The 144,179-nt window shown below is 40.3% G+C and overlaps 1 long non-coding RNA gene across 1 annotated transcript; it reads right to left on the bottom strand.

Moving 5' to 3' along the window:
• Nucleotides 1–41,871: 41,871 nt before the first annotated feature.
• LOC127487145 (uncharacterized) lies at nucleotides 41,872–74,718 on the bottom strand. Its single transcript, XR_007913680.2, has 3 exons — nucleotides 74,652–74,718; nucleotides 44,347–44,417; nucleotides 41,872–44,033 (listed from the first exon to the last, which is right to left on the bottom strand). It is a non-coding gene; the product is annotated as an uncharacterized lncRNA (long non-coding RNA).
• Between the last annotated feature and the right edge of the window lie 69,461 nt (nucleotides 74,719–144,179).

Raw genomic sequence — 144,179 nt, forward strand, 5'->3', positions numbered from 1 at the left:
GAAGCCAGAGTGCTATTTAGGACATCTGCCATTCTATGAGTCTGCTGTGTATCCTGATTCCCATGTGGGATCATTCTCTCTTTGCTAATTCTATCAGTTAGTATTAGCAGACACTAGTCTTGTTTATGTGATCCCTTTGACACTTAATCCCATCAGAATAATCAATTGTGAACTGAAATTGATCACTTTGGCTAGTGAGATGCCATTGGTACATGCCACCTTGATGGGATTGTATTGGAATCCTCTGGCACATTTCTAACTCTATCATTTGTGGCAAGTCGATTGAGCATGTCCCAAATTGTACATCTCTTCTTTCTCTTATTCCCACTCTTATATTTAACAGGGATCACTTTTCAGTTAAATTTAAACACCTATGAATAAGTGTGTGTTGGCCCGCACCATGGCTCACAATGCTAATCCTCCACCTGTGGTGCCAGCACCCTGGGTTCTAGTCCCGGTCGAGGCACCAGATTCTGTCCTGGTTGCTCCTCTTCCAGTCCAGCTCTCTGCTGTGGCCCGGAAGTGCAGTGGAGGATGGCCCATGTCCTTGGGCCCTGCACCCACATGGGAGACCAGGAGGAGGCACCTGGCTCCTGGCTTCAGATCACTGCAGTGCACTTACCGCAATGTGCCGGCTGTAGCAGCCACTTAGGGGGTGAACCAATGGAAAAAGGAAGACCTTTCTCTCTGTCTCTCTCTCTCTCTCGCTGTCTAACTCTGCCTGTCAAAAAAATAAAATAAAAAGAATAATTGTGTGTTAATTAAAGAGTTCAACCAATAGTATTAAGTAGAAGAAAAAATACTAAAAGGGATAAAGTATTAAGTTGTTCATCGACAGTCAGGACAAGGGCTGATCAAGTCACTGTTTCTCATAGTGTTCATTTCACTTCAACAGGTTTCCTTTTTGGTGATCAGTTAGTTGTCACCAATCAGGGAGAACATATGATATTTGTCCCTTTGGGACTGGCTTAATTCACTCAGCATGATGTTTTCCAGATTCCTGCAGTTTGCTGCAAAAGACCGGTTTCATTGTTTTTTTTACTGCTGTATAGTATTCTATAGAGTACATGTCCCATAATTTCTTTATCCAGTCTACTGTTGATGGGCATTTGGGTTGGTTCCAGGTCTTAGCTATTGTGAATTGAGCTGCAATAAACATTAATGTGCAGACCGCTTTTTTGTTTGCCAATTAAATTTCCTTTGGGTAAATTCCAAGGAGTGGGATGGCTGTGTTGTATGGTAGGGTTATATTCAGGTTTCTCAGGAATCTCCAAACTGACGTCCATAGTGGCTTTACTGTTTTTATAAAAAAAAACTTTCAAGCAGATATAAAGTGGTTGTTTTGATTTGCATTTCCTTGGTGATTCTTGACATTGATAAAATTCTTGTATGTCTTTTGGCCATTAAGAATGTCTTCTTTGAAAAAAACATCTGTTCAAGGCATTTGCCTATCTCATTTAGGTAACTGGAGTTTGCTATTGAGTTAGGAGAGTTCTTGCATGTTTGGGTCTTGATGAGACACATAGTTTGAAGTGATTTTCTGCCTTTGCACTGGCTGCCACTCCATTTTGCTGACCATTTCTTCCATGGTGCAGAAACTTTATTTTGTCAGAATCTCACTGCATGTTTTTCACTGTTGCTCTCAGTTTGAGTCAAATCCAACAAAATTATTACAAAGGCTCATGTCTAGATTCTTTTGCCCTAAGTTTTCTCCTAGATGTATAGTTTCAAGGTTACCGTATGATCCCTCTGAAATGTACCCCAAGGGGATGAAATCACTCTCCTAAAGAAATACATTCTCTCCTGTGTTCATTATGGAGTTATTCATAACAGATAAGACATGTAATGTCGCTCCCCCTCTTCATGGAGGAGCGACACTAAACCCTGCCTAGGCTTCCTATCCGAGTCACGGCACCATTATGTCGCTCCCCCTCTTCGTGGAGGAACGACACAGGACCCTGCGCTGTTCTTTTGTCTGCTCGGCCCTTCCCGGGTTTGCTGCTGGTTCTTCCCGGGTTGGCTACCGACCCTTCCACCTCCGTGGAAGGGCGGTTCCCCCTGCCACCTTCCCCACTTCCGCGGGGGAGCAGCACACCGCCGGCCGGCTCTCTCGGGGGCTGCACAGGTGTTCCTTCAGATAGATGTTCCCCTTAGATGTTCCTGGTGCATGTTGTCTCTCTCCTCCTTTATAGTCCTCTTCCACCAATCCCAACTCTGCTACCCACACGCCGAGTACGCTGCTCTCCTCCAATCAGGAGCAGGTCCTGCTGTTTATTGGTTGAACTGGAGGCAGCTGTGTAGAAGCTGTTTCCTCCTCTCCCAGCGCCATATTGTGGGAGAGCAGATGCATAGAATAAGTCTTAATTCCAGTAACTTAGTCTAGTCCGAGTTGCTCCCAGTTGCTCCCCACAATGTAAGCTCCCTAAATGTCCATCAATTCATGAATAGATAAAGAATATGCAGGAAATACATGGAGCCATATAAGAGTGCCAGTCCAAGTTCTGGTTATGCTGCTTCTAACCCAAATTCCTGCTAATGTGCCTTAAAAAATAGCAGATCATAGCTCAATACTTGGGCTTCTTCCCGTTGTGTGGGAGACTGGTATGGAATTTCTAGCTACTGGCTTCAGCCTGGTCCAACCCAAGTTTTTGTGACCCTAGCCCAACCTGTGTTGGGAACAAATGGATGGAAGATACTTTTGTGTGTATCTTTCTGTCTATCTCCATATCTCCATCTCTCTCTCTCTCTCTCTCTGCCTGTCACTCTGCCTTTCAGATAAATAAATTCCTCATCCCAGTTAGAATGGCTATCATCCAAAAATCAAAAGACAACAAATGCTGGGAGGATATAGAGAAAAAGTTACCTTAATACACTGTTGGTGGGAATGTAAACTAGTACAAACATTATGGAAGACAGTATGGAGATTTCCCACAAATCTGAAAATTAATCTAACTTATAACCCAGCCATCCAACTCCTGGGAATTTACCCAAAGGAAACAAAATTAGATGAAAGAGATACCTGCACCTCTTTATTACTGATATTATTTATATCATAAATAAATGAGTGGGAATCATTTTGTAGGTTACAGACAGATTTGTGGCATACATTGGTGATGATTGTATTAGGCAAACACATATTCACACAGCAGTTCAACAAAGGAAAAATTGCATCCAGTTGATGGAATCAGTATTAGAGAACGCTTTAGTAGGAGTTGATGATTTGTTATTTGCACAAATTTTCAGAAACAGCAACTTACAGCAAGATTTATTCTGAATATTCTTTTTAGAAAATTGGTATATCTAAAAATTTCAGCAATTTTTCCTAAAAATAATAACTAGAATATTTCTGCCTCTTTGTTGTCCATATTTTGCCTCAGTATATAAGTATTTTGTAAAGGTTGATGTTATTTCAAGATGCTAGTATCCTGAAGCACATTCTGACAAACGTGTATGATTCCTGAATTATAAAAGATACTTAAATAAGACATACCAAATGAAAAAGAAACTTACGTAATCTGAGAATTTCAAATAAATGGAATAAGGTAAAAAATAAAGAAGTCATGTATTGTGTAATATAATTATGCGTTCTTTGTGTCAGAGAGGGAGACATATACACAAGTGTGTGTATTATATATTTTGGAAAAGTTCAAAGAAAAATGTCCATCAACATATTGTTGGCAGAAACGTGAAATGTTACAGCCTCTGGAAAACCAATATGTAAGTTTCTTTAGAAACTGAACATTCACTATCCTACCAGCGACCATACTCCTGAACACTTGTCCCTGAGAAAACAAGTTTGTGTTCATACAAAAACACACACATAAGCACCTACACTGTAAACAATCCATAAGTCCTTCAGTAGGAGAATGGTTAACTGAATGATGTGCATCACACTATGAATGCTACTGAGTTCTAAAAAGAAATGAATGGATCATGGTAGGGTTATATTCAGGTTTCTGAGGAATCTTCAGACTGACCTCCATAGTGGCTTAACCAGTTTGCATCCCCACCAACAGTGGGTTAGTGTCCCGTTTACCCCACATCCTCTCCAGCATCTGTTGTTGGTAGATTTCTGAATGTGAGCCATTCTAACCGGGGTGAGGTGAAACCTCATTGTGGTTTTGATTTGCATTTCCCTGATTGCTAGTGACCTTGAACATTTATTCATGTGTCTGTTGGCCATTTGAATTTCCTCTTTTGAAAAATGTCTATTGAGGTCCTTGGCCCATCTCTTAAGTGGGTTGTTTGTTTTGATGTTGTGCAGTTTCTTGATTTCTTTGTAGATTCTGGTTATCAACCCTTTATCTGTTGCGTAGTTTGCAAATATTTATTCCCATTCTGTCGGCTGCCTATAAAGCAGTCAAAAACAATGAAATCCGGTCATTTGCAACAAGATGGAGGAATCTGGAAAACACTATGCTGAGTGAATTAAGCCAGTCCCAAAGGGACAAATATCATATGTTCTCCCTGATCGGTGACAAATAACTGAGCACCAAAGGGGAAACCTATTGAAGTGAAATGGACACTATGAGAAACAGTGACTTGATCAGCCCTTGTCCTGACTGTTGATGTACAATGTAATACTTTATCCATTTTAGTATTTTTTTTTGTTTTGTTCTAGTACTATTGGTTGAACTCTGTGATTAACACACAATTATTCTCAGGTGTTTAAATTTTAACTGAAAAGTGATCCCTGTTAAATATAACAGTGGGAATAAGAGAGGGAGGAGACATACAATTTGGGACGTGCTCAATCAGACTTGCCCCAAATGGTGGAGTTAGAAACATGCCAGGGGATTCCAATTCAATCCCATCAAGGTGGCATGTACCAATGCCATCTCACTAGTCCTAGTGACCAATTTCAGTTCACAATTGATCACACTGATAGGTCTAAGAGTCAAAGGGATCACACAAACAAGACTAGTGTCTGCTAATACTAACTGATAGAATCAAAAAGGGAGAGAACAATCCAACGTGGGAAGTGGGATACACAGCAGACTGATAGAATGGCAGATGTCCTAAATAGCACTCTGGCTTCAGAATCAGCCCTTAAGGCATTCGGAACTGGCTGTGGAGCCCATGAGAGTATTTTAGGCATGGAAAGCCAAGACACTCTGGGAAAAAAAAAAAGAAGACCTACATGAAAGATCTCTGCAAGAGAGATCCCAGTGGAAAGAACGGGGCCATCAAAGAAGTAGGTACTTTTCTCTGAAGGGAGGAGGGAACTTCCACTTTGACTATGACCCTGTCAGAATTAGATCGAAGTTAGCGAACTCAAAAGGCTTCCATAGCCTTGGAAACTCATGACTGGAGCCTAGGGAGATTACTGATGCCATAAACAAGAGTGTCAAATTGTTAAGTCAACAACAGGAGTCACTGTGTACTTACTTCTCATGTGGGATCTGTCCTTAATATGTTGTCCAATGTGAAGTAATGCTATAACTAGTACTGAAACAGTATTTTACACTTTATGTTCTGTGTGGGTGAAAACTGATGAAATCTTTACTTAATATATACTAAATTGATCTTCTGTATATAAAGAGAATTAAAAATGAATCTTGATGTGAATGGAATGGGAGAGGGAGTGGGAGATGGGAGGGGTGCGAGTGGGAGGGAAAGTATGGGGGGAAGCCATTGTAATCCATAAGCTGTACTTTGTAAATTTATATTTACTAAATAAAAAAAAAAGGAATGGATCACTGTAACAACCTGGGCATGTCTGTAGAAGACCATATCCAGTGAAAAGCCAGTTCCAATGTTTACATGCTGTGTGGTTCAACCGAGGGAATGAGCAGGGGGAAGGTAATGGGTCTGAGTACAAAACAGCAACAAAAGTGATTTTGTGGTGGGGGAAATGCTTTGCATTTTGGCTGTCAATGTCAATGCCCATTTTAGGATATTGTACTGTGATACTGGAAGAAGTTATCATAGGAAGCAATTCATAGGAAGCAACTGCGCACAAAATCTTTCTGCATTTCTTAAAATTGCACATAAATTAACAATTATCTGAAAAACATAGATGTGATTAAAATAAAGATCAACCAACAGGAAGAATGGCATGATTCTCAATTGACATTTATAGAAAAATAATTTTGAGAGAGCAACGAGGAAAAGAGGAACGATATAGAACAAGAATGAAGAGGCAGAGGATACTCAACTGCATTTTACAATATCAGCTGCTGTTTGGTTAAGACGTAAATCGGGATGCCAGCATCCCGTGTCAAAGCGTTGCGACAAGTTCCAGCTGCACTCCCAGTTCTAGTTTGCAGCTGAAGAGAATCCTAGGAGACAGCAGCAATAGTTCAAGTAGCTGAGTTTGTGCTGCTCACGTGGGAGGCCTGATTGAATGCTCAGCTCCGGACTTCTGTCCGGCCAGCTACGTGTATTGCAAGGATTTGGAGAGGGGACCAGTGGATGGGAGGATGGGAGGATGGGAGGATGGGAGGACGGGAGATTCTCCCTCTCTCTCTTTGCTTTTCAAATAAGACTAAATTAATTAATTAATGTAACCTTTTAAAAAAATGGTCAATTAATGTTACAATGCACAAATCAAACTCCAGGACCAAGTAGCATCTGCGGATTCATTTCACCTTGACATCAAACCATCAAAAGTAAACAGACAACCTGGGGCAGAGGCAGGGTGGAGAAGCTGCCGCCTGGAACGCCAGCATCCTGCATCCCAGAATCCGTCCGAGTCACAGCGGCTCTGCTTCCAGTGCAATTTCCTGACAGCGCTCCAGGAAGGGCAGCAAACGAGGGCCCGAGTGCTTGGACCCCTGGCCCCACGTGGGGGGCAGGATGGAGTTTCTAGCTCCTGGCCCAGCCCTTGCTGTTAAGGCTACTTGGGGAGCGAACCAGGGGATGAAAGATCTCTTTCCCTCTGTCATGGTCTACCCCTATTTCCGTAGCACTCTGCCTTTCAAATAAATGAAGAACGCCTTTAAAATTGATGATTTATTAGGAATAATGTGAAAAACAGCATAATCTCTTATTTTAAACTTCATTCCGCAAGCTATTTAAATATGAAGCATAGAGAAAAGAAAAGTAATTTAAAATCTTCAGGGAAACAGGAAATTGTCGTAAGGTATAAAGAAAAAAATCTTGAGAAAGTTATTTTACTTATGCAGTATCATATAATGACTGACAAATTTCTTACCTTACAGCTTTGTGTAAAGACCATGCTCTAGCACTTGAAGAAGAGAGAAAATAATTGCATTTTATAAAGCTAAATATCCAAGTAGAAAGCTAGAAACTTCATGTTATCTCTGAATAACAGAGAAACATTAAGGGAGCTGTAATGAAACAATAGGCCTGCATGTTACAGGTTAATGAATTGCCAGTCCAGATAGTTCAATCAAAGTAGGCCAATACTGATGTGTCTTTAGAAAGACAGATAGGATATTGCATGTGCCATTCATTGTAATGAATTGTCAGTACGAAAAAAATATCCAGTATGTGGATAATCATTTATGAGCAGTGGAGGAAGAAAGTAAATTATAAGAAGGTGTATTTCAATCCAGCTAAGAAAGGAGCAGGACATTTTTGAGTGCACATAAAAAAGGTGTTTTTTTTAATAATCAGTCATTTTCAAGAAATTAACTGTTTTCCCAGATGACTCATATACTGAATCTGAATACACGAACAGAGTTTGATAACCTCATTATAAATTGACAAAAACCAATCAAATTAAAAAGATTCTTCAGTTCATTAATTTTTTAAAAAGAGCAGGGCAGAGAGGACTTCAGACATGGACAGAATGGCAGCTGAATCTGAAGCACCCAGGACCAGAATGAGGACCTGCAGGGCTACAGATGGGCATCTCTGCAGCCGATGGCCCAAGCACAGAACATCACAAAGACGCGATATGTGCTAGGACTAAACAATGGAGAAAAATAAAAAACTGTGTACAAAGGTTTTACATATTTAATTAACACTGAGACCAGTCTTCAAGGTACACATTAAATAATTGCACCCGTCTTCAAAAGAGAAAGCAGAGACTTAGAAAGATACTGTAGGCCGGCACCGCGGCTCACTAGGCTAATCCTCCGCCTAGTGGCGCCGGCACCCCAGGTTCTAGTCCTGGTCAGGACGCCGGATTCTGTCCCAGTTGCCCCTCTTCCAGGCCAGCTTTCTGCTATGGCCCGGGAGTACAGTGGAGGATGGTCCAAGTGCTTGGGCCCTGCACCTGCATGGGAGACCAGGAGAAGCACCTGGCTCCTGCCATCGGATCAGCGCGGTGCTCCAGCCGCAACGCGCTGGCCGCGGCAGCCATTGGAGGGTGAACCAATGGCAAAGGAACACCTTTCTCTCTGTCTCTCTCTCTCAGTGTCCACTCTGCCTGTCAAAAAAAAAGAAAAAAAAAAAAGAAAGATACTGTAGTTTTCCAAAGTCAACACAGTTTGTGTCACCACTGAATAGGAGTGTACCTCCTGCACCTAAGTGACTTCAAGTTATATTCTCTCTTCTTTTTCCTTTCTCTTCCTGTCTCTTTCCTTACATGACTATAAGGCTCATTATACACTGAAAAGATATGTAAGAAAATGTGTTAGATCAGGCAATACCTGGATCTCCAAATAAGTCAGTGTCCTAGGTGACATCAGTAGATCAAATGAAATGCAACATAGCAAATAAAAATGTGATAAAAATTTAATGATTTTCCTTAATTGGAGGTCAGGGTAAAATTAAAGAAGAGATTACTTTTCATTTTCATTGCAAATATTTCTTCCCACCTCTTCTAATTACTCTACATAGAAAGTACAAATTCAACCTTATTCCAACAGCAGTTCTTTTCACTATAGGACAATGAGGAGAGCTAGGCCTTGCGGAAAGAAAGAGACACAAGTCAACAACTTGTACTGACAGAAAAGAAGTGACTAGAGAATGAATCTATTAGAAAAATTAATTTAATCTAGTAGATTCAAACAAGCAGTAGATTCCAGTCCCCTTAGATCCTTATCATTACTTCTTCTGAACTCCAAAACAGAGTTGACAGTCCTTAACTTACAGCCCCAAACAACTCCAAACCTATATCTCCCTCTCAGGAGAGCTTCCGGAAGCCTTGACTATGCATCCCTGCCCTGCAGACGGTCACATGGGCATCTGTCTCTATGATATGTTAAGTGAATTAACATATTAAAATATGTTAATTGTGGCATCCCAGTCATTTTACAGAATTAGGTATCACGTAGCAGACAGTGTTCTGGGTACTGTATACACAAAGATAAATAAAATAGACAAAATCTCTGCCCTTAGGAAGCTTACATCTCATTGGAGGTGACAGAAAATAATCCAAGGAAATATCAACTAAATATGGAAGTGAGGCTGAGGGTCAGTGAAATGAAACATTGATTAATCAGGGAAGGACATTGATAAACCGATCTTTGAATAAAGATCTTCCAAAGGGAAGAACCGAGCCCTGTGGATACCCAATGGAAAAGCTTTCTAGGCAGAAACAACAGAAAATCTCCACTGAAATGTTGTCGGCTATATTCTAACAGGAGCAAGGGAGAAAATGTGCTTTGACAGGATGATTGAAGAAGGGGGAAGCCAAGATCAGTTCAGAGAGAGAACAGGCTACGCCCCTGGCCCTCATGCAGAAGCTGACGTTACTCTAGACGGCTTAAGAAATCAGCAGATTGTTCTGAGCGAGGAGCGACATGGTCCAGCGTCAGTGTTAAAGGACTATCCGGATTCCTCTCCAGACATCACCTGCTTCCAGGGCGAGGCTGGAAGCAGACTGAGAATCCTTCATGCTTCTCACCAGAGATGATTGTGACAGCACTGGATGCTCTGCGAAAGGGCACCTACCGAATCCACCTTCCTTTGGAGATAAAAGACGTCCTGGGAAAACTAGGGGCCAGAGGCACGCATTCAACAAGGCAATTCAGTCACCAAGCGACACAGGCACATTCCCTATCAGAATGCTTCAGAGTCCCGGCTTCTCCGCTTCCGGTCGAGATTCCTGGTAACGCATTCCGGGAGGAAGCAATCACTGGCCAAGCACTTGGGTCCCTAGAGATGGACACAGGTGGGGCTCTGGGTTCTCAGATTCACCCTGATCAATCCTGCCTGCACAGGTGTTTAGGGAGCAAATCAGAGAATGGAGGAACTCTCCCTCTCCTCCTCTCACCTCCCCTCTCCTCTCCTCTCCTCTTTTCCTTCTCTCTCTCTCTCTCTCTCTCTCCTCTCTCTTCTCTCCTCTCTCCTCTCTCTCTGCCTTTATAATAAAGTAATTTTTTGAAAAAAATAAGGAGCCAGTTTTTGCATCAAGTTTTGTTTTGTAATTGGAATCCTGGACTTCACCCCTCATTTTATTGTACATTCAGATGTAGACCTTCTCCTGTTCTGAATGTCTCTGAATTTGTCATAATTTGGTGTCACTCAAGTGTCAGTTACTTCATGCTCATTTTTGAACATTGAGAAAATGTGTGAATTAAGGGAAAAAGGCAACCTACATATAAAAATCAGTAGACACACATGGGCAGGCGTGCATGCACAAATGCACATACATGCATATCAACTGTGTTACAATTTGCTTAGGGAAGTTGGTGGGGAGGCAGCATTGTGGTGTAGCCGGTAAAGCCGTCAACAGTGATGCCAGCATCCCATGTGGGCACCAGTGCATGGCTGGCCTGCTCTACTTCCAGTCCAGCTCCCTGCTAATGGCCTGGGATAAACAATGGATGACGGCCCAAATACTTGGGCCCCTGCCACCTATGTGGGAGACCCAGATGAAGCTCCTGGATCCTGGCTTCGGTCTGGCCCAGCTCTGATTATTGTATTTCTCCAACTCTCTCTTTAGCTCTTTCAAAATAAATAAATCTTTTTTAAAAAAATCAAAAGAAAGTCATAGAGTTAAAAAGTTTCTTTGTGATCTCAACTGTCATTTGGAGATCACACAGCAAAGAGAAGAAATCAGGTAAATGAAGCGGAAGATGAAATTGATCAAGTTAGTCTTAACAGTAACCAAATTATCCACCTTCACAGTGAAAAATGAGTAAGAAAAACCACAAGAGTATGCAGACTCATTTTTTTCGATATGCAGATCAACAGCTAACATCCATTAGTGTGATTTGCCCTCCACTCCCTTCACTGCACTCCAATGAGAACACCTTCTTTGGACATGGGAACCACCTGTCACATACAGATGCCTCTGGTTTATCTTCCTGTGTCTGGAAAGTATTCAATGACTTGTTACTATGGAAACAAGATATAAAGCAAATAAAACAACCAGCAAGGCTATTATAACATTCAGTTTTCACAAAGTATCTAGGATTGATAGTTTCTTTTTAGTTTTTTTTTTCTGTTTTCTCATAGCATTCTTAAAGTGTTTTTAGAATTCTTCCAAGAATGTAGCCAAAATATGAAGTTAAAATGTTAGATGAAAAAAATCTATTTCTTCCTTTCCCAAGGCAGGGGAAAAAAACCATCCATTAACCTGCGATGAATAAAAGTCCTATTGTTGCAGTGTGCTTTGTATAGGCAATGGCAGGGTGCTCCACTGACTTAGCTAAGAGAGAACTGTAACCAAGAAACCTGTCATAAAGTAACACAGCACATGAGAGAGATCAATGTCGGAGTGTTCATTAAACTAAGACAAGAGTATTGATCGACAGGAGGGGAGAAGAGTCGCAGGAGACTTTTCAGTGGTGTGGAGGCAGGAGGCAGAAACAGAGATGAGTGAACTTAACTGTTTTTATTCTATTTCCTTTATCCGAGGTAGAATGTGCAGCATAACTAGGGCAAGACATAAAAGAAATGGAGTACCAGAAAGACGGTGGACTCGAGTAGCGGGAAGTAGAGGACAATGCACAGATACCCACTGAGCGCTCACGCAGCTGATGAAGCTGTGTCCTTATGGTACGGATCCAAGATGTGAGCACACATCTACCACTGTTTTAGATTCTATTTGGCCAGCTTAAATCTTTACGTAATATTCTTACTCAAGAGCCATGATATTGAGAAGCTAGCTCAACACTGTTCATGAATCTCAGAGACTGGGACAAGTTTACTAACAATAATTATGCTTACTCTTAAGACAAACTGGATCAATTTCATCTTCTGCTTCATTTACCTAATTTCTTCACTTTGCCATGTGAACCTCCAAATTATAGTTGGGATCACAACTATGACTTTCTTTTGATTTTTTTTAAAGTTTTATTTGCCTATTTTGAAAGTCAGAGTTATAGAGAAAGATGGAAAAACAGAGATACAGATGTCTTCTATCTGCTGGTTCACTCCCCCAGCTGGCTGCAATAGTCAGAGCTGGGTCAGACCAAAGCCAGGAGCCAGGAACCTCATATGGATCTCCTACATGGGTGGCAGAGGCCCAAGTTGTTGGGTCAACTTCCGCTGCTTTTCCCAGGCCATTAACGGGGAGCTAGACTGGAAGTAGAGCAGGCTGGACCTACATTATATACAGATAATTTGTACTGATCAAATCAAGATGATTTAATAATGTCCCTTCTTTTGACATTAATAATGATTAGAATCTCATATCCTTTTCTGTTTGCTCATAAAACATACAGGCGGTATCCATGAGCTATAGTTATGCTGGGTTGCACAGGGAATTTATTCCTTCTGTCTAATTCTGATTTGATACCCATTATGCAACCTGCCTTCTATCCCTCCTCCCCATCTCTCCCAGCCTCTAGTCATTACTATTCTACATTCAGATTGAGTTTTTTCACTTCCCCATATGGGGAACAACATTCAGTACTGGTCTTTCTTGTTTGTTTGACTTATTGCCCTTAACACGATATCCTCTGGTCCATCCATTTTACTGCAAGTGACAGGATTACATTCTTCTTTATAACTGAGTAATATTCCATCGCTTACGTACACCACCATTTTTCCATTCATCTGTTGTTGGACACTTTGGTTGAGTTCATTCTTGACTACTGTGAATAGTGCACAACAAATATAGTGGCATAGTCATCACTTTAATACAATGATTTCATAACTTTTGGATATATTTCCAGTAGTGGGATTGCTGGATCATATGGCAGTTCTATTTCTAGTTATTTTTAAGGAATCTTCATGCTGTCTCACTTAGTGGATGAAAATATTTATATTATCATCAACTGTGATAATTGCATTGTTAAGATGAAATTAGGGGGCCAACACTATGGCGTAGCAGGTAAGGTCGCCGCCTGCAGTACTGGCATCCCATGTGGGCACCAGTTTGAGACCTAACTGCTCCACTTCTGATCCAGCTCTCTGCTACAGCCTGTGAAAGCAGTGGAAAATGGCCCAAGTTCTTGGGCCTCTGCCCCAACGTGGGAGACCTGGAGGAAGCTCCTGGCTCCTGGCTTCAGATCAGTAGAGCTCTGGTCATTGTGGCCAGTGAGGAGTGAACCAGTGGATGGAAGACCTCTCTCTCTCTCTCTTTCTGTCTCTACTTCTCTCTGTGTAACTCTGACTTTCAAATAAATTCAAGACATGCAAGCAAATATAGGCCAACCTACATGGAACGTGTATGTTTCAGGAAAAAATCATTAAAGTAGCCATACCAATAAATATGTAATTAAAAAAACACTCAAGTAAAATAAAAGCACAATCCCATTACATTCCATGACAGGATAATGTCATCTATTGTGATTTTTTTTCCCTGATGATGTGGCCCTTGAGTTAATACTTGACAGGTCTGTACATGAGGGGATCCAGCTAGGGGAGGATAAGAGGAAGGGAATGCCATAGTGGACTTAGGGAACAGCTCGTGCATGAGCCTGCATGGTGAAGGCACAGATGTGTTAACTACTGAACAAAGAACTGCATGGCTGAGGGCCGCACAGCAGGACTGGGCTGAAATCTCATAACTTTGAAGTTCACACAAGGGACAAGTTTTTATTTTTTTTACCAAAATAAACTTATCTTTTAATTCCATTCCCATGAACTTTGAGTCTCCTAGTGTGTGTGTATATATATTGCATATTATATATATATATGTATATATATATATGGTGCCTTTGGAAAAGAAAAATTGGTTTATGATAAGCATGACATACAGGAAGAAAGAAAGAAGAGACCAGAAAGGTTAGCCAAGATTATGATTAAAATTAATCATAATGACAACGCAGTTTATTGCATGTTTTTGAGCCTGGAAGAAACAGCATAAGTTTTGTTAATAAATCACCACATGGATTGAATTTCAGAATGTGAAAATGAGAAGCAGTAAGCATTGTTAGGAAGAAAATACGAAAGTTCAGGTGAAAGTTAGCGAGAGCATAAAATAGGCTCAGATGACAAAAACACGGATCATCTAAAAGTAGGATATTAAATGCAGGACCTGGAGCAGAGGTCATGGGTCTGGGCTCAAAGACAGCAGGATTCCCGCCAAGAGAGTCAGAAACAAAGTGTGTGTGTGTCACAGTGCAACACAGACAACAGGAGGAAACCAGTCCCCAGACATAGAAATTGAATTCCTGTGAAGATTTAGAAGGTTGTCAGAGTGTGTAGTCCATTAGAATATCACTTAAATAAATATTGTTGCTTTATACTCTGAAGCCTCCCCTCTGTCAGGCTAGATGGGGATTATCTAAAAAGATGTCATGAGAATCAAGTAATGGCATGAAAAGCAAAGGAAAAATACAAAATGAAAAGGTATATGGCGTGGCTGGCATCACTGTGCAGAATGTTAAGTCACCACGTGGGATGCCTGCACCCCAGACCAGAGTGCCACTTCCAATCTTACTCCTCTTCCACTCCAGTTCCCCAAAAATGCACCTGAGAAGGAGTGTATGACAGTTCAAGTCCCTGAGTTTTTGCCACCCATGTGGGAGACCCAGATGAATTCTAGACACCTGGTTTCATCTGGCCCAGCCCTGGCTTTTTGTGGTCATTTGGGGCATGAACTACAGGATAGAAAATCTCTTTCTCTGACACTCTGACTTTTAGATAAATAAATCTTTCATATTAAAAAAAGAAAAGTGGGGCCAGCATTGTGGCGTAGCTAGTAAAGCCGCCGCCTGCAGTGCCAGCATCCCATATGGGCACCAGTTCAAGTCCCAGCTATTCCACTTCCAATATGGCTCTCTGCTATGGCCTGTGAAAGTGGTGGAAGGTGGCTCAAGTCCTTGGGCCCCTGCACCCTTGTGGGAAACCTCGAGGAAGCTCCTGGCTCCTGGCTTTGGATTGGCACAGCTCTGGCTGTTGCTGCCACTTGGGGAGTGAACCAGAGGATGGAAAATCTCTCTCTCTCTCTCTCTCTCTCTCTCTCTCTCTGCTTCTGCCTCTATGCGTTTCAAACAAATAAATAAATAAATCTTTGGGAAAAAAAAAAAGCACATGAGATATAGCAATTATTCCCAAATCTCAGTCACACATTCACATCTCCCGTAACTGTGGCATAGCAGTTTGTTATGTTTGACATAATTGTAGATGACCCATTTGTTTTGTAGTCTATTCATTTCCTAACTGTACATCTCAAACCTCCAACATGATGTCCTCTGTATTTATCTTATGAAGCTAACTTTGCTTCCTATTTCACTGAGAAAAATGAAGAATAGAGACTATGCATGTATCTAGAAATATTGTTAACTGTTTAAAGCAGTTTTCTCCTGATCCCACATGTCTTGATAACCACTCCTCCGTTTTTCTGCTCTTCTTTAATGAGCTGTGTTTACTGGCTGTCACCAGTTCCACTCCTCTGGCATGAATCCACTTGAGTCAACCTTTCTTCCCCACCATGCCTCCAAAATTAGCATGGTCATAGACATCAACAGACAACTCTGCATTTCTGAATCCAAAATCTATTCTCTGTTTTCACCTACTTGTCGGTCAGCAACTTCTTATATAATCAGTCACTTCCTGTTCCCCAGAACACCGTCTTATGCTGGCTCCCGGGAAGTGCTCTCTTCAATGTCCCTCAGCGTCACTGCTTTCAGTTTCTCAGGCTCTGGGCTCCACCCTCTTCATCAGCCTGCTCTCCTTCTGTTTAAGTACCCAGACCTTAAGATTTGCTCCTATTTCTCTTACTGAGTTGGTGAAATGACCCAATATCTTGCTTTAAAGATCATCTATATATTGATGATTCCCAAATCTGTATCCCCAATCTGGATCTCTCCTTAATTACAGATTGGAATACACAACAGTATATGCATAATTTTTCTTCTGTGATAATGTGCATTACAAGCCCAACATATGTACAACTGGAGCCCCGTTTTCCCCTATCAACAGAGTGCTTTATGTGTCAGATAGTATCATCGTCACTCTTCTGGGTGCTTAGGGAAAAAACCTTGGAAATATTCTCTCTTCCACACCAAAAATAAGCCTAACAGCACATCCACTGGGCTCTGGATATTAGACATACACAGAATCTGAACATTTTTGGCACGTTTACTGTTAGCACCTTGGTTAGTGCTTCCATCATCTTTGGCTACAAACCATGAGTTTGTGATGCTGTGTTTCTATTTGCATTACTCTCAAGGTACTTTTGGTTCTGCTTTTATTTCTCAGGCCCACTGCTTGCTCAGTATTGTGTAAATGAATTTTTTCATGATTGTGTGTTTTCTGCCTGTTCTTAATTTATAGTTTATGCCCTTGTCATCAGAAAATACATTGATTTCATTTCAGTCATATTCTGATAACATTTATTGTGTTGTGTAACATACGATCTTTCCTAGAAAGTTTTCTGTGTGTGTTTGGTAAGAATATGTATTCTGCTGTCATGGACGGAATGTTATATATATATATATATATATATATATATGAAGTATATATATAAAGTATAAATATAAAAGTATATATAAATATATAAGTTTTACATAGGGGATTTTATATATATATATATATATATCACACATACACACATATATATCTATATACACACCCGTGCTCTCTTTTGATTATCATTTTTGTAGGATGTCTTTGTACAACCCTTCAATTTCAACCCATGCTCTTAAAGCTAAAGTGGATCTCTGATAGGGAGTATGTAACTGGATCTTTTATTTTCACTCATTCAGCTTTTAAAGCAATCCTGACAAAAAAAAAAAAGAACAAAACTAGAATAATCACATCTGATTTTGCTATTTATGGCCCTGTTGAGGGACAGTGTTTCCTTCTTCTTGCTATTTGTTGAGTAATTTACTTAGTAAAGGGCTAAGCTTATGATTATTAAGTAAAGTGAAAATATGTCATTGCAAAAATCAAAAGAAAGAATAAGAAAGGAAGGAGGAGGGAGAGTAGGAGTGTGGGTAAAGGGAGAGGTTAGGGTAGGAAGTATCACTGCGCCCCTAAATCTATATATATGAAATACATGAAAGCTATTCATCTTGTGTAAATAAAAAATTTAAAAAGTCAAATATATTACAACAACTGTAGTAATCAAAATGGCATGGCACTGACACAAAAACATACATACAGAACAATCAACAAAATATATATCCATAAACAGCCAAAAATTTAGAACCAAGCACACAGTAGAAATGGAAAATTCAGTAAATCATACTGAGAAAATGAGATATCCACCTGCAGAAAAAAAGATCACCTACAAAAATCAACAGAAAAATATGTTGAAAATTAAATATGAAAATACAAACTGTGAAACTAGTGAAGTAAAACATAAGGAATTTTTTTATTGGCATTAGGATGGAAATTATTTTTTGGATGTGGCCCCATAAGCAAAAACTATCAAAGCACAAAAAAATCAAGAGTGAAAACACGATGTGGGGAACTTGGAAAACCTTTTCCTACTATGTATCTGATGTAGAGTTAATATGTAAGATATGTAAGAAACACCAGCAACTCAGTAGCAAGACAACAAATTAATTCAATCAATCAATGGATAACTGACTTGAATAGACAATTCTCAAAAGAATACACATATATGGGCAACAAGTATGTGAAAATATAGAACTATATTTTAATATCACTAATCATCAGGGAAAGGCAACTCAAAATCAAAATATCACACACCTTTTGAAGATCCATTTCAGGTGTGTGTGTGTGTGTGTGTGTGTGTGTTATTCAGCCTTTACATGGAAAGAAATCCTGACATGGATGAATTTGGAGGATAGAATGCTAACTGAAATAAGCCAGGCATGAAAAGATAGCACTGATAGGTGGAATCTACAAAGATAAACCTTTGGAAACAAAGTAGAATGGAGGTCACAATGGGGGTCACAAAGGTTGAGGGTAGAAAAATGGGGAACTCTTTGTTAATCGGTGCAAAATTCCAGTTATGTGAATTGGATACTGAGCAATCTATTGTATATCATGATAACTGCTGTGATTTGAATGTGTCATTTTCTACAAAACTCTTTTGTTTGAATGAAGAGCGACAGAGACAGAGAGCTTCTATCCACTGGTTCACTCTGCAAACGCCCACAATACCTGGAGTTGGTACTAGGAAAAGCCAGAAGCCTAGAACCCAATATGGGTCTTCTTCATGGGTGGCAGGGACCCTAGTACTAGAGCCATCACTGAGTAAATACTAAGGTGTGCATTAGCGGACTCTGCACCAGAAGTGGAGCAGAGGATTCAAATCCCGGCCCTCCGAAATGGGAGGTGGGTATCCCAAAAGGCAGCTTAACTCTTGTGCCATGATGCGCACCTCTGTTTCTACAAAATAAGTGTGTTGAAACCTAAAGTGGTGGTATTAGGCAGCAGGGTCTGTGGGCCCCCTCATGAATGATTAAACGTTGTTTCCAAAGAGCTGGGCAGAGCAGTCTGGGATTCTTGCTGTTCCTCCTCCGCAATGTGAGGCGGCCTCGGTGAGCCACGACCTTGGAAGAAGAGCAGCTGTCTTATCAGACGCTCAGATGCTGTCGCCTCAGCCACAGACTTCCGGCACCCAGACCCCTGAGAGATGGAGGTCTGCTCACAAGTTCCCCAGCTGTGCCGTTTTGTTACAGCAGCAGGCACGCGTTAGGACACTGATGCAGTTAAGAACCCCCGTATCGTGTATGTGAAAACTGTGAAGAGAAGCCTTAGTTGTCACGTTTCATAAGAAAAGAAAAGAAGTAATTATATGTGGTGACTGATGTACTTTTTTAGTTTTTGTAGCTTAATTTTTAGTTAGTTTTAACAGATTCAGTGTGACCGTTATAGATATAATTCTAAGAACCTAATGATATTCCCTCCGTCCCTTCCTCCTCCCTTCCCCCCCCCCAACCCTCTCCTTCTGTTCTTAGTGTTTTAGTTCTAGAGATAACATATTTTAGAATTATATTACAGTTAAAAGGCTTAATAATACCAAATGTGAACTTTAACAGTAAAAAGCAAAAAGACCCTGGTTTAATGAGAATATAGACAATGGCTATAAACAATAATTGAATGGAACAATGACCAATTCACCCTTGTACAGTAAATTTTAAAGTTATCACAGATCAATAAACCTATAGTAGTATAACATTCTTAACCACTGGTTTGACAAAGGTATAAAACAGACTTTGCAGAATTATATTGCAGCAAGACTGAAACACAGACATTTCCTTCTTTTTTGCTTGTTTTTTAAATGTTGAATCCCCCATATAAAGGAAAATACGCAGTATTTGTCTTCCTGGGTCTGGTTTATTTCACTCAATATGATGTATTACAGTTTCCTCCATTTTGTGACAAATGGTAGAATTTCTTTCTTTTTTTAGAGCTGAGTAATATCCCATTTTGTACATATACCACATCTTTATCCATTCATCTGACAATGGGCCCTGGGCTAGTCCCAATTTTTGGCTATTGTGAGCAGAACTGCTATAAACCGCTGTGGTGGTGTAGGTATGTAACTGATACATTCTGTTCTAGTATTTTGGTTGTATAGCCAGTAGTGGGATTCCTGAAACATAAGGCAAGTCTATTTCTATTTTTTAAGAAATCTCCATGGTGTTTTCCACAGTGGCTGAGTAAGTGCTCCCCATTCTCCACATTCTTGCTAGCAATGCTACTCTCTTTTTGATTTTAACCATCCTGACAGGAGTGAGGTGACATCTCATCACGGTTTTCATTTGCATTTCCCTGACATCTAGAAATACTGAGTATTGCATCCAATATCTCAAGGAAAGTCAATGACTAAGTCAGAATAATAAGCAATGGTTTCCATATGCATACATACTCTTTGAAATCCATAAATTCCACTTCATAGGATACACACACATATGTTGTAGGCATTATATTTTTCTAAAGAATAATATAAAAATGATTTAGATATTATTACCTCTATAGTGATTCACAAACAGCTAGAATCTGGTAGCTAGGCCAGGAGAAGAACACAGTTTTATGCCAAATTAGAATCATTTACAAGGATGGATTCACATATAGCATATGGCCCAACTCATTGATTTTGCTTACGACTATTACATATCCAAGTGTTCGATGCTAAAATGTCTTCGAGTTTTCATTTCTACATGCTAACTTCCTCCAGTTAATATTAGTAGTTCTAGAATGCATTTAGAGTATGTGTTGTATTTCACAGAACTTTGTGACCAATTATGTGATGGCCAGTTATGATATTTCCAGTCTTATTTATTATGAAGTTGTACAGCATATCTTCCTTGAGGAAAAAAGTAAAATAGCTATCAAAGAGCTGTGGCATATCTTAAGTAGAATTACTAACCTGATATGACTAACTTTTCATCCTTGAGTGTTAAAACCATCATCAGTCATTTCTTTTGCATGTAGACTAAGATACCATTACCGTATATCGCCTAAATGAAGGCTGAGGAGCAGCATGGCACCATGTAAATACGCTCTTTTTATGGATCATTGTCATTAGAATGTATCCCCAGGAGGGATGCCTGGTGTCTGGTCTTTACATTAATTTATTCAACTATTTCACAGGCTTTCCAATACCCTAGAGATAAAAACCGCTCTTGTGTTTATGCGTTTATTGCTCCGAGTTTTATAAAGTGCATCTTTGCAGTCTTGACGTTAGTCCCTTCACAGGTTCTTGCTGCACCTTTTGTGTACAGCGAATATAAATGCTTCAGTCGCAGTCTCAGCACTTAGGTAAACATTGCCAATGCGGAATAGGCTCGGGAAACCTAATCAGCTGCTGCTTGTCTGACTTCCTTCCCTGCAGAGTGTGAAAAATGGGCTCCCTGGTACATGTGGGTCATGAAAGTAATTTCCTCTCATTTCCTGGAATGTTCAAATTATTTTCTATCCATCCTGTCCTCTCCAGCGTCAGATGTAAGGGAATACAACCATCGCTGTCCTCTCTCATTATTCTGACTGACTCATACACTCTACTTTCTATAGGAATTACAATTCACCAGGTCAGTAACTATGTTGCCTTTTGACTTTTATATCCCCCTTTTGATCCATTTCTTAACATTTTCCCTTTTTTATTAAAGTTAACAAAAGAAGATCTATAAAATCTACAACAAATAAGTTATAAAGAGGCAGGTTACAGTACTCATTGGACTAGGCTTATTCTAACCCAGCATATCAACTGAATGCTAAGAACGTTCAATTGTCTGTCACAGAACAGAGTTAACATCTGATTCACTCACCTTGTAAAGAAACGTGGAAGCCCCATTAGTGTATATGTACACGTATATGTCCATATCTATGCCCATATATATTTCTGTGTGTGGCACATAATCAATAGACTGACAACTGTAAATATTTTAAGGATTTTTTTTAGTTTTTTTTTTTTTTTTTTATTTGACAGGTAGAGTTATAGACAGTGCGAGAGAGAGACAGAGAGAAAGGTCTTCCTTTCCGTTGGTTCACCCCGCAAATGGCCACTATGGCTGGCGCGCCGCGCTGATCCGAAGCCAGGAGCCAGGTACTTCTCCTGGTCTCCCATGGGGTGCAGGGCCCAAGCACTTGGGCCATCCTCCACTGCCTTCCCAGGCCACAGCAGAGAGCTGGACTGGAAGAGAAGCAACCGGGACTAGAACTGGCGCCCTTATGGGATGCCAGCTCTGCAGGCAGAGGATTAACCAAGTGAGCCATGGCGCTGGCCCTTATTTTAAGGATTTTAAACATTGATTATTTAACTAAGATTTGTTAGTGCCAGCTGATGAGTTAAGGTATCTTATTTACATTTGAGCCTGAATTCTTACAAGAGTTTGGCAATCTGTGTAGTAGACTAGAAATAATCTAGTTTTCAATTCTTTCTCATTCTCCTTCAATAAAGTTAGCAGAGAACAGTGGTTTTTTGACTTATCACTTGTTGGATTCTCTAGTTATTGGAGGATTAAGCTTGTGATTATATTGTAAATTGAAAGTATGTCATTTTAAAAAATAAAAAAATAAGGCCAGCGCCGCGGCTCCCTAGGCTAATCCTCCACCTTGCGGCGCCGGCACACTGGGTTCTAGTCCCAGTCAGGGCGCCAGATTCTGTCCCGGTTGCCCCTCTTCCAGGCCAGCTCTCTGCTGTGACCAGGGAGTGCAGTGGAGGATGGCCCAAGTGCTTGGGCCCTGTACCCCATGGGAGACCAGGAGAAGCACCTGGCTCCTGGCATTGGATCAGCGCAGTGCGCCGGCTGCAGTGCGCCGGCCACGGTGGCCATTGGAGGGTGAACCAACGGCAAAGGAAGACCTTTCTCTCTGTCTCTCTCTCACTGTCCACTCTGCCTGTCAAAAAAAAAAAAAAAAAAAGAAAATTAAAAAAATAAGAAAGGAAGAAGAAGGGAGGGAGAGTGATGGAGAGAGGATAGTGTGGGATTATCATTATGTTCTTAACACTGGATATATGATATACATGAAATTTCGTCCCTTTATATAAATAAATTTTCAAAAAATAAAAGTCAGCTGAGATGAAATCAAGACATTTAGCTCACAGTTAATGCCGATGAGATCATTTTTCTTTAGATTCTCTGAACAAGGGGTTGTCTTTCCACAGTGTGCTAGTTTAAGATCAAATTCTGTCACTCTATGATAAAGGAGAAAAAAATGATATTGTGTTCATGGTTTTTTTTTAAAGTTTGATTTTAACTTGAGATATAAATTGAAATATTTCCTTCTGTATCCATTCATTGATTTATCTATTTATTTCTACCTACTTAAGGCTTCGGCCTTATGTTCATAGTTTATTGAGGAAAAGTAACACTTATAAAATTGATTAACCTCCAGAATTTATAAAAAGCTCAAGAAACTCAACAGCTACAAAGCAAACAACCTACTCCAGAAATGGCAAAGGACCTCAACTAACATTTTCAAGAGAGGAAATTCAAATGGCCAACAGACACATGAAAAATTCTCAGGATCAATAGCCATTAGGGAAATGCCAGTCAAAACCACGATGAGATTTGACCTCACCCCCATTAGAATGACTCTCATACAGAAATCAACAAACAACAAATGGTGGCGAGGATGTGGGGAGAAGGGTACCCTAATCCACTGTTGGTGAGAATGCAAACTGGTACAGCCACTATGGAAGACAGTATGGAGTTATTTCAGAAAGTTGAATATAGACCTACCATATGATCTAGCCATCCCACTCCTGGGAATTTATCCAAAGGAAATGAAATCAGTTCATTTCAGCTCAATTTACAATAGCTAAGTTATGGAGTCAACCCAGATGTCCATCAACTGAAGACTAGATAAGGAAATTATGGTACAAATACACTATGGAATAACACAGTGGTAGGAAAAAAATAAAACAAGAAATACTGTCATCTGCAGCAAGATGGATGCAACTAGAAACCATTACACTTAGTGAAATAAGCCAGTCACAAAAGACAAATACCGTATTGTCTCTTTGATCTGTAGTAACTAATGGAGTACTTAAAGGGTAACGTATGGGAGCAAAACTAGCGACTTGACATACTGTGATTGTGAACAACCCTTGCCTTGACTGTCAAGGAAAAACGTGGGGTTTTAGTTGTTGTTGTTTTAAAGATTTTTATTAATTTATTTGAAAGGCAGAATTACAGACAGTGAGAGAGAGAGAGAGAGAGAGAGAGAGAGAGAAAGGTCTTACTTCCGTTGGTTCACTCCCCATATGGCTGCCATGGCCGGATCTGTGCCGATCCAAAGCCAGGATCAAGGTGCTTCCTCCCAGTCTCCCATGTGGGTGCAGGGCCCAAGCACTTGGGTCATCCTCCACTGCCCTCCCAGGCCACAGCAGAGAGCTGGCCTGGAAGAGGAGCAACAAGGACTAAAACCCGGCACCCATATGGGATGCTAAAACAGCAGGTGGAGGATTAACCAAGTAAGCCATGGTGCTGGCCCCCAAATTTGTATATAGTAAATGCATGAATTTGTATTCCTTATATAAAATTAAAAATTTGGATAAAAATTGCTTCTGATAAATTCTGTAAGAAAAGTAAGGGTAGGTTTTTACTAACAAAAATGAAAGAAACAATTCTGCCCGGGTGAATTAATAAAAGCTTATGCACGTGGAAATATAAGCTGAATTTTAAGAGTTAGAGATTTCTATCCTAGACTGTTTTTGCTGTCTCAAATATGGTGCTATTATGTTTTATACCTGAAGACACCTGAAGGAATTTCAACACATAACTACTATGAAAATTGCAGGTTGATCTCTATGTGTGGAATATAAAGCAGATAGAGGATATGGCAGGAAATAAACTTTTTAAGGACTAAGAAAACAAATTAGCGAGAAAAGTTTATAGCATACTGAAGCTTTTGGATTTTAGTATGTTGGTAATGTGGAATTTATAAATGAAAGTAGACTGATAACCACAGTATTGTTGAGAGTAATTTAGGGGTGTCATGCCAGATAACGAAGCCTTCCAACTAAACACCAGTTGTTCAATGTTCAACCAAAAGGAATGATTCTAATGATGGCACGTGGTGGAGGTATTTTTTTTTTTAAATTTTATTTAGTAAATGTAAATTTCCAAAGTACAGTTTATGGATTACAATGGCTTCCCCCCCATACTTTTCCTCCCACTCGCACCCCTCCCATCTCCCACTCCCTCTCCCATTCCATTCACATCAAGATTCATTTTCAATTCTCTTTATATACAGAAGATTGATTCAGTATATATCTTTTTTTTTTTTTTTTTTTTTGACAGGCAGAGTGGACAGTGAGAGAGAGAGACAGAGAGAAAGGTCTTCCTTTTGCCGTTGGTTCACCCTCCAATGGCCGCCGCTGCAGCCGGGCGCACCGCGCTGATCCAATGGCAGGAGCCAGGATCCAGGTGCTTTTCCTGGTCTCCCATGGGGTGCAGGGCCCAAGCACCTGGGCCATCCTCCACTGCACTCCCTGGCCATAGCAGAGAGCTGGCCTGGAAGAGGGGCAACCGGGACAGAATCCGGCGCCCCGACCGGGACTAGAACCCGGTGTGCCGGCGCCGCAAGGTGGAGGATTAGCCTATTGAGCCACGGCGCTGGCCTGATTCAGTATATATCAAGTAAAGATTTCTTCAGTTTGCACCAACACAGAACATAAAGTGTAAAATACTGTTTCAGTACTAGTTATAGCATTACTTCACATTGGACAACACATTAAGGACAGATCCCACATGAGGAGTAAGTACACAGTGACTCCTGTTGTTGACTTAACACTTTGACACTCTTGTTTATGGCATCAGTAATCTCCCTAGGCTCTTGTCATGAGTTTCCAAGGCTATGGAAGCCTTTTGAGTTCGCCAGCTTTGATCTTATTCAGACGGGGTCATAGCCAAAGCAGAAGTTCTCTCCTCCCTTCAGAGAAAGGTACCTCCTTCTTTGATGACCTTGTTCTTTTGGTGGAGGTATTTGTTAGAAAGAGGCATTAAGTTGCAGATTCAAGAGAGTATTATCAAAGATAAATGTATCAATTATTTGTTTACATTATGTGTAATATCACAAAGGTTTTGTAATGGCTTTAAGAAAGACATATACTTTGACATGATTGTAAAGATAAAGAAATCAACAAATAGAAGGTGAAAATGTAGGGGAAAATAAATCACATATACCCCCAGTCAATAAAACAAGGCAGAGGCAAGCACGAACACGTGGTTAAGCTGCCACTTGGGGTATACACATCCCACACCAGAAGACTTGATACAAGTCCCCCTCCTCCTCTCATCCAAGTTCCTGCTAATACACAGCTTGAGAGACGACAGGCAATGACAAAGTACATGGGTCCTTGTCACTCATACGTGAAGTCCAAATAGAGTTCTGGGCCCCTACATCTGGACTGGCCCAGCTACAGCTGTTGCAGAAGTTTGGGGAGAAATCCCATGAATGGATTTATCTAATTATCCATCTCTATGTCCATCTCCTTCTCTCTCTCTCTCTCTCTCTCTTTCTATAACTCTCTGCCACTTTGCTGTTTAAATAAAAAAATAAAGACTAGGGGAATTTTCTTAACAGTTTATTTCAACATTTAGTGTATTCAAACTTTACTGTTTGAACATTCAGAAAAAAACTAATAATAAGAAACTTATTCAAATTTAGAATTTTAAAACAAATGGATGAAAGACTGGGTAGCAAAATAAATAATAAAGTTCAGAAGAGCTAATAATAAAATGAAAATAAAGAAAATAGTTATGAAGTGCTAATTTGATGCAGAAACCATCATCAGAACACGCCTGTGATTTGTACCCTCCATAAAGGACTTAGATGTCATCCGTGAAAGCGTGACAGTGGAATGAATGTGGTTAATATTTATCTCCTAAAGTCTTTATTATCTTCTAATATCATTGCCCATTTCTTACAAAACACTCAATTTGAAAGAGATCACAACCACAACCTCATATACTCCTTTTACATCTGAGAGATCAGAATTCCAAATACAAGAAGGGATGTGTTCAAAGCCTTAGGGCTTATGGAAGCCAGCTCCACAAATAGCAAATCCTTCCTAGAGTTAACAGTATACAATTATATTTGAATTTCTCTGATTTAGGTAAAAGGACTTGCAAAGTTGAAATTCAAACAGATATTCCTGGTCTCCTGGTTACCATGTTGAATATAAACTAAAGAATCAGGAACACTAAGGTATATTTCAACAGACATTGGGAGAGATAAGGGGAACTGCATACCCCAGGCCTACCTTCCTAGCTGAGGCAGAAGAGTTGATTAGAATGAATATAAGTCAGTAGGTGACAGGTGCTCTGACATGCTTTATCAGGAACAAAAGTGCGCAAAGCAAGGGCAAAAGTTTTTCAAAGCCATCAAGTTATCTCATAATACGTGTTTTCTACATAGCATGGAAAAAAGGCACAAAAATAAACTCACATTTTCAGTTTCATTTTTCCATGAATATTTTTGAAGTTCGGTCATATATGAAGAAAAATGCCAGTGAAGCTTTGGGTAGATTATAGAGCATATTCACCGTTTTTCCATCTAGAACACTCACATCAATATGAGACTAGGGAAGTAATGAATATTTGAGTATAGCAGTAGTCACAGAACTCAAAGAGCCTCTTACGAAGCATCTGCAGTAATCCGGAGCAAAGTAAAACTAAAGTGGTAGCAAATTTGAAGCTGTAATGTTTCTATTGGTAAAATCATAAACTACAATTAATACTAATACTTTCATAACCATGATAAGATGCAAAAGTATTCCTAGTGTACAAATTCTAGGTGGGTAAAATATTGGTTTCCCATGCAAATTCCTAGTGAAGCTATTTCTGGAAGTAACTAATTTAACATATTCATTATCTCATATACTTACCAATTCTGTGGCAAGAATGCTGAAAATCAGGGTCAGTGCTATGGCGTAGAGGGTAAAGCCACAGCCTGCAGTGCCAGCATCCCATAAAGGCACCAGTTCTAGTCCTGGCTGCTCCACTTCCAAAGCAGCTCTCTGCTATGTCCTGGGAAAGCAGTAGAAGATGGCTCAAGGCCTTGGGCCCCTGCACCCACGTGGGAGACCAGGAAGAAGCTCCTGGCTCCTGGCTTCAGATTGGCACAGCTCCTGCCATTGTGGGCAATTGGGGAGTGAACCAGCAGATGAAGACCTCCCTCTCACTCTCTCTGTCTCTCTCTCTCTGTCTCTCTCTTTTGTCTCTCTCTCTCTCTCTCTCTCTCTCTGCCTCTCCTGCTCTCTCTGTGTAACTCTGACTTTCAGATAAATAAATCTTTAGAAAAAAGAATGCCTAAAATCTCATATAATTTCAGCATACAACACAATATCATCAGCTGTAGTCCTCATGTTAAACTTTAGTCTCCAGATCTATCCATCTTACCTAACTGTGTCTTTGTTCCATTTAGCCTACTTTTTCTCAGTCCACACCACATCACCGCTTTTTAAAACTGATTTTTTTTCTTATTCTTTGTTCTTACATGTTCATATTTTAGGATTTTTTTCTTCTCTTTTTAAGATACCACATATGGGTTCATGCAGTATTTGACTTTCTGTGTCTGGCTGATTTCACTTCACATATGTTCTTTGGTTTCTTCCTTATTGTTGCAAATGGCAAGATTTAATCTCTAAAAATACACACTCACAGATCTATTTCTGGGCCATGTTTTCATCTTATTTTTGTAAAATGAACAACTCCTTTCAGAATCTCATAGATACTACGTATAGAAAGCTGTGCTTTCCTCTTCCCTACCATAAACCTGGACGTGAACAGTGACCCTGAGCTTACACAAGAAGCACCTTGTAGTGAGAACGCAAATCTTCTCACCATTTTCAGATGAAACGCTCAAGATGTAATGATGATTGCCTTTGTGTCAACCCTCACTCATTTCAAATTTTGTTCTTCACTTGAAAAAACTTTTGTCTATTGCATTCTACTTAGGTCTTCAGAATAAATGAATATTTTATCAGAATGAAAAATGAAAAATCTTTCAAATTATTGGTCAGCAGAATTAGGTAAATTCAGTTCTCTGTTAAGACAAAAATCGATAGTTAATGTTGAGCTTTGTTTTTGATACAGAGGTCTGCATTTATGTTAGGAATATAAACAGAAAATGAAGCAGGAAATCACAAGAAGCCGACACGAATGAGTGTTGATAACAGTGCATACACTCTAAACAGAGCATTGGAAAAATGCAATGTGTAGGAGTGAGTCACATCTTAGATTTGATGACTGTTTACAGCCCTTGTCTCTACTAATGAGGGAGAGTGTTTTTTTCTTCTTACTACTTGTTGAACTCTATACTTAGTGTAGGTTTAATCTTATGAGTATAAACTGAAATTATATCATTATAAAAATTAAGAGAAGGATTAAGAGAAGAAGGAGGAGAGAGGGAGGGGAATGAGTTGGAGGGAGGCAGGGTGGGAAGTATCGTTATGTTCTTAAATATGTATATATGAATTACTGGAAATTGGTTCACTTTAAATTAAAAAAAATAAAAAGTAATGAGAGCAATATTGCAACCATGTCGCTGCTTAACTTTAATAGTATTGTTCTGTCTTCCTGGGATTTCACCGTTTCTTACATCATCAGCCACAACCAAACATGGGAAACAACAGTAAATTGATAAACCAGTTAGTGAACTCAAACTCCTAAACTGATCAGTAAGATGAAATTCCTAAAAGATGCTTCAATTTTAAAAAGAACATAGTACCACATCGGTCATGTCCCTGTAGCCAGCATAAAACAAAACATTGGGGACCAGCTCTGTGGCACAGCAGGTTAAAGCCCTGGCCTGAAGTGCCCGCATCCCCTATGAGCACCGGTTCTAGTCCCAGCTACTCCTCTTCCAATCCAGCTCTCCGCTATGGCCTGGGAAAGCAGTAGAAGATGGTCCATGTCCTTGGACCCCTGCACCTACATGGGAGACCTGGAAGAAGTTCCTGTTTCCTGGCTTGGGATTGGCACAGCTCCAGCTGTTGCAGCCAATTGGGGAGTGAACCATCTGATGGGAGACCTCTCTCTCTCTCTCTCTCTCTCTCTATTCTTCTCCTGCTCTCTCTGTGTAACTTTAACTTTCAAATAAATAAATTAATTTTAAAAAACCAAAAAAAAAACCAAAACATTGGCTTGTTTTTATTCTAAGAATTTCAACCTTTATGACAACTGTAGGAGCCTTAAGTTTCTAGCATTAAATTCAAGTATCTCTGCATACTCATTACATTTCAAAGTTGGATGGGACTTGAAAAATCACCTGTGATTAATTCACCTTCATTCTATAACATGCATGGTTACAAATCTGAGCTACTTTCGCTAAGTGATGTCTTGATTTAAGTGATTCTCCCTCAGCATTAAAGGCAGTGCTTGATACCCATTTATTCATCTGCAAAGTCACAACTCTCAAGCATCAGGGGGCACTTTGAATAACAAAAACTGCCACAAAAGCAGATAAACCAGCATGAGATACTTGTCCAGCACCCAGAAGCAAGGTAAGAAAAAATATTTTGCTAATGACAGGGTCTGCAAACCAACCATAAGTAAGCTTTCTGATTTTTTTTCATATTATAAAGGAGAAAAAGTCAATTCTGTACACTGTCCCTTAGGGTAAATGATTTCTAGTCTAAACCTATAGTTCACATCTTCAATATATTCCTCTACTTTTTTTTTAATTTACTTATTTACTTATTTGGTGTTGAGGGGAGGGTCCATGAGGTAGTTCACTCCCCATGTAGTTGCAGTGGCTGGGACTGGGCCAGCCTGAAGCCAGTTGTAGGAACTCCATCTTGTTGCACCATACGGGTGACCGGAGCTCAGCACAGGAGCCATTTGCTGCTGCCTTCCCAGGTCCATTAGCTGAAACGTGGCTTGGAGCCGGGGTATTCAGGACACAAATGAGCTCCCTGATACGGGATGCCAGCGCCACAGCTGGCAGTCTAACACACTGCACCACACACTGGGCCCATCTATCTTTACCTTCTTGCTAGTGCATATAGTCAAATACACGGCCACGAAATCTCAGGCAAGGGTGCACTCCAGGTTGTTAATGAGGGGGATTTTAGTCATCGTAGAACAAACAAATGGAACAATGGTTTCCAATCTAAGAGAAAAGTCTGAATTAGGCCATAGATATTTTGGTTCTCTCATTTGTTTTCTTTTGTTTTTCAGTACTCCTTTTTGTATTTTAATTTGTATTTCAATTTTTAAATAGTTTATAGACTCAATGTGATTTGTAGATAAGCATCTAAGAACGTAATAATATTCCCTTCCTCCATCCCTTTTAATGATTTATTTCTTTGAAAGAGCAACAGGGAGAAGAGAGACAGAGAGATCTTCCATCTGCTGAATCACTCCCTAGATGGCCACAACAGCCAGGGCTGGACCAGGCCAAAGCCAGGAGCCAGGAAGTCATCCATCCAGTCTCCCACATGAATGACAGAGACCCAACCGTTTTGGCCATCTTCCCTGCTTTCCCAGGCCCATTAGCAGGAAACTGGTAAGAAGTATAGTACCCGCTCTCTGCTGTGGCCAGGGAGGGCAGTGGAGGATGGCCCAAGTGCTTGGGCCCTGCACCCCATGGGAGACCAGGAAAAGCACCTGGCTCCTGGCTTCGGATAGGTGCAGTGCACCGGCCACAGCGCACCAGCCGCAGCGGCCATTGGAGGGTGAACCAACAGCAAAGGAAGATCTTTCTCTCTGTTTCTCTCTCTCACTGTCCACTCTGCCTGTCAAAAAAAAAAAAAAAAAAAAAAAAAAAGGAGTAGCCTGGACGCTAGCACAGTGTGGGATGAGTGTTTCAAGATGCAGCTTAACCAAAAATGCTACAACTTCAGCCTCCAAAGTGTTGGATTTCTTAAGGGTTTCAACTATAGCAATTCATACCTGCCTATATTGGTGTTGTGTTAATGGTCTTTAAAATGAGCAAGATTTTCCTCTCACAGAAGTGGCTTTTTAGTTTTACCATCTGACAAAATTTGAGTATATTTTGCAGTAGAACTTTGATTAGACTACGACAGCAAAACAACTTATTAGGCATAAGTTACTAGGTCAACTATTTTTCATGGATATAAAACATTATTTGGTAAAAAATGTGATATGGAAGCAGTGCTCAGATCTTGGTTTTTGATACCACTGTCCAATCAAAGGCCCAGCACTCCTCAGAGAAATGGCTGATTGTAGGCCTGAGGTAGCAAGTATACAAAACATAGGCGTCAGCATGATTTTGTGCCAGAAGTTAAATGCTCAAAATGAACAGAATGGAGATAAGTCAGAGTGACACAGGAGACAACTTGCAAGGGCTTCCGATTGCCAAATAACAATAATTTAAGCAAAAAAAAAATTTTACAAATACTGCCACATCAAAACCTATTGTATACTTCTTAAATCACAAAGATACAAACAACTGTACTGATACACACATTGATAACTGAATGAAAGAGAAAACCTTGCATGCAGAAAACTCCACTTTACTTGTTTACTATCTTTCAAGCAGGTGGGGCCGAATTTCCAGCTCCTTACCAGGGTCACATAGTGAGTTGCTTCCAAAAAATACAGCAAGAAAAAGCTAAAAAATAGGCTTGCAAGGGAGAAACCCAGAAAGCATGACCTCATACAGTTATCAAGGTTAGCATCAACACTGATCAGTCACACTGCTAATGTGAAACCTCAGGATGACGTGAGGCGAATTACCCGTTACCTCTGTTGTCCTCATCATAGCCTCGGTCCAACCAAGAGAAAGATAACACACAAAAAAACCAATTTGAGGACCATTCTACAAATCACCTGATCAGTGCTTTTCCAAACTGTCAAGGTCATCAAAAAATGAAGTCTGAGATTTGCCTTAGCCAAGAAAAATCTAAATGTCATGTAGTATGCTGGAATAGAAAAAAAAAAAAAACACTAATGATGGAAAGACTGCTAAAACCTTAATAATAATTATACTTTAATAAGTATATTAAATATTAAGAATGATTAATATCAGTTTACTACTGTGACAAATGTACCAGAGGAATGTGAGATGTTAGCGGTAGGAGACTCTGGCTGTGAAATATACATGGTATCTTTGCAGCTTTTTTGTTAATCTAAAACTACTGGAAAATAGTGTTAGCTTTTTATAAAGTCATGTGATACACTCCTATAATTGCACAAAACATACTTTTGTATATGAAAGAAATCACTTTGAGGTTGATTAGCATGCTTTTCACAGACTGTGCATATCACATGTTCCTTCCAGATTGAAGGATGTCCTATAACAATCTGGAACGCTCTAGCCACTCCTCACGAATGCTGAAATTATGTTTCCACTAATGATGCTAATAATGGTCATACCTAATGTTTAGTAAGCAGTAAGATGAAGTACAATGCTACTTTATCTTAATCACAGGAAAAAATGAGGCTTTGCATACAGGAATCACAAGAAAGCTACAGAAGTTCCCACGATTCTCCATTTCAGGGACGGATGTAAGGAGTTCTAATGAAATCTGCAACTGAGGAGAAATAAAACTGGACACGTAATTCCAAGCCTGTGAGGAAGCCCAGGTCCTTTTGCAGAGTGACTGTGTTCACAGATGCTCTCCTTTTAACTGCCAGGAAGACAAACAAAAGAAAAAACGCCCGTCACAGAACAGCCTCTGTTTTTTGACGTAAACATGATTCACCTTTGCATCACAGGGCAAGCGGCTTTTGAAAGTGCAATATCATAAGCGTATGTCCAGGATGCTGAAACCACTAATTATCCACACATGTGACCACATAGAAAAGCAAAGCTTTGTCCCCAAGTGTCCAAGACATGATTTTATTATTTTCAAATATTTTACTTATTTCTACACATTTTAATTTACATTATAGTCAAAGGCACGATGGCCCCAAGAATAGAGTTCAAGAAATAAAAAGTGAAAAGAAAATATCCCAGCAGGAAAACAGGAAAGGGTTATAAATAATAAACAAAGGAAAAGACCTTCAACTTCACTCATATAAATTTTAAAATAGTCAGATGTTCACTAAAACTCCAGTAGTACACAAAGAAAACTTTCATAAATGCAAAAGTAACAATATACAATGATTTTAGCATCACCCCAGAGCACCTTAAAATATAATTTTAATTATCAGGAGAAAAGAAAGATCATATAACTGTAAGCAATAATATCTTTGCCAACTGTACATAAGTTTTATCAGATTTTTTTTCTGTATAAATACTTCTAGTTAAATAAGCCAGTCCCAAAAGGAAAAATACCATATGCTCTCCCTGAATTGTAGTAACCAATAGAGCACCTAAAAGCTAATCTATAGGTGTGAAATTGACACTTTGAGATGCGATGACTTTAAACAGCCCTTGTCTTGAAAGTTGAGGAGCAGTTATTCTTTTCATACTATTTGTTGAACTCTTTAATTAGTATAGGGTTAATCGTTTGTATATAAAGCTAACTGAAAATAGATCTTAGTAAAAAGAACGGGAACAGGAGAGGGATGAGGAAGAAGGGTGGGAGTGCAGGTAGGGTGGGAAGAATCACTATGTTCCTATATCTGTATTTATGAAATGCATGAAGTTTGTAGACATTAAATAAAAGGGTAAAAGTGAAACTTCTGTGATTTTAAGTAATGGGATGATGGAAGCAGCTTCACAAACAGTTTTTTGATAGAAACTGTAGACTTACTGGAATCAAAGTCCTTTTGTTTCCCCAAGTAGTAATAAAGTCATTCCGCATTGTCCAAGGGGAATTTGTTCCAGTAACCCCAGATACCAAAACCCACAGAAGCACAAGTCAAGTCCCTTTTACAGTAGCATATACATATATGCACATTGCACATATTCTCCTGTATACTTTAAATCATCTCTAGATTAATAACAATCCTTAGTTCAACAAAAATGCTACTTAATTAGTCACTGTATTATATCGATTAGAGAATAATGACGAGGAAAAAAGCTTATACATGTTCAGTACAGATGTGCAATTTATTTATTTATTTTTACATTTCCCATCCATGTTTAGTTGAACTCATGAATATACAAACCCATCCTTAAAATTACTAGTGCTAGAACCCGGCATTGTGGCATGGCAGGTAGCGCCAGTTGTGAGGCCAGTTTCCCATATAGGCACCAGTTCACGTCCCAGCTGTTCCACTTCCAATCCAGCTCCCTGCCAGTGACCTGGGAAAGCAGTTCAAGGCAGTCCAAATATTTGGGCCACTTCCACGCATGAGGGAGACTCAGATGGAGCCCACGGCTCCTGGCTCCTGACTCATGGCTTCAGCCTGGCCCAATACTGTGAAGCAGTGGATGGATGATTTCTGTCTCCCCTTTCTCTGTAATTCTGGCTTTCAAAATAAATAAATAAATCTTACAAAAGAAACTGTAAGACCGACTATAGTCATTCTTAAATCCAGCAGAGTTAGGGGAATGAGAAAAAGAAATAACTGATGTATTTCATACCTTGTAAATTGGAACATTTCCATGGAGGTATTATATTATCTCACACAAGATTTCTATTAAGAATGTACTGTTTTTATGTGGGTTGTTGAAATATGCGCAGTTACTTCCTAAGTGTTGTGACAAGTGAATTAGGGCATTTGCCATTAAGTGGTCCCAATAATTTGATTGTTAACGCACAAATCTTATTTTCCAGTGGATCAGAAAGTATTTATAATGTTTTATTGAATTAACAAATACATGAAAATATGTCATAAGTTCATAAATTTAATGATTTTTCTGAAGCAGAGTACACCCATTTAACGAGCAATCATACCAAGGCTCACTCCATTATTATTATTATTTTTTTTAACAGGCAGAGTGGACAGTGAGAGAGAGAGACAGAGAGAAAGGTCTTCCTTTGCCGTTGGTTCACCCTCCAATGGCCGCCGCGGCCGGTGCACCGCGCTGATCCAAAGCCAGGAGCCAGGTGCTTCTCCTGGTCTCCCATGGGGTACAGGGCCCAAGCACTTGGGCCATCCTCCACTGCACTCCCAGGCCACAGCAGAGAGCTGGCCTGGAAGAGGGGCAACCGGGACAGAATCCGGCGCCCCGACTGGGATTAGAACCCAGTGTGCCAGCACTGCTAGGCGGAGGATTAGCTTAGTGAGCTGCGGCGCTGGCTCACTCCATTATTCTTGAAGGACCACCTCCAGCCACTATCCCACTAGCTTTGGTTTGAACAGAATAGATTAATTCCATTGGTTCTGAAGTTGATTTAATTGTACTCCTTCAGTATGCAGATTTATTGCATGTCTCTCTGCACACTGTGTGTGTGTGTGTGTGTATGATGTATTCATATTTTTAGTTACCTTGTAGTTTGGTCATTTTTAATTCTTTTTTTTTTAAGATTTTACTTATTTGAGAGGTAGACAGTGACAGGGAGAGACAGAGAAAAAAGTCTTCAATCCACTGGTTCACTCCCCAACTGGCCACAACATAAAGGATCTCTGTGAGAACTCAGTGGAAAGAAAGGACCATCAAAGGATGTACTTTTCTCTGAAGGGAAGAGAGAACTTCCACTTTGCTTATGGCCTTGCCCAAATACTGATGGAGTCTATGGTCACAAAAGGCTTCTATAGCCATGGCAGCTCATGGCAAGGGCCTTGAGTGATCACTGACATCATAAATAAGAGTGTTAATTGTTAAAGGAACAACAGAATTCACTGTGCACTTATTCCCCATATAGGACCTCCATCCTTAATGAGTTATACTATGAGAATTGACTGCAAATCTTGTTCACAAACTGTACTCTATATGTTGTGTGTGGGGGGGTGCGAACTGTTGAAATCTGTGCTTAACATGGAGTTGGTCCTCTGTACATAAAATAAAACTAATAATGAACCATGATGAAGAAAGGGACGGGAGAGGAAGTAGGAGGTGGGATTGGAGTCAGGGTGGAGAGTGGGTATGTTGGAAAGAACCACTATATTCCCAAAGCTGTACCTTTGAAAAATGCTGTCATTAAATAAAAACCTAAAAAATATCTGCAGGAAAAATATTAAATAGAATAAAATATTGTTCAGTTATTTGTGTATCAAAAAAGTGTTGTTTGAGGCTACTCTTCAAATGACTGACTTTCAAAAAAGACGTTTAGTGGTGCGGGTGATGCATCCTGGACTGTGACTGTGTGAATAAAAGAAAGAGTGCCTATGGAGGCACACAGCAGCACTCTGCATGTCCCTTCCCCATGCAGTGTGTCAGAATAACAGATGGCACAGTCGGTGAAGAAAAGCAATTCAAATAAGACAGGTAAAAACCCACCTTTCTGGAGAGAAAAGGTATTTTGTATAAGGAGTTCATCTTATTTATCGCCTACCAGGACAAGTAATGTATTCAGGTTTTTCCAATCTATTCCTTTGTGATAAAACAGACTTCAAACACTCATCATAATGCTACCACTTCTCAAAGGCCCCTGAATGTAATGTATCCTTAGTGTATTTGTCAGTTAATTACATAGAATTCTGTATTTCTGATGAGCAGAATTTGCTGCATATTTCTTTACTAGGTCAACTATGGTAATTTTTCCTTTTCAAGCAATGACATAAATCTTTAAAAAATACAGCACTGTGATTTCCATATTTTTCATTTTTTATTTTTTAAAGATATGTCTATTTATTTGAAAGAATGGCAGAGAGAAGGAGAAGGAAGAGAGAGAGAGAGAGAGAGAGAGAGAGAGAGAGAGAGAATCTTTCATCTAGTGGTTTAATCCCCAGACAGAAGCAATAGCCAGACATGGTCAGTGCAAAGGCAGGAGTCAGAAACTCCATCTAGGTCTCCCATGGGTGTGGCAGGAGCTCAAACATTTGAGCCTCATATGCTGATCCGTCAGTGCATTAGCAGGGCGCTGGATTGGGAGTGAAGTACTGAAACTCAAACTGGCTCTTCAGTGAGGGTCGCTAGCATCCTATTCAGCAACTTAGCCAGCTGCGTACGAGATGAAGTCCAAGTTGCCTATACTGAGAAACTACAAGGAAACATATTTTTGGCAACCTCCTAGAAAAATGCATTCAGGTAACTGGTTGCATTTGTTATCTGACTGACATCACATGATAACAAAAACTTTGAAAAGTTATAAAAGGTAATGAAAAATCATTGCTATGTCATTGAGTTTTCAATATGGCTTATGAAGTAATAGGAACCCGGACATTAAAAATGGAACTCATATAAAATAATAATAAAAATCCCATAATAAAACAAAAAATGACCAAAACATAAATCTTATACTATTATTTTGCCAAGATGACAGCAACAATAGCTCTGATCTACATATGCTTTTGAATGAGCTTTTCCATCCCCACATCAACTTCTCTTTTCCTTGAGCTTAAGCTGACCTAAATGACTTGTTTCACTAAATAAAAATCAAATGAGAGTCTGAGACAGCTAGGGTGAAATCATGCGCTAACTTTGAATTCACACTCAGTTTTCTTGGCTCTCATACTCAGGATATACCTCAGCATCCAGCCACTGCACTGTGATAAATCCCAAACACGGAGCATCCAAGGGCAGGTTCTCCACTCAGTGCCCAAACGGAGCTCCCAGCAACCAGCATCAGTTGTAGCCAAGTGAGTGCATTACCTCCGGTGGATAAATCTGTTGAGAATTCAGATTACTGAAGTCTCCTATGCCACCTCACTGTGACTGCCTCAGAGAGAACTCTCTCCACAAGATCATGAGAAGTTTTTAGAGCTATTCATTTGGGATAATTTTTATGCAGTGACTGAAATGGAGATGTGTGTCTTATTCTGTTTCCATCCTGTGTTTGTCTCCAATTTGATTCCCTTAGGAAGAGAAGTGTTGCTGATTTGATGTCTTCATATCAAGGACTCTGAATAGCCCCTATGGAGGCCGCTTTCAGCTACATAGTATAGAAGATATGTTGTGCTCTTTCTCAGCATAGTTCTGAAATGACCAGGCAGCTCCAGATCCCTGCATTTTTAGAACACTTGGTTTTGGAGAGTCCCTTTTTGGAAGTAAGCGACCAAGTAAAGAAATGTGGCAACCTTGGAGGGCTCCCTTGCATCCCATATTGAAGTCACCAGATTCAAGTCCTAGCTTCATTTTAGATCAAGCTTCCTGCTAGCATACACCCTGTAAGGCAGTAGGAGATAGCTCAAATACTTGAAACTCAAATACTTGAAACCCAGCCACCAACATGGAAGAGCCAGACACCTGATCTAGCCCTGGCTGTTGTGGGCATTTGGGGAATAAATCAACAGATAGAAGATCCTGCTCTCATTTTCTATGGAAGAAACAAAACACTAATGCAAGGGTCAAGCTAAGATTCCTGCAAAGGAGCTACTGTGGACATTCGGTCCAATCGAGTCTTCAGATGACTTTGGCTTAGCTCTGTATTCGCCCTATGCCAGGAACTGCATAAAATACCAAACAGAAATCCTGAGCTGAACACAGTTAACTCAGAAACATGCGATAGCTGGCAGGTTTCAGCCTCTCATTCGCACAGCTATTTTTGTGGAACAAGAGAGAACTGGAGGGGCTGGCATTGTGGCACAGCAGGTTAAGCCACAGCCTGCAATGTGGCATCCTGTATAAGTACCAGTTTAAGCTGACTGCTCCGCTTCTGATCCAGCTCCCTATAATGTGCTTGGGAAAACAGCAGGAGATGGTCCAAACGCCTGGGCCCTTGCCAACCCTGTGGGAGACCTGGATGGAGTTCCAAGCTCCTGGATTCGGCTTGGCCCAGACCGGCCACTAAAGCCACCTGAGCAGTGAACCAGTGCATGAAAGATCTCTCTCTGTGTGTAAATATGCCCATTGAAATAAATAAACCTTTAAAAGAAAAAGAGAGGGGAGAGGAGAGAGGAAGGGGGGGCAAAGAGACAGAGACAGAAAGAGAGAGAGAGAGAGAACTGGGAAAAAAACACATGTACTGGAAAAGAAAAAAATGAACAGAGAATTTACAAAAATAGAAACAAAACCCTTTTAAGAATGGGAAAAGCACTCAACTCTAATAATACTAATGGAAATGCAAATTTAAAATAAAACAGGTGACTTCACCTTACAGCTCTGATAAGTAAAGAGCTTAAAATATACATTCCCATTCTTCAAATATGACGAAGCTAAATATCAGGGAGTTTGGGCCACAGGAATAACTACCACTTCCAAATCTGAAATGGCAGACACAGCCCACACATGCTGAACTACCACAGAAGCCGCTGAAGCCATAAACTGGCAGGAACACACGAATGATAATTTTTCATATTTATGGGGATATGAGTAAGAAATTCCTGCATGCTCTAGCTTTGGTGGTATCCCTCATTTCTGTAGGCTTTACCTAGAGAACCCCAGAAGGCTATCATGATGAAAAACAGAAGGTTCTCCTTAAGTCTCTGGGGAAGGAATGGGAAGACTAATTACTATGAAATGGGCTCCCTGCACTTCCCCAAACAAAGACCGACATCCCAGGGAAAAGACCTTGTCGGAGCTTTATCCAGGTTGAGAGAAAGTCCTTGAGCTGGAAGAGTGTGAAGGAATCCATCAACACAGCAAGGAAACAGATTGGAAACACTGTAGGATAAAAACCGGGAAAGCCAAACTGAAAACTCATCGGAGGAACACTTACGAATGTCAAGACACAGACCCAGTAAAGATTTAACTGGAAGGTTACAGAACACCAACTGTCCCTCTAACGAGAGCCCCATTAACAGGGCCCCATTGCAGCAACAATAGAAAGAATTGCAGAGTGTAGGCCCTCTCTGAGGGTGAGTACTCAAAGAAAAAGAATGGGAAATCTATGGCACTCACTGCTATAGCAGAAGGGACATGCAGCCTGACACCAAAAGCATCACACTGAAGACCTGCTTAAAATATTACTTATGGGGCCGGCGCTGTGGCACAGCTGGTTAACGCCCTGGCCTGAAGTGCTGACATCCTATATGTGCACCAGTTCAAAACCCAGCTGCTCCACTTCCAATCCAGCTCTCTGCTATGGCCTGGGATAGCAGTAGAAGATGGCCCAAGTCCTTGGGCTCCTGTACCTGCATGGGAAACCTGGAAGAAGCTCCTGGCTCCTGGTTTCGGATCAGTGCAGTTCCGGCCGTTGCGGCCATTTGGGGAGTGAGCCAGCGGATGGAAGACCTCTCTCTCTATCTGCCTCTCCTCTCACTGTGTAACTCTTTCAAGTAAAATAAATAAATCTTTAAAAGAATATTATTTAATACAGTAATTAGATTTCAGCAAAAAATTATAACAGATGTAAAAGACACAAGAAAGAACAGTCTGAGGAGAGAAGCAGGCATTATAGCCAGATTCATAGGACATAACCAGAACTATATGAAATTTAAATTTCAATAAAGTTAACATGTTGATGCTCTAATGGGAAAAGTCAGCAACATGTATCAATATACATGTAACGTAAGCAAAAATGTGAAAAACCTAAGAGGGCTCAAGAAGACATGATGGGAATATAAAAACAATGTACTATATTAGAATCACTGGGTTTCAGTTCCACTTCTGACTCAGTTTCCTACTAACGCTGACTCTAGGAGGCAGCAAATGATGAGTCCCTACCACCTACTTGGGAGAACGGGGTGGAGTTCCTGGCTGCCGGCTTCAGCCTGGCCGAGCACCAGCTATTGCAGGTGTTTGGGGAATTAATCAATAGATGAATGATAGCTTGCTTGCTCGCTCAGTCTCTCTCTCTCTCTCTCTCTCCCATCTTTCTCTTTCTCTTGATCTACCTTTCAAATAAATAAAAACAAGAACACTTTTTTAAAAAGCAGAAAAATAGGAGAAGAAAACAAAGAATAAAACAAAAATCTGTAAACATGGTAAATATTATTCTACAAAACCTTTAAATTGTAATAGCCTCAATAACCAGTTAGGCCAGTGCCGCAGCTTACTGGACTCATCCTCCACCTGCGGCGCCGGTACCCAGGTTCTAGTCCCAGTCAGAGTGCCGGATTCTGTCCCGGTTGCTCCTCTTCCAGTCCAGCTCTCTGCTGTGGCCCGGGAGTGCAGTGGAGGATGGCCCAAGTGCTTGGGCCCTGCACCCGCATGGGAGACCAGGAGGAAGCACCTGGCTCCTGGCTTCAGATCGGCGCAGCACACCAGCCTTGGCAGCCATTTGGGGGGTGAACCAACGGAAAGGAAGACCTTTCTCTCTGTCTCTCGCTCCCTCACTGTCTAACTCTGCCTGTCCAAAAAAAAAAAAAAAAAAAAAAAAAAAGAGACTTTAAAAGTGTATTAAAAAGAAAACCAAAATATTTGTCATCTATGATAAAGTTCCTTTAAATATAAAGACTTAAATATTTAAAAGAGAAATATTCATCATGCCAACAAAAAATATCCAGTGTAGTTTTATAATATCGCATGGTGAAGAATTCATAGCAAAGAAATTTATCAGGAAAAAATAGAGGAATTACATGATGTCAAAGTGATCAATTCTCCAAGAATCATAACAGTACTTACATTTTATATATTTAACAGCATATCCACAAAACACATAAGGCAAATAAACGGAACAGAAGTGAAAAACAGAGAAATCCACAATTATGGTTTGAGACTTCAAAATCTCCCTCTTAGTAAAGATATCGTTAAGCTGCATAACACTATCACTCTACTTGCTCTAATGACATTTATTGAGTGTTCTCTACAACAGTAGCAGAATACACACTCTTTTCAAACTCATGCAGCATTTGCCAGACAAATCATAATCTGTGCCATAAAACATAATATTTAAAAGCATCAAAATGATGAAAAGCGTGTTAACAATCCATAAGGAAATTAACCAATAAAAAAGTTAGAGAATGAAAGATTGAAGATCCACAAATATATAAAAATTAAAGAACATACGTTTTAGCCATATTGAAAATATAAAGCACTCTACCTGATGAATGTTTGCCTATTTCTTTTTCTACCAAGAAAATTATTTCATATGGAAATTCAGTTATAAGTAAGACGTTCTTGATGATAAAGTTTAAAATCATACTAAGGTTTTATCTCCATCAAGAGAGAAGTTATGGATGCTATATTTCTTCTCAGTTAGAGACATGGTACTGGAGATCAGAGAGTAGAACATTATTTTCTATTGTCTATAGAAATTGTCTACTATACTAAAATTATTAAAGTACATTTTGTCAAATTAGCCTCATTCATCAAGCAAACAGTCAATGAAATTCATATATTTTAAGAACAAACCATTTCTAATGAGTATTAATGGCAATAATAGCTGAGTCTCTCATGCTCATTTCATATGCTAAGCTTAATTGTGGCAAAAGTCATTTCTGCAAAAGCAGATAAGATTACTCTCCTTCATTCAGTAGGAAAATGTGAGGAGAGTTTGACCTCTAGTCTTAACCTCAAATACTTTGAAATTACAAAGTTTTGTTGGGAGTAAAAACATGTCAATATAAAATATTTTTTAAAAATTTCTCTGAAAATAAACAAACAAAACTTATAGTAATTGCTATGAACACACAAGATAATATAACACAAATAAAAGAAAATGCTGATAGAATGTATAATAACTTATAGTCTAGTAAAATATAAATAAAAGCAAAATTTTTCTCTCTGTTCACTAACCTTTTGTCTAAGATGAAATTACCTCCCTCTCAATTTAAAATATACTATTTTAACTGAAAAACCTCCAAAATTATACATACTTTGTAATTACACCACCTATCATAGTTATTACATCTTACACAATTTATCAAAGGCCGTAAGACTACCAGCAATAAGAAGTAAAAATCTATCAGTGAGGATTGCTTTTATTTCTTTTCTGAAACTGGACAACATTGTAATTTAATAAAAGCTGAAATTTAGAGGTTGTACATTTGTAGCAGTTCCAACAGTCAAGAAGAGAATTGTGTTGCTATGTTTGTTACAAAACAGCCCAACATATGAGGATATATGAGTATTCAGAGGTACAATAGGGACTTATGGGGATCAAACATCTCTTCACATGGAGTGACAAATATAGCCAGCTAAAGATGAGCGCTACAATTTTAGGACACCAATCTTACCATCTTGGGCTTATTATTTACAACAGACCATCATAGAATAGGACATAATTCATTCCATGTGGTATGAAGATTTCCTATCCACTGGAACCTTCGATCTGTGATTTTCAAGGAACATATCGTAACGATGGAAAGTATTGAGTAACCCTGAAGTTAATAGCACCTCTTACAGATATTAAATATGTGTGCATGTTGTCATTTTAAATATTTTTTTAAAAATAGGACCATTCTTTATTTTATATTGAGGATTATTAAAGGTAATTGAAAATGTATGATATTGTAAAAGCAATTTAGGTACATGTGGACCAATCTGGGAATTATTCAATAAATAGCAATCAACATCTTGCCAACAGAAGACAGATTAAAGAAAGAGTAGTCAATATTCCATTAGTAAGTCCATTAGAACCATATTTATATAGAGTACCTTTGTTGTCACTGTTGTTTAGGAACCTAAAATAATTAAAAATTAATTATAACAACTGAACAAATGAATAGACTCATCTACAGTAACAGAAGCTGAATAAATTAGTCACTACTTATGCCATGGCTAGAAGTTTTATGAATTGTTTATTAAAATTATACAATGATTCAGGTAATTTTGTGTTAGGTTTTCTAATATAAGTTATATTTCTGTGAAAACATAGCAGTATTAGTGCTAGTTGTAAAATATGTTTTATATAAAAGTATTAAAATTACATGATGAAAATAGTAGATATCAGCAGGTGGTTGACCTAGTGGTAAAGACACTGGTTAAGACACTCACATTCCAGATCTGAGACTCTGGGTTTACTCCCCAACTCTGCTCCAAACTCCAGCTTTCTGTTAATGTAGGCACTGGAAGACAGCAGCAATGGCTCAGTAATTCAGTCCTTACAATCCATGTGGGTTTTTTAAAAGCTTACATCTTGAAAATGCAATGTGAAGTTAAAGATGGTTTTGAATTGGAGCTGTTGAAATTCGTCTTGAAGGATAAGGTGTTGTTTACAGAAACAGTATGTTCAAAATGCAGTCAAGGGCAATGTAGAGTAAACAATTCTAGTATCACCATGATTCTGTCTTAAAATTAACTTTATAGTCATATCATTGCTCTATTGTCCCTGTGCCAAACACTCCTTTCTGCTTTCAAAAAAACAAACAAACAAACAAACAAACAAGCAAACAACAACAAAAAAACTCTTTACAAAGTTTGTTTCTTCTTCTTTGAAAGAGAAGAAAAAAATAGTCCAGAATTTCAAGAATAGGTCTAGTATATCAATCCAGGATGAGTAAATAAGAATTCTGATTTATTTTTACCTAAACTCTATTCTCTGAAAAATAAACAAACTATTTAATTTAGAAAGGAACTAAATACAATGTTCCCAAAATGTAGATATTTGAAGATTACTAAATTATGTGAAATATATTGGTCTACCAAGAAAGGTAAAATTACACACACTAGATAATCTCAGAAGAACACCATACTGCAAGTTAATGATGTGGAATTCAAGGAGCAGACATTGAGCATGGTGGTTAAGATGCACTGGTCCTATATCAGAGTGCTTGGGTTCAATTTCCAACTCCATCTCCCCACCTGCGAAGACCTTGAGACTTCACAGTTATGGTTCAGATAATCAGGTTGCCACCACACGCATGGGAGACCTGGGCTGTTTTCATGGTTCCTTGCTTTAGCCCCATCCCAATGCCAACTGTTGCAGGCTTTTGGGGAGTGAACCATCTGATGGAATGTCTGTCTGTCTGCCTGTCTCTGTCTGTCTGTCTGTCTATCTATCTATCTATCTATCCATCCATCCAACCATCCATCTGCCTTCTATTTCTATTTGTCTATATTTCCAGCTGTCTTCTTATCAAGTAAAGAAAATTGTTGTGGAGTTCAAATGTACTCAGGCATCAGAACTACTGGATTTATTGTGAAATTTTCTTTAACTCTTAGAAATATCAACATGTGAAACAAAATAACAAAACTTAATTTTAAAAAGTAATTTTGAATACCAAAAGTGTCAAAATAGATGAACCAGGAGCCAAAACGTTAAGAAAAATTTACACAAAATAAAATAAAATTGGTAATAGTTATTTGTTTACCTTTTTTGTTTCTGAAAAGTAGTGAAAATTGGCATAAACTGGTTAGACAACTCTTATCAAAAATTTGTACTCTGGGAGCAAACCTGGAAAATCCCATCATCACGGAGCCAATGCTTTAGGTTCTCCCACAAAGTTATTCAAGCTATTTTCTTGAAAAAAAATATCCACTATATTCACATGAGAAACTATGATGAAGGAGGGGGGCTGAGCTTTTACCCAATTTTGTCAGGGAATACAGCACAATGATTACATTGTGAGAACTTCCCATCATATTATCGGAAATGGCCAGAGCAATCCCTGAGCACACTGCACTACCCCATGCACACTGAGTAGTTTTGTGGAAGACAAGAGAGGCCCACAAGACGAGCAATATCCTGTGGGGGCTTCGCTGACTCCTTAGGAGCCCCCAGAGATGCAGAAATATCGGGAAGAGGTGAATGGTATTTAATAGAGGTCTGAGATGCATCAAAAGCTTACAACAGCACTAAACTGGAATTCACATAGTAATAAAATGGGATTGTACCAATCCATTCTCGGACATAAGCAGGAACAAGGATTATCATAGAGGGTGGAGGGAGGGGCAATCAATATCTCCACAAATGCCTAAAAGTAAACAAAGCATTTCAAGCAACAAGAGTAAGGAAGACAATATGACACCCTTTAAATCTTCCATGTTCATGATTAGAAGACTAACATAATCAAAATATCCATATTACCAAAAGCAATTTACAGATTCAATGTGATCCCATTCAAAATACCAATGAAATTCTGCAGATCTAGTAAAAATGATGCTAGAATTCACATGGAGACACAGGAGACCTCATATAGCTAAAGCAATCTTGTGCAACAAAAACAAAGCCAGAGGCATCACAATACTAGACCTCAAGACATACTACAGAACAGCTATAATCAAAGCAGCCTGGAATTCAAAAAACAGACATGTAGACCAATGGAACAGATTAAAAACTCTGTAAATCAATTCACACGTCTTAACCAAGTTGGCTTTGGCAAAGGAGCTAAAATCAACCCCTGGAGTAACGACAGTCTCTTCAACAAGTAGTGCTAGGAAAACTGTCTCCATGTGCAGAAGTATGAAACTAGACCCCTACCTTACACTTTACACAAAAATCCACTCAAAATGGATCAAAGGCCTAAATCTATGTCCTGAAATGATCAAATCATTAGAACACTGAAGAAACCCTGCAAGACTTTGGCATAGGCAAAGACTTCTTAGAAAAGACCCCAGAAGCACAGACAATCAAATCCAAAATTGACAAACATGACTACATCAAGCTGAGAAGCTTCCACAATGTGAAACACACAATCAGCAAAGCGAAGAGGCAGCCAACAAAATAGGAGAAAATATCTGCAAACTATGTAAGTGATAAAGAGTTAACATCCTGAATCTATACCGAGCTCAAGATATTCAACAACAATAAAACAAGCAATCCAGTTAAGAAATGGGCACTGTGGAAGACAGCATGGAGATAACTCAGAAATCTGAATACAGACCTACCATATGGTCCAGTCACCCCACTCCTGGGAATTTACCCAAACCAAAAGAAATAATTATATGAGTTATCTGTACCACCATGTTCACTGCAGCATAATTCACAATAGCCAAGACATGGAATCAACCCAGATGTCCATCAACTGATGACTGGATAAAGAAATTATTGTATATATACACTATGTAGTACTACTCAGCTGTAAAAAAAAATGAAATTCTGTCCTTTGCAACAAAATGGTCACAACTGGAATCCATTATGCTTAGTGAAATAAGCCAGTCCCCAAAACACAGGTATCATGTTTTCCCTGATCAGAGGTAATGAATAGAGTAACTGAAATATGATGTATTGTAGTGAAATGGACATTTTAATAATCAGTGATGGTCTATAGCCCTTGTCTCTTTTGTTAAGGAACGGTATATTGTTTTGTTTTGCATTCTCTTCATACTATTTGTTGCACGCTTTTACTTTAGATTAGAGTTTACAAGGATTAAATGTAGTAAAAAAATTATAAAAATTAAGAGTGGGAATAGTGGGAATATGAGGGAGCAGGATGAAGGATTGGAGTGTGGGTGGGAGGAAGAGTGGAGCGAGGGTGAGGGAAGTGCCACTATGTTCCTGTAATGGTATAAAGGAACTATTTGAAACTTCCATAATTTAATAAAATATGTACATAAAATATATAAAGAAGGAAACATTTAAAAAAATCAATACATCTTGTTTCTTGTCTATTTCCTTTTTGGATACATGATAACCCAGTCCTCAAGGCTTATAATTACCAATGTTACAAAATGAATTTTTGAAAAATTGATTGAACTACGTTGCAGTATTTTTTAAAAATTCTAAAACTCTAACCCTTTTTTTATCAATTAAAGCTAATTTGAATCAACAGACTTTCTCAATCTATAAATAACCTAGATAATGCAAGCCTTGGGTACCAGACTGATTTACAACTTTTTGTGAATTATTCCAATCTGGTCCTGATTGCCTAAAACTGATGTTCTATGCACATCTATATTTTTCCCCAAAACCGTAAGTTCTTTGAAGGAAGACCCCATGGCTTATCTATCGTCATCTCCCTGGTATCCAGCAGAGTGGCGGGCACATAACTGATTCTTGAAGAATCACACAGAAGGAATGGGCATCTTCTTTCTTGATGGAAATGAGTTTTGAGTGGATATCACTCTGCTCAATGGAACAAAGAAACAAGAAACTCCACGTGAGGCCTTGGATGAGGATTAGGGCTAAGAAAAGATTTGCATGTAAGATGTGGTGAGAAATAGAGTAAAAAAATAAGAATACATTTTCTCATTGATAATTTTTCTGAGTACTCTGACAATGTCAAACTCTCCATATTGTTAAAATCAGTTATCACTATTCTTAAAGTTTGCCAACACCGAATAAGATCTATTTCTTTAAGATGTATTTATCGGGGTCAGCACTGTTGCATAGTAGGTTAAGCTTCTGCCTGCAGCCCGGCATCCCATAGGGCACCAGTTCATCTCCTGGCTGCTCCTCTTCCAATCTGGCTCTCTGCTTATGGCTTTGGAAACAAGTAGAAGATGGCCCAACTGCTTGGGCCCCTGCACCCATGTTCTAGACCTGGAAGAAATTCCTGAATCCTGGCTGCAGATCAGCCCAGCTCCACTGTTGTAGCCATCTGGGGAGTTAACCAGCAGATGGAAGACCTCTCTCTCTCTGTCTCTCCCTGTGTCTGTAATATTTTTAAATATTTATTTATTTAGTTATAAGGCAGAGCAACAGAGAGAGAGAGACAGAATGAGAGACAGAGCTCAAGCAGACCAACAGACACAGAGACAGGTTCATTCCCCCCAGATAGCTGTAACAGCCAGATCTGGCCAAGGCCCAAGCCAGGAGCTGGGAATGCCACCCTGGTTTCCCAAATCAGTTTCAGGGCCCAAGCTCTTAAGCCATATTCTGCTGCCTTCCCAAATGATTAGCAGGAAAAAGTGGGACAGCAAGGACTAGAAATAGTACTATAAAATGGGATGGGTAAGCAGCAGTTAGCCTGCAAGACCATCATGCCAGTCCCCTTAAAAAGGTCTTATGAGTATTTAAGGGAACTACCAACTTTACCAAATATGATCCTAGCAAAGTGACCTTGTGGAAAGAAATGTTCTCTTGCAAAATCCTACTGGAAAACAGACTTAGCTAAGTGCTGGCACAATCAATTCTGGTAGGATGCTGAGGAAGAGAACTAACAATGCTAGAGGCCTCTAGTCCATCCTGAGACCATGAGGCTTGGGTCTCAAGTTCCAGATCATGCCATGGAAAGGCCAGGGCTTCTACAGTCACGCAAAATTGAGGCCCTTTACAAACACTGTGTTCCTTCGCTGATATGTTATGTATGGGCCTGTTAGCTCCTGTGCACTGCGACACATGTGATGGATAATGGACCAACACCGCAAGAGCTTGTCTTCCTTATCCATGTTTCCCCTGCAAACGCTTTAAAGACTTCTCCAGACTAGGTGTATGTCTTGAAGAGAGGATCAAATCTTGTGGGTATTGAACTATATGTTCTAAGTAATTACTGTGCTGTCTGGATCACTCTGAATTGAACCTATTCAATAGAAGTGGTTATGATGTAACTTTTTAAAGATTTATTTTATTTATTTGAAATAGAGTTACAGAGAGAGGTATAAACAGAAAGAGAGTGAGAGGTCTTTCTTCTGCTGGTTTACTCTCCAAGTGGCCACAAAGACCGGAGCTGAGCCAATCTGAAACCAGGAGCCAGGATCTTCTTCTAGGTCTCCCATGTGGGTGCAGGGGCCCAAGGACTTGGGCCAACCTCTGCCACGTTCCCGGACACATATGCAGGGAGCAGGATCAGAAGTAGAGCAGCCAAGACTGGAAATGGTACCCACATGGGACGCTGGCACTGCAGGCTGAGGCTTTAACCCACTGTGCCACAGTCCTGTACCCAACGTGAGAGTTTAAAAGTTTTCTTAAAAGTTTTACTTGAGGTCGATATTGATGTACAGTGGGTTAAGCTTCTGCCTGAGACCCAAGGATCCCATATGGATTCCCAGATGCGTTACCTTTGATCCAGCTCCCTGCTAACGCACCTGAAAAGGCAGCAACAAAGATGGCCCATGCACTTGGGACCCTACCATGTATGTGGGGGAATCAAGATAGAACTCCTGGCTCCTGGCTTCAGCCTGGCACAGACCTGGCTATTACAGCTATTTGGGGAATGAACCAGGTGATGGAACATGTCTTTCTCTCTCTCTCTCTCTCTCTCTCGCTCTCGCTCTCGCTCTCGCTCTCACTCTTGTTCTCTCTCTACCTCTTCCTTTTTCTGTTGCTATGTATTTAAATAATTTAAAAAACACTTTCAAGTAAAATTCGCAATAATCATAAGCATAATTAAGTAAAAAAATCATTTCATATTTTATGTTAACAAATATTTAATGATCTATTATATGTACGGTTTCCTCTTTATTTTCTTTACCCCTCAATAGCAACTAGTTCCAGTTCAATAAGATCATTTGACTAGAATTTTACACAGCATTTTATAGGAATTTTTATTCCAGAATTTAGATTTATGAGTTCAAAGTTGTAGTTTCAACTAGTTACAGAGCAGATTCAATGAGGTTTCTGTCTGCACTCAGAGCCATGAGCCAGGACTATCCCCACTGAGGGTTTCTTGTAGACTTAATCAAAAGAATGCAGAGAAAACTGAAAAGCAAAAATGTCTGAAGAGTGGAGTGGGCATTTATCTGAAGCACTGCGTATGAGGAACCAAGGCTCTATTTGTTTTCCTTTAAAAGTAACCCCTAAAGGGTATTTTCTGCAAGAAAATGGAGAAGGATGAATGAAAATGTGGTTCTTTACTACTACTTAAGTCTTGGTAATAAAGTGACATAATTGGATCATTGTCACACCTTAAGGCTTAACGATTATCCACATCCAAAGTGACCATGACTTTAAAGCTCAAATGCAATTATCTGCATTAGCGTTGATCTTAGCCAGGGATGCTGCCTCATCTAAATCTTGATGATTGGAATGTAGATGACTCACTTTTATGAATCACAGTTTACTCAACGTGTTTCAGCAGACTTGTTCTCCAGCATGGCGGTAATTCATCCAATAGAGAAGCATGTGGAGGAAAAGCAGATACTTCCTCAGCCCTTGGCTCTGGCTGTCTGATGGACCCAACCACATGCATTTCTATCTTACTTTAATCAATATTATTACCAGCTCACTTTCTTTTGAAATGCGTGATCTGAGAATTTGCATAAAAAATAGGAGTACTAAAAATATTAGAATTTAAATAAGTAAATGGAATTTCCGCAGACTCCACAAGGCAAATATCAAGTCTCAGAGGGTACAATGGGAAGTATCATTATTCTCTTAGATGAAACACACATCTCTTCCCTTTTATAAGTAAAGAAAGCATTATGCAATTAACACACTGATTGGGGATCCTGTACCACTCACATTGCTGTTACCAAACTGCCAGCTTGAAAGGAGAGAAATGTATTTGAGAATGTCACAGATAAACATGAGTGTTCATATACCCTTTCCCATCAGGAAGCAAGTGCAAGTTCAGGGAGATAACACCTGTGTGAGTATGCACTCTCCTACCATGAGGATACGTGAGCGATGACTTCACTACTCACGGTCTGCCAGCACTGTATGGCATCAAACACCTAGTGAGCAATACTAAAACTGCTGGCCTCATGTCTTCACCCTCACCTCCCTGATGATTGGTCGCTTAAAACTCTGCATTTCATTCATTAACCATTTAAATATCTCTTTCTAACACGTTTATTCATATCCTTTGCCAATTTTTTATTGGAATGCTTGCTTTTTTCTTTTAAATTCTTAGAAGTATATTTAGAAATATTAGACCTTTACCGTACATTTATAACTCAAATGTTTTCATTGTTAAATAATAATGCTTACTTGCATAGTCAAAATTTTTAAACTTCAAGACATGAACTATGAGAATACACCTGGCATCTTGCATCCCATCTTAGCTCGCAGCTTTCTTTTGAAACTATGACACTGTTCTTCGCATCTCAGAACACGGCCTTGCTCATTCCTTACACATTTGTCTTGGAGTAGAATTTAAATTAATTCTCACAAATACACTCTTTGGGACAGTGTAAACAAATTCTGTGTGCACACAGAGGTCAGAACTTGCTATTGTTTCATTTTATTTGCTTTAATCTATCTGGAGCACACAAAGTAAACACATCCTTTCCGAAGGCCTTGAGTCATTCATTCCCTTGGTGCCTGCCGGCCTTTTCCAAGGGGGTGTGTATATGATGGATATGTACTGTTTTTCCTTACAATGTTCAACCGCCCTGATAATTATTTTATCTTTATAAAAATATAAAACCTGGGATTTATTGAAGATAATTTAAAAGCAATAGTGCCACGAAGCAAGCATTTGGTCTGGTGCTTAAAATTCTAGTTAGGACACCTGCATTTTGGTTGCCTAGGTTCCATACATAGCCCTGACTCCTGACAGCCCCGGAGGCAGCGCTGAAGGCTTCAGCAATCATGTTCCTGTTACCACGTGGGAGACCTGAATTCAGTTCTTGGCTCCCAGCTCTGGCCCCAGCCCAGCCTTAGGCTACTGCAAATATGTAGAGTTAAATAGTAGATAACAGCTTCATTTCCTTTCTCTCTCTCCCTCTTTTTCTTTTTCTCTCTTTTCCTCTAAAAAAAAAAAAAAAAAAAAAAAAAAAACCAGTAATTCCAGTTGCCTGATAGATAAAATGGTAAAAGAATAATGTGAGGCTTTATTTATTAAACCCAGTCCTCATATGCTCAAAATTACATATGATGTGACATCTACATGTAAACACCAAAGACTATACGTGTAAATTAAACATCTCTTCCAAGGGAGGTTACGCGGAACGATTTTGTGACAATGGTGTATCTATCACATCACTGAATAATTTGGACTTATTTTCAGAGACATGAGAACATCGATGTTGTAGTCACACCTTATGTTTTCACACTGACGTGTGCATCAAAGGTTGTTTCCTTCCTATTCACCAGACAACTCTAAGCGCCTGTTTTCACTATTGCCTAAATTTACTACCTCCATTGAAATAGTTTTGGTAACATGTGTCTGTTGGTGGTATTCAGCAAGCCCATTACAGATTGAAACACTTTTATTTTTCATGTTTAAACATCCCATGCACTATTTAGTGTAATGTGCTACTCAGCAAATGCTGAATAAATACTTTCTAAATTCTAAGTTGTTCAAGCTGTGAATGCAATTCTCACAGACTAATTCAAAAACGTTTAAACTAATGGCAGCATTATTGGAGGGAAGGCCTCGCTGCCACGCTGACTAGCTTGGCATGGGAAGCATCCATTTAGATGTCTAGATTCCAGCATCTATATTGGAACCAGAAAGAAGTTTTATTACCCTGACACGATTTTGGCAAAAATCAATGCAAAAGGAGTCCACTCCAGCGGATGAGCCATGGCAGTCAGAGGCAGGGATGCAATAATATCCCAATTCAAGCAAATATTGTGAATTAGGATCTTTGACAGTAGTCAAGGGTATGGCATAGACCAGTCTCTGAAGAAAACAAAAGGCTTTAGAAGAGCTAAAAACAGTGTTTGACCAAGCACATTGGGAAGTTCCATAGCCGTTAATAAAACTGGCTTCAGACACGAAGGCACGCACTCAGGCACACTGTGCAGTGGAAGACGAGCATTATTTCAGATCAATCCATTTACAGCCACTCCTCAACATATCACACTCTAACAATAATAACCAATGGAAAGTAAGTCAAGAATGCATTTAATACGCCTAACCTATGGCATGTGATAACTTAGCCTTCTTTACACATGTTCAGAGAACATGCTGGTATTTGTGCCTAATTTATTTAATACAGGGCTAGAGAAACATGTAATGGAATAATTTGTTACCATTTTCTGTGAATCAAATTGGAATATCATTATGTTCTTATATTGTATATACAAATCACATTGAATCTGTGAAAAACTAATTAAAATTAATTTAATAAATAGGCAGCATATCTCTAGCTCCAGTCTTTATGCTAACTAGACAGTGTTATGAAAATTTATATTTTTCTTAAGTGCAGAGCTATCAGGTCTATTACTTTAAAAATACAGGTTTTGCTGTAAAAGGACCCTGCAGGGTGGGTGTTTGGTGCAGCAGTTAAGTATCCTGAATTGCAGTATGATTTGAGTCCCAGCTCCTGCACTTCCAAACCAGCTTTTTCCCAGTTCACACTCTGGGAGGTGGCAGATGACGACTCAAGTACGTGAGCCTCTGCCAGCAGCACAGGAGACCTGGACTGTCTAGAACTCCTGGCTTCAGCCTGCCCAAGTCCTCAGCTGTTGCAAGCATTTGAGGGGTGAGTGAGTGGATGAAACATCTCTGTCTCTCTAGTTCTCTGTTTCTCTTCCTTTGAAATAACATGAAAATAAATAAATCATTTTTAAAAGAGATGATGGAGAATATAGTTTAAATCATAAATGAGTCTGTTAGTTTGTCATATTTACTATTTATTTCAAGTTTCAAAACCCAATCATATTCATTTGGTGGTTTGAAATTTGTCAATAACTTTGGGATTTTGAAATGAATGCATCGCTTCTCTGTATAAAGAACTTGGAATCAATCTCTAAAACCTGGAGAAAAGTTCTGTTTCACATTGAAGTATAGAATGAGCCACTGATTATACTTTATTTGTAAGATTTATTTACTTGAAAGTCAGCATTACACAGAGAGAAGAGAGAGAGTGAGAGAGAGAGGTCTTTCATTTGCTGGTTCACTCTCCAGTTGGCTGCAATGGCTGGAGCTGTGCTGATGCAAAGCCAGGAGCAAGGAGCCTTCTCCAGGTTTCCCACGCAGGTGCAGGGGCCCAAGGAGTTGGGTCATCTTCTACTGCTTTCCCAGGCCGCAGCAGAGAGTTGGATTGGAAGTGGAGCAGCCGGGACTTGAACCGGCGCCCATATGGGATGCCAGCACTGCAGGCAGTGGCTTTACCTGATACACCACAGTGCTGGCCCCGTGGTTACACTTTTTTCAAGAGTAATGCCCATGAATGGGCACAGAAGGGAACATCTTCTTCCTTAGCGGCATCAGGAAAGTCAGCCCGGACACCATATTTTGTAAGGCATCACTGTCAAATTACCCCACACTCTTCCTATTTTAGACAGAGATGTTTAAGTGAAGTGGGAGCTCAAAAAGCTGAATGAGTAACTGGAAAGGGAAGCTAATCTTATTAACAGGCTAAGAGCTGCCAAAGCCAAGGGGAGGGAGAGTTTGCAGTCTTGCTTTGCTTTGTTTTGTGTTCTCCTTGTAGTTTAGAAGGGAACACCAGATATCCCTTCTCAAATACTTAGGCTTCAGTACAGCATTGTTCGCTGTGAGCACAATGTTTATAGTAGGCGCCCACAACTCGCCCACTCTGCCCGTCTGAATCTCATCGGGGGACAGAAACTCCACCTTTGCTCTTATGCTGAGCATCTGGAGTCTACCATACTTTCCGCTACTTTATGTGTAAACATTTTTAGATATTTCATATAAATGAAGTCATGTAATAAATGTTCTTGTTTAACTGGCTTATCACAGTGTGCAAAAGTTTCTCAGAGTTGAGCTTTGTTGTTGTGTATGGCTGAAACGTTGCACTTTATATAGGTGCCCTATTTTGGACAGGCAGAGTGGACAGTGAGAGAGAGACAGAGAGAAAGGTCTTCCTTTGCTGTTGGTTCACCCTCCAATGGCTGCTGTGGCCGGCGCACCGTGCTGATCCGATGGCAGGAGCCAGGTTCTTCTCCTGGTCTCCCATGGGGTGCAGGGCCCAAACACTTGGGCCATCCTCCACTGCACTCCCGGGCCACAGCAGAGAGCTGGCCTGGAAGAGGGGCAACCTGGACAGAATCCGGCACCCCGACCAGGACTAGAACCCGGTGTGCCGGCGCCGCAAGGCAGAGGATTAGCCTATTGAGCCGTGGCGCCGGCCCGCCCTATTTTCTTTATCCATTTTTCCATCAATAGGCATTTAGGTCATTTGCATATCTTGACTATTCAGATAATGCTGCAAGTTATGTGGTGGTGTATATGCCTATCTAACATCCTGATTTTAATTCTTTTGGATTAATACACAGAAATGGGAATAGATACATCTATTTTTCTTCTTGGAGGATCCTCTATATTCTTTCCCACAGAGGTTGCATCATGTGATAGTCCCAACAATGGGATTGCAAATGGTCCATATCTTCACCGACACTTAGCATATTTTAAGGTAATGGCCATCAACATAGGTGTGAGAAGAGATGTAACTGCGATTTTTATTTGCATTTCCCTGTGGTCAGTGGTGCTGAGTTCTCTTTCGTATACCTACTGACCATCTGTGCATCTGTATGCTCTTTCAAGTCCTTTGCCAATTTTGTGATTGGATTTTTTGAAATGTTGAGTTTTAGGAGTTCCTGGTATATTAGAATATCACCCCAGCAGACATATAGTTTATGAACATTTTTCCCCATTCTTTAGAAAGCCTTTTTTGTTACTGGTTTCCTTTGTTTTACAGAGGCTGTTTAGTTTGTTGTGGTCCTGGTAGCATGCTTAATTTCCATTGCCTGGGCTTTAGATGCTACATCCTCTAAAGCACTGTCAAGATCAATATTGTGAGGATTTCCCCTTACGTTTTCTTCTAGCATGTGGCAAAGTCAGACATTTAAGTCTTTTTGTGTATGGTATCCGATAAGGGTCCAATACCGTTCTTTTGCATGTGTCTATCCATGAAGAAACACTGTGGAAGAGATTATCCACTCTCCATCGCATTCTTGGCAACCCCAGGGAGTGTCAGTTGACCACGTATGAACTGGAATTTTTTCTGGGGGTTCTAATCTGTTTCCTTGCTCAATATCCCTGCCCTCATGTCAGTATCATGCTTCTTTGAATATAGCCATTTTGTGACATATTGTGAAGACAGAAAGTGTGATGCCTCCAATTTTGTTCTTAATGATCAAGATTGTTTTGACTATTTGGAGTCTCTCTTGGTCCTATATGAATTTTAGGGTTCTTTCTTAAATATTCTTAAAGAGTACCATGGGGACTTCGATATTGGTTGTATTGAATATGTAAGTCATTTGGATAGCATAGGCATTTTAACAGCAGTATCTTCCAATCCATGAATATGAAATCCAATTCTATTGTTCAATTATGGGATCCGAGACTTTTCCAATTAACCCACAGAAGACAGTGACAGATACAAGTGCAAGAGGATTGATGGTTTTATTGCCAGGAGCTGGGGCTCCCACCACACATACAACGTAGTGCAGTGCAGGGTGTGAAGCCCCGCCTCTCTCCTTCTGAGCGTTTTTAACCACTTGAGTAAACAAGTATATTCGTCATTACGCACATATGCTAGTTCCTTATTCTTTATATGTCAATTACCTAAATTTGAGCATTTTATTGGTGCATCCCAGAAGTCCGGGACTACGTGTCCCAGAAGGAAGTGGTCACACAAGGAAGTAGGAGACCATTAATTTCAGGAAGTATTTACTAAGTTTCGATTTCTAAGAACTGGGCCTTCCTGTCTTAGAGTTTGTGAAGCCTTTCATGGAGGTACCATTATGCACCCGCCTTTTCTCACACTGGGCATCCCGCATCAAGTCATTGAGCAAGCAGCACAGTTATCGAAGCAAAAAAGCAACTGATATTCAGCATCCGCTAATTCTAGACATATATATGTATTTATATATATGTATATGTATTCATTTTAACACTATCTATTTCTGCCTTCTCAAATTTTTCATAAATATTTGGTAGTGGGCCGGTGCACCAGCTCACTTGGCTAATCCTCAACCTGCAGCGCTGGCACCCCGGGTTCTAGTCCCAGTTGGGGCGCCAGATTCAGTCCCAGTTGTGCCTCTTCCAGGCCAGCTCTCTGCTGTGGCCCAGGAAGGCAGTGGAGGATGGCCCAGGTCCTTGGGCCCTGCACCTGCATGGGAGACCAGGAGGAAGCACCTGGCTCCTGGCTTCGAATTGGTGCAGTGTGCTGGCTTTAGCAGCCATCTGGGGGGGGGGGGGTGAATCAATGGAAGGGAGACCTTTCTCTCTGTCTCTCTCTCTCTCACTGTCTAAATCTGCCTGTCAAAAAAAAAAATATATATATATATTAGTTAGTGTACAGACTTTTACCTTCTTGGTCAAGTCAACTTTAAATATTTTATACTGCTTGAGGCTATTTTGTTTTTTTATTTCACTTATTTAAATCTTCTGAAAAGCAGAGAAAAAGAGAGAAGAGAGACACACAGTGAGATATAGAAACGGAAGAAGTGGCATTGCAGCATTCTGGTCTGGGTCAGGCCAGACAGGAGCCCAGAACTCAGTCTAAGTTTCTCACATGTGTGGCAGGGATCCAAGTACTAAACCTTTACCTGCTGCCTCCCAAGGTACACACACACAGGAGGCTGGACCAGAAGTGGAGTGTCCAGGACTCCCACAACCAGACACTATGTTATGGGATGTGGATATCCCAAGAGACAATATAACTAGTAGGCAGGAAGACCTCAGTGTTATTTTAAATGGTAGTATTTTCTTAATTTCATTTTCAGATATATTAGTATATAGTATATATATATACAGTATAAAGTATATATATAACATATATATTAGTATATAGAAATGCAATTGATTTTTATGTTGATTTTATACCCTACAATTTACTGAATTTGTATATTGGTTAAAATATATTTGGACAGAGTCTTGAGGGTGATATGTGTATATATATATATATATAACATATATATATATATATATATATATATATATATATAAGTTAATATCATCTGGGCCGGCACCGCAGCTGACTAGGCTAATCCTCCACCTGCGGCGCTGGCACACCGGGTCCTAATCCCAGTTAGGGCGCTGGACTCTGTCTCAGTTGCTCCTCTTCCAGGCCAGCTCTCTGCTGTGGCCCGGGAGTGCAGTGGAGGATGGCCCAAGTGCTTGGGCCCTGTACCCGCATGGGAGACCAGGAGAAGCACCTGGCTCCGGCCATCAGATCAGTGTAGCGGCCATTTATGAGGGTGAATCAACTGAAAAAGGAAGACCTTTCTCTCTGTATCTATCACTGTCCAACTCTGCCTGTCAAAAAAAAAAAAAAAAAAAAGATAATATCATCTGCACACAGACCCTTTACTTCCTTTTTTTTTTTTTTTAATTTGGATAACTTTTTCTTGTATTCTCACCAAATGCCTGTGGCTATAACATCCATTATGATGTTGAACCGAAGTGGAAAATCTATGCCTTGTTCTGCATCTTGAGGAAAATGTTCATTTTTCATCATTGAATATGGTGTTAGCTATGGACTTTCATGTATGATCTTTGTTGTGTAGAGGTGATTTCCCTTTTGTTCGAGCTTTTTATCATGAAAGGGTATTGAATTTTGTTAAATGCTTTTTCTGGTGTCTATTGAGATGGTCATGTGGATTTTATTCTTTATTCTCTTAATGTAGTGTATCCCATTAAGAGATTTTTGCATGTAGAAGAATATTTAAATCTCAGGAATAAATCCCACTTGGTCATGGTGTATGATTCTTTTCATATGGTTCTGAATTAAATTTCCTAGTTCTCAAGGATTTTTACAATTCTATATGTGAAGGACATAAGCCTTGTGGGTTTTTTTTTTTTTTTCGTAGTTTTATTATCAAGCTTTGATATCAGGGAGATGTTGGCCTCCCAAAATGAGTTTGGAGGTTTTCCCTGCCTTTCAGTTTTTGGAAAAGTTTGGGAAACATCTGCATTAATTCCTCCTTTTGTTCTCTGATATGTGAGATATGAGGATACTTCATAAAAAAATGCAACTGAAAGATTTTGGTGAAAAACAAAATTGAATCATGTACAGGTCTTTCATAATCTGCATTTCAATGAAAATTCAAATATTCCTAATATATATGCACATTGATACCTACACATATATATGGATATTTATAATAATTATATCTGTGTGATGAACTAATATTTTATCATTTTATATTGACCTTCTTTGTGTCCTGTGACAGATTTAGGTTTAGAATCTATTTTCTCTGATTTAAGGATAACCATCCCTGTTCTCCTTTTTAATCATTTGTATGGGTTATCTTTTTAAACCTTTCACTTTCAACTTATTAATGCCCTTAAACCTAGGGTGAGTTTCTTATAGACAGTGTATGGCTTGGAATTTGAGTTTTTTAGAGCTATCCATCCTTTTTGGGGTTTTTGGAGGGAATTTAGATCATTAAGTGATTACTGATAGAGAAGAATTTACTATCTGCATTGTGTTTATTGCTTTATATTTTACAGTTCTTTTGTCTGTTTCTTCTCTTGTATTCCTGTGTGTTTTGTGATGTTTTTAGTGATATGCTTTGATTTATATCTTTTAGTTTCATGTTTCTCATAGTAGTAATGGCATAATTCACATGTATATTACTGTGTGTCCATTTATATATTTAATCATTATAGATATTTTAATACCTAGTTTTTAAGCATTTTTCAAATATGTATTTATTTCAAAGGCAGTTACCAAGAGAAGGAGGGAGAGGAAGGGAGAGAAGCAGAGTGTTCTATCCACGGGTTCACTCCCCCGACATGGCTGCAATGCCTGGGTCTTGACCAGGCTGAAACCCAGAGCCTGGGTCTCCCACGTGGGTTGCAGGGGACCAAGAATTGATCCACCTTCCACTGCTCTCCCAGATACATCAGCAGGGAGCTGGATTGAAAGTGGAGCAGCGGGACTCCAACTGGTGCCTGTATGTGATGCCAGCATTTCAGGCAGTGGTTTAATCCGCTATCCCATAATGCAAGCCCCTGTCTTTTAACTTTTTAAATCTATTCATTTGAGATGTGGAGAAACTGAAAAAGTAGACAGACAGAGCTCCTCCCCACCAGTCCACTCAGGGCTGGGTCCAGGGACGGGGTTGGGACCCAGACATTCAGTCCAACATATGGGTGGAAGAGACTCAGCCACTTGAGCTAGCACTCGCCGCTTTGCAGAGTCTGCATTGGCAGGAAGCTCAAGTCAGAATCCAGAGATGGAAATCAAACCCTGGCATTCTGATAGGAGATACGGGCTTCTTAACAGGTGTCACAGCCACCAGACAAAATGTCCAGCCCTGTATTGTTCACACTATAATTAAAAGTGATTTACCCTCCACTGTTACATCATTAACTGGATTTTTCTAGATATATAAGTGTGTTTTTCTAGATATATCAGTGTATTTATCTAGATAAATACTTTTTTTTTTTTTTTTGGTGGACAGAGAGAGAGACAGAGAGAAAGGTCTTCCTTTTACCGTTGGTTCACCCTCCAATGGCCACTAAGGCCAGCGCGGGCTGCCGCACCATGCTGATTCCAAGCCAGGTGCCAGGTGCTTCTCCTGGTCTCCCATGGGGTGCAGGGCCCAAGCACTTGGGCCATCCTCCACTGCACTCCCAGACCACAGCAGAGAACTGGACTGGAAGAGGGGCAACCGGGACAGAATCCAGTGTCCCAACCAGGACTAGAACCCAGGGTGCCGGTGCCACAGGTGGAGGATTAGCCTATTGAGCCACAATGCTGGCCCTAGATAAGTACCTTTAACAGTAGTTTTTACTTTTATATGTCATCAGGTTGTGTTTACTGGCTTTTCATTTCAACCTGAAAGACTTTTTTGCATTTCTTAGACGGCAAGTACAGTGATAATGAATTTCCACAATTTCTACTGGAGAAAATCTTTATATCTTCTTCATTTTCAAATGATGGTTTCACCATATAAAGCACTGTTGATTGGAAGAACTGGAAGAGTTTATTTTTCTTTAAGAAATTTGAAAACATTATACCTAATAGGCAAAGTCTCTGCTGAGAAATCCACTAAAGCTTTTATGGTGTCAGCTTTGTAAGTGATGAGCCATTATTCTCATGATGATTTCAAAATTCACTCTGTTCTTGATATTGATAATTTGATTATAACATGTCTCATCATGCTCGTCATTGGATTTGTGCTATAAACTGTGAGTTTACAATACATTCCTCTATGCTTCAGTAATTTGTATACCCATTTCACTGTCCAGATTTGTATCATTATTAGTTTAAATAATCTTTCCCCTTTTTCTCTCTCATCTTTTAATGCATATATAATTTCACATGATGATGTCCATAAATCCTTTAAGATTTTTTGACTCTTATTCCACCTTCTTAATGTTAGCTCCTCCATATGGGCAATTTCTTTTTTATTAAATGTCATTTCAATGTAATTACAGAAATACACTCATATTGGTTAATAGAACACAATTTAAGTTTAACTTATCCTACAATTTTGACCAAAAACCTGGTATACAATTTAAGGGTTTTTTTTTGAAGGATTTTCAATCTAGTTTATTTTTATCTGTTACAAATGTATAAAAGACCTTCCATCAAATGCTGTATAAGAAGGCAGCAAAAACCTGAAAAAATTTACTTTTGGTTTGCCTCAGAGAAGTAACAGCTATTACACAGCAGACGTTTATAAAATCGATACAATGAAGCATCCTTGTAAAGCCAGTTTATGAAGTTCCATAAGCAATCAGGAAGGGGAAGTGTAAGAGCCTATGTACACATATGGGACCATAAGAACTCTGTGAATTAGGTAATACTGCCTGTAGATTGCGAACTTACAGAGATACTTTTTAAAATCTGAATACTGTCAGTTCCTTTCATCTGCCAAGGCTAACAAAGAAACCCAGCGCACCAGCTGTAAGTTTTATGATTTATGCATGTAGTAAGTTTCCTCCCAGGGCTTCAGTGCTGAGGCGATGACACACTACAGGCAAGGCTTTGCTTCTATCATCAGCATTCACAGATGGCATGTGATGAGGTCTACTGGGTTAACAACTGCATCAACACTGATACAAACCACTCTCCAGAGTTATTAAGCACAAGACTTCAGAAGTGACTCTAAAGAATGCAATGGCAGCTGGCGCTGCGGCTCACTAGGCTAATCCTCCACCTTGCGGCGCCGGCACACCGGGTTCTAGTCCCGGTCGGGGCGCCGGATTCTGTCCTGGTTGCCCCTCTTCCAGGCCAGCTCTCTGCTGTGGCCCGGGAGTGCAGTGGAGGATGGCCCGGGTGCTTGGGCCCTGCACCCCATGGGAGACCAGGAGAAGCACCTGGCTCCTGCCATCGGATCAGCGTGGTGCGCTGGCCGTGGCGGCCATTGGAGGGTGAACCAAGGGCAAAGGAAGACCTTTCTCTCTGTCTCTCTCTCTCTGTCCACTCTGCCTGTCAAAAAATAAAAAAAAATTAAAAAAAAATAAAATAAATGCAATGGCTTTCAAAGACTAGAGCAAAATAGAAAGCCATGATAGAAGCCTCACCAAAACAATACAATGCAGGTCCTTGTGAATTAGACCTCAACAAAAAAAATGAGCAGTTCTGAAAGAAAAGGAGAAAAAGTGTAACTTAAAATATTTAGAAAACTCAATGTGAAGATAGGTTCAAAGGTAATTAAAACAGATACATTTTAATATGACTACCTAGAATTAGGCTTACAATGTATTGTAATATTTCAAGTTTATAGCTAGTTACTAAACACCAGTTTACAAAGATCAAGTTCTTTCTGTGTTCCCTTATCAAAAGGGAAAATTCTAGCCTCATTCTACAGATACAACAAGCTCAGAGGCCAGCTGCCTGAATCAGTTCTTGCTGCCTGATCACATTACCTCTTGAACTTTTCAATTCAGTTATTCTGTTCTTCAAGTCTGTAATTTGTTTTGTCCTTTTTTCTGCTAAATCTCTTTGGTGCTAGTCTCATTTTGTTCATGAACTCTCATTCTAATGTAGTTTGTTTTTTGTGTTCTCTTATACTCACTAACTTTTTAAACTACTTTTAATTCTTTTCCAGGTAGTTCATAGAAAATTTTAGAGATTTAGTCTGTCCCTTTGATTGAGCCATGTTTCCCTGTTTCTTCATTTTTCTTACAGTTTTGCATTTTCATCTTTACATTTGAAGAAATAGCCACCCATCTCAAACTTTACAAATTTCAGTAAGAAATGCCTTCACCATTCAGCCTGGGTAGGATCTTGGGAGTCTCTTAAGCATTTTCTCTGGATGTGGGTTCTCCAGAATTCTGCATTAAACTATTAGAGAGATTTACTTTTTTCTGTTTTTAAAGAACACACGAACTCTTGCTTGTTCTGGTGCCTGATGAATACACTCATGCTGGTGTATTGGAGGCATGCTGCACTCAACTACCTCTCTCATGTTGCAGAGCCTCAGGTTATGCCTTCTCCCAGCACACAGAGCATCATGTAAACCACACCAAGCTTCCATAACCAATGAGGAAGGGGACAGGTGAGAACCTTTCCTGTGTACTTAGCCGACAATAGGCTTCCAGACTATGCTGACTCCATCATCACTGTGGATAAGGTAAGAAAGAAGCCGGCTCCCTGGCAGTGCCATAAAAAGTCACCATGTGGAAGGCATGTTCCACACTTATTCTCTTAGTTATCAGTAAGGGGAATTCTGCAGGAGTTCTATTTCAGGGTTGAGCTGTGCAAGCTTGTTGTAGGAGGTGACGTGGGTTCAATGAAGTTGCTCTTCCTACCCAAATCAATTTGGTCATTGTTTTGTGCTCATCTGGCATACTAAAACCTCTTGACTGGACCCTAAGATTCTTATAGACTTATTTTGGCCCATATATTTTTCTTAAATTGTCATTTCTGGGGGAGATTGACAGATATTACTGCCTATTCTACCATGTTGTTGGCACCACTCTTGAAGTGTGGTTTGCAGTTCTCAAATTATATTTATGTCAGAAAGAATTTTAGGAATTCAAATAATGGGAAAGGACATATCAACATATCTGCATTAATACTAAAATAAGCTGATAAACCTAAAAATTAATGAAAAATAGTATAAAAGATATTACTTATTTTTAAATATATTTTAAGATATCTAAGTCTTTTATCTCACTTTAAAAATTTTTATTTAAGGTATACAGATTGAGGAACAAAATGATATTTTTCACCCTACCTTACCTCCCACCTTCCCTCCTCCTTCCTCTACTATTCCCTCTCTAAATTTTTACAATGATCAACTCTCTGATTTTTAGACTCATAAGATTAACCTACACTAAGTACTGAGTTCAACAAATAGTATAAATAAAAAAAAAAAAAAACACTGTTCCTCAACAGTAGAGAAAAAGTTCTAATTCATGTCAAGGGTCGTTATAACAGACCTGCTTAAACTTTTCAAAACATGTAAGACAAAGAAAATTGAAAATAAGAAGATAAATATCCCCAAGGGTAAAATAACAAAGTTGAAATTGCCTTCTCAATACATTTACAATCCTCTCTATGAGGGAATAAAATTAAAATCAATTCAGAAGACAATTCTTCAGCAATATTTTATGCAGTGAATTAAATGAAGTATGTTTTCAATAAAACGAGGTATTTTTTCACTTCATCAAAACTCTTTCATTCACTTATTCATTTCACTACTATCTGTTAGTCTTCTACCATAGGTAATGCTCTGAAATGCTGAGGATACAGCAGTTAATGAAACTGAACACAAACTCCCATGGAACTTCAATTCCATTTATGATTCTGAAATTCTTAATATTTCTATAAGTATCTAGCATGGGTGTATTACTAAAACACATATTTATACAAACATCACTGATGGTATCATTAGAATTGTTTACTAAATATTTCTGCTTTCCCATCCATTGCAAGCATGTGAGAGAATCGCCCCATGTTGTTTTCCCACTCAGTTTTCTTGGGCTGAATAAACACTAAGTGGAAGAGACCTCAGTGTGAGCCCATGAGTGTGGATAGCACAAAGCAGAATCAACTCCAATGTCGTGAAAGACAAATCTCTGCTGTCTAAAGTCAGGAATCAGCAAACTACCATAGAAGCCAAATGCAGTTAACCACTTATGTTTTTAATAAACCCATACTTACTAGATAACATTCTGTCTATGTCTGCTTCAGTGCCATGGTGGCTACATTGAATACTTGTGGGAAAACACTACTCAGTGCAACTAATCATTGAAACTTCTATTGACCTCAAAGTCCCAAGTAACCCTCTGTCTGGTCTTTGTGGTAAACGTTTGCTGATTCTACTTTAGCACACTGATGTTGTCTATTACCTCATCGTATCCTAAATGTTATAGGGTGAACGATACCCTCTCTCGAAATTTGCATGTTGAAGCCCAAACCTCAGAATGCAACTCTGTTTGGTGATACGACTTTCAAACAGGTGGTGAATTTAAAATGAAGCGCAAAATATGGGCCATCGTCCAACCCACCTGGTGTCATTGTAAATGGAAAATTGGACATAAAGAGACAGCAGGGGTGCATGTGCACAGAGAAATAATCACTTGAGGACACACCACAAAGGTGGCCAAAGACAGTCCTCACAAGCAACCACACCTGCCTGCATCTTGCAATTCCAGCCATCAGAACTGTGAGAAAAACAGTCTATTATTTATGCCACCCATCCTGTGGTATTTTCTTATGAAAATCCTAGTAATCTAATGTTCTAACTTACCCTGATCGATGCAGAAATTGATAGCTACATGTGAGGAGATACTATAATAACAACAAAACAGCTAAATTATGTAGCATTGTCTCAATCACGGAGCACCAGCAAGAAAAAAGTGATATGGAAGATGATAAATGCAGGCATTGATTTTAAAATAGCAAAATCTCAAAATCACAAACTGGAGCTCAGCATGTATTTATTAAATCTATAACCCCAGAATTAAAAGCAGAAAACATTGGAATTATGTGACAACCTCAGAAGAATTTGCCCTTTGTAAACAAGAATGGAGTATATGAGTTTCCAAATCCAACATTTTGTAGAATACGTAACTGTTTCTCAGAACCAAATTGTAAAATACACAAATAGAAAATATGCTGAACAAGAAAGATAAAATCAATTATATTGGCTCATATCCCTGGTTATAAATGCTGAAAGGATTAGATATCTCAGAGTAAAAGTCCAAGTAATAAGATGTTGAGAATTTTCTCAATTGAAGAAAAAACCACTAAATTATATCTATTTCTCTTAAGCCTTAAAAAAGTCAAGATACCAGAAAATTATGGTATTAGAGATAAATGAGAGAGGAAAGAATGAACAATAGAATGCACAGAATTATAGAAAATCTAAGAAATAATTCAGAAAAATATCAGAAAGTGGCTGTTGTCACATGTAAATGACTATAACAAAACTGCATGTCCAGGGCTGGCGCTGTGGCGCAGCGGGTTAAAGCCCTGACCTGAAGCGCCGGCATCCCATATGGGCGCTGGTTCAAAGCCCGGCTGCTCCACTTCCAATCCAGCTCTCTGCTATGGCCTGGGAAAGCAGTGGAAGATGGCCCAACTCCTTGGGCCCCTGCACCCACGTAGGAGACCCAGAAGGGACTCCTGGCTCCTGGCTTTGGATCAGCACAGTTCCAGCTGTTACGGCCAACTGGGGAGTGAATCAGCAGATGGAAGCCCTCTCTCTCTCTCTCTCTCTCTCTCTCTGCCTCTCCTTTCTCTGTGTAACTCTGACTTCAAGTAAAATAAATAAATCTTTAAAAAAAAATCCATCAGCTTTGTCCAAAGCATTCCATGGTGACTTAAGAAAACAATGTATGGTACCTGAAGTGTCCGTGGACAGGAAATAGGGAAAGATGTATTGTCCACATCCCAAGAAGAGATGTTCACCAGGATAATAGAAAAGGAAGAGTCTTGTACAGGGGAGAAACTGGCTCCACAGAGAGCAACAGACCAGGGATCTGCAGCCTGGTGATCACATCAGGCCCTGTACAATAAGGAACATTCTTGAGTGACAACTGAATTGTGCTCAAGATATCTAACCACACAAATCTCATAGTTGTCATATGCTAACGTCTCTGTCTCCCATTTACCGCTTAGTATTTTTATGACACTGTTTTTGTATGGTCATCCTCTCTCTCTCACCCCATTATATATTAGGTATACGGGAACAGCTAATTTGTCTTTTTATTAAGACTCGGAGCTGATGTAGTGTCTACTGCAAATGATTACTGATTAAAGTAAGTACCTCACAAGTGCCAAGAACTTTGAATCTGGGCCTCTTGTTAAGACTGAAAGGGATTGCTTTGAATAGGTAGGAATGAGTATATTTTCTAAAAATCTACCTATTTATTTGAAAAGAAGAGTGACAGAGACGGAGCAAGATCCTCGGTTCACTGGTTTGCTTCCCCCAGGCTTGCAACAGCTGGGACTGTACCAGGCCCAAGCCAGGAGCCAGAAACTCCAGCCAGAATCAGCATGTGGGAGACAAGAACTCCGGCACTTGGGCCACCACAGACTGCTTCCCGAGAGCAACATCAGGAAGCTGATCAGAGACAGAGCGGCTGGGACTGCAAATGGCACTCCCACCTTCACATCTTTTGTTGGCCAGTGCACTGTAAGTAGAAGTGACATGCGTCAATTCCAGATGGAAGACCTACAAATCAGGAAACATATTCCCATATTGTATTTTTATCCCTTAATAGGAAAGCACCACAATAGGTTCTCCTTCATCCTGGATTTCTGAATGAGAATGCGGTACAATGATACCACCATCTTACCTATGTAGGACATGTAGCACAATCAAAAATTAAGGTATTATTGTCTTTAGACACTGAAATTTGATGATTATGGCCAATCCCAATAACACAAGGGCCTCAAATGATCCAATCTTCTTTTATCAAGTAAACACGCTTTAGTGACTATATAATTTACTAAATCAGCATATTTTACTGACTGTGAGTGAATTAATTACTTGATTCAAATCTGTATATTTAAAAAATACTTACAGACATATTATCATAGTGTGACACTATTACTATTCTAACCACATATATGCATCTATCTTTATCTGTCTGTCTCTATCTATATACCTACAGCCTCTCTGTCTTTAACCTACATCAATTAGTTTATGTAAAATATTGCCACATTTGATTTTGTTCTCCATGCATGTATATGATTTCCTTGTTGATTTTTCAAACTGAAAAATGACATAACCTGTACTGTTCTAAAGCACTAAATATACTGTGCATTTGAAAAGCCAAGTTAGTATAAAATACGGTGTGGTTATGACACCTCTGCACCAGGACATTCCCGTAAGTATGTGGTCACAGTGACCTTGAAACTATCTGTCTTTCTTTTTTCTTTTTTTTTTCTTTTTTTTCCACAGGCAGAGTGGACAGTGAGAGAGAGAGACAGAGAGAAAGGTCTTCCTTTGCCCTTGGTTCACCCTCCAATGGCTGCCACGGCCGGCACGCACGCGCTGATCCGATGGCAGGAGCCAGGTGCTTCTCCTGGTCTCCCATGGGGTGCAGGGCCCAAGCACTTGGGCCATCCTCCACTGCACTCCCTGGCCACAGCAGAGAGCTGGCCTGGAAGAGGGGCAACCGGGACAGAATCCAGTGCCCCGACCGGGACTAGAACCCGGTGTGCCGGCACCGCAAGGCGGAGGATTAGCCTAGTGAGCCACGGCGCCGGCCAAAAATTATCTGTCTTAATTTACCTAAACAAGAAAAAATATATAATACAGTTGAATATAGTTGTTCTCATATTCTTTCCTAAGAAAATTATCTGCGGTCTATTTCTTTATATGTGAATGTGCTAGTGTATTTTTTTTAAAACCTTCTGTTATACATTTTTTCCAAGTGTTTCTTATTCAATGTGGATGCATTACTCAACTGTTTCAGAGAAGTGCTCCTAGCCTCCTAGAAAAGAAAATTGCCATCCAAACAAGTCTGGGTATCTTCAGTGACTTACTGGGTAAAGATCCAGTTACTCCTAAGCTGGATCCTCACTCTGCTTCTCCTTCTCTCTTACTTCTCAGAGTCATATGCAGTATTGATGGGAAAGTGCATTTAAGAGAAAGCAACGTGTTTCCTATGGAAGGCAAACCAAAAACTAAAAAACAGGTCAAAAGAAGTTAACCATCAGCTATGCAGCTTAACATTAATTTTATCGTTCAAATGAGTTCAGGGGATATATGGGTTGTGATTTATGAAGGTGGCTGATTACATTTTGATTTGAAATTGGATGAATCAATTCAGTAGTGTAAATGTGCCTATGTGTATGCATGTTTGCAGCCACTTTCTGCATCTAAGTAGAGGAGACCCTGACAATGCCTTACAGCTCATTTGCTATCACAACTGTTTTTCCTACTATTCCATTTTTTCTACTGTTTGATTTGTAACTTGTGAAAACAATAACATTGACCTGTGTCAAGTGATTATTTCTTATTTTCTAAGCAATTTACAACCTAAACTAATTGGAATGTTTCTAAGTAATTCCCTTCTAATTACTACCAAATACACAAAATATTGTCATTGAAAGCAGTGAAATCATCACATGTTGTACAACTTGACAGGAACATTCAGTTCTGCATAATGAGAACTAGGGATGAAAAATAGGTTTAAATGTAAAGTATTCTGTACTAAATGGAAAATATCACCTCCCATCTCCCTACACACTGTTCTGTTCAATACCCCATGGCAAATTCTGCCCTTGCAGCAAAAAGAAAGACAAATTATTTGTGTCTCATTAATTTTTATGTAAAATTATTCTTTGTTCTCTTGGTTGCTCACTGTCTAAATTGGAAGGGAAATAACTACAGACATTTTTGTGAGTTTAATTGTCTAGATTTACACATATACAGCTGATGATTAAAAACGAATGTTATGGATATCCACGGTAAATACTTAGAAGTACTTTTTATAATTTGTTGTCTGCATTTCATAGCAATGGCAATGTCATTAGGAAAAGAAAAAAAATAAGAAAAAATAAGAGGCAGGAAAGCATTACTCTTCACCATATGCCCAACATTAACTCCCACACTTAAGCATGGATTAGGAATTTCCAAAATAAACATAGGCTTTTGTAAAAATATGCAAGATATGTCTATTAACTGATTACTTCTGAAACCTCTAAACTTAGGCAAAAACCACTGTTGCTAAAACCAAAGTCATTTTTATTTCAGTTCTTTTATATAGTTTTTAACTTACTACTGATTCTTCCAAGAATAGGGAAACATTCTATATACAAATCACAAGGTTAATTAATTCCTAAAAAAAACTGATAAACTAAAAAATGAAATGTGTGAAATCATTAAAATTAGTTCTCTATTAAACAATTTCAGTGTCTTAGATTTAGTAGGAAAAGTAAGAACAGTGCTTCTCAGGACTTCTTCTCTGAAGCCCGTGAAGGGGCTGCCTTCCTAAGGAGGCCAAGGCAGAATTGAGCAGACCTTTCTCATGTCTTGTTTGTGGTCCTTCAGAGAGGGCTGAAACACTGGAGAGGTTACCATTCATCAGCAGAATTGCTACAGACATCACACATGTGCAAAGTGCAATAATAAATATTTCAGGAGAGATACAGCTCAGAGGCTGAGAGTGAGCTAGAAATGGATATATCTAAAGATAAAATAGAGAGGAAGATGAAGGTACACTATTCATATTCATTCTCTTTATATGACATGCTAATAACTAAAGAATTAGTTGATTAAGCTCATAGGATTTTTTTATTCAAAGTGTGCATACTCCATATTTTTCTGCATCCACTGGAATTCAAATTTTACCAATCAAATTATTCCTGCTCCAAATTTGTGATTCCTCATGGTCATTACTAACTGCAGCAGTTCAGAGGCTTAAATAGCATAAAGGCAACAACCATGATCATCAGAATCTGAAAGAAGCAGTTTCCTGCTTTCCCGTCCATGAATTCTCTGTCCCTCATTTTCTTATCTGATAGCAAGAACATAAATTAGTGTCTTGCTAAGTTAGTATATGATAGTGAACACGAACAGAGCTTTATGCACAAAATTATTTTCATGAATGTTACATTTATGATTGTAAAAATCAAAACTTATTTTCCAGGAAACAGGTACAATACTACTGAATTTTTTTCTAGTATTTCATCCATATCAATTTGCCATTTTCAATAATTAACAAAGCCAAGAACAAGACCCTGAAGAACTTCAGAATTTCACACAAGGAGAGTTGGTTCAAAGAGAATTAAGGAAGATAATACATTTTTCCCTCTGATGCATTATTTTAATTTTCAAAAATAGTCTTGTGGGAGAATATAGGGATATATAAATGATGTAAAATAATAACTTGGAATCAATTATATTTGTTAATAAAAGTTATTCAAAAACAAAAATATATAACACAGAAACCCTAAATTAATGAAACCATTACACATTAAGGTAGATATCTGTGGTATATAACTAAATGCCACGAGTTTGAGTTGACTTTGGTTTTCAGTAAGAGATACGCTTTGTAAATCACAGAAATACCCTCACAAGGGAAGAAGATAAAGAAAGGAATTTCAATATAGGTAACACTGTTGCTATGCCAGTCAAAGAATTTAACTCTAACATAACCATTACTGGTATCAGAAAGAAAGGAACAGAAAAAATATGAGAGAAAAAAAAATATTTTAAAGATAAAATGGGGGGCGGGCAAAACTCAGAGGGAGATGTGAAGCTATGAAACAAAAGGTCATATTGGAATGAGGAGAATCAGGAAAATCCTTCCACGTGTGGGATACAAACTACCTAAACTAAGAACAATCTAAATAAAAGCCACAGTCTTCATCACATGGCTGAAAGGATGTACATCATTGTAAATGGAGACAATTCTGAGATTCTCAACAACACCAGATTTCATGAAGCAGTAAAACCGTGTTTCTAGTCAGGGCCACTCCCCCAGGGATACCTGACTGCATCTAAGAACATCTTCATCTTCACAACTAGGGGTAGCACTATTTCCCCTAATGAGTAGATGCCAAGGATGCTACTGAATATCCTATAACCCATAGTGCAGCCTCCTACAGTCAGAAATTACCCAGACCAAAATATCCATGGCACTAGGACTAAGAAACCCTGCAACACAGTCAGGAAGGGGAAGTAAAAAGAGAAAAGGACAACATTTAAATATTTATCTAGTAAGGCTAGCATTCAAGTATACAGGCAACAGCAACATAGTTTCCAATATTCCAAACTCAGGAAGTATGATGGTTTTGAAATTCTTACGGAAACTACTCTGAAAGATAAAACAGCAAAACATCATGTAAGTCAAAACTGAAAATTTCATAATTAAAAATTTAGTACACAGAGGAGAGCATTTGGCCTAATGACTAATACATCACTCAGGACATCCTTGTTCTACCTTGCAGTACCTGGGCTTCATGCCTGGCTCTGGCGCCTGACTCCGGCTTCCTGCTAGTGCAGACCTGGGAAGGCAAGAGTGACGGGTTTCCTGCTGTCCACCTGGCGGACTCGGATGGAGCTGCAAAGCTCCCAGATGTGACCCACCGAAGAACAGGCATCCGGGGAGCAAGCCCACAGATGGAGCTCGCTTTCTGTCTGTCTCTCACTGCTGTTCTACTTTTCTGACTCTCAAATAATTTGAAAAGATTTAGTCATGTAAAGAATGGCATTGATATTAATTATAACTAGATATAGTTAAGTATAATTAAAAACATCTAAATAATGTTTTTATGTGATATACAGCTTTTTTAAAAAAGAAAAAAATTAACGATCTTAAAAGATCTACACACCATTTAAAAAGACGTGTTGCATTATAAGATGATATTTGTGGGCTGGTGCTGGGGTGTAGCGGGTTAAGCCGCTGCCTGCAGTGCCAGAATCCCATATGGGAACCAGCTTGAGTCCTGGCTGCTCCACTTCTGATCCAGCTCTCTGCTATGGCCTGGGAAAGCAGTAGAAGATGGCCCAAGTCCTTAGGTCCCTGAACCCATGTGGGAGACCTAGAAGAAGCTCCTGGCTCCTGGCTTCAGATCAGCGCAGCTCCAGCCATTGTGAGTGAACCAGCAGATGGAGGATCTCTCTCTCTCTCTGTGTGTGTGTGTGTGTCTGCCTCTCTGTAACTCTACATTTCAAATAAATAAATAAATCTTTTTTAAAAAAAGGAAAAAGATGATATTTGGGCATAAGAGTAAAAGGACAAAGTTGAAAAACCTTCTATATAAATTATCATAGATACAAATAATGAAGATGGAAATCATTGCAAACATTGTGACATAAAGAAGAAAGCAAATATTTTAAAGAATCTATAAGACATAAATAAGTAACAGAAGTAGTAATGGGAGACTTTGGCTTAACATTTTTGGCTTGTGACATACGACAGTGGAAGAAAGAAGTAGGAACCAGATGATCTGAATGAGAACATTATGTCTGTCTTTATGTAAAGACAAGCATAGAATAGGAAGTGATAATATTATTATTCAAGTTCCTAATGAACACACAGTAATTCCCCTTAACTGCAGATTTCCCTTCCACAGTCAACTGCATTCTTAAAGTATTAAATGGAAAACTGCAGAAGTCGTTAAGTGCTAAGCACCTCTCTGAATAGTGAAATGAAATCATATGTCATCCTTCTCCAGCTCCTGCCCAGGACATGAATCATCCCTTTTTCCAGCATACACACACTGTAAACACAGTACTCCCATTCGTCTCTTACCATTCGTCTCTTATCCATCTCAGTTATCAGAGCTGCTGTGGCAGACTCTCAGTGTGTGCTATTCAGGTAACCCATCCCCAGGAGCCTAATGTTACATCACAATGCCGGCATGTTTCACCTCATTTCATCGCCTCACATAGGCATTTTATAACCTGACGTCATCATAAAAAGGCGGATGAGTACAGTAGGATAAAATATCGAGAGAGAGCAAGACCGCGTTCACTTAACTTTTATATTGTGAGAGTTGTTACAGTGTCTTGTTGGCTTCCGGCCATGGTGGGTGACAACGTGCAGGATCTGGCCCTCGGCGCATAGTTCTTCAGTTTCCGGAGCCTCCTTTGTGATCTTGGTGGAGCCCCGATAAGATCTCTTCCAGACAGACCCTCACTGATGCATCAGACGTAGTCTCTACCCATTATACTGAGAAGGCAGTGGTTTGGGTTAACCTTGGACCCCTACTTGACCCACTACCGTCAAAACAGCCCAATGTACAAATGCAACCTCATTCCCATCCATGTGTCTGGGTCGAAACGGCTGAAAGGTCAAAGGGAAAAACTGATGATAGAGAAATTATTGAATGAGTTGGAATCACCAAAGAAAAAGAAAAATAAAAATGACATGATTTGTGTGCCCCTGCAATTGTCTAATATATCACTGATCTTCAGTCTTAGAAGGGGGGAAGAGAGGGCATCGTGGCTCAACCTGGCTGCACCTCTGTCTCTAGTTTTCCCTGCGTGTTACAACACTGCCTAGAGAAGCCCTGAATGGCTCTGCAAGGGACTGAAGCTTTTAGGGGAAACAGAGCCCCCAGATTGAGATTCCTTTGTCTTAAATAATGCATTTGCTAATATGGGACACTTGTAATTTTAGTCAGTCTCACAACTTGAAATTTAAAGTGGCTTAGTTACATCCAAAAGGAGAAGGCTAAGACCAAAGAATCCAGGAAACAGGACTTCCAATAAGGAGGGGTTTCCTATGTTCACAAGACCCAAAGACTTCTGGCCAAGAAAGAGAAGGTGGCTTAAAGAGCTGAGTAATCATCCTAGGGTTACATAGAAAGTTAATGACACACAATAAAGAGGCAACTAGACAGGACTGCAAACTCAGGAGGGGCCATTAAGACACCTGTCCAAAATGAGGTAGGGGCACAGCACAGTCCAGCAGGGAATCCCCACTCAAGCCTTACGTCTAAGAGCAAAGCTCATCAGCTGGAGAACAGCAATACAGAGAAGGAGTTACTTCTCTTAGAAATGTGCTCAAATAACTTTGCACAGAGTGTAGGTCAACCTTGAGAGCATAATTTACATTTTAAGGGGCAGACTCTAGAAGCTGCCATTAAAGTAAAATACAAAGGAAACCAAGTACCTTGGAGTTATAAACACGTGTCCTCCACGAATACATGTAGTACCAGGACAGACAAAAACATTATCGACCAAGTACTTTGAGTATGGAGAAGACATGGGCGTCACAGGGACCAGAAACAAAATAATAAATTTCTCCCCAAAGTAAAGTGTAGTCTAAGAAGCTCAGATACCTGGAGGCAGCCTCCAGGGTATGATTTAGAATTGAGAAATTAATGATAATCTGAAGGTTTGCACAGAGGCAAACGTTAGGCCTCTCACCACTTATTTCCTGTATCGCTGAAAACTTCAATCTAAAGGATGCTGTTGATTTCCTTGGATCATGGAATATGCTTGAATTTTACTAGGAAAAAAGATGACAGTTGAGGATCTTAAAGCAGCTACTTCCGCATCTCTCCCAGGACTCAGAATCTGGGGTCCCTGAAAAGAGACTGGTGATCACACGATTTCATGGGGCATGGAGATGCCTTGCTGAGGGGAAGGGGCTGACTGTAGCTGTCTGAAGGACTCCTGCTCCACCTCTACACTGTACACCATGTGGTTTACATTTGTGACAGGGCAATTTGTCAAGCTATTCATTGCCACCTCCTATCCATTGCCAGTCTATTCCCAGAAGGATGCAAGACTAATTCTGCCTTCCTCTCTTCTGGCAAGTTTGCATTTCGGGTCTCAAGGGTTATTAATCTTTTGCATTTTCTGACTTAAACTGAATTTTATAGATACTGGTTATACATCCCTACCCAGACTTTTGTATGGGGTTGCTATTTATCTTAGTGTTCAGGAAGGGTGAGAAACAGGGGATAGGTTAAATTGAAAGAAAGGCACTTGCTCAAGGGCTTTAGTGGGGCAGCAACATGAGAAATGGAATATTGTGATAAGCTCCATAGCCGAGCCCCTGTGTGGAGACAGTGGACTTGATTTGGAGCATGCGTGCATTTCCTGAGAGCTCAATAACAACAGAAGGTCTTGGTTCACACAACAGAAGATGCCATTGACCATATGTGGTAGAGAGGTTGTGCAGCCATCTGCATTCAGTTGGATCATGCAAGCTTAGCAGTCTCTAGGCAGGAAAAGCACAGTAAATGTCTGGGGCTCTTTTCTAAGTAATTTTAACAGTGTCTACCCTACTAAACAGGAAAATGAGCTGCTGTGAACACCGAATGGTTTTCTCCTCACCTAAGTAAACAGTGGCTGGGAGCTAAACTTAATTTAAATGAAAAATTTTATAAGCTTTTGCTTGCCCCTCAGTGCTGTGGAACAAATTTATGGTTTCACATTTATTATCCCATTTAATCCCCACAGCTCTTCGAAGAAGGTATTGTTTGTACCTCCTGAAACACAGGAAAGTTAATAAATGTTTAGTGGACGGACATAGATGATGGAGCCAGTGAGCCTGTGGTGGGGAACATTCTCGCATTGTAAGCAGTCATCAGGGAAAGTATTGACTCACATAACTGAAATGCTTGGGAGCAGGCAGCTTTTGCAGCCATACTAATGCAGGGCCTCCATGGATGTCATCAGGATTTAGTTCTGCTTCCATATTTTATTCTCGCTCTTCTGTGCTGGTTTCATTCTCAGGCTTTAGGTGGAAGCTAAATGTAGAAGCCGAAAGTTCACAGCAAAATCCAGCCAGGTTCAAAAGTACAGAAAATGTGATGCTTTTTCGTAGCACTCCAGCAGCCAGTGCCAACTGGATCACGAAACCGTCATTGTGGAGTAGAATCCTCTTCCGGCCAAGCCTGAATGGAATGGAAGTGAGGGTATGCAACTGTGCAAGCAAGCATAGACTGTGCCTGAAAACCCAGACTAGCTTCCCCAGAGTGCAAGCAAAGTGTAGTTTACAGAGCATAAAGGAACAATGGTGGTGAAATAACGTGGATGCAACTGGAGGACATCATGATGACTGACATAAACCAGACACAGAAAGCGAATCCCACATATGCTCCTTCATAAATGAGAGCTGAAGAAGAAAAAAAAAAAAAAAAAACTCAATCTGGGCAATCTGGGCCAGCACCACGGCTCAACAGGCTAATCCTCCACCTTGCGGCACCGGCACACTGGGTTCTAGTCCCGGTCAGGGCGCTGGATTCTGTCCCGGTTGCCCCTCTTCCAGGCCAGCTCTCTGCTGTGGCCAGGGAGTGCAGTGGAGGATGGCCCAAGTGCTTGGGCCCTGCACCCCATGGGAGACCAGGAGAAGCACCTGGCTCCTGCCATCGGATCAGCGCGGTGCGCCAGCTGCGGCAGCCATTGGAACCAACAGCAACCAACCAGCCGCGGCGGCCATTGGAGGGTGAACCAACGGCAAAGGAAGACCTTTCTCTCTTTCTCTCTCTCTCACTGTCCACTCTGCCTGTCCAAAAAAAAAAAAAAAAAAAAAAAACCTCAATCTGAATGCAGAATGTTGGTAACTAGAGTCTGGGAGGGCTGAGTGGGATAGAGGAGTTTGAATAATGAAAATAGGGGCCGGCGCCGTGGCTCAATAGGCTAATCCTCCACCTTGCGGCGCCGGCACACCGGGTTCTAGTCCCGGTTGGGGCGCCGGATTCTGTCCCGGTTGCCCCTCTTCCAGGCCAGCTCTCTGCTATGGCCAGGGAGTGCAGTGGAGGATGGCCCAGGTGCTTGGGCCCTGCACCCCATGGGAGACCAGGAAAAGCACCTGGCTCCTGGCTCCTGCCATCGGATCAGCGCGGTGCGCCGGCTGCAGCGGCGGCCATTGGAGGGTGAACCAACGGCAAAGGAAGACCTTTCTCTCTCTGTCTCTGTCTCTCTCTCTCACTGTCCACTCTGCCTGTCAAAAATAAAAAATAAAAATAAAAAAAAATTTTTTGAATAATGAAAATAGGGAACATGGGTGTAGTTCAGTAATTGTGACAAATGCATTAACATGAGATGTTAATGACAGGAGACAAGGGATGTCGGTTTGTGGAAACTGTTTGCATTCCTAATTCATGGTTTTTTTGTTTTGTAGATCTAAAACTATTGTAAGAGAAAATGTTAAAACCCAAAGTGATACCTGGCACAGCCCTGTCTTATCACTCAGCTCCTGATTCTGAACCCACAGTCATCACTATTTGCCCCTTCAGGTTCTAACGCTTGCTGTGAAGGCTGGTGCAGGTTCTTTCATGGACTCAAGGTGACGGAGGCTCCCTCAGAGCAAGCGTCTTGAGGAGGGGAAAGTAACTGGGAGACCCCAAGATCCCCATGGACGGACCCTCCCAGAGGCTGACCTCTCAATTCCCAGGTCTTTATCTTTATTCCAGTACAGGTATGGCCATAACATCGACCATACCACAAAGGACAGTTCTTCCTTCTGAACAACACAGGCAGGCATGCCACTTACGACCCCAGTCTCCAGGACTTGTGGCTTATGATGTCATTTTCCAGTCCTGCCAGTACTCAGGCCACTGATTCTTCTACCTACAACCTGTCCCTGTCACTTCTCCTTCTTCACAGTGGATGTCATGGTCCATGAGTTAAGCACCATCCTAAACACCCACACCCACTTTATTCCACCATTCCTGCCTGGAAAAAGCTCAACTCTCTGTCTTTTGCCTGGCAGAAATAGCGGGACTACTGGAGGGTCCCGCTATTTCTGCCAGGCTCTCAGGGCTCGTGCTGATGCAGCTGTTAAGTGTCACGAGTCGCCAGCTGGGGGTAAGCCGGGATTCTCCATGCTGCTGTCTGGGCACAGGCACACAGCATGCCCACAGGTCCCACACAAATCCGGGCATGTGGAAGATGGGAGCCAATTCTCTGCCAGCTAGAGAGAGAGATGACCATTGTTATCATCGTCATAATGTCTATTGCTTGAGGCCACCGACACTGGCTCCCAGGCCTTGACTAAGTCACTAAGCCTTGGTCACAGAACACAGCTAAAAAGAAGGGATTGATATCCACCCAACAAGGCCCTTGCCAGGAGTAGCATCACACATCACACTTGGTAGGGAGAGTTTCACAGTGACAGTAACAGCCTAGGTTTGGGTCCCTGCCGTAGTTGCCACATGGAAACGGTGAGTGACCTTGTCCTGTGAGCGCCTCTGAGTCCATGTAGCCTAGGATGTGGGCTGCAAGCTTTTTGCAAACAGAAGACCCTTGGAAAATGCCTGCACAAACTCAAGCATCGATGCATTCCCAATCGGTCAAGTGCCCCTGTGTGCCACACACAACGGCAGAAAGCATGCCTCAGACACTGCTCTCCTTTCACAACCACCTTTGATGACAGAAGGTGACTTATAGACGTAGGTGGCCAGTTATTTCACTGCTTACATTTCCTTTAAATTATAAACTCATCAATGCAGGTACTTCCTAAACATTCCCAAACTCAATTCCCCACAGAAACCACAACGCTGAGAATTTCAAAATGTAGCCCTCTGCCACCAACCTGCTTCCCTTTTATTTCCTTGTATCATTTAGTGGCACTCAGTCAAGCAAAAAACACAAAAGCCATCCCTCTTTCCTCCTTCTTCATTCTTCCCAAGACTAGACACCTGCCAAGAATTTTAAATGTTGCCGTCTAAATATAACCCAAATCTGTCTCTTCTTCAAATTATAACACCATGATAGTTGAGACCCTCATTGTCTGTCACCAGAAATGTTCAGAAGCCTCCTAAGGGATCTGTTTCTTCTATTTTGTGTCTCATTTATTCTTTCTGCTTACTACTAACAAAACAATCTGCCTAAAACAAAAATGACGGTAATACTCATCTGTATTAAACCCTTAGTGATTTCCTATTGTCAAATAAAATCTGTATTCCCCCACACAGTATATAGGGCCACTAGGTCATATCTATCTCTCTCTTCCCCTTCTCTTCCTCCCTCTGTCTTTCCCTACTTCTTTATTTTTCTCCTAAAGTCACTCTCTTCCATGTAATTTCAGTCCCACAGTTCAGTCACTTAGCTCCCATGCTGCCCAGTGGGCCTGTGTTTTTGCCCATAATGCTTTCTCTTCCTGAAATTCCTGATTTATTTATATTAATTTATTATAGTGGCTCACTCTTTTTACCAGGCTATTTCTCAATTTTCCTTCTAGTTCTAGGGCAGACAATCACAGTTCTTCAAAACACCTACCCTGGGTAAAGGAAAACGACTAATGTCAAGTTACAGCCTAGATAGAAGGGGAGCTTAATGAGGGCTTTGTATGATACAATGTAGAGGTGTGACTGGAAAATAAGAATGCCCAGAGAAAGGTGTAGTGGTAGAACAGTCAGCTAACCGTGACGGTGGCACAAGGGGCTGCACCTATGAACCCACCTCCAAATTAAAAAGGACACGTTTTGAATGTTCTGTAGCTGTGATACAGGTCTGACACTCTGGTCTAGGGCTTGGCATTCTTCAGTTCCCAAAAGGAGCAGTTCGCTACAGACAACAGAGAGCTATTTCTTTACTTCTAAAGAAACTTAATGTACCATATTTGACATCTAGCTTCAATTCATGGGATATTGATTCCAACCTCTATTTTCTGTTTGGAATAGATATCTTCTTTCTCTTATTCTAGCACCTACAGAGGAGTCAAGCTTCACCAGTATTTGGGAAAAATTGAAACAGAATTCAGATTAAAAAAAAAAAATCTAACCCAGTCCTTATTGTTAAGATTGATTTTATGTGTCAACTGGGCTGTACCAGGATATAGAGTTTGTGGTCAAACACCAGCCTAGATACTATGGTGAATGTATTTTAGGTATATTTAATATTTTCATATTTTTTACTCAACAGATATTTAAAATTCTTAGTATTTACAGGATATTATGTGACATTTTGTTACAAGTATTCATTGTGTACTAACCAAACAGGTTAAATATATCTATTCTTCAAAGCACTTAGTGTTTATTTGTAGTGAAAGCATTAAAAATCCTATCTCCTAGGTTTTTAGTGGAGAAATAAACAGTATATTAACATTATTCAAAGTCACCCTATTGTGTGGTACCACCCCAAGACTTCTTACTCTTATCCATCCATAATCTAGCTCATCTCAATCGACCTTTCCAATCTCTCCCAGCCCACATCCCTGACCAGGCTCTGGTAGTCACAGATATATTGTTAACTTCTACGAGACCATCTATACTTTAGAGTCCGCATGGGAATGAGATCACATGGTCTTTGCCTTTCTGTGCTTCGTTTATTTCACTTAACGTAATGGCATCTAGTTCCATCTATAATACTGTAAATAACTCATTTTGACTCTTTAAATGGCTGAGTAGTATTCTATTGTTGTGTGTACCACATGTTCTTTGTCCCTAAATCAGGGGATGGACACATAGGTCATTGTCATTTCTGAGTTATTATGAATAGTGCTCCAGTAAGCATGAGAGCTGGACTGATCCAAAGCCAGGAGCCAGGAGCTTCTTCCGGGTCTCCCATCTAGGTACAGGGGCCCAAGGACTTGGACCATCTTCTACAGCTTTCCCAAGTACATTAGCAGGGAGCCAGATTGGAAGTGGAGCAGTCAGGACTCAAGCCAGCACCCATATGGGATGACGACACTGCAGAGGCTTGACCTATTATGCCACAGTACAGGCCCCTATGATTTATATTTCATCCTTGATATGATTAATATTCTTTTCAATTTGGTTATTAAATTTTTTGAGACTTTTGTGACCTATTGTATGATCTATCCTGGAAAAGGTTCCATGTGCTGTTGAGAAGAATATGTATTCTGAAGCTGTAAGACGGAAAGATTAATAGATGTCTGTTAGGTCCTCTTTCTCTAGGGTATAATTTAATTCTGCTGTTTCTTTCTTGGTTGTCTTTTAAAAAAAGATTTATTTATTTATTTTATTTGAAAGGCAGAGTTACAGGGAATTAGAGAGAAAGAAAGAGAGACCACTCCCTTTCCCATTCCATTCTTCATCAAGATTCATTTTCAATTATCTTTATATACAGAAGATCAACTTAGTATTTACTAAGTAAAGATTTCAACAGTTTGCACTGACGCAGATACACAAAGTATAAAGTACTGTTTGAATACTAGTTTTACCATCAATTCACATAGTACAACACATTAAGGACAGAGATCCTACATGTGGAGTAAGTGCATAGTTACTCCTGTTGTTGATTTAACCATTGACACTCCTGTCTATGGCATCAGTAATCTCCCTAGGCTCCAGTCATGAGCTGCCAAGGCTATGGAAGCCTTTTGAGTTCACCAACTCCTATCTTATTTAGACAAGGCCATAATCAAAGTGAAAGTTCTCTCCTCCCTTCAGAGAAAGGTGCCTCCTTCTTTGATGGCCCGTTCTTTCCGCTGGGATCTCACTCACAGAGATCTTTCAATTAGGTCAGTTATTTGTCTTAGATCAGAAGAATGTACGATATTTGTCCTTTGGGTACTGGCTTATTTCACTCAGCATGATGTTTTCCAGAGTTAAGTTCTCCCCATATCATTGTATTATATTGAATCTCTCTCTTTAGTCTATTCATATTTGTTTTATGCCTTTGAGTGCTCCAATATTAGGCGCAAATGTAAGTGATATTTCTTCTTTCTCAATTGAGCCCTTTATCATTATATAATGACCTTTATGTTCTTTTAATTAAAATCATTTTATCTCCTAAAAGTATGTATACTCCTGTTTTTGAGGGGTTCCATTTGCATGGAATATCTGGATCCATCCTTTCACTTTCTATCTTTTTGTGTCCTTCAAAGTTGTGGGGAACAATCTGGACTGGACTGAGTTACTGGAATTAAGACTTATTCTATGCATCTGCTCTCCCACAATATGGCGCTGGGAGAGAAGAAAACAGCTTCTACACAGCTGCCTCCAGTTCAGCCAATAAACTGTAGGACCTGCTCCTGATTGGAGGAGAGCAGCGTACTCGGCGTGTGGGTAGCAGAGTTGGGATTGGCGGAGGAGGACTATAAAGGAGGAGAGAGACAACATGCACCAGGAACATCTAAGGGGAACATCTAAGAGGAACACCTGTGCAGCCCCCGAGAGAGCCGGCCGGCGGTGTGCCGCTCCCACGCGGAAGTGGGGAATGTGGCAGGGGGAACCGCCCTTCCACGGAGGTGGAAGGGACGGTAGCCAACCCGGGAAGAACCAGCAGCAAACCCGGGGAGGGCCGAGCAGACGAAAGAACAGCGCAGGGTCCTGTGTCGTTCCTCCATGAACACGGGGAGCGACATAATGGTGCCGTGACTCGGGTATGAAGCCTAGGCAGGGTTTAGTGTCGTTCCTCCATGAAGAGGGGGAGCGACAAAAGTGAAGTGAGTTTTTTGTAGGCAGCATATATAGATGGGTGCTATTTTTAATCTACTTGGTTACTCTATGTTTTAATTGGAGATTTAATTTAATAGCCCATTTATATTTAAGATAATTATTGATAGACAAAGTCTTATTGTTCCATTTGATACTTGTTTTGTGTTGTTATTCTAGTTCAATTTTTTCTTTCTCCATAGCTTACATTCTTGATTTTTGTGGTTAAGCTATTTTCCCTAGTGGTATGTTTCTGCTCTTTGCTAACTATTTTTGATAGGTTTGTTACAGGTTCTTATTTCATGGCTATGGTTATAAAAAGCTGTCTTGAAATAATAGCTCAACAATTATGAAGATAGCAAAAGAGATGGCAAAAAAAAAAAAAAACAAGGAGGCAAGATATCCTAATATTTACATTTGTGCTCCATTCGTTTCCACATTTTGACCTCTTTCAACTTTGCCTCAGCATTTTAATGAGGTGATAATCGTTCAGTCTTGACAGTAAATGGTTCATACACCAGTTATACAATATTAGAGTATTCTGATTTTGTTTCTGTAGTTAATCTTACCTGTGAGCTTTTGATACTTTCTTCTTATGTGTTAGCATCTTGTTCTTTCACTGTGAAGTACAACCATTAGAATTTCTTATTTTTTTTTTTTTTGACAGGCAGAGTTAGAGAGGCAGAGAGAAAGGTCTTCCTTCCGTTGGTTCACCCCCCAAATGGCTGCTATGGCCAGCACACTGCACCGATCTGAAGGCAGGAGCCAGGAGCTTCCTCCTGATCTCCCATGCAAGTGCAGGTCCCAAGCGCTTGGGCCATCCTCCACTGCCTTCCCCGGGCCACAGCAGAGAGCTGGACTGGAAGAGGAGCAACCGGGACAGAATCTGGCACCCAAACTTGGACTAGAACCCAGGGTGCTGGCGCCACAGGTGGAGGACTAGCCAAGTGAGCCATGGCACCGGCCTTTAGCATTCCTTATAACACAGGTCCTGGTGTGATAAATTCTCTTAGCTTATGTTTTTCTAGGAATGACTTTATCTCTGGTCATATTTGAAGGATACCTTTGCTGGATACAATATTCTTGCAGTAATTTTTTTCCTCCAGTACTGTAAAAGTGTCATCCTACTCACTTTTGGTCTGTAAACTTTCTCCTGAAAAGTCTTAAACCATGGGAATTGGGACTCCTGTATGTATTATTTGCTTCTTTTCTCACGTAGCTTTGATAATCCTATCTTTACCTTTAACTTCAGAGACTATAACTACTATAAGGTCTCAAGTAGACCTGCCTGCATTGAATGACTGGTGAACTTCGACCTTCCTATAACTGGATATTTGTATCTTTCTCTATTTGGGAAGTTTTCTGTCATTTGTTTGACTATGCTACCTACCCTTTGGTATTCTCTCTGTCTGGGCCTTTTGAATATGCAAAGGAGACTCTTCTTCTTTTCCTAGGACTCCTTTACCTGTGAGTCCCTGCCCCTTTTTTCTTAGTCTTTCTTGTCTTCCCAGTGAATATCATTCCTTTATCATTCCTTAACCACTGTTACTAATCTCTCTGCAACCACAGCACACTCTGCACTTCCACCTACCTGTCTTTTCCCTGATGGAGGGCTTTTATTCCCAACTCGATTTCCATCTTGGTTATTGGTCTGTTTAGGTTTTCTATGTCTTTTTTTTAACTTTTATTTAATGAATATAAATTTCCAAAGTACAGCTTATGGATTACAATGGCTTCCCCCCATAACGTCCCTCCCACCCGCAACCCTCCCCTTTCCCACTCCCTCTCCCCTTCCATTCACATCAAGATTCATTTTCATTTCTCTTATATACAGAAGATCAGTTTAGCATACATTAAGTAAAGATTTCAACAGTTTGCTCCCACACAGAAACATAAAGTGAAAAATACTGTTTGAGTACTAGTTATAGCATTAAATCACAATGTACAGCACATTAAGGACAGAGAGCCTACATGAGGAGTAAGTGCACAGTGACTCCTGTTGTTGACTTAACAATTTGACACTCCTGTTTATGGCATCAGTAATCTCCCTAGGCTCCAGTCATGAGTTGCCAAGACTATGGAAGCCTTTTGAGTTCACCGACTCTTAGGTTTTCTATGTCTTTCTATGTCTCAATTTTGGTATATTATATGTGTCCAGGAATCTATCCATTTCTTCTGGGTTTCCAAATTTGTTGAAATACAGCACTTTGTAGTAATTCTTGATGATTCTTTTTATTTTTATGGTATCTGCTGTTACATTTCCTTTTTCATCTAGGATTTCATAGGTCTGGGTCATCTCAGTCTTCTTTTTGGTTAACTGAACCAATGGTGTATCAATATCACTTCTTTTTTCAAAACACCAGCTCTTCATTTCATTGATCTTTTGTATTTCTTTTGGTTTCAGTTTGTTTATTTCTTCTCTAATTTTAATTTATTTTTCTTACTATTTGGGGTTTGGTTTGTTGTTGTTTTTTTAGGTTCTTCAGATGCACTGATAATTCATTCATTTGGAACCTTCACAGTTTCTTCATGAAGGCATCAGTTGTTATAAACTTCTCTCTTAACACTGCTTTTACTGTATCCTATACGTCTGAAATTATTCTTTGTCATCTTCAGTCATTTCCAGAAGCTTTTAGATTTCTTCTCTGGCCCACTGTCCACTCAGGAACCTGTGGTTGGAAAGGATCTAGAGATGCTTGAGTTACTGGTTCCCAGCTTTATTCCACTGTGGTCAGAGAAGATCATGGTATGACTTCAATTTTTTAAATTTGCTGAGACTTGTTCCATGGCCCAGTGTAAGGTCTATCCTAGAGAAAGTTCCATGTACCCATGAAAAGAATGTGTATTTGGTGAGTGCAGGGTGAAAAGCTGTGTAGATATCAGTTAGGTCCATATGATCTATAGTGTTGATTAGCTCTGCTGTTTCCTTATAGAGTTTCTGTCTAGTTCTTCTGTCCATTGATGAAAGTGGCATGTGGAGGCTCCCCATTACTATTGTATTGGAGTCTATGTCTCCTTTAGATCCATTAACATTTCTTTTAAACAGCTGGGCACCCTGTAATTGGGTGCATATACATTTATTATAGTCATATGTCCCTTTTGAATTGATCTCTTAATCATTACATGGTGCCCTTCTTCATATCTTTAAACAGTTTTTGTGTTAAAATCTATTTTGTCTGATATTAGGATGGCAACACCTGCCATTTTTTCCTTTCCATTAACATGGAATAATTTTTTCCATCCTTTCACTTACAGTCTGTATATATCTTTGTTGGTGAGATGTCTTTCTTGTAGGCAGTACATAGATGGGGCTTGTTTTTCAATCTGTTCAGCTAGTCTGTTCCTTTTAACTGGAGAGTTGAGGCCACTTACAATCAAAATGTCTATTGATAAGTAATGATTGGCCCTGCCATTGTTCCATAAACAGTCCTATTTTTTACTTTGGATTTCCTTTGTACTGTTACTGTTGGATTTCTTGCCTTCACATTCTTCTTAAATGATGACTATCATTCTGTGTTTCTGTGTATATCACATTCTTAAGCATCTTTTGTAAGCTGGATGAATAATGACAAATTCTTTCAATTTTTGTTTGTTATGTAAGGTATTTATTCTGCTTTCATTCATAAATGACAGCTTTTCAGGGTACAGTATTCTGGGTTGACTTTTTTTTTTAAACTTACCATTTTCTTCTTGGATATAGGGTTTTTGATAAGTCAGCTGTGAGTCCAGTTGGAGGTCCCCTGAAAGTAATCTGGTATATCTCTCATGAACATTTTAGAATCTTTATATTTTACCTTGGAAACTTTGACTATAAGATGGTGTGGTGAAGCTCTTTTCTGCTCATGTCTGTCAGCAGTTCTATGCGCTTTTTCTAACTGGATGTCCTTTTCTTTCTCCAAATTGCAGAATTATCTGTAATTACATCACCACTAAATAGGCCTTCTAGGCCATTTGGTCTTTCCATACCTTCAGGAACTCCTGCCAGCAAATGTTGGGCTGTTTGATAGTATCCCCTAAATCTCTCCAACATGGTTTTTTTTCTATTTTCTTCTTCTTTTTTTTTTTTTTTTGGTTTGACTGTAAGATTTTCAAAGATTTGTCTTCTAGCTCAGATATTCTTTCTTCTGCCTCTGCATTAAAGCTTTCCATCACACTTTTCATTTGCTCTATCAAATTTTTTCATTTCTAATATTTCATTTTGATTTATATTTAGAATCTCAATTTCATTGGAACAGATTTCATTCATGTCATGTATAGTTTTCTTTAGTTCAAGGATTTGCTTCTGACTGCTTTTGAGTAATCCTATGATTAATGTTTTGAATTCCATTTCAAGCATTTCATCAATTTCTTCTTCACATTTTAAGAATGAAATGCTGTTGTGTTCCTTTTTGGGGGGCTGTCATGGTGTTTCCCTTATTCTTGTTTCTTGAATTTCTGCATTCATTTTTAGGCATTTATGGAGTTCATTTTTGCTTTTTCCCTCTGATGGCTTTTATCTTTGAGCCACGCCTCTGTGGCTTAGTGGAATATCTGTACTTTTAGTGAATACCAAGAGGTGTGTGGTGGGTATGGCCAGGGAGCTCTGGGCAGTGCCCCAGAGTGGGTCGAGTATCCAAGGTTACACCCAAGTTGGGCATGGTAGAACTCCTTTGTTAACAGAAAGGGGCCAACAGTCCCCTCTGTTGGTGAGATCATCCCCTCACCGCATCTTGTTCAAGTTGAGCAATGCCCAAGTGTTAGCCTGCAGTGTGTTCAACACTCATCTAGGGCCAGGCCAAAGCCAGGAGCCAGGAGCTTCTTCTGAGTCTCTCGTACAGGTGGCAGGGAACCAAGAACATGGATCATCCTCCACTGCTTTCCCAGGCGCATTAACAGGGAGCTGCATCAAAAGTGGAGCAGCTGAGACTCGAACCAGCACCCATATGGGATGCCAGTCCTGAAGTCAGCAACTTCATCAGTTACTCCACAGCACCAGCTAATATATTGTATACTATTAAAATATTTAGAGAACTATACAATAAAAATATTGTATCAGAAAGTGAGTGAGGATGAAAATGCTATAAATTTCTTTCATTAACTGGGAAGAGACAAAAAGGCATAGGCTTTCATAAATTTGCTGGCGCCGTGGCTCACTAGGCTAATCCTCCACCTAGCAGCGCCGGCACACCAGGTTCTAGTCCCGGTCAGGGCGCCAGATTCTGTCCTGGTTGCCCCTCTTCCAGGCCAGCTCTCTGCTGTGGCCAGGGAGGGCAGTGGAAGATGGCCCAAGTACTTGGGCCCTGCACCCCATGGGAGACCAGGAGAAGCACCTGGCTCATGGCTTTGGATCAGCGCAGTGTGCCAGCCGCGGCAGCCATTGGAGGGTGAACCAACGGCAAAGGAAGACCTTTCTCTCTGTCTCTCTCTCTCTCACTGTCCACTCTGCCTGTCAAAAAAAAAAATCAATAAAATACAAGAAAACATCTTGAGATTTCTGAAAGGAATAGAAGGGCAAAGGATATAACAAATGTAATATTTGACAAATCATCAATCCAACCAAGCAAAGAAACAGAAATGCAAAGACCAGATAAGAAAATAGAAAACTCATAAAAAGATACTAATTCAAACTTAAGTGTACCAGTCATTAGAATAAGTTAAAATTAATGCCCCATTATTTAAATAATGATTAAAGAACACTGGGCATTTATAAGTCATATAAAAATATAAGAATAGAAAATACAGATTGAAAATACATACACTATGAAATCAGTATTTCCCCACAAAGCAGTTAGTGGAGGTGTAATAATGAAAGACATAATGGGAATGGGCCTAAATCAAAAACTCATTCTATGGATAAAGATATTTCATAGGGAGAAAAACTTGAATTATCAGGAAAATTCTAAATGAATATATTTAGCAATATGACCTCAGAATGTTAAAGCAGCGCAATTGTCAGAAAAATATTTAGTAAAAGAAAAATACAGCAATGTGGATTTTTAATCTACTTTATACAGTAATTAATAGAAGAAAACCATGAAGAGGATATGCAATATTTGAACATGAATAATAATAAATTTGACAAGTAATACTTTTCTCAACAATTGCAGAATACTGAGTCCATATTATTTGATTTTGACACAAAATTCATCTAACAATAATTTTACAGTAATTTTCCAAATTAACTATTAAATACAGTAGAAAGAATCCAGAAGTTTAGTTAGCCTAAATTCTCCATTTTTGATGATAAGAAAGACTGATTCTCATAGCTGTTAATTGCGTATGAAGTTGTTTAAAGTCACAAAGATGCCAGTAGCAATTTACTGGAACCTAGTTTTACTGATTTCACATAATTTCACTCTCTTTGTTTCAGTTAATAAAAAGTTGGGTTACTTGGTGGGGGTTAAGGACAATGTAAGCTCTGCAGTGTTCAATCCCTCAAAATATCTCCACTAATCAGTAGAAAAAATCACATTAAAATTAAAAATTACAAAACCACACCCACAGAATTAGCTGAAGACAGGGTATGCCTGAGCTACAAATAATTGAGAGACAAAGGAAAAAAAGTCAATAAATTTCTTTTTTTTATTTACTTGAAAGTCAGAGTTACACAAAGAGACAAGGAGAGGCAGAGAGAGAGAGAGAGAGAGAGAGAGAGAGAGAGAGGTCTTCCTTCCGCTGGTTCACTCCCCAGTTGGCCACAACGGCCAGAACTGTGCCGATCTGAAGCCAGGAGCCAGGAGCATTTTCCAGGTTTCCCATGTGGGTGCAGGGAACCAAGGACTTGGGCCATCCTCCACTGCTTTCCCAGACCACAGCAGAGAGCTGGATCAGAAGTAGAGCAGCCGGGTCTGGAACCGGCACCCATATGGGATGCCGGTGCTTCATGCCAAGGCGTTAACCCACTTTGCCACAGCACCGGCCCCAATAAATTTCAATACTGTTGGAAAAAATTTTACTAATAACTAATTCAAGAGACTAACACGAATACAGTGGTACTAAATTTGAATCAGAGATATCAGTTTGAAACATGTTTCATTTTATATATATATATATATGATATGTATGTATATACACACAAATTCAGATATGTTGATATGGAAATACAATACAAGGTTTTTAAAATATTTGTAGAAAATGCATATAAAAAAGTATGCATGGATTTTAAAAATTTTCACAGCAAGTTAAGATTGTCTTTTAATTTCATTTTTATACACACTTTTTTAAGTGCCCTCACACACGTTGTAACGCATACCTATACAGGGTTAGTTCTACGGACAAGATAGAGGCAGAATGACATCCCTATAGCAACAGGCACAACCAACTCCCATACCATGGTCTCTAAATAGCTCCCTCTAATAGAAGGAATTATGATCTCTTGGAGAAGTGGTGATGACAGCCCTGGGTTCAGAGCACACCAGGATATCTTATTGTCTCAGAAAGTAGCAAGACACTTAAATAAATAAATAAGGATAGGGATGTTTTGAAACTACAGAGGAACCAACCTGAAGGTGTAAGTCATGATCAAAAATAGAATATTTGTGCAACAAAATACTTAATGAGAGTAGTATATTTTACCCCATAGGATAAAATAAACATCCACATGTCCACGCTGATACAAATCAATAATCCAGTAATTTAATATTTAGAAAATGAGATCTTCCTTACAGTAAAATTCCAGTTAATAAATATAGATGAAAAAGAAAAATAGAAGGACATTATTAGGTACACATGATAGTAATAATTAAAGATCCTGTGATGTGTACAAATTGCATAGGGAAAATGAAGAGAAATAAGATTTGCAGAGTTTTCAAGTATTCTTTAGAATATTTACTAACTACAAAGGCAAGGATAGCATGTTCATAGTACAGAAATTTGCCAAATACCGCTTTCCCTAAGTAATCAAGATTGACACCATCAGCAATAAGACATAGCCACATCATCGACCCCTTGCTACACTGTGTCAGCGAGGTAATATCCTTATTTCAATCATAAGAAAATGCCAGACAAACCAAAATTAGGGACACTTTACAAAAATAACTGGGCAGCGTTCTTCAAAGTGACATCTGTGACAGTCATTTGGTGAGGAAATGTAGAATGTGGCCTTGGACCCTGCCTCCTGTAGCAGCGAGTGCCTCTGCTGCAGGACTGGCTCTCTCCCAGAGCCAGCTTCCTGTAATGGGTGTCATGGCAGGCAGCAGGCGATGACTCAAGCAGTGGGGTCCCCGCCATTCACGAGGAAAACCCGGATTCACTTACTGGATCCCTCACCTTGACTGGAATAGGCACGGGAAGAGCAAACCAGCGGATGATAAATCTCCCCATCTCTCTGTGACTGCCCTCCCTCCCCCTCCCCCTCCTCCTCTCCCTCTGCCTTCTGCATATATATACAATTGATTGGCTTTTTAAAAATGGCAAAATCATGAAAGAAAAGATGGAGGAATATTCACAGATTAGAAGAAATAAAAGAGAGAAAAGTAAATGCAACATGGGATGCTGAATAGGTTACATAACCTGAAAACAAGGATACTAATGGAAAAACTGGTGAAATTTAGATAAGGTCTATAGTTTGCTTAATAGCACCAATATTGACTTGCTGATTTAGATAACTGTGCTACTTATGTAAAAGGTTAATGAGGGGCAGCTGAGTAAGGAGTGTATGAAAATCCATGTAATATCTTTGCAACTTTTCTGAAGCCAAAAATTAGCTCAAAATGAAGGTTTTTTTTTTTTCAAAAGAAAGAATACAATTAAGCATAGTTGTACCTACTAGTCTCAAGATACAGAAGAAAGGTTATAAGACAGCCAGTATATAAATAAGTGTTGAGTGTAACTACTCCCCATATTGGTATATTATAATAATTTTATTTTCTTATTAATACATTTTAACGTTGGGTGTATGTTACATGCTGTACTAGAACCTAAGGTTTATAATACTCCATTCAATCACACCACAAAATATGGTGAATTGCTTCCTCTGATGAATGGCAGAAATCTGCCGTTCATGTTTTGTGAGCGATCTCTGCAGTTACAGAGCCCAGGCACATTTCTCCTCACCCCGCCACCTGACAATCAGGTAAACTGCTCCCGGGTGCAACCTGGGGAGCCGTCCTGTCTACTTGACCTTCAAGCTGATTGGATAGGCATACTGGCGCCAGTGTCCATTCTGCCCTGTGCTCAGCACTCCCCAGAATTGGTCACACCCCTTTTACCTGCCCTTTATAATGTACCTGCTTGTGAATAGACATGACAAGTTTACGGAAACCTGTCCCCAGTGTCTGTGGAGGGACAGGCACCCCCACCTTGCTCATCCCTGACAGTGTGGCTTAGCAGGACTAAGCTGCAATGTGTCTGTTTTCCTATTTGAAAACACTGATGTGTTCTTGAAGATCCTATTTGTGGGAAACAGATGCAGATTTATAGACACCCTGAATAGCTAGACACTCACCTTCCCACCAGAAAAATCGTTAAGCAATGATTTATAGGTGGGAATCTAGAACTCTATACTGGTATATTATAAAATTAATTTTCTTACTAATATATTTTTATTGTTGATTGTTACATAATGTACTAGAATCTACGGGTTATTATAGTAAGTAAAAAAACAACTACTCTGTGTCTGATAATTCTAAAAAAGCAGAAAATGCAGTTAATAACAGTGGAAAAAACTATCAGGAAAAATTACTTGCAAAATAAAGAGACACATAACTTGAATTATTAATAAAACATATATATGTCATATATTTCTGTGGCAATGTATTATCTTATGGCTATTATTATAAGCATTAGTATAAAATACACAAAGATGCAAAATCAAAATATTTTTCTTTGCCATCACATTTTAGTCAGAAACACAAATAATGTTTTGGACAAACCATGAACAAACGAAATGCAAAGTTAACTGATCCTTTGCGGAGTGAATTATCTGTATTTGGGAATATCACCCCTAGCTTTCCTGTGCCCATAGGAAATATGCAGACTAATAAGAATGGAAACTCAAGTCCTATTCCTTTGAGAGTCACAACATTATTAGCCTACAGCTTAAGTATTTCTCTCTTCAATAATGGATCAGAGTTCTAATCTCATTACTGAAATGGAACTTTCTTTTTCCAACTTAGGAAGTTTATATTATTGCTTAGGAAGATATATTACAGAAAAGCAATGAGGGTACATTTCTGTTCTTGCTGCTGCCATTCGATGGTAATGTGGATGAATGTAAAACTGCAAATATGTTATAAATATTAGATCGGAAACAGTGATGTAACCATTATTCAAATTATCTTTCATTATTTTCAGCTCACTAATTTTTTATAGTCCACGCTTGAAATAGTATTACACAAGCTACAGTATACACTAATTGAAACTGTGTCAGCAGTTAACATTCTATTAACTAGTCTAACTTTCTAAGGGTTTAATTTTAGCTACCACAATCCATTTCTATCAGTACTTCCCCTAGGAATTTTAACTGTGCATGTGGTGTGGCTGATGGGTTCCATTATTCTTATGTCAGGAAGTCAGGGCGAGATTGTATTTATTTTATATTTATTTATTTTCTGTTACCAATATTTGACATCATTACACTAGTGAAGTGAAGGTTAAGGAGTCTTTAATAACAATTTTAAAATTGTTTCCTTATGCTTTCAGATAATCAACTTTTTCATTCCCAATCACCCTAAAACTGCCAGAAATTCCATGTAGTTTTACCAGACTTGCTGTCCATAAAGCTGTGTTTTTCTTACTTCCTCCTCTGTCATTGCTCCAAGCATTAAAATTAAACACTGATCAACTAAAACCCAACACGACATATGGTTACCTACCTCATAAGTTACAGAAACCAGTATTAGAAGAGCTTCTAAATTCACTCAAAGCATATTTGAAGGGAACTATAAAAAGTTCATGGAAAATTGAACAATAAGAGTTTATTTGGGAGGAGAATATTTTGAAATCCATGCACAGATTTTTCACAATATGCATTTTCCATGAACTTTTTAAAAGTATTTGTTTGAAAGGCAGAGGGATAGACAAATTAACAGAAATCTTCCATGTACTCATTCGCTCTCCAAATGTACAAAATAATCAGGGCTGGACTAGGCCAAGGCTAGAATTCAACCCAATTCTGCAGGAACTCAGGTACTTGGGCCATCATCCACCCCTTCCCAGGGTGTGTATTAGCAGGTATCTAGAACCAGAAGCAGAGCCAGGACTCAAATCTAGGCGCGTGCAGACAGGAGGTGAACCCAAGTGCGTCATGTGGGTATCCCACTTGGTATTTTAACAACTGCACCAAACACCCACATGTCCATAAATTTTTTGAAGTTTTGGCGTGCATTTCAAAATTTTTTCACTAAAATACACTCATCTGTTAATTCCATTTTTTAAATTTTTCAAGTATCCTCAATATATTTCTTAGGTGCATATCTTTGGCTAGAGTTTCTACTTATTAGTACCCTGAAATGGCTGATACATCTGGAGTATAAGGGACAGTATCACAAAGTTTCTGCTTGTCACACCCTTCAGTAAATAAATACACACACACACACACACCTGTATACACATACATATGCAAAACATGGAAGAATTTAAATAATTATGTAATCAAAATGGTAGCTCCTTCTCAAATGATCAATAAATCCTGCCTCCAGTTAGGGAACATTAAAGGATTCCTAGACATTTAACATCATGATTCCACATCTGATCAGTCTGACTTATGATTGTCGCTCCCCGTCTTCGTGGAGGAACGACACAGGACCCTGCGCTGTTCTTTTGTCTGCTCAGCCCTCCCCGGGTTTGCTGCTGGTTCTTCCCGGGTTGGCTACCGTCCCTTCCACCTCCGTGGAAGGGCGGTTCCCCCTGCCACATTCCCCACTTCCGCGGGGGAGCGGCACACCGCCGGCCGGCTCTCTCGGGGGCTGCACAGGTGTTCCTTCAGATAGATGTTCCTGGTGCATGTTGTCTCTCTCCTCCCTTATAGTCCTCTTCCACCAATCCCAACTCTGCTACCCACACGCCGAGTACGCTGCTCTCCTCCAATCAGGAGCAGGTCCTGCTGTTTATTGGTTGAACTGGAGGCAGCTGTGTAGAAGCTGTTTCCCTTCTCAGCGCCATATTGTGGGAAAGCAGATGCATAGAATAAGTCTTAATTCCAGTAACTTAGTCTAGTCCGAGTTGCTCCCAGTTGCTCCCCACAATGATTATACTAGTCCCCAATTTCTAATAACAAGGTTTCCTTATTCTTTGAAATGTTTTTGCCTACACGAGGTATTTCAGATATTAGCTTGGCAATGATTATCCAGATTGCTGCTTTTATTTAATCAGATCTTTTGTTTATTTATTAAGTTTATTCTTTTCTTCTGTTTTACAAATCATGCATAGCTTTATGCCTTTGGTTTAACATGCTCATTATTTCTTTAAAAATGTTATCGTCCTTTAACACAATTCTTGAGGTATATGCTTGGTAATAATTCTCATCTTTTTGAAATAACAAAATAAATTCTCAAGGTATGACCTTGACTCAAATTAAGCAACATCTGTCAGAACTGTGAAGGGTCTGAGATTTTACTGTACTTGATGGCCAAGCCTACATGCTGGTAGACTCCTAAGCCATGGCACAATAAGCAACATAAGCTAACGCGCATTTGCATCCTGCCACAAGTCCCCATGCAGTGAAAGGGGAGCTCAAATGAATGCCCACCTACAAAAGTAGAGATTTGCAATACAAGAAAGAAACACTGAGGTTTAGAGACTGACTCTTTTGTAACAGGCAGCAAACAGAATGCCCGCTGCCCTAGATGCAGACAGGACTATGAGCATCCTTCCCTTTGAGATGGTCTCTCAGTCTCCAAGTCTATAAACAAGTCTACTCTGTGCTCTACAGGCAGAAGCTACCTCCTTCTCTATGGTCGAAGGCTGTTTTCTAGACAATGTTTTTAATAGTAGTCTAGAATAAAGGATACTTAGGATCTCACTGTAGATGCAGAAATAAAGAATTGTCTTCCAACAATGTGAATAAATGCATTTCTTCATAATTCTGTTTTCTGTCAAAATATTTGCAACTGCAGAGTTTAGAACCAAATTTTTCCAATTAGTCCAATACAGCATTTAACTAAGGTCACAATCAACATGACTACAAGCAGTAGGGTGAATCCAACTGTGTTTCTGGAATATGATTAATGATTCATAGACTCTCTGTTAGCCCTAAAAAATAAAAAAAAAAAAACTCTTAGTTTCAAATGTGAACAAAAAGACTGGTGGTTTAAATAAAGACATTAACTTCTCACATTTCTAGTGACTGAAAACTTGAAATCAAGTTTGGGACCAAGGTTTATATTATTTATCAGCTAATACCACTAACAGATTCCATACCATTTTTCTAATTGGATTTCTCCACTTTTAAGGAAAATGGCACACAAAAGTCACATAAAGAAGGCAGATCAATTCTCTGTTTCCTCTTCCTCAAAGTGTTATGTAGGATGAATAAGTCTAAACATCTAACATGCATTAGGAAATTTGTAGTTAACGATATTGTATTATAGGTTTAAAATTCGCTAAGAGGACAGACGTTAGATACTCTTTTGTTTGTTTGTTTGTTTGTTTTAGACAGGCAGAGTTAGACAGTGAGAGAGAGAGACAGAGAGAAAGATCTTCCTTTACCATTGGTTTATCCTCCAATGGCTGCTGCGGTGCACTGCGCTGATCTGAAGCCAGGAGCCAGGTGCTTCTCCTAGTCTCCCATGCGGGTGCAGGGCCCAAGCACTTGGGCCATCCTCCACTGCACTCCCTGGCCACAGCAGAGAGCTGGACTGGAAGAGGGGCAACCGGGACAGAATCCAGTGCCCCAACTGGGACTAGAACCGCAGGTGGAGGATTAGCCTAGTGAGCCACGGCACCGGCCTAGATACTCTTACGACAGCAATATACAAGGTAACTCTGTATGTTAATTTGATTGACTATTGCGATCACTTCACTACATGCATGTATATAAAAACATTATGTTGTAATTTTACATATATGCAATAAAAAAGAACAATTATTCCTACGGTAAGGTCCCCCTGAATAATCGATTATAGTCTCATTTTGGAAAGAACTCTATAGTTACCTGTATTGAATGCTTATTATGATCATTCCTAAATTAATGTCTAGTTTCCATACAATTATAGTTCTAGGGGTGTACATGATGGGGAATACATCCAAAACTGTTGGCAGGAATGTGCAGCAAAGTAGAGGTACTGCACCATCAAATCTGTTTCCAGCATATATCTCAGTAAAATTAGTAGCAATGATCATAGCGTTATGACAGGGATGGTAGACTTGGCAGTCACCTAAACGTACAATGTTTTCAAGGAGTTGAAGAGAGATGCTCTTCTTCATGAATAATGCTCCAGAGGGGATTCTCAAAGACAGAAATAATTCAAGTTCTTCCTTCACTTGTACTTCCAAGGGTCTAAGACATTCTCTCCATGGGCATCAGCATTGTTATCCTTCCACCACTGCGAAATTCAAGGGTCCTACTACTATTGCTATAAATTCAACTTTTTTGCAATCAGCTCGTGCATGGAATTCAGCTCCTTCATTCAATGTCAGGTTCAAGAAAGATGATACTACTTAGAAAATATTCAGAAAACCATGGTCCATCTCACTTTGCCCCATATGTTCCATCACAGGGAAAATCAACAAATAATACATTTAACCAAATGCCGATTGTGTGACCTGTGATCATGCTAACTTAGCAAGACAATCTTGGTTGCTGACCCAGAATCAAGTTTTAACTTAGAAGACTTTCTGATGGTCAGGTTTCCACACAGAGGAAAACTAGGCATCCTAAAGCTGCTGTTACAGGAATGAAAAAAGTGTGTCAGGACCAGAAATGGTCAGGATAGAGATCTACCCCTTCCATCATGATCATTGTTATTTTAATTGTATTTAAGGTACACAAGTCTCATGTATTTCATATATACAAATTTAGGAAAATAGTGATACTGCCACTATACCCTCCCTCCTGACCACACTCCAACCCTTCTTCCTCCTCTCTCTCATATTCCCACTCCAATGTTTACAAAGACTTTTTTTCAGTTTGCTTTATACCCATAAGGTTAAACCTGCACTAGTAAAGAGTTCAAAAACTAGTATGAAGAAAAAAACACTGTTCCTCAGAAGTAGATAGAAGGGCTGTAACAATCATCAAACCTCAAAATTCCCATTTCACTCTAGTACATTACATTTTAGGTACTCTATTAACTACTCCAGATCAGGGAAAATATATGATATCTGTCTTTTTGGGACAACTTTATTTCACTAAGTGCAATGCTTTCCAGTTGAGTCCATCGTGCTGCAAAAGACAGGATTGCACTTTTTTTTTTTTTTTTTACAGCTGAGTAGTACTCAGTAGTGTATATATACGATAATTTTTTTATCCAGTCAACAGTCGATGGATATCTGGGTTGACTCCATATTTTAGCTATTGTGACTTGAGCTACTGTAAACATGGAGGTACAGAACTCTTCCATATGGTTATTTCTCTTGGTTTGGGTAAATTCCCAGGAGTGGGATGGTTGGATCAAATGGCAGGTCTATATTCAGATTTCTAAGGTATCTCCATACTGTATTCTACAGTGGCTGCACCAGGTTACATTACCACCAATGGTGGATTAGGGTACGTTTTTCCACACATCTTCACCAGCATCTATCTGTCTGTTGATTTCTGTATGAGAGCCATTCTAACTGGCATTAGGTTAAACCTCATTGTGGTTTTGATTTGCATTTTCCTAATGGTTAGTGATATGACCACTTTTTCATGTGTCTATTGGCCATTTGAAATTCCTCTATTGAAAATGCCTGCTAAAGTCTTTTGACCATTTATTAACTGGATTGTACATTTGTTTGTAGTTGAATTACTTGAACTCATTATAGATTCTGGATATTAACCCTTTACCAGTTGTATAGTTTGCGAACATTTTCTCCCATTCTGCTGGTTCTCTCTTCACTTTGCTAAGTGTTTATTTAACATGCTCCTGAATGCACAGGGAGTCATAGATGAAATCAAAAGAGAAATCAAAAAATTTCTAGAAATGAATGAAGGCAACAATAATCATATTCAAAATTACTGGATACAGCAAAAGCAGAATTAAGAGGGAATTTTATAGCAATTGATGCCTACGTGAAGTTGAAAAGTTACCAAATAAGTGAGCTATCAATGCATCTCAAGGACCTAGAAAAACAACAACAAACCAAATCCAAATTAGTAGGAATAAAAAGATAATTAAAATTAGAGAAACAAAATTGAAACAAAAATACAAAAGATCAGTGAAACAAAGCGCTGCGTTTTTTGAAAAACTAAAATTTACACACCATTGGCCCAATTAACCCGAGAGAGAGAGAGAGACAGAGAGAGAGAGAGAGAGAGAGAGAAGATCCAAACAATAGAATCAGAGATGAAAAAGGAAATGTAATTACAGATACCACAAATAAAAACAATCATCAGGGGGCCGGCGCTGCAGCTCACTAGGCTAATCCTCCACCTTGCGGCGCCAGCACCCCAGGTTCTAGTCCCGGTCGGGGTGCCGGATTCTGTCCCGGTTGCCCCTCTTCCAGGCCAGCTCTCTGCTGTGGGCCAGGGAATGCAGTGGAGGATGGCCCAAGTAATTGGGCCCTGCACCCCATGGGAGACCAGGAGAAGCACCTGGCTCCTGGCTTCGGATCAGTGTGGTGCGCTGGCCGTGGCGGCCATTGGAGGGTGAACCAACGGCAAAGGAAGACCTTTCTCTCTGTCTCTCTCTCTCTCACTGTCCACTCTGCCTGTCAAAAAATTAAAAAATAAATAAATAAAAAAAACAACCATCAGGAATTACTACTGAGCTGTATGCCAACAAATTTGGAAACCTAGAAAAAACAGACAGACTCCTGGACACATAAAATCTGCCAAAATTGAATCATGAAGACATAGAAAGCTTAAACACAAAGGCAAGAATTTTCAGAAGACTTATAAAGTCATGTGGAAGACGAATGAGCAAGGTCGGTTCCTTTCTACTAGGAATGTATAACAGTCTTCTATTTAGGGCCAGCGCCATGGCGCACTAGGTTAATCCTCCACCTGCAGCGTCGGCATCCCATATGGGCACCAGTTCTAGTCCCAGTTGCTCCTCTTCTGTCCAGCTCTCTGCTATGGCCTGGGAAAGCGGTGGAGGATAGTCCAGGTGCTTGGGCCCCTGCACCCTCATGGGAGACCAGGAGAAAGCTCCTGGCTCCTGTCTTCGGATCAGCACAGGGCCAGCCATGGCGGCCATTTGGGGGAGTGAACCAATGGAGGGAAGACCTTTTTCTCTGTCTCTCTCTCTCTCTCTCACTGTCTGTAACTCTACCTGTCAAATAAATAAATAAAATCTTTAAAAATTTTTACAAAAGTCTTCTATTCAACCTGGATATCTTTTCTTTTCATACAAAATGTATTTTTTATATTAAAAATCTACTATAAGAAATTAGTATGAGCAGATTCCAACATGGCAGAATAGGGAATGACATACTGTGTTAGGCTAAGGATAAACAGTAAAAAAAAAAAAAAAAAAAAGTGTAGGAAGTGCCCTCTTACTGAAGAATTGGAGTGAAAATCACAGTGAAATCCTACAAGAGGAAGAGGCATGCCGTGGACCTGTGTGGAGGGTGCAGACACGCAGCACAAACATGAACACAATGCACAGCTGCAGGAGCTGAGAGCCAAAACAGGCAGCAGCAGAGGTGAGCTGGGACTGCAGCCACCCGCGGTGATACAGCCAGAGGGAGAGCGTGGAGCCCTGGGGTCTAGCTGCTGCTAGTGGTTGTCCACGGACACAGTGGAAGTAGAGGGTGCACATTTATCTCACCCCAACTTCCCCACAACAGTACCCACTGCCTGGCTGAAAAAGGGTGGGTGCCATTTTGGGTTTGGGCGGAGCTGCAGAAGACTGCATGCACACAGCAACCGGCTGAGACAGGATCTGCTTGGCAGTACGGCCAGTGGCTCTTGTAGGTGTGTGATCCAGGTATTCTAGCCGAGAGAACAATCCACAGTCCTCATTGACTCTGAGCCTGGCTTGAGGTGGCTGAACTGCTTGTTTGTCTAGAGCAGGTCACTACAGCGGAACAATGCTTACCGTGAGGACTGTGCAGATCAAATGGTGGGGAGGAACTCCCTGGAGGCTAACACCTGGGCACACCTAACTTTGGTATTACCCTGGATACCTGACCCCCCTTGGAGCACTGACCAGAATTCCCTGGCCACACCCACTACACACCTCTTTGTATTCACTGAAAGTGCTGACATTCCACTAAGCCACAGAGGCACAGCTCAAAGACAAAAGCCATCATAGAAAAAAATCAACTCTACAAATGCCTAAATAGAAACGCAGAAATTCAAGAAACAAGAATAAGGGAGGTACCCTGATCCTCCCCTCCCACCAGAGGAACACAACAACATTTCAACATCAAATGTAAAGACAGAGAATGAGGAAATCCTGGAAATGGAATTCAAAACAATTAATCATAGGATTACGCAAAAGTAATCGAAAGCAAACGCACAACCTAAAGAAAACCATACATGACATGATCGAAAATTTTCCCATGAGATTGATTGACAGTTTAAGAAGGAAATCAAAATGAAATATTACAAATGAATATTTCAGTAGATCTGATTAAAAATGTGGTGGAAAGCCTTAATAGCAGAATTGGTAAGGCAGAAGAAATAATATCCATGTTAGAAGACAAATCTTTGGAAATCCTACATTTAAAAAAAAGAAGTAGAAAACTCTACCAGAAATTCAACAAAATACTAATCCCAATTCTTCTCATGATAATCAAAACAACTGAAAAGGAGGGAGTCCTCCCAAACTCCAGGAAGCCACCATCTCCTTAATTACTAAAACAGAACAAGATACAACAGAAAGAGAACTATAGACCAATTTCTCTGATGAACACAGATACAAAAATCCTCACCAAAATACTAGCCAATCAAATCCAACAACACCTCAGAAAGATCAATCACCCAGACCAAGTGGGATTTATCCCTGGTCTGCAGAAGTGGTTCAACATACATAAATCAATAAAGGTAACACTTCTCATTAATAAACTAAACAACAAGCACCATATGTGCTGTCTAACTGGTAGACCAAACAGCTGGAGTCAGTAAAGTACAATGAGGTTTATCTACAGAGCATTGACCACAGCCATGAGAATTATTTTCAGCACTGCCTACCAGGTAGGATGACTGTGCTTTTTGGAATCTACATACTTGTGCTATGAATGGCTGAATAACCCAGAAAATGTCATTCTCCAGCTAAGCTAAATCCTCAGTCTCTCCTAGGCATTCAGGAGAACCTCTATGAATCAAGGGTCTCACTGAAACAGCAGATTTGCTTCAGAAAGCAAATTGCAGTATAAATTTCTCCTGAATAGGTAAGTAGTATTTTCCATGTAGAATTGATTTATGGCTGGGTTCAGACTAGCCACTTTGTTGGATGGGCCGCTGACAAATTTACGTTTCCACATTGATAGTGAATACATCCGAGTTATCACCCCAAAGTGTGCATTATTAGACTACAGAGTTGTAAGATGTTACTGGATCAGGCTTAGTGGCAAGCTTTGTCATGGAGCCACAAGTCCCAAATTCCAAAGTGTACCTCCAGGTGGGAGATATCATATCCACCCCAAATCATCTTTTTCCTAGAAGTTGAGTTCAAGGTAGAGGAATGAATTGGAGGTAAGAAATGGAAATATTTTTAACTTTTATTTAATGAATATAAATTTCCAAAGTACAGCTTATGGATTACAATGGCTTCCCCCCCCCATAACATCCCTCCCACCTGCAACCCTCCCCTTTTCCTCTCCCTCTCCCTCTCCCCTTCCATTCACATCAAGATTCATTTTCATTTCTCTTATATACAGAAGATCAGTTTAGCATACATTAAGTAAAGATTTCAACAGTTTGCTCCCACACAGAAACATAAAGTGAAAAATACTGTATGAGTACTAGTTATAGCGTTAAATCTCAATGAACAGTACATTAAGGACAAAGATCCTACATGAGGAGTAAGTGCACACTGACTCCTGTTGTTGACTTCACAAATTGACACTCTTGTTTATGGCATCAGTAATCACCCTAGGCTCTTGTCATGAGTTGCCAAGGCTATGGAAGCCCCCTGAGTTCACTGACTCTGATCATATTTAGACAAGGCCATGGTCAAAGTGGAAGTTCTCTCCTCCCTTCAGAGAAAGGTACCTCCTTCTTTGAAGACCTGTTCTTTCCACTGGGATCTCACTCGCGGAGAACTTTCATTTAGTTTTTTTGTTTGTTTGTTTGTTTCCCCAGAGTATCTTGGCTGAAATACTCTCATGGGCATTTCAGCCGGATCCGCATGCCTTAAGGGCTGATTTTGAGGCCAGAGTGCTGTTTAGGACATCTGTAATTCTATGGGTCTGCTGTGTATCTCACTAGAAATGGAAATATTTTTTGAGAACAATGTTGAACTATCTTACTGTAAAGGTAAAAAACATCGGGCAGAAAACTGAAAGATGTGGTGCCAAATGAGTGTTTAAGATTGAAAGTCAGCACATTCAAACGATGATACAAAGAGGTTCATTTTTTTTTACACATTATTTGTTTGTTTGAGAGGTGTAGTTACAGACTGGAGAGGGAAAGAGAGAGAGAAAGGTCTTCCCGTCACTGGTGCATTCCCCATATGGCCGCAACAGCCAGAGCTAGGCCAATCTGAAACCAGATGCCAGGAGCTTCTTTCAGATCTCCGACATGGGTAAAAGGGCTCAAACACTCAGGCCATCTTCTACTGCTTTCCCAGGCCATAGCAGAGAGCTGGATCAGAACAGGAGCAGCCAGGACATGAACAGGCGCCCATATGGGATGCCGATACCAAAGGCGGAGGCTTAGCCCACGACACCACAGTGCCAGCCCCAATAGAAAGATATTTAACAATGCAATTTTACACTACTCTTAAGTAATGACACAAAGAGTTTCCTGGGCCATCCTCCACTGCACTCCCGGGCCACAGCAGAGAGCTGGCTTGGAAGAGGGGCAACCGGGACAGAATCTGGCGCCCCGACTGGGACTAGAACCCAGTGTGCCGGCGGTGCAAGGCAGAGGATTAGCTTAGTGAGCCGCGGCGCCAGCCCTGATTCACTCTTGAAATGGCCACAGTGACTGGAACTAGCTCATGCTGTAGCCAGGATCCTGCCACTCCACTTGGTCTCTAGTGTGGGTGTAGGGACCCAAGCCCTTGGGCCGTGTTCTGCTGTTTTCCCAGCACATAAGTAGGGAGCTGGATCAGAAGTGGACCAGCTGGGATTGGAACCAGTGTCTCTTTAGGATGCTGGTGTCACACATGGTGTCTTACCCCACGGCACCATGACACCAGCTGCAAAGATTTACTTTAGAATAGAGAAGAGGGGCCAGCACTGTGTACCAGCGGATTAAGCCATGGCCTGCAGGGCCTGCATCCCATATGGGCACAGGTGCCAGCCTCAACTGCTCCACTTTCCATCCAGCTCCCTGCGAATGTGTCTGGGAAGGCAGCAGACGATGGCTCAAGTACTAAGGCCCGGTACCCACGTGGGAGACCTGGATGCAACTCTGGGCTCCTGCCTTCAGCCTGGCCCAGCGCTGGCCTATTGCAGCCATTTGGAGAGCAAACTTGCATGTGGAAGGTATCTCTCTGCGTCTCTCCCTCTTTAAATCTACCTTTCAAATAAATAAATCTTTAAAAAAAAAAAAAAAGAGAGACGAGGAAACAAAACCAGGAAACTATCTTTGATTTTCCTAATAACTATACTGAAAATACATTCAGGTACTTCTTTACTAGAACAAATGTTTTCTTAAAAAAGAAAAAAAAAAAAAACTACATGACCAGCAGTAAACCCACTTAAATGATTCACAAATATCCCCAAACAAATCTGCTCCCTGACCAACACCTCACCCTTAAATAAAGGAAAGTGTGTATGAGGGATTAAGTTATACAATTTCTTGTCATTTGAAATATTCTCAGCTGCAATAATTTCATTTATACATATCAACCACTAAAGATAAGTAAACTGTGTGAAAACGCAAATATAAGAAAAGATCAAATATGGATTGATTGATTGATCTAATTATAGTGTTGAATGTTTTTTAAAAAAAAAAACAATGAATATAAAAGATAGTACTCTCATTACTTACAACACTTCGGCAAAACTGGTGTGACAGAAGGGAACAAAGAAAGATTTATGTACCTAACATGAATTTGGGCTTTATAAATAAAAGCCGATTAGCTTTCTAGAAATAGCTGTGTAGGTGTATTCCAGGGAACTGAACAATGTTCGCATAAAAATAAATAGTGAATGGTGTTTTTCTAAATGTGAACCATGCAGAACCCTGCTTTGCGATACCAGGAAATCTGCAAGGGGAGTGCTGAGATCAATGTCATTATCCAGAAGGCATCACTGAAATAGATTTTAAATCCTTTGATGTAATTGCTTGCTGAGTTTGCCATTACAGCAGCTCTATCCTTTTGACTGATTGAGGGCCCTTAGCGGCTCAAGTTTTACAGAGACTGCCAACATACTCATGTTGGAATCTTCAAGTTAGACAGATGTTTGATGTTTAATTTAACTAATATGGCACACCATGAGTCAACAAAACACATTCTGTGTTAATGCCAAACTTTTTTATAAAAAAGTGAGGGACAGAATTACACGCAGAGTTAATCTTCCCGTTCTACGAGACAAGCCTTTGCTCTCAGAATTATCAACATGAATTCTGATTTGAAAACCCTGTGGCATTTTTCCTACCCATTGAGAAAAGCGGTCTTGATTCCACTGGAGCATTTAGAACCAGAATTCAATGAATAAATTAACAGTGCGTACAATCCTCAAGTGAAGTGTAAGGAACAATGAGGTGGTTCTTTTCGTTTTAGACAACACCTATTTTCCATGATTCCTTGAGGAATTCTTGTTCTCTAAAATATTTTTGCTTTTTCTTTATCCACAACCATCTGAGACAAATAAACAATATGCACCAGATTAGATTGTCTTTGAGTTTCTCTCTCTTGCTGAAGAAAGAATGCTTTGACCAAAAACAAAGAATTTCAGCCATGATATTTTCAGTATAGACTGTAGATAATAAAATACAAACTGCATTAAACACTTTCTAGTAGAAATTATTTCTCCTTCTGAAAAAAAATACTGGTGGCTATACAATTCATTCAAGAATATGGCTAATAATAATAGCTTCTCCAATTAATGTCATTTCTCTAATTTTGAAGGGAAAAGGTGAAGATCAGTTTTACATGTGATTTTAGTTGAAACAAGCCCAGAGCAATGGTCCTTCTTTGTACTTTTTGCCCCAAGTCTGATCTTTAATAGTAACAGACTGAGCTGGTTGTGGAGGTGGTGGTAGCAGGGGTCACAGAGTTGGAAGAGGGATTCAGAAATGACAGCAAAGGCATTGACAAATGTGTATAGCCACACACGGTAACGGCAGTACATCCTTCCCAATATCATATGTGGGCTTTCATGACGATTGTATGACATATCGAGTAACTATTCTTATCCTCATTTACATACAAGAGGCTGAGGCCCAGAAAATTGTGGTGATTGTCACAAACAACATTTGACTGACAAGTAGCTCAAACCCAGGTCATCAGCAGCGCCCCTCTAGCTGAGTTTTGTTATTTAGTCTTCACATCATCCAGAGGTCAGGCTGACACCATGATCCAGATAAAACGTCCACAGCAGAAGTCACACTGGTGGCATGAGCAATGTTGGCATGACTCAGGCCTCCAAGGAAACAGGCTGGATATTCCTAGAGGTTACGTCCAAGGAGCAGATCAAGGGTGAAACCGTTCTTTGGAACACGTATGGTTCGAACAGCCCAGGTCACCTAATGAATCTCTGCCCCAAATTAGCTTCCTCATTTCATCTCTAATAATATTTTAAATATCTAATTCCATTCTAGTAAATGCCACAGTACAGAGATTATTTTAAAAATATCCAACTTTGCTCAACAAAAACTTGTAAAAATTGCTTGTAAAAATTTAAGGTGCTGGAGTTAGTGATTGAAAAAAATGGAACATGAAAACAATTTGAACAGGATAAGGAACACAAACAATGAGTCCATTTCTTAGTTTGAAAATTTTGGTTTTATTCTTTGATATCTTGGAAGACTCAGTATTTGTATGTTTGATCCAGGCAGGTTCTAATGCCATTGTATCTCTCTAAATTCTGAACTATTCTTCTTTCATTATTTCTTGATGTCCCCATTTTACCATACATGATTTTAAAAAGTTACATTTTCAACATTCTGTTTGGAAATCTCCATCTAATCTACCATTTTATTGGTCATATTTTATTGTCAATATATTACTGCAGTCAATGGTTTTGCCACATATCGAGCCCTAATATGAAATCCATCCTGCATTTGCTGCATTCTCCAGTTATACAATCTAATCACCCAGCCCTTGCTTGCACTCTCCTTAAGGAACCTGCACATCTGCTGCCTCCTGGCACCACAATGCCACACATCCTGGTTTTTGTTGTGGCAGCTCCTGGGCTGTTGATGCTAGTTCCATTCAGATGAGCCGTCCTTGCATCGTAAGCCAGCTCAAAGCTGAGTGTTCTCTAACAGTAATTTGTTATCATTCATGGACGAGTGTATTAATTGCAATTGGTTGAATGTTTCTACCTTGGAATTCCTCATGCAGCAGCAGTGAAATGTCGGTTGTGACTACAGTCATCTGCAGTCCCACTGGGCTCCGTGTGAGGATTACTCATTCACATGGCTGGATGGTAGTGCTGGCTCACGTAGGACTGTGTTATTGGCAGAAGGTATGCAAGCCCTAAGCACCAGCTTGCGATGGTATTTAGAGGAAGAGCCTTTGGGAGTTAACCACACGAGAGTGGGGACCAAGTCTAATGGGAATTGGTGTCCTTGGAGAAACATCAGAGAACTTTCTTTCTCTTTCTTTCTCCCTGCAAGGGGGGACATGATAAGAAGAAAACCTTTGAAAGCCAGGAAACGCGTCCTCAGCAGAGCTCAACTGTGTTGGCACTATGATCTCAGAATTCAGCAGTTTTCTTTGTTTTAGCCAATTAATCTGGGCTCTCTTGTTACGGCAGTCTGAGCAGCCCATCACAGGCTGCCCTTGAAACACCTACACACACACCGCCCCGTGGACTTCCCAAACCGCAACATCTGGGCTCCCAAGAGGTAGCATCCCAAGATGAATAGTTCTAAGAGACTCAGGAAGAAATTATAAGAATTCTTCTGGGCCGGCGCCTCGGCTCAATAAGCTAATTCTCCGCCTGCAGCGCCAGCACACTGGGTTCTAGTCCCAGTCGGGGCGCCTGATTCTGTCCCGGTTGCCCCTCTTCCAGGCCAGCTCTCTGCTGTGGCCCGGGAGTGCAGTGGAGGATGGCCCAAGTGCTTGGGCCCTGCACCCGCATGGGAGACCAGGAGAAGCACCTGGCTCCTGCCTTCGGATTAGCACGGTGCACCGGCCGCAGCGGCCATTGGGGAGTGAATCAACGGACAAAGGATGACTTTTCCTTCCCTGATTAATGAGAGGAAATTGGAATTAGACCTCTCCTATTGGTATGATAAGTGACATGTGCTTAGAGGGAAGAAATTGTTAGCTTTCATTTTGGAAATAATCTACTACACTTGACATCTCTGATGCGAGAATCCACTTTTATGTTCTCCTTGGTCGTGAATGAGCTAATTCAGACAAATTGGGATAACACTGTGGTAAGATACAGGAAGTTAATGCAGTGGTGTCTGTGTGAGCTCAGGCAATGCTGACTCCTGATTGAGGGTAAAAAGTCAAGTTTACCAGACTTCTCTTCTAGACAATGTGTCAAATAATAATTTTATCATGTCTCACACTTATACATTAGGTTAAGTTTCAAGGCATTTAGTGTTATAGTGTTATCAGAAAAATTTTATGTTGCATTTTGATTTAAATATTGTCAGGGAAACCAGAGGAATGTCTCAGTGCCCTTGAGGCAATAATTTTATTTCTATATTGGAGTTCATCTTTAAATACTAATGTTAATAATAATAAGAGCTATGAAGTAAAGCCTCTGCCCTAATCCTAAAAGAAAATTTTACCATTTAAATATTAATTTTAAAATTTTTATTAATTTTCATTTTATTTGAAGGGCAGACAGATAGAACAGAGACAGAACCTCTATGTGCTGATGTACCCACCAATTTCCTCCAACAGACAGGGCTGTACCAGGCAGAAGCCAGGAACCCAATCTTGGTCTCCCATTTGGATGGCAGAGACCCACATACTTGTACTATCACCTGCTCCCTCCAAAGGTGCACCTTAGCAAGTAGCTGGATTGGAAATTGAGCAGCCAGGACTCAAACCAGGCACTCTAATATGGGTTGCAAACATCTCAAACAATGACTTAACTGCTGTACCAAATACCACTCTACCATTTAATTATTATTCCAAAATGTTAATTACATTTTCATTGATAATTTTCAAGAACACAGGAAGTATCAGGTCAGTATACACTTTGTCCCCACTATCCATGGCAATGTAGCAGACGGATATGGCCAACCAAAATTTTACTTGCTAGATAAAATGTTCTTATCTGTGGAGGGCTCAGTTGTCCTGAATCATTTAAGGTAAGCAAACCTGGAATCTATGAATGTCAGTTCCCTGGAAAACAATCTGTGTATAAAGTAACTGTGCATAAAATGAAAAGGTGTCATGAGAGTGTAGGGATTCAGGTCAGCATACCAAGGCCTCTTTGGATACAACCCCCACCTTGCCCTTTAGGTAACCCTGACAGTCATCCCAAGCCTAGGGTTATCTTAGTGATTTCCTTTAGCTCCTATCAGACTAGCCTCCCTGGCCCATATCCTGCAATGTCCCTTTTCTAATACCTGCAATGTTACAATTTCTTAAAGATGGCCAAGTGCCTTCTGATTAGCCGTGACCACCTTTGTCTCTAAGACACTTTTTCTTGTGCCTTGGGCAGAAATCGCATGTCTAGTAGCCAACCCTCAGCCACAACACCATGGTTTTGTCTTTGGGTCCTCCCTCCAATAAACTGCATTCCGTGTAATCTTACATTTTTCCTCTTTCTTCAGTTTCACAGCCCTGCTCCTCTTGGCCAGAAGGTTCTATCCTGTGTAAATAGCACAGGCATGGATATTGCAGATGGGCATTGCACGTTTGCCCAAGCAGAGACTGAAACTCAAGAATCTGTCCTCCATATGGGTCTCAGGATGGCTTAAACCCTGGGAATTGTTAATAAGGCTAATACCGGGTAATGCCTTTTCTTTCTTTTGCACACAAGTTGACAATATGATCCTTTGCATTGATTTAGTATATAAACTACCACTTACTGACTGAAGGCTCATTAATATATTCTTGTTGATAAATATTTAATATATTTAGTTCAATCTGATAATGAATGATAAATATTACTTAATATCTGAAACCAAAAGACAGCGTTGAACTTATTACGAGGCATATTAAGAGAAAGCTAGGGGGCACTGGATTCTGTCCCAGTTGCCCCCTTTCCAGTCCAGCTCTCTGCTGTGGCCAGGGAGTGCAGTGGAGGATGGCCCAAGTGCTTGGGCCCTGCACCCCATGGGAGACCAGGAGAAGCACCTGGCTCCTGGCTTTGGATCAGCGCGGTGCGCCAGCCGCAGCGGCCATTGGAGGGTGAACCAATGGCAAAGGAAGACCTTTCTCTCTGTCTCTCTCTCTCACTGTCCACTCTGCCTGTCAAAAAAAAAAAAAAAAAAAAAAGAGAGAGAGAGAGAAAGTTAGACTGGTCAGACAGAGTCACTCTAGGGTGGAGAGTATTACTGACCCTACACAGGGTTTGGGGGAAATGTGAAGCCCAGGAATAGTTAAAACTGCAAAGGCCAGGCTGCTGCGGTGGCATAAAAGCTGAGGCTGATGCATATGATGCTGGTGTATATGCAGGCACCAGTTCAGGTGTCTGCTGCTCCATTTTCCATCCGGCGCCCTGACGGCGTGCCTGGGAAGGCAGTGGAGGATGGCCCAAGTGCTTGGGCTCTTGTACCCACATGGGAGACTCAGAGGAGGCTCCTGGCTCCCTGCTTTGGGTCAGCCTGGCGGGAACCAGTGGATGGGAGATTTCTCTCTCCCTCTCTCTTTAACTCTGCTTTTCAAATAAATAAATAAATCTTTAAAAAATTGCAAAGGCTAACTCTGTGTGGAAGCTTGGCTGGTGCTAGAATGTACTAGTTGATTGGTTGGCATGAGGGGTATGTTTATTGAAGTCTTTTTCTGGCTGGCTGGCTTCCAAAGTATGGGACTATCACTGATGCGTAGACTAAAGAAGTGTGTTCACTGTAAAGAAGCGTTATTGATCAAGGAATGAATTTAGGGGGCTATTGGTTACCATAAATAAAGAATAGCCAATTTTTCTTTAGAGTGTGAGATCATTTTTTTTTTTTATTCTCCAATCAAAGTAGAAGGGAAGGAGGCAGGAGGGAAGGAAAGAAACGAGAATTTCCTGTTTGAAATTCTGTGTCGTGGGTATATGCATTTCCAGACCTCCTTCTGAAACATACACTTTCACCCTCTATTGCTACGTAACAGGGTTTGTGTTGAATCTCATATATTATACCTGTTCCTTTATATATTAGAAATACACTGATATATTTTATAAAACAAGGTTCAAACTACCGTAGGACCTCCTCCTCACAAAATGCTTGAGCTACTGATTATGTGAACATAAAAGTGTAGGATATAACTGTCTAAAGAGATGACCAAATAACAGAAACTCAATCTCCCACAAAATCAGCAGCACTGATTTTACAAGAAACTTAAAATCTATAAATAAGTAGATTGTCAAGTAAACAGTTCTACTAAAATTTTTCAGTGAGCCTTGGAGAGTGTCCTAATCCAATATGACTAATGAAAGTGAACTTTGGAAAAGAGACACACACTCTGTGAAGAATGGTATAAAAAGATGAGGACAGAAATGAGGCGGATGTTTCTACAGGCCAAAATGGCCCGAGGCTGGTGAGCTAACCTCCAGAAGTGAACAGGTGTGGAGTAGGTGCTTAGAACAGTTTCTTCCTCATAGCCCTGACAAAGAACCAACCTTGGAGCCAGCGCTGTGGCATAGTGGATTAAGCTTCTGCCTACTGTGCAGGCATCCCATATAGAAGTCGCTTTGATTTTTGGCTGCTCCACTTCCTGTCCAGCTCCTTGCTTGATGGCCTGGGAAAGCAGTGGAAGATGGCCCAAGCCCTTGGGCCCCTGCACTGACATGGGAGAACTGGGTAGAAGCTCCTGCCTGCGGATAAGCCTAGCTCCAGCTGGCCGTTGTGGCCATCTGGAGAGAAAACCGGTGAATGGAAGATCTCTCTCTGTCTGTTACTCTGCCTCTCAAATAAATAAATAAATCTTAAAAAGAACCAGAATTGTTGACACCTTTCCAGGCGTCCAGTTGAAAGAACAGTGAGACTATGAGACGAAGAATTTCAGTTGTCAAAATCACTCAGTTTTTGGTACCTTATTATGGCAGCTCTAGCAAATATATCCCACTAAAAAAAAGTTCCTTTCAATAGTTAACCTCCATAAAAGGAGGTTCATCCATTTAAATCCATACTGAAGTCACCCTTTCTATACCACTGTCTTTGAATGGAAGCAACTCAAATTACTATAATTAATTTATTCTATAAAGCGAGTGAATTTAATTCGTCTTTAATGTAAAAATATTTTCCTCTATTAAGTCCAGAAATGCCAAGTTTACTATCAGGCTGTTATTTAAAAAGCAGACATAAATGCATTCCACAACACTTGCTTTAAAGTGTCTCATGTCTAAACAACTGATAGAAACTCTTGGTTATGTTAAATCAGCACGTTTTTTGTTTTTGCTTTCTTCTCAAAATCTGAACTCCTGTCCATTCTATGAAATTTTTGAAAATTTCTCTAAAGGCAAAGATAGAGGGACAGACAGAGATTTCCCATCCACTGATACACTCCCAAATTCCCACAACAGGTGTGGCTGGGCCAGGCAGAAGCCTGGAGCTTGCAATTCAATCTAGGCCTCCAAGGTGGCTGGCAGGGACATAACCGTATGAATCATTGCCTGCTGCCTCTCAGGGTGCACATTAGCAGGTTTGTTTGTTTTTAACCAAAGCCCTTTTATCAAACCTTATAACCATAGGGAGTTAAGGCTGCTCAACCTTACTGAAACTGGGCAGAATTTATCACTAGGTCTTGAATCCAGGCTGTGGATGATGGCATGTGGGAAAAACCCAAACAGCATTCTAAGTGCTGCACCAAATGTCCGCCCCATACGTGTCCTTTAAAAGAAGAAATATCACAAGTTGCATGAACGTCTTTCGTTGCATTAAGCTTTTCATGTAGTACTTCATTTCATAATCTATCAATTGCTTTCAAATACAACTGAAACTATCAATAGTATTGTGACAATGATTTGATTTAAAAAAGTATACTGCATCCCTACAAATAGCCATCATCACTTTCATCACTCTATTCCCAAATGGATTCTTTAATCCATATCCTCCATCAAGAGGAGAAATCTAATTTCTCTCTCCTTGACCTTGGTTGGCTTTACTGATTTGTTGTATGGTGTAGTAAGACAGCGATGTTTTGGGAATTTTTTATAGCTTCCAGGTGGGTTCCAGGAAGACCTGGTTTTGAGCTGAGAACTGTACACTCAGAATCCCAGTTCTGAAAAATCCAGTAACATGGAATGGCCATATATGATGAAAATTTAATAAACTTGTAAGAAATGGAATTAAGTTTATTTCGGTGCAAAAATAATCTTCTGAAATCCATAGATACGTGGCAGTCTTTATAAGTTCATGAAAATATGTATCATGGAAAAACTATACACAAGTTTAAAAGTTTCTTCACATCACAATAAACTTATTTTTAATTTCCTTTTTCACAAATTATCTTTGTTACATTAATTATATATATATATGTATGGGATACTCTGTGATAAGACACACATGACAGGCAATAAAAGCAAAACCAGACAAATGAGATTTCATTCATCAAACTAAGAATATTCTGCACAGAAAGGAAATGATTAGCAGACTTAGAAGACAATCTAGAGTATGTGGGCAGACAGTTGCCAGTTATCCATCTGACAAAGTACTAATATCAAGAAATACATGAGAGGGAGGAGGAGGAAGGGTTGGAGTGGGAGTGGGAGGGAGTGTAGGGGGGAAGAGTCACTATGTTCCTAAATCTGGATATACGGAATATGTGATAAAATTTAAAAAATAGCATTCTCCAACAGACATACATAATAAAGAATACATAAGGAACTCAAAAAGCTCTACAATAACAAAAAAAAAATCCAATTATAAAATAGGACAATGATCTGAATGAACAGACATTCTTCAAAGAAAGCAGTAACAATGGCCAAGAAACATGTATTTTAAAATGCTCAATACTGGTAGTCACAGGGAAATGCAAATCAAAGCCGGGAGGAGATGTACTGCAGTTAGAACGGCTATTGTCAAAAAGACAAAAAATAGCAAAGGCTGCAAGGATGCAGAGAAGGGGAGTCTTACAGGACCCTTTTAAATCATCATCAACAGCCCCAGCTAAACCTGTTCTCTAAGTTGTCATCCTCTGTTCTGCCAGAAGTCGAGTCAGCGTGAATGGCCAGCCCAGCCAAGCCTTCAGATCACTCAAGTTCAGCTTGCATCCCACCACAGCCCCCTGAGACTCCAGGTAATGTCTACCTTATAGAACCAGCGTCTGAATCTCAGGGAAGTACGTACAGCCCATTTAAACCTAGAAACTGAACATTGGCCTTGATTTCTCATCTCTAAAATGACCATTATGATAGCCCATTACCCACAAGTTTTGGCAAATTTTAAAAGAGAATAAGTACATTGAGAGAGAGAGCATGCATACGGCATGTTGCTTAGCACATGATGAGTGAGCATTGATGAAATGTTTGTCACTCTTAGTTTCCAGATTATTAATAACTAAAGAAATTTTAGAAATATATACAAGACTCTCAATACATGCACACAAGAACAAAGAACAGAGTTCACTATTGTATATCTGCCAAAATATTTCTAAGTGATCTCTACGGTTGGTAAATGACGGTAAGTTTGCATGTGTGTGTGTGGGGGGGGCATTGTCAGGGAAAGAAATACATATGTTTTTGAAGCACAGACATTTGTTTGTTTTTAACCAAAGTGCTTTTATCAAACCTATAGCCATAGAGAGTAAAGACTCCTCAAGTCCATGGAAACAGGTTAGAATTTGTTGCTGGTATGCTCATTATAGTCACAGTTAAGGTTATGACAACTTGCAACTATTTCATTGAAATGGCAATTTAGGATAAAATTATTGCCAAAATTAGGAGTATACCAATTTTCCATTAAAAGTTTCTCCATGAAAACTTATTTAGAGTAGGAAACATGTTGCCTAAATATAAGAACTTCATCTTACCATTTTTAAAAAAATTTTTATTTTTCAAAACTGTAAAAATGAATAGTTATATATAAATTACACATATGTATAGGGTACTATGTGGTATTTGGATACATGTATACATTGTGTAATGTCCAATCAGATAAATACATTTATCTCTTCAAATATTTATTTCTTTATGTTGAAAATATCCCAAATCCTCCAGAGAACATTAAATTTATATCAGGATTAGGAAATATATCATATTCAGACATGATTGAATGATCTTTTATTATCATTTTTATTTATTATTTTACCAGAGTATTTTTGTGTGTTATTTGAAGTGTTCCTTCTTTTCACATTTACATTCATTGAAATTTTTGGACTGTGGCATTAAGGGTAATTAGTATTAGGTATGAAATGTTTGATCTCATGCCCATGATTAGTGTCACATAATTTTCAGGATCTTTCTCTCTTCATTTATCTATAATGATACTTTATGTTTTCTTTTATTATTCCCTGCTTTGAACTGAAGACATGGGACTCTGGACAACAAGGTAGTTAAAGTACAGAGATTGGACAATAGCAAACATCGAGGAGGCAGTTATTAAATAAACTTCTAACTGGTCTTTCTGCTTCTATCCTTGGCTCTTCAATCAATTCTCAACACAACCGTCAGAGTGATCCTGTGAAAATGATAGTGAGGTTGTGCCACTAATATGACCCATCCAAATTGCTTTCTGTTTCGCTGGAGGTAGAAGCCAAAGTCATTACAGTGGCCTAACAGCCTTGCATTGGCTGCTGCCCTCCCCTACACCATCTCTCCTCTACTTTCATCATCTGCTGTTGGTTCCCAAACTCACTCCACTATAGCTGCAATTCTCCCTTGATTGCTCATTTAATTCACTGAACACATTCTCACTTCACGGTCCTTGAACTTGCTGTTCCTTTTGCCTGAAATTCCTATATTCATTCCCTCATTCACTCTTATATTTATTCATCACTTCTGTACGGCATAAGCACTTTCTACAACCTAGGGATACCACAGCGAACAAAGCATTCCAAAATCACTGTTTAGTACTTATATTCTAATGGGGTCAGTAAACATTGTAAGATTCTGTATACACGTAGTATGCTAAAGAGTTATAAGTAATAACAATGTAAAGAATGGATGGAGGATAGAGAAAAAAAAATATTGGAATGACCTTAGACAAAGTATTAGACAAAGTACTTAGACAAAGCAAACAACTGCTGCAAATGACTGAATGTTAGAGTTTTAAAGGAGTCTTCTCTGAGCACATGATTTATTATTCAACTACTACCTCAGGTGACCACAACTTTAGTAACTCTATATATCAACAATTCCTAACTCTTCTACATTTTATTACTCTAGTTACTATAATACAATGTCTGTGAAAATAGGGATTTCTGACCATTTTGATCACCATTGTATACCCACAGCCTAGTAAAATTCTTGGTTCATGATAGACATTTACTATATATTGCTGAAAAGATGAATGAAAAAAAAAAAACAAGGAAATGCCATAGTAGTAATCAAAAAAGAAATGGCAGCCATATTGTCTACATCAACAGTGCTTAGAGTAGTGAGTGAAAACAATTTGATAGAGAAAGCTGGCATAACTGATATGGTGTTTCTAGAAAGCTGAGCCCATAGTTTCTTAAAGAGATCTGTTATTCCCAGTAGGTTAGCTAACCTCTAATTTTTCCCACTGTGCTTTAAGTCTTTTTCCCAATTGTATTCCAGGAATAACCATGGTACACAGTACTGTGACTTAAAATACTAAAGGATACTGGATAATTCATTAACATGTTTTGTTAATTATTTCATCATTTCATTAATACAATTAAAATACAAGAAGGATATAATGTATAAAGGAAATGGCTTATTTTCACTCACAGTTTTGTTGGATGAGAGTTCAAACTCAAACTCCACTGGTCTGGCATCTGATGAGAGTGGAAGTTGTCACTGGCAGAGAAGCTGTGGAGAAATGCATGCTGAGTCAGGAAGCAGAGAGCTGGAGTGCAAGTTTTTCCTCCATATCCATGGGTCTTTCTTCATAAAGCCACCATGGTTGGATCTTGCAGCCTCCATCACAGCACCTTAATCTAATCATCTCCCAAAGTCTCCAACTTTAGATTATGCTCCATCTCTAATCCTAGAAATACAAGATTCTGGGGACCAGGACGAACACATGGGCATTTGGGAATACCTAAATTGCTGTCAAGAGCATAACAACCAATTCCACCTAAGATTGCCTGTGACACATGAAATAGGCACCGGTGAATGGCCACGGCAATCAAGATGTGCGAAGGGTTGTACGTATTTCACAACACGCTCCAGGTTCAAACTGTGGAGGTAGTATCCTGGTGAAAAGACAGCATTTCTTCTTTTCTACAGGTTTATTTTTTTTAATTATAAGACAATGGCAGAGAGAGAGAGAGAGAGAGACCTTGCAATCACTAGTTCACTCCCTAATAGCCACACCAGCCAGGGTTGGGCAAGGCTGAAGCCAGGAGCCTGCATCTCCATCAGATCTACCAAGAGGTGGCAGGAATCCACGTCCTTGGGCATGCCTACGCTGCTTTCCCAGGTGCATTGACAGGGAACTGGATGGGAAGTGAAGCAGCCAGGACTTGAACTGGTGATTTGATATGGGACCCCAGCATCATGAGCCACGGCTTAATTCTCTTCACCACAATGCTGGCATCTTACCAATGCCTTAAAGGAGAGGGAATATTCCCTGTCTTTGGAGGAAAACATATGCCCCACCAGCAACAAAATTTAGATGCCTTTTCTGCTTTTTAAGTACTCACTTTATTAATTTTGTTCCTTAAAATTAATTTAGAGTGCTACACAAAGCCATTTCCACACACGTAAAAAAGCGGGAAATATTTAGATGAGCATTTAGACATTAACTTATAGAAGGTTTAATTTTAAAACTTAAGGACAATATTTTCTCTTAAGATTATTATAGTTATTTTAACTTCATAATATAATCAAAAACTTCTTTTTCCATGTGTAAAATAACTCAGATGTTCTCAAACATATCCTATATATATATATATATATTTGCATTCAGTTCACACAGAAAAAAACTATTAAACATATAACTCAATAAAGCCAAAAAGTAAAATATGTAAAGAACTGAACTATATTCAGAACTCCCAGCCTATAAAAATAATTCTCAAATTTGTTTTTCCCTATATAGAAAAATCAAATTCTTTGAGATGTTGAGGCAAACCATAGTGTCCTGAACTGTTTGTTATCAAAGCAGCATGCCAAGGTGACCTTCTATAATGCTCTCCAAGGAGGTCAGGAACTACATCCCTCAGAATCCCTTTCCCCGTATGGCTGTACGTGAGAGCCCTCAGGACAAACATGAGATCTGGAAAATCTAGAGCAGCATTATTCTACAAGGATAGGCACTGGCAGGTAAAGGCACACAGGATATTCTTGTGAATAAGCCACATCAGTGCAATGAACCTCTGTCCTCCACGGTCCCCAGTCTTTCAGGGGTAAGCTAACATTTCTGTGAATTTCCTCCACACTGAAGTACACAGAGGCTTTGTCTCTATGACTGAATCTCAATCAAAATTTTATATGTCTATACATATTTCCAAATTAAAAAATATTCCAGCACTAAAAGCTTCCCATGCCTACCTACTATGAGGTCATATACCAATAAAAATGACATAGCAAGAGAAAGCGTATTGTCATCAATTCTTAAGCCCCAATATAATTCACTTAAGTACATGAAAACTCTACATAAAAAATAGAAAGTGAATGGAGTGATCCAAGACTGAATATCAGGGCTCTATACTTGCCTCCGTCACAGAGGAAAACCAGAACAGCAAAGGTATGCCTGCATTTCCAGGAGAGTCACTGAACAGAACTGCTGTAAAGAAGTAATGGGAACTGTTATCAGCGCAGAGACTCTAAAAGCCAGGAGAGGACAAAGCACAAGGAACCTCCTACCCAGAACCCCCCCGACTCAGAGCCAGGGCACGTCACACAACAGAAGGCAGGCCCCTCTTGCATCCTGAAGCTGTGGGATTGCTGAGCTCCAAACCATACTTCCTCACTCTGCACAGCCTAGAGAAGTTCCTTCTACTGCTTGGGGCTTGGTGCCAACAGTAGCAGATGTACCAGCTGAGGAGACCAGTCCCGAGGCAGTCTGCTTCCGCGTATCAGCGCAAGGTGCCATGTGACCAGGGCACAGTCCTCAGCAGCATCCTTATTTGCCCTGTGAGACTGGGGACAGTCCCTTCTACGTCCTGCAGTTCTGGGACTGTGGTTATTGGTGCTACAACCCCTGGGTTAACTTACACTCACTGAAGGGACCTGGATGGTGTTTTTGCATCCTCTGTTTCAGGTTGGCAGCTGCCAGTCCACAATATCCACACAACTGGAGCTCTGCCTGTGAGACCTGAATAACATCTCCACTACATCCTGCAGCTCTGGGAATGGTTCTGTAAGTGCAGGCACACCTGCCCACTCTCGGGCAGCCTAGAGACCCTATCTGCATGGTTCTGTAAGTGCAGGCACACCTGCCCTCTCTCAGGCAGCCTAGAGACCCTATCTGCATTGTTCTGTAAGTGCAGGCACACCTGCCCTCTCTCAGGCAGCCTAGAGACCCTATCTGCATGGTTCTGTAAGTGCAGGCACACCTGCCCTCTCTCAGGCAGCCTAGAGACCCTATCTGCATGGTTCTGTAAGTGCAGGCACACCTGCCCACTCTCAGGCAGCCTAGAGATCCTACTGAATGGTTCTGTAAGTGCAGGCACACCTGCCCGCTCTCAGGCAGCCTAGAGACCCTATCTGCATGGTTCTGTAAGTGCAGACACACCTGCCCTCTCTCGGGCAGCCTAGAGACCCTATCTGCATGGTTCTCCAGAATGTCACTTGCAGTGCACAACACCCACTCTACTGTGCAGTCACCACCTGGGCCATGACTGAGGTGACCTCCGAACTCCTCATTATATTCCACCCAGTCACCTGAGATCTCCTCAAGGACGGGAGTAGCCCCAGTGCGTTCTGTCGTGTGGGTTCTATTACCGTTTGCAAGTTCCAGTAATGCCTGCCCTTGCCTACGTGCACTGGGGAATGTTCCGTTTGTATACCACTGAGTCAGGCTTGCCCAGGTTAAAGGACAATTCCCAGAATAAACTGTAACTAAGCTGTGGGCTCTGGGTAAGACATCCTCAAGGTCCTGCAGCTCTGAGACTAGGATTGCTGGAGCTCTGTTCCAGGGGAAACAGGGAGGACTGTATCTGCGTTCCGCTGCTCCAGCCTGAGCCTGCCAGTGTACCACGCCAGTATAACTTGCACATGAAATGCAAGTAGGGAAGGTAGCCATTGCACCCTGCATCTCTCTGAGTCTAAGACTGTTGGTTTTATAATTCCCAGGAAGACTTGCACTTTCCCTGTGGGACCTGAAGAGCACTCTGTCTCCATTCCACTGTGCCCAAGATTTCTACATCCACTCTCTGACACCTAAGGAGGATCCCATCTGTATAGTGCTGCTCCAGGCATACAGCTGTCAGTGCACAATTCCAAGACTAACCTGTATTTATCCCATGAGACCACAGCAAAGTTCCTGTCACAACCCTCAAAGCTAAGATAAGAGCTGCCGGTGACATAAGCCCAAGGATCACCCACATCCACCTGGGAGGATCAGGTACCGTCTACTTAACACAGTTCCATCACCACAGATACTGGTACCACAAGCCTCAGCATCAGTCAGCCTTGCCTGGCAAGACAGGAGACACCCCGCTCTGTTTTTCATAGCACCAGCAGTGTGGTTATAGCCATCAAAACCCTAATGTGACAGATACACAACTCTCTTGGGACTGAAGACACACCTATATTGATTTCCAAGTCACAATACTACCTGCATGCAACACAGCAGAGTATTTAACTGTGGCTTCCTAAGACACGGATGACACTGATTATAGCTGAAGGGATCATTCAGTGATGACACTTCTAGGCTCACTGCCAAATCACCACTCAACTGACATTCCTCATTCCCTCTAAGTAAAAAAGTATTTTCTAACAAAAAACCTATAAAGAAAAAGGAGCAATTATACAAATATATAAATATCCACTTAGGGACATGGGAAAAAAAGAAGGAAGGGAGCATGCCAATGTCGAAAGAACACACAGTTCTCCAGACATGAGCCTGACTTGAAGGAGATTTATGAAATGCCTGCAAAAAAAGGTGAAAATAATGGTGTTAAGGAAACTCAATGAGATGTGAGGGAATACTGACAGTTTAAAGAAACGAGTAAAAAATTGCAGGATGTGAATGAGAAATGGAATGATATCTATCAAGGAGATAGAAATCATGAAAAGAGAATGCACTAGGAATTTCAGAGCTGAAAACTACCATTGATCCAGAAGTCCCACTGGGATTATGTATCCAAAACACATGAAGTCAATGTATCAAAGAGATAAAACTGCTCCACCATATTTATCACAGCACTGTTCATTGCAACCAAGATAAAGAATCAACCAAGATGTCCATGATTTTCAATGAATGGATAAAGATTATGTGATATATAGATACACACACACACACATTTCAGGACAATACCTTGCAAATGATAGAATGTCATTTTTTAAACTTTTATTTAATAAATATAAATTTCCAAACTACAGCTTATGGATTACAATGGCTTTTTACCCCCCATAAATTCCCTCCCACCCGCAACCCTCCCATTTCCCGCTCCCTCTCCCATTCCATTCACATAAAGATTCATTTTCAATTATCTTTACATACAGAAGATCAATTTAGTTTATATAAAGTGAAGATTTCAACAGATTGCACCCACACAGAAACACAAAGTGTAAAATACTGTTTGAGTACTAGTTATAGCATTAATTCACATTGTACAACACATTAAGGACAGAGATCCCACATGGAAAGTAAGTACACAATGACTCCTGTTGTTGACTTAACAATTTACACTCTTGTTTATGGACTCAGTAATCTCCCTAGGCTCTAGTCCTGAGTTGCCAAGGCGATGGAAGCCTTTCGAGTTCGCCGAATTCGATCTTATTTAGACAAGGTCATAGTCAAAGTGGAAGTTCTCTCCTCCCTTCAGAGAAAGGTACCTCCTTCTTTGATGGCCCGTTCTTTCTACTGAGATCTCACTCACAGAGATCTTTCATTTAGGTCCTCTTTTTTTGCCAGAGTGTCTTGGCTTTCCATGCGTAAAATACTCTCATGGGCTCTTCAACCAGATCCAAATGCCTTAAGGGCTGATTCTAATGCCAGAGTGTAGTTTAGGACATCTGCCATTCTATGACTCTGCTGTGTATCCCGCTTCCCATGTTAGATCATTCTCTCCTTGCTAATTCTATCAGTATTAGTAGACACTAGTCTTGTTTATGTGATCCCTTTGACTCTTAGACCTATCAGTATGATCAATCGTGAACTGAAACTGATCACTTTGACTAGTGAGATGGCATTGGTACATGCCACCTTGATGGGATTGAATTGGAATCCCCTGGCACGTTTCTAACTCTACCATTTGGAGCAAGTCTGATTGAGCATGTCTCAAATTGTACATCTCCTCCCTCTGTTATTCCCACTCTTATATTTAACAGGGATCACTTTTCAGTTAAAATTTAAACACCTGAGAATAATTGTGTGTTAATTACAGAGTTCAACCAATAGTATTAACTAGAACAAAAAAATACTAAAAGGTATAAAATATTAAGTTGTTCATCAACAGTCTGGAAAAGGGCTGATCAAGTCATCATTTCTCATAGTGTCCATTTTACTTCAACAGGTTTCCTTTTTGGTGCTCAGTTGTCACAGATCAGGGAGAACATATCATATTTATCCCTTTGGGACTGGCTTAATTCACTCAGCATGATGTTTCCCAGATTCCTCCATTTTGTTGCAAATGACCTGATTTCATTTTTTTACTGCTGTATAGTATTCTATAGATTACATATCCCATAATTTCTTTATCCAGTCTACCGTTGATGGGCATTAAGGTTGGTTCCAGGTCTTGGCTATTGTGAATTGAGCTGCAATAAACATTAATGTGCAGACTGTTTTTTTGTTTGCCAATTTGAGTTCCTTTGGGTAAATTCCAAGGAGTGGGATGGCTGGGTTGAATGGTAGGGCTATATTCTGGTTTCTGAGGAATCTCCAGATTGACTTCCATAGTGGCTTGACCAGTTTGCATTCCCACCAACAGTGGGTTAGTGTCCCTTTTTCTCCACATCCCCACCAGCATCTGTTGTTGGTAGATTTCTGAAAGTGAGCCATTCTAACCGGGGTGAGGTGAAACCTCATTGTGGTTTTGATTTGCATTTCCCTGATTGCTAGTGATCTTGAACATTTTTTCATGTGTCTGTTGGCCCTTGGGATTTCCTCTTTTGAAAAATGTCTATTGAGGTCCTTGGCCCACCTCTTACGTGTTTTTTTTTTTTTTTTTTTTTTTTGTTTTTTTTTTTTATGTTGTGGAATTTCTTGATCTCTTTGTAGATTCTGGTTATTAACCCTTTATCTGTTGCATAGTTTGCAAATACTTTTTCCCATTCTGTCAGTTGCCTCTTCACTTTCCTGACTGTTTCTTTTGAAGTATACAAACTTCTCAATTTGATGTAATCCCAATATTTAATTTTGGCTTTGACTGCCTGTGCTTCCAGGGTCTTTTCCAAGAAGTCTTTGCCGGTGCCTATATCTTGCAGGGTTTCTCCAATGTTCTCTAATAATTTGATGGTGTCAGGTCATAGATTTATATCTTTAATCCATGTTGAGTGTTTTTTTTTTGTGTAAGGTGTAAGGTAGGGGTCTTGCTTCATGCTTCTGCACATATCATCAAAATGTCCATTCTCCCAAAATCAATTTATAGATTCAATGTGATACCAATCAAAATGCCAAAGACATTCTCCTCAGATCTAGAAAAAATGATGCTGAAATTCATATGGAGGCACAGGAGACCTCAAATAGCTAAAGCAATCTTGTACAACAAAAACAAAGCCGGAGGCATCAAAATACCAGGTTTCAGGACATACTACAGGGCAGTTGTTATCAAAACAGCATGGTACTGGTACAGAAACAGATGGATAGACCAATGGAACAGAATAGAAACACCAGAAATCAATCCAAACATCTACAGCCAATTTATATGTGATCAAGGATCTAAAACCAATTTCTGGAGTAAGGACAGTCTATTCAATAAATGGTGCTGGGAAAACTGGATTTCCAGAATTTCATTATTTTTATGGCTGAATTTTAGTCCATTGTGTATGTGTTTAAGTATTTGTATGCAACAAAACAGATGAAGCTGGCAGACATAATGTTAACTGAAAAAAGCTAGTGGAAGATGAAATTCTGTAGGTTCTGCCTCATATGTGGGAGCAATAAAAAGCTCAATCATAATGGTAATTACTAGAGACATCAAGAAATGGTGGGGATAGGAGGAGTTTGTACAATGGTTACCATGTCAGTTTTAAGTCATGATAAGTTCCTGGTGTCACACAGCATAGTATGGGGATATAGTTCACAACCTAGTATATGATGTATGAACAAACAAAAGGAAAAGCTCCAAACCCCCAGTCGTAAAGTGATGTCAGAGAAGGGGAAGTGTTGATTATCCTGTTGTGATCAGTACACACTGTATACATGTATTCATATATTTCATAGGAGCTCTAAGATAGTTATAAATTTATATCTTCTGTCAAAAATACTCAGGGAAAATGGTACACCTTTTACAGAGTTTGAGGGGAAATATAAATCAGGTTTCCTCATATGATGCTTGATATAAAGAAGAACATATTCTCAAAAGACCAGGAGCTCAGAAATTATACTGCTCATCTCTCCTTCTTGGATAAAAATGTCTCAAATGCGTACTATTAAAAATTAGGTCTGTGACTGAAGTTGCCCTGTACCCTAAGTGAATATATAAGTGGATAATATGCAGGAGACTAGTGGGTTCAAAGCACTGGAAAGCATGCAATGCAGACAGGTGATTTTTGAAAGAAATGAAATTGGGTAGCTTAGGCTCCTGTTCCCCTAGTTTTACGCCAGGATCACTTCTGGACATTGGGACCATGGCATGAAGTTGATCTCAAAGAACAATGGGTGGAGGACAACAGAGATTGGCAGGTCCATGCTGAGGGAGCAAAAAAAAAGGAAGTGGCAGAGGCATAGCAGAGGCATAATGAAGGCCAGGCAGAGACTAGCACCACTCACCCAGTGAAACAAGTGAGAAACTGCAAGTCCACAGAGCTAGGGATAGCAGTGGGTGGGGGGACCTGGCAAACTGTGTTTGAAGCTCCAAGCAAGAAGAAAAAGTATAGTGGAACCAGCAGAGAGGTCGGGCTTGCCCCTATCCATCTACATCTCATCCCTCCCCACAACCAGACCGGCAGCCAGTGGGGAGAAGCCATATTGATTGTTTACCTTGTTCACATTTTCAAATGTAAGCAGGGGCTGTCAAATTTGCCTCCCCTGCACACACCCATCAATTGCTGGGGCCACTGCAAGGACAATCTCCTCAACAGATGGTGGTGGGAAAACTGGATTTCCATATGCAGAGTATGAAGCAGGACCACTATCTTACATCTTACACAAAAACATATTCAAAATGGATGAAAGACCTAAGTCTACGACACAATACCATCAAATTACTAGAGAGCTTTGAGGAAATCTTGCATGATATTGGCATAGGTATAGTGTTCCTGGATAAGACTCCAAAGGTACAGGAAATAAAAACCAAAATTAATAAATGGGATCACACCAAATTAGAAGCTTCTGTATAGCAAAAATCAATCAGGAAAGTAAAGAGGCAACTCACAGATTGGGAAAAATTATTTACAAACCATGCAATTGATAAAGGATTAATAACCAGAATATATAAAGTGATCAAAAAAGTCAACAACAACAAAACAAAAAACCCAGTCAAGAAATGGGCAAAGGACGTAAACAGACATTTCTCAGAAGAGGAAATCCAAATGGCCCACAGATACATTAAAAAATGCTCAGGATCATAGCGGTCAGGGAAATGCAAATCAAAATCACAAAAATGTTTCAACTATCCCAGTTAGAATGGCTTTCATACAGAAATCAACAAACAACAAATGCTGGTGAGGATGTGCGGAAAAAGGTACCCTAAGCCACTGTTGGTGGGAATGCAAACTGGTAAAACCACTATGGAAGACAGTTTGGAGATACCTTTTAGTATTTTTTTTGTTCTTGTTAATACTATTGGTTGAACTCTGTAATTATGTAATTAACACATAAATATACTTAGGTGTTTAAATTTAACTGAAAAGTGATCCCTGTTAAATATAAGAGTGGGAATAAGAGAGGGAGGAGAGGTACAATTTGGGACATGCTCAATCAGACTTGCCCCAAATGGTAGAGTTAGAAATGTGCCAGGGGATTCCAATTCAATCCCATCAAGGTGGCATGTACCAATGCCATCTCACTAGTCAAAGTGATCAATTTCAGTTCATGATTGATCACACTGATAGGTCTAAGAGTCAAAGAGATCACACAAACAAGTCTAGTGTCTGCTAATACTAACTGATAGAATAAAAAAGGGAGAGAACGATTCAACATGGGAAGAGGGATACATAGCAGAGTCATAGAATGGCAGATGTCCTAAACTGCACTCTGGCCTTAGAATCAGCCCTTAAGGCATTTGGATCTGGCTGAAGAGCCCATGAGAGTATTTTAGGCATGGAAAGCCAAGACACTCTGGCAAAAAAAAGAGGACCTAAATGAAAGATCTCTGTGAGTGAGATCACAGTAGAAAGAACGGGCCATCAAAGAAGGAGGTACCTTTCTCTGAAGGGAGGAGAGAACTTCCACTTTGACTATGATCCTGTCTAAATAATATCGAATTCGACGAACTCAAAAGGCTTCCATAGTCTTGGCAACTCAGGACTAGCGCCTAGGGAGATGGCTGACGCCATAAACAAGAGTGTCAATTTTTAAGTCAACAAAAGGAGTCACTGTGTACTTACTTCCCATGTGGGATCTCTGTCCTTAATGTGTTGTACAATGTGAATTAATGCTATAACTAGTACTCAAACAATATTTTACACTATATGTTCTGTGTGGGTGCAAACTGATGAAATCTTTACTTAATATATACTAAATCGATCTTCTGTATATAAAGATAATTGAAAATGAATCTTAATGCGAATGGAATGGAGTGGGAGATGGGAGGGTTGCGGGTGGGAGTGAAGTTATGGGGGTGAAAAAGCCATTGTAATCCATAAACTGTACTTTGGAAATTTATATTTACTAAATAAAAGTTTAAAAAAAAATAAAGAAAAAAAAGAAACCTCAACATAGTCCTACCATATGACTCAGACATCCCACTCTTGCTTATTTACCCAAGGGAAATGCAATCAGCAAATAGAAGAGTTATCTATACCCCCATGTTTTTTTCAGCTCAATTCACAATAGCTAAGACATGTAATCAACCTAAATGCCCATCAATGGAAAACTGGATAAACAAATTATGAGATATGTAATCTATGCAATACTACACAACAATCAAATAAATGAAATCCGGTCATTTGCAACAAAATAGGTGAATCTGGAAAACTTCATTTATAGTGAAATAAGCCAGTCCCAAAGAGACAAAGAACATCTATTCTCCTTCATCTGAGATAACTAACTGAGCACCTTAAAGGAAACCCGTAGAATGAGATTGACACAGAAACAATGACTTGCACAGCCCTTATGTTGACTGTCAATGAATAATTTATTATTTTATTTTACATTTTTAATATTTTTCTACTTAATACCATTGGTTGAACTCCTTACTTTACATAGAATCAACCATAGGTGTATAAAGTCAATTGAAAATAGATCCCAGTAAAAAAATAAGAATGAGAGTAAGAGAGGGAGGAGCTGTATAGTCCAGCACACATTCCCACAGACTTATTCCTAAAGATAAAGCTAAAAACTTGCCATGGGACACCAAGTTCCATTAAGCAGGGTGGTACTATGCCATCTTATGGATTAAAGTGATCATATTAAGTGTGTAATTGATTATATAGATAGCATTAAAGTCAAAGGGATCACATAAATATGACCAAGTGTCTGGTAACAACAATAGATAGAATTAAAAAGCAGAGAAAGTTCCAACATGGGAAGCAGGCCACACAGCAGACTCACAGAATGACAAACATCCTAAATAGCACTCTGACTTCAGAATCAGCCCTTAAGTTATGTGGATCTGTCTGAAAAGGACATGAGAGTATTGCAGGCATGGGAATCAAGACACTGTGGCAAAAAATGTTCTACATGAAGGATCTCTGTGAGACCCCAGTGGAAAGAAGGGGCTATAAAGAAGGATGTACTTTTCTCTGAAGGGAGGAGAGAACTTCCACTTTCCTTATGGCCCTGTCTAAATACTGATGGAGTTTATGGTCTCAAAAGGCTTCCATAGCCTTGGCAGTTCATGGCAAGAGCCTCAGGTGATCACCGACGTCATAAGTAAGAGTGTTAATTGCCAAATTAACAACAGAAGTCACTGTACACTTATTCCCCATGTAGGACTTCTGTCCTTAATCAGTTGTACTATGAGAATTAACTGCAAACTTGTTCTCAAACAGTACTTTATACATTGCGTGCTGGGGGTGCAAACTGTTGAAATCTTTACTTAGCATAGAGTTGGTCTTCTGTATATAAAGTTAATTAAAACAAATCTTACTGAAGAATGGATGGGAGAAGGAGTAGGAAGTGGGATGTGAGTAGGGGTGGGAAGGCACGTATTGGGGGAAGAACCACTATATTCCTAAAATTGTACCTATCAAATTTGTGTTCACTACATAAAAGCTTGGGAAAAAAAGGACAGTGGGCTCTCTGCGTTGGGGAGGTAAATATTAGTGCTTGGACTGCTGAGAAAGCTGGAGATTGTGGAAAAGAATGCAAAAGCAAAGCAGAGGTAAATGCAGCATGTTCAGAAGTCTGTGAGACATTCCTCACTAGCTTTCCGCTGAGCACCGATCCACGCAAGACCTTTGTCAAGGCCATGCCATTATTTATAACAAAAATATGCTGATTATTTTGGGAAAAAACAAGGAATATTTATTTTAGAAATCAACTGTAAGTGGTTTACAAATGATGTCTTGGTAATTTCCAGAAATTCAATATTTCACTTTCATTAACCTATATCAATAATGATATAAACTGACAAATAGGAAGAAAAAAAAAACAAAAATAAAAAGGAAATCTCTTTACCAATCTTCAAATATATACTAGTAAGAGACCAATGAATTTGAAATGGAACCATTAGTTAAAACGTTAAAATATTTAGAATTAAGGTGAGAATTCCACATTCTAAATCTATTAGGGAGCCAAAAAGAAACTTAAATGAAACTTAATTATAATCATCATGAATATGTACTCACTGTCATTGTCAAAAATAAAAAGTGAAACAAATTGTACAAACAATTCAAATTTATAAATTATAATAAAACCCCATAAGTAGCAAAATCATTTTCAAAGAGATAAACTAACCCTAAACTATATTAAATATATATATAATAAACATCAATATAATAAATTTTAAATTTACAAACAGTAAAGCTATTAATAATGTAACTCTCACACTATTGAATAACACCAGTGTACAACTTCTAATCAATATTTTTAATTTCTATGAAACACCAGCAGTTACTCAGCATTTTCAAATTAAAGCATACAAATCAATTGCAACATTTAAAATCATTCACACATTCGTAGTAATAGCATCCATGGTGTTAACTCTCTTGACTTTGAAATGTCATTTGCAGAAATTTATAACACAAATTAGAGGCAATAGTCCATATAAGAAGAGCATTTTGCTATTTAATAGAACCCTTCACTTCCAAAGAGCAAAGAACTCCCAATGTCAAGTGCAGCCTTCTATGCAATTGGGACATATATCTTGTAGAAGTTGAGTACTTCTTAGTGGTTTCCTATTTGTCTCTGACAAATTACTCTTATAAATGAACTCCTTGATCATGCTAAGTGGTTGTTGTTTTTCTCTAAAAAACATTAAATTTCTTATTACAGCCCGTTTCACTTTGACCAAGTACATTCTTTTTACTCATTGTCATGAAAACGCTATTAAATGACTCCAGAAAGGTTTCAGGATATTTAGAAATCAGACTCACGTAACCTACAGAAGATTTAGTAATAATGGAGTTTGGTTAAATGCAACATCGACTATTCCATTTGTCTATAATGGGCTGGCAGCTGTGCTCTGTATCACCACAGACAACTTTAAATATCTCTCCATTTATACTCTCTCTTATTTGGGACCTTCATGAATATTTTTCATTAATAATATCTAAACACTTATTAAAATTTTCAGTTTCCTTCCCTATCTGCATCATGGGTTTTCTTTCCTTTCTTTCATTTCTCACACTTGCGTTCACATTTAGAGCTTAGGTTTCTGTAGTACTCTCATATTAACATAGTCACCTACCTAATTTTCCCCTTTTTTTCTGAGTTTACGCTTTTTTTTTCTTTTTTGCTTTTTTTTTTTTAATTTTTTGACAGGCAGAGTGGACAGTGAGAGAGAGAGAGAAAGGTCTTCTTTTGCTGTTGGTTCACCCTCCAATGGCCACCGCGGCCCGCGCACTATGGCCGGTGCATCGTGCTGATCCGATGGCAGGAGCCAGGTGCTTCTCCTGGTCTCCCCTGGGGTGCAGGGCCCAAGCATTGGGCCATCCTCCACTGCACTCCCTGGCCACAGCAGAGAGCTGGCCTGGAAGAGGGGCAACCGGGACAGAATCCGGTGCCCCAACCGGGACTAGAACCCGGTGTGCCGGCGCCGCAAGGTGGAGGATTAGCCTAGAGAGCCGCGGCGCCGGCCGAGTTTATGCTTTATTAGTACTTTATGTCATATAACAGACTGAAAAATTCACTATTCTTCTGCTATTAACTATCTAGGATAACAAAAACTGGATTTGTAAATAACTCTTTAATAACAAGAAAATGCCCTGATCCCTTATCAATAACAGTATGTCTTCCAGAATTCTAGACATTTAGATCTATACGCATTGTCTCCAAGACAGCAGATGAAAAGTTGAGAGCGGTACTATCTGAACTCAGTCAGTTCAAGATCATAGTCAAGTTCTGCATGACAAAGTCAAGCTTGAAAACGTATGTGCAGTGTGTTGGCAGGGAGGGAATGAAAGGTATATAAAGCAGTAGAAAGAATAAGTAGAATTTTTTTATATAATAAACTGACTCTGATTATTAGCTTGTATAAGAACTAAGTGAAAGAGGGCTGGTATCCTGGACTAGTGGGGTAAGCCGCTGCCTGCAATGCTGGCATCCCATTCCATAGCACCTGCCTCCATCCAGCTCCCTGCAGCTGGGAAAATGGAAGAAGATGGTTCAAGTACTTGTGTCCCTCCACCTATGTGGGATACCTGGATAGAGTTCTGGGCTCCTGACTGGTCTGGCCAAACTCTGGCCGTTGAAGCCAATTGTGGAATGAAGCAATGGATGAAATGTTTTTTTCTCTCTATGTCTGCAACTTGCTTTCAGATAAAATAAATCTTTGATAAAAGTTAAAAAGAAAACTGATCAATGCAATCATAGCTTAGTAAGAAGGAAAACTTAATTATCTTCTGTATTTTTACATCTTTCCACAGAAATACTTTTAAAATTTAATACTGTTATTATTGAATAACACCTTTTGTACATAATAACAATAAGGAATACTGGATGATAGGATTTGCTTACTGATATATAATAAAATTATATTTCATTATTGAATATTCACCTGAAATTATTTTTATGAATTTCTGTCCCTGTCTTATCCTCAAAAGATTTTTTCTGAATTCACTTCTGAAACACACAATGACAATGCAAAAAGCAGTAACATTGCATATGATATGTAGTTTATCACAGTTTGTGTTCTTCTGAAGAGTGCAATCTGAAGAGACTAATTTGCTTATTAGTAAAAAGAGATATAAAAATGAAATGCATTTTTGCATTAAGTAATATGCCTCCCCAAACCATGTAAATAATTCTTAATAAATATGTGTAGTTTTTATCTTTTTGTGAAAATAAGTTAACATGTCTCAGGACTTAAAAATCAAATTAAATTGATTTTTTGAAGTTGATCCTTTTCAAATGTGCAATAAACAGACAGGATAAGAAGAGCCGAGACTTCCTGACAAAACAAGAGGTTGACTGATGTGATTATTTCTGCTCCATCTCCAAAACTTACTGATAATGGAACAAACGAATTAAAAACCTGCACATCTGCAAGAATGAGGAGCCCAATGCAGAAAAGTAGAAACAGTTCTCAAAAAAAAAAAAAAAAAAAAGAAAGAAAGAAAAGAAAGAAAGAATAGAAAAAAAGAAACTCGGCCGGTGCCGTTAATCCTCCGCCTGCGGCGCCAGCACCCTGGGTTCTAGTCCCCATTGGGGCGCTGGATTCTGTCCTGGCTGCCCCTCTTCCAGTCCAGCTCTTTGCTGTGGCCCGGGAGGGCAGTGGAGGATGGCCCAAGTGCTTGGGCCCTGCACCCGCCTGGGAGACCAGGAGAGGCACCTGGCTCCTGGCTTTGGATAGGCACAGCACTGGCCGTAGTGACCATTTTGGGGGTGAACCAATGGAAAAGGAAGACTTTTCTCTTTGTCTCTCTCTCACTGTCTAACTGCCTGTCAAAAAAAAATGAATTTCAAAATGTGAATAGAGGAGTGCTGACTAATCCAACTGAGTGGAAAAATCTGTACTGAACATAGACTTCTATGTGTTAGAAGGGTACTTTAAAAATTGTGTAGGAAAACAGAATTAAAAGACCAAAAAGATGCAATTCATTCATAGTTTTTCCATAGTATACATTTTCCATGAACTTTTTAAAAAGATCCATTTATTTATTTGAAAGGCAGAATGATAGAGAGGGATGGTGGGAGAGAGAAAGATCTTCCAGATATTGGTTCACTCCCCCAAGGGCCACATCTGCTATGGCTGGTCCAAGCCGAACCCAAGAGCCTAGAACTCCATGAGGGTCTCCCACACGGATGGCAGGGACCCAAGCACTTGGACCATCATCTGCTGCTTTGCCAGATGCATTAGCAGAGAACTGGTTTGGAAGTCAGGCAGCAGGCCCTGGAACAGTGCTACAGGTTGCAAGTGTTGGGTGTAGCAGATTAGCTCACGGTGCCATAACACTGGCCCCTCCACGAACTTCTTGAAGATTCCTCACATACAAAGACTTCAAATTATTTTTTTACAACAAAGTAAACTTAGCTTTTCACTCCATTGTCCATGAACGTTTTGAAGTACTCTTGTACCAAATGCTAAAAGATGGATTGAAAGTCTTTATGGGCAGTGGTTTGTCGCTCCCCCTCTTCGTGGAGGAGCAACACTGAACCCTGCGCTGTTCTTTCGTCTGCTCGGCCCTCCCCGGGTTTGCTGCTGGTTCTTCCCGGGTTGGCTACTATCCCTTCCACCTCCGTGGAAGGGCAGTTCCCCCTGGCCGCATTCCCCACTTCCGCAGGGGAGCGGCACACCGCCGGCCGGCTCTCTCGGGGGCTGCACGGGTTCCCTTAGATGTTCCCCATAGATGTTCCCGGTGCATGCCGTCTCTCTCCTCCTTTATAGTCCTCCTCCGCCAATCCCAACTCGGCTGAGTACGCTGCTCTCCAATCAGGAGCAAGTCCTACAGTTAATTGGTTGAACTGGAGGCAGCTGTGCGGAAGCTGTTTACTTCTCTCCCAACGCCACATTGTGGGAGAGCAGATGCATAGAATAAGTCTTAATTCGAGTAACTTAGTCTAGTCCGGATTGCTCCCCACAGATCCCCCTTTCTTTTTATTTTTTGGCGTTGATACGCGCCTGTCTTCGGTGTCCCACGGCACACACTCTGCTCTACTTGCTAGCGTTGCCACAGGCTCTTACAAGTCCTATCAATCAGGAAAACCGAATCCGGGTCCTCTCTTCGCCATTGTGAGGAGGTTTTTAGGCGCTGATGCGTGCCTGTGTTCGGTGCCCTGCAGCGCATGCTCTACTCTGCTAGAACTGCCTGCAGGTGTTTACAAAACCTATCAGGCAAACCGAATCCAAGCCTTCTCATTGCCGTATTGTGGGGGAGACTTATTAGTGTTGGTTTGTGCCTATCTTCGGTGACCTGCAGCTCATACTCTGGTCGAGCTTTGCTGGCGCTTACCGCCTTAAATCAGGCAGACCGAATCCAAGCTTAATATTGTTGTATTGTGGGGAAGCCTTACTGATGTTAATTCGTGCCTGTCTTCGGTGACCTGCGGCGCATAAGCTGCTAGCTGCCCGCAGGTGCTCATCGCCTCACTTGATTAGGCAGACCGAATCCAAGCTCTCACATTGCAGTGTTGTAGGGAGGCCTTTTTATTTCTCTATTTCTCTATCTCCGGGCATTTCTATTTCTCCCATTTTACTTCTATCTTCCAGCATTCCTATTTCTCTCACTTTACTTCTAAAACTTCTGTTTCTCTTATCCCCGCAGCTTCCCGGCACCTCGCCCTGCCGGCAGCTTCACGGCTCCGCGCAGCTTCCCGGCGCCTCGCCCCGCCAGCGGGCTCCGCCCCGAGGCTGCTTCTCCGCGCCTCGCCGGCTCTGAGCCGCTTCAGCCCGCGCCTCATCTGCGCAGCTTCCCGGCTTTGCGCGGTCCGCGGGCTCCACGCTTAACCCTTTCGCGTCTGAACCACGGCCTACGCCAGCCCCGTTCCCTATCTATTCACGCCCCGTGCTCTCTCTGCACGCGGCGGCTTCCGCGAGTAACACAGTGTAGCTTGCGTCTCCGCCACTAGGATTCAATCTAAGTTCCCCGGGCTAGCCTGGCGAATTCAACCCAGCGTACGTCTCCGCCCCACGATTTGGCTTCCCGTCCTTTGCTCCCCGGGCTAATCAGACGGATCCCAACCTGGCTTGCGTCTCAGCTTCTGGTTTCAACTTTTCGCCCCCCATTCCCGGGCTAACTTGAGAATCCCAAAGTGGCTTTCGTTTCCGCCTTGGCCTGCCCCCCGCGGCTTCAATTTCCCTAACATTTTTCTCTACCCGGTATATTTCCCCAAGCTTTCCTCCAACGATATTCCTCCCTCATTTCTCCTGGCCTCTCCCCACAGTCCGCGTCCGAGTCTGTTTGTTCTAGCTTTCACTTTCGCTTTCGACCTTAGAGATTTCTCCCAGCTTCCCCCCGTAGTCCGTATCCGAATCTATGCCTAGGCTTTCAATAGCTTCTTCCGGCTCCTTTTTCGTCCGGCTTTTCCCTAGGCTGTTTGCTAGTCTCTCTCTCCGGTATTTTCCCAGTTCTTCCCGTTTCTTCCCTCCTAAGTTTTTTATCCGTCCTAGGTTTCCTATCCGAGCTAGGTTTCCTATCCGAGTCACGGCACCATTATGTCGCTCCCCCTCTTCGTGGAGGAACGACACAGGACCCTGCCTAGGCTTCATATCCGAGTCACGGCACCATTATGTCGCTCCCCCTCTTCGTGGAGGAACGACACAGGACCCTGCCTAGGCTTCATATCCGAGTCACGGCACCATTATGTCGCTCCCCCTCTTCGTGGAGGAGCAACACAGGACCCTGCCTAGGCTTCATATCCGAGTCACGGCACCATTATGTCGCTCCCCCTCTTCGTGGAGGAACGACACAGGACCCTGCCTAGGCTTCATATCCGAGTCACGGCACCATTATGTCGCTCCCCCTCTTCGTGGAGGAGCAACACTGAACCCTGCGCTGTTCTTTCGTCTGCTCGGCCCTCCCCGGGTTTGCTGCTGGTTCTTCCCGGGTTGGCTACTATCCCTTCCACCTCCGTGGAAGGGCAGTTCCCCCTGGCCGCATTCCCCACTTCCGCAGGGGAGCGGCACACCGCCGGCCGGCTCTCTCGGGGGCTGCACGGGTTCCCTTAGATGTTCCCCATAGATGTTCCCGGTGCATGCCGTCTCTCTCCTCCTTTATAGTCCTCCTCCGCCAATCCCAACTCGGCTGAGTACGCTGCTCTCCAATCAGGAGCAAGTCCTACAGTTAATTGGTTGAACTGGAGGCAGCTGTGCGGAAGCTGTTTACTTCTCTCCCAACGCCACATTGTGGGAGAGCAGATGCATAGAATAAGTCTTAATTCGAGTAACTTAGTCTAGTCCGGATTGCTCCCCACAGTGGTTGAATGGCCAAAAAACAAAACCATCATCTATCCAACTCAGCAAGAAAGTTCTCCTCCTTCCCTACTATAATAGAAAACCACAAATCTACTGTCTGGAGAGCTGGGAGGACAAAGCTTTTAGACAAAAGCATATGGATGGCATTAGGTGGGGTGCTGTGTTAAAAAGGCAAGATGTGGGGACTAGTGCTGTGGCTTATTGGGTAATGCTGCCTCCTGCAGTGTCAGCATCCCAAATGGGCACCCGTTCAAGTGCAGCTGCTTCACTTTCAATCAAGCTCTCTATTGTGGCCTGGGAAAATAGTAGAAGATGGCCCAAGACCTTGGGCCCCTGCACCTGCATGGGAGACCTGGAAAATACTCCTGACTCCTGGCTTCGGATCGGCACAGCTTCAGCCATGGTGGACACTTGAGGAATGAACCAGCAGATGGAAAACCTCTCTCTCTCTGCCTCTCCTTCTCTCTTTGTGTAAATCTTTTAAATAAATAAATAAATCTTTAAAAAAAGCAGAATTATGCAAAAATGGACATAGGAAATGGTGAAAACTATAGCCTACCTTACAAATTAACTCCAGTAATGCGAGGAACCATATTCACAACAACACTGGCAGGAAATCTGCAGAGTCCTTTCTAGGAAGTCTAACCTCAGGAAAAGATACAGAAACACTGCTATCTGAGGGTACGCCCATCAGACTGGCAGGTTCCCTCCTGCTGACACCACAGTCAAGTCCAGGGGACTGCAGACCTCTGCATAAACCACTTTCAAACTGCATCTCAGTGCTCAGGTTTGCACAGGAACAGATAAAAGGACTGACAGAGGTTTGGAAAGAGGCTTTGCTCTCAGAGACTATTACAATATAAACCAGGAATCCAGGGAAACCATCAGGGAACGTCAGACAAATATCCAACCTAGTCAGAGGAGAGTAGGTACAGTATGGCTTAGGTAAAAGCATCAGTTGCTTTTTGTTATTTTTAAATGAGAATATTCAAAAAAACAATAAGTAGTTTTTGGAAAATATTTGTCCCAAAGTACTATTAAAATTCAGAAGTTATAGAATTTAAAAAATAGGAAAATTCTTTGCAAATCAGAAACAAAATGGTAAAAATGCGGGAAATTGCAGGAACATAACAGGAATAATTAGAGGATCTAAGAGGTTGTTTATTTAAAAATTTATTTATTTATTCAAGAGGCAGAGTTACCGACAGAGGGAGACGTAGAAAGTGGTCTTCTATCTGCTGGCTCACCACCCAAGTGGCCGTAATGGCCAGAGCTGGGCTGATGTGAAGCCAGGAGCCAGGAGCTTTCTCCGGGTCTCCCATGTGGGTGCAGGGGACCAAGCACTTGGGATATGTTCTGCTGTTTCCCCAGGCCATAGCAGAGAGCTGGATCGGAAGAGAAGCAGCCAGGACACAAACCAGAGCCCATGTGAGATGCTGCCACTGCAGATGAAGGCCTAACCCACTATGCCACAGTGCTAGCACCAAGCAGGTTCTAAAAACAAGTTGGATGTTCCAGAAAAGAATAGAAGTATGGGATAGAGATAAAAGGAGTTATTCAGGAAATTACAAAAACATCCGCCAGGATTTCAGAGCTGTCAAACTGGCTGGCGCCGCGGCTCACTAGGCTAATCCTCCACCTGCGGCACCAGCACCCCAGGTTCTAGTCCTGGTCAGGGCACCGGATTCTGTCCCGGTTGCCCCTCTTCCAGGCCAGCTCTCTGCTGTGGCCTGGGAGTGCAGTGGAGGATGGCTCAAGTGCTTGGGCCCTGCACCCCATGGGAGACCAGGAGAAGCACCTGGCTCCTGGCTTCAAATCAGCGCGGTGCACTGGCCACAGCACGCCGCTGGAGCGGCCGTTGGAGGGTGAACCAATGGCAAAAGGAAGACCTTTCTCTCTCTCTCTGTCTCTCTCTCTCTCACTGTCCACTCTGCCTGTCCAAAAAAAAAAAAAAAAAAAAAAAGAGAGAGAGAGAGAGAGCTGTCAAACTGAAAATGCAGGGCCACATTCAAGGATTTACATAATCAAAAGTGGATATAACAAAGAATCAAGAATCAGAATGTCAGGGCCAGTGCTGTGGATAGTGGGTAAAGTCACCACCTGCAGTGCTGGCATCCCACATGGGTGCCACTGCAAGACCCAGCTGCTCCACTTCTACTCCAGCTCTCTGCTAATGCCCTGGTCAACCACTGGAAGATGGCCCAAGTCTTGGTCCCCAGCACCCACATGGGAGATCTGGAAGAAGCTACTGGCTCCTGGCTTCCGCCTGGCCAGCCCCAGCCATTGTGGTCATCTGGGGAGTGAACCAGTGCATGAAGATCTCTCTTTCTGTCTTTCCCTCTGTGTGTGTGTAATTCTGACATTCAAATAACTAAATAAATAGACTCAGAATGTCCAGGAGTTGCTTCCTAGTATAGTGCAACCAGAGGGCAGAGGACCAAAGCCTTCGCACCTGCTCCTGGGGCAGGTGTTCGACCTGGCAGTTAAGACACCAGCTGAGATGCTCACACACCGCATGAGCCCGCTTGGGTTGGACACCCACCCCCACCGCCTGACTGCAGCCTCCTGCTAAGCAAACTCAGGGAGGCAGCAGGTGATCACTCAGGCAACTGGGAGTCCTGGACTGAGTTCCAGTCTGCCCCAGGCATTGGCCTTGGCCCAGCTCTGGACATGGGGAACTGGACCAGTAAAGGAGATCTCTCAATCTCACCCCTTTCCTTCTCTCTCTCAAATATTCTTTTTAATTCTGCTATCAATCAAATGTGAATGTTGAAAAGACATTTTCAGACCACTAAATCTCAAAAGCATACCTCCTTTACACTCTCACAAAATCAGTGATGACCAAAGAAATGCCCCAAATCAGAGCCCTGCAGCCAACTTAGAGAAGGCAATCTCCCACCCCGTCCCCAGAAGTGAGGGGGCTGGGCTGGCACAGGGGCGCAGCAGGTTAAGCCACCACTTACACTGCTGGCATCCCACGTGGGAGCTGGTTTGGTCCAGCTGCTCCACTTCCAACCCATCTCCCTGTGAACAGCCTGAGAAAAGCAGCTGAAAATGGTCCGAGCACTTGGAAGAAGCTCCTGGCTCCTGGCTCCTGGCTTTTCCTGGTCTAACCCCAGTCATTTTGATCATTTGAGGATTGAGCCAACCAGCAGATGAAAGATCTCTCGTATCTCTCTCCCTCACTCTCTCTCTCTCTCTCCCTCCCTCTATCTTTTCCTCTTTCCCCTTCTTTCTCTGTAACTCTGCCTTTAAAATAAATCTTTAAGACAGAGAATGAGAAAGGGCAGTCCCAATGGTGCCTGAGAATGAAGATTTTCTCTGAAAAAATAAAGTTGGTGTCTTTTACTGATTTTTGAACATATTAGAGAAATATTTTTAATTCAGTTGTAATGTGTTATAGCTAATTAATAGTAAGTGCATAAACAGATTTAAAAAGAAAAAAATCAATCAAACAAAAACATATCGGAGTGCCTGGATTCAAATCTTGGCTCTGCCCTGATTCTAGCTTCTTGCCAATGTACACCCTAGAAGTAGCAGGTGACAGCACAAACATTTGTAGTCCTGCCACCCATGTGGAAGCTCTAGACCGTATTCCTGGTTCCTGGCTTTGGCCTGGGCCACCCTGGCCTGGCAGGTATTTGAGGAGTGAACCAGTGGATGGGAGCTGTGTGTGTGAGTGTGTGTGTGCCTCTTAAGGAAATAGACCAGTGTTCTAAAAGCTCAATGAAACAACTTCACAAGAGAATGGATCAGCCTATACCAAACCTTGCATGGAACTTTACCATCTCAAGTTACTACAGCCTAGAAAGCCCTTCTCAGCTTTCATACCCAACCCAACAGCAGACCTTAAAGTTTTAGTGAATGAGGGAGGAAAGTCACAGAAGCCCAAAGAGGGAACAGCAGTCAAAGAATCTGAAGGGGTCTCCCTTGGGTGTGAAACTTTGCAAGCAAACAGCCCATAACAGCCCACACAGGAGAAAAGCATGGGTTCCTCAACATGTAGCCATGTTTCAATGCTTCATTATGATTTAGAACACAACTATTAGTTACCAAATACAGCAGATTCTATTTTATCCTCAAGTTGAGCACACAGTGATTGTCCTAACTTTTCACCAGGATCAATGATAATATTACTGAAAATTACAAATATATACAAATTTAAGAGAGTGCTAGGAGACATTTTAACTCCTGCTGTTACAACATGCCAGGAATTGCGCCTGTTCAATGAATCAATTAGGTACAAAAATTTAAAAAACAAAAAGGAAGTATGGGCATAGCCTTCGGATCTACGGAGGCACATTCCAGAAGGAACCAGCAACAGTGGAACTTGGTTCCTTCTAGGAATAGGATTCAGGCACTGGGATATGGATAGAGACTGTGACTTTTTATGTTATTTTATTTTATAAATATTATAACAGAAAATGTGTGATAGAACATAATTGCACAATGTACTTTGTCATTTAAGGTTGTACACAAGTGTTAAGATATGCACAGGATAAAGGTACTTTAGAAACCAAACTTTGTAGCACATAACGGATCTGAATCCCAGAGAGCAAGAAGGAGCTCTGTGGTTCCACTGGTACCTGCAGGTACCATGTGGTAACTACCTGTGCTAATGAAGCCCACATTCCAACACGGGCAACACAAACCAAGGGGCCGTAAGAAAATAACAGCCTTTGTGGAGCTGCTACTCAATATTTGAAAAAGGGGATTGCGCTAAACAACATCTGAAGAATTTCCGGTTCTAATATGTAAGGTTTTAACTACTCCGTAGGGTTAGTGTTTCTAAATAGTCTAGAGATTACCTTGACAATCTGTTTTTTACCTTCTTTGTTTTTTCTATTGACTTTGGCACTATCTGAAGTATCTGAATGTGTGTATATGTATATATAATGTTTACTGTCTTCCTCTTTCCCAATATAAGACTTGTGAAGGCAGAGGTTATCTATCAGCTAATCTCATTTATCTTACTTATTGATCACATTTATCACTGCACTGCAAGAAAGTAGGATAGTACCTGCAACTTAGTAGGCATTCAATGCATATTTGTTTAATAAATAAATAAATGTGTCAATTTCAAAACTGTGTGACAATGATGTTATATAACATCAACTCTTACTTCCTTGAAAGAACAAAAAAACATTCAAAAACATAAGACCATTTGTGCCTGAGAGTTAGGAAGGTTAATGCATGCAAGTCTATATTCTATTCCTTGGAGCCTTCTAACATAATGTCCAGAGTTTAATTGTATTACAAAACATTTTTCTTCCCTTGACAGAACTCAACCCAGTGTGCAATATTCTCACAAATAATATTCAATTTTCGTTATGGTTTTGGGGTTTTTAACTTTTTTTTCTTTGCACCCAACTCCTCTGTGCCACTGAAGAATTTGGCAAGCCATGTCGTTAATTAAGGAATAGGGAAGGTGGCTTTAATTTTGTTATGTTCATTCAGTTAAGAATCAAATAGAAAATGCCCTGGGTATCCTTGATGTTTTATGAAAGAATCTCATACTCCTGAGTGAAAACAACTCAAAAAATCAAAAGTCCGTGTTCTGGACAATTAACTTTAACGTCTGAATATACTTTAAACAAAATTGACCACATCAAAATGAATTAATGATAAACTCATGTTTGTTAGCTCTATGGCTTTGTGCATGTATGATCAAATTGAACAGGGAAAAATCATGATTTAGAGATAAACTGTGTGGATTGCCAAATCAATTCACATGAAATTGGCCTTCAGTATTAATCAAACACCTGAATCATGTTTTTTGTTAAGATGTTTCCTTCAAATATTCTGTAACGTTTCTTCAAAACGTTCATAGAAAGTAGAACTAGGGTCTGGCACTATGGCATAGCCTGTAATGCTGCCATCTGCAGTGCCTACTTCCCATATGAGCACAGGTTCGACTACCAGCTGCTCCACCCCCAGTCCAGCTCCCTGCTAAGGCACCTGGGAAAGTGTGGAAGATGGCCCAAGTGCTCGGACCCCTGCTACCAATGTGGGAGACCAGCATGAAGCTCCTGGCTCAGCCTGGACAACCCCTGGCTGTTGTGGCCATTTGGGGAGTGAGCCAGCAGATGAAAAATTACTTTCTTTCTGCCTCTGTCTCTCCCTCTCTGTAACTCTACCTTTCTAACACATAAGAAAAATCTTCCTTTTTTTAAAGAAAAATAGAATTAAAGGATAAGTATATTTTTGTCTAAAAAGTTTTTGAATTCTGTGTATATAATGGAATTCTCAAAAAGTTCATGGAAAATGTAAATGATGAAAACATATGGGGCCAGTGCCGTGGCTCACTAGGCTAATCCTCCACCTTGCGGCGCCGGCACACCAGGTTCTAGTCCCGGTCGGGGCACCAGAGTCTGTCCCGGTTGCCCCTCTTCCAGGGCAGCTCTCTGCTGTGGCCAGGGAGTGCAGTGGAGGATGGCCCAA

The sequence above is a fragment of the Oryctolagus cuniculus genome, chromosome 8, assembly GCF_964237555.1.
Source record: "Oryctolagus cuniculus chromosome 8, mOryCun1.1, whole genome shotgun sequence".
NCBI classification, from domain to species: domain Eukaryota; kingdom Metazoa; phylum Chordata; class Mammalia; order Lagomorpha; family Leporidae; genus Oryctolagus; species Oryctolagus cuniculus.